This window comes from Arvicanthis niloticus, chromosome 5 (assembly GCF_011762505.2).
Source record: "Arvicanthis niloticus isolate mArvNil1 chromosome 5, mArvNil1.pat.X, whole genome shotgun sequence".
NCBI classification, from domain to species: Eukaryota; Metazoa; Chordata; class Mammalia; order Rodentia; family Muridae; genus Arvicanthis; species Arvicanthis niloticus.
This window is the reverse complement of record NC_047662.1, coordinates 54,338,376-54,482,554: the sequence shown is the minus strand read 5'-3', so window position 1 is coordinate 54,482,554 and position 144,179 is coordinate 54,338,376. Positions and strand designations below refer to the sequence as shown.

General features: G+C 38.9%; 1 protein-coding gene and 1 pseudogene across 2 annotated transcripts; both read right to left on the bottom strand.

The window, feature by feature from the left end:
* Nucleotides 1-61,188: 61,188 nt before the first annotated feature.
* Nucleotides 61,189-128,379, bottom strand: C5H1orf87 (chromosome 5 C1orf87 homolog). 2 transcript variants are annotated; one of them, XM_034503657.3, is made up of 12 exons: nucleotides 128,241-128,379; nucleotides 126,594-126,726; nucleotides 111,989-112,208; nucleotides 105,861-106,001; nucleotides 105,012-105,275; nucleotides 95,617-95,738; nucleotides 92,252-92,417; nucleotides 86,371-86,468; nucleotides 76,077-76,141; nucleotides 68,834-68,907; nucleotides 65,629-65,833; nucleotides 61,189-61,484 (listed from the first exon to the last, which is right to left on the bottom strand). In XM_034503657.3, the coding sequence occupies exons 2-12, from the start codon at nucleotides 126,698-126,700 to the stop codon at nucleotides 61,324-61,326; spliced, it is 1,623 nt and encodes a 540-aa protein (XP_034359548.1). In that variant the 5' UTR covers nucleotides 126,701-126,726; nucleotides 128,241-128,379; the 3' UTR covers nucleotides 61,189-61,323. The 2 variants fall into 2 exon arrangements, with proteins under 2 accessions (XP_034359548.1, XP_076790752.1); XM_076934637.1 differs by having other exon boundaries at nucleotides 112,139-112,208.
* On the bottom strand, nucleotides 118,460-126,102 carry LOC117708353 (large ribosomal subunit protein uL13 pseudogene; annotated as a pseudogene).
* Nucleotides 128,380-144,179: the final 15,800 nt, after the last annotated feature.

Here is a 144,179-nt window from a genome sequence, read left to right as displayed (position 1 = left end):
AAAAAAGTAATGTACCACATTTTCTTTATCCATTCCTCAGTTGAGGGACATCTAGGTTGTTTCCAGTTCCTGGCTATTACAAATAAAGCTACTGTGAACATAGTTGAGCAAATGTCTTTGTGAGACGTTGGAACATCTTTTGGGTATATGCCCAGGCATGGTATAGCTGGGTCTTGAGGTAGAGTTATTACAAGTTTTCTGAGAACATGCCAAATTGATTTCCAAAGTGGTTTTACAATTTTGTACTCACACCAGCAATGGGAGAGTATTTCCCTTGTTCCCCCCACCCTGGTTAGCATGTGCTCTCTCTTGAGTTTTTTTTATCTTAGCCATTCTGATGGGTATAAAATGGAACCTCAGAGTTGTTTTGATTTGTATTTCCCCAATGACTAAAGACTTTGACCATTACTTTAAGTGTTTAAGTGTTTCTTGGCTATTTCAGATTTCTCTGTTGAGAATTCTTTTAGTTCTGTAATCCATTTTTTAATTGGGTTATTCTTATCTAATGAATTTGGGTTGTTCGTATCTAACTCTTTTTCTTATTCACTTTACATCCAACTCAATGCCCCACTCTTGGTCATCTCTCCCACGATCCTTTCCCCATCCTACCTCTTCTTCTCCTCTGAGTGTATGGGATCCTCTTGGCTGACCCCCCACCTCTGCAATGGTACATCAAGTCTCTGTGAGGTTAGGAGGTCAAATAAGGCAGCCCTGCATCTCTAGAATGAAGCCTATTTGTTTATAATGGAATTTTTTGATGTGTTCTGAGATTCAGTTTTCAAGTATTTTATTATTGAGAATGTTTACATCTATTCCTTGTTGGGTCTTGTAAGGTTCATGCATAAGGATAATTTTAGCCTCATCAAAAGAACTAAGATATATTTTGCTTTTATTTTGTGGAGTAATTTGAGGAGCATTGCTAAGAATTTTTCTTTGAAGATCTGGAAGAATTTTGTGCTGAATCCATCTGTCTCTGTTATTTTGTTTGTTTAGCTGGTTTGTTTTGTTTCTGTGTTTTCTTTGTTATTTAATTGTTTACTTGTTTGTTTTGTTTTATTGGGTAACTTTTACTCATTCTGTTTTACTAGAGGTTTTGTACTGGTTTAAATTGTTTACATAATATTGAATTATCTTTTATATATCATAAAATTTACCCATTTCTTTTAAGTTTTCTGGTATGGTGAAATATAAGTTTTTTAAATATGTCACTATGGTTCTCTAAATTTCCTTAGTATGTGTTGTTATGCCTGCATTTCATGTTAAATTTTCTTAATTTGAATCTTCTATCTTTTAGTTCACTTAGAGTGAAGTTTATCAATCTCAAACAACTAACTCTTCATTTCCTTTAACATTCTACTTTATTTTGCTTCTTTTCAATTAATTTCAGCCTTGAGTTTTGGATATTTCTTGCCATCAACACCTTGTGAGCATTATTTTTTCTTTTTGTTCTAGAGCTTACACATGAGCTGTTAAGTTACTAATAGGCAATCCCTCTGACTGTGTGTGTGTGTGTGTGTGTGTGTGTGTGTGCTAAGGTTTGGATATTTTGTGTTTTTATCGTCATTAATTATAAATGTTTTTAATTTCCTTCTTGATTTCTGTCTTGAATAATTTTTCATTTAGTAATGAGTTGTTTAATTTTCATGAACTTGTGTAATTTTTGTTGTTTGTTGTTGATATTCATTGTGTTTTCCTTATTGAATTTATTTGTTAAATTCTATTTTTGTCTTAAATTGTTCTACTTTTTATTTAAATGTTGTATTTTCACAGACTTCATCAAGAGATTTAATCATGTCCTTGAACAAAGTAATAATAACTATTCTAAAGTCTTTGTCTTATGCATCAGCTCTCTTGCATTTCTCAGGTCTGGATATAGTTGGTTACTGGGATCTGGTGGAGGCATATTGATTTGGCTATTACTGTTTGTTTGTTTTGTTTTTTTGACTTTTTGGTTGCATCTGTAGTTATGCTAATTGGAGTTATTATATAGAGATATAGCTACATGATTCTTTGTGTTGATACATGGTCTTCCTTTTGTGATAAGTGTTCCATTCCTTCATTTGTTGTACTCTCTGCATCTTAGGAAAGTGTGGTAGCTGATGGTTCCCTGATAGAGAGAACTTCTGCAGGTTGTTGGGTAGCAGAAATGAATACAGATGAAATAGGATAAAAGACTGAGTGGAGTTTCAGGAAAAAGCTAAGGATTTGTCTACACCAAGAGACTAGGGCTCAAGGGAGTAGAAGATGTGGGAAAATGGGTTCCTGTGTATAGGTTGTGCTGAGACAAAGAATATTTCTATAGAGACAGGAATAAAAGTTCTACAAGGAACCTGGATCTATATCAAGCATTGGAATCTCTAGTGAATGGAATTGAAGTAGGATTGAGGATCTTTTAATCAGACTACTCCAGGACTCAGAATTAGACAGGGGAAAACACAATGGAGTACAGGAAGGGGAACAACCATCAATTTCCCAGCCTGGTGTAACCACTGAGAGCATCAGATAGATAGTGTTTCTAGATATGGGAGGCTGATAAAAGGAAAGGGGATGGGTTAGAAGGGAGAGCTGAAAGGGTCTACAGGAAGGAACAAATCTAAGCTTGAACCAAGCAACAAAGGGATGCCAGTGTTACCAGGGAATGGAGATAGGTTGGGAAGAAGAGTACCAGCAAACACGATTGTGGGCTTTGGAGTAACACGGAAGAGATCATCTTAGAGGATAGGAAGGATGGTGAAAATTGACTCCCTGAGTCCCAGGTCAGTATTCAAGGTGGAAAATGTTTCTAGGTATCAGAGTCTGACACAATGTTTAAGAAGAAGTTTGTTGTTGACTACAATATGTCATGAATTTGTTCATTTGCTTAAGGGAACTTGTGTCCTGCTTGTGTTCTGTGGTTGCAATAAACTATCTGAACAATGAAAATTAAAGAAGAAATGGTTTGTTTGGCACACAATTTCAGAGTACAGTCAATCATTTCTGCAAAGTCAAGCTAGCAGGAACATGAAATAATTTGTTACATTATATCCACAGAGAAGAAAGAATTAAGACATACATGCTACTGTACTGCTTGTGTTCTTTACACTTATGTGATTCAGAGTCTCCCTCCTAGGAAATGCTGCCACCCAGAGGATCAAATTTTCCTTCTTCAATTAATGTAATCAAGATCATCTCTAAAAGATACCCAAAGGCCAAATTAATATACATACACTCTATCACTAATATTCTCTTCTCAATGATTGCCATGTCATTTTTACATTGTGTTCACTTGGCAATTAGAATAACTTATCCCAGATATGGATTGATCTATAATCTCATCACAAAGTTGCACAGTGGAAAATGTGTAACTACTCAATAAAGCTGGGTGTTGTTAATATATGAATGAAGAGATTAAGATGTCAAAAGAAATATTTATATTTACATACATGTTAACACATACATGTTATATATGTATATATATATAAACAACATACAACATGTTATATATGTAGGCTAATATATGAATAGGTGGATAGATAGATAGATGTACAATTTTAGTATGAACAAACACATATAAACTTATATGTAAATACGTATATTGTTTTGCACACATAGCCGAGCTTAAGGCTGATAAGAGCTTTGGAAAAAGAATGGAGACGATGGAAATCAGCCTAGAGGATGAGCTTATTGGTTAGATTAACAGCAGATTTCATGTATTTTACTGCAGAGCCTGTCCCAATAATAGTAAAAATGTAAGGACCATAAAGATAGGACTCTATAAAGGAGTTAATGAAACCCATGGACAGTCTTGTTACCATGTGTGTAGGCTATTTTAACTTGGACATAGTTCAGTGTAAGCAACAAGACCATAAACAGATTTATTGTAGTTGATAAGGATGTTCTCTTCCTCTGTCACAGACATTTATTGTACCTTCATTAAGGGTGAGGCTATCTTACCCTTATTCACTTGGCTGCAGATACAACAGGGAAGAGAACAACATCCTGACTTTTACCAAACTTACCTCCAGGTAAGAGGTAGCTCATAATAAACTAATAAAGAAGACACTAAAATCAGATAGCCCTGAGTATATTGAGAAAAATCAGGCAAGCTTTGAGAAACAAGTGCTACTGGCGACCTCTAGAGGTTTAATGACCATAAAGGTTTTTCTGATCAGGAAGTGCAGTTCATATTTGAATGGTAAGAATCCAGAAATGCTAAGCTACAGTTAAGGGAAGAAGAGAGTTTCCTCACAAAAGAACTAAGTAGCATAATAATAAGGCACATTCTCACCTAAAGCAGAGCAGGTGTGCTAGCCTGTTCTATGTCACTGGAATCAAGTGCAGGAGATGAGCAGTTTTGAAGAGAAAATTCTTATGTTGGAGGACTGCTTCAGATGAGTTGGTAAACTGTTAACTGTTGTGGATAGCCCCGGCCTTGTATTTTGATGCTAATTCCCCTTTCCTGGGAGGGGCTGCAGAGGAGGAGTGAATCAGTACACAGGTGACTTCTTGTGAACCTTCTGCCCACCTTAATTTGTAAAATAAAGGCTAGAGCCAGTGATTGGGCAGAGAAGAGGAGGTGGAGAAATAAAGGTTGATGGAAAGAGAGAGGGGGAGAGAGAGGACAATGGAGGAGGAAGATGACACGAAGGAGAAGATTACAGAGGAGCAGAAGGTAGAAGGACAAAAGTGTGACTTGGAAAACTCGCAAGTTATAAGGGTTTCATAGCTGTGGAATAAAGTAGTGTAGTGGTGAATCTTCCCAATCTAGTGCAGCTTATATTCATAATTATTGAGTTGTGTTTTCTTTAACCAGTCTTATTTGGGTTGGAAATTTGCCACAACAAAATATAGGGACTGTCTGTTTGTTCAGTGGTCTCTATGTGTAAAACAACCCTTTTGGCGTATTGAGAGTTACTATATTAAAGGACTCTTGAAAATCTGACACTATGATTATTGCATATAATTCAAATTTTTGAACTGACTTATAGGGACTCTCAGCCACCTTACTTATGTCTTCTGATTTATATGCTGCCTTTCATGATTTACTAGCATCAGTGTAAAACGTAGGGGCCCCAGATATTGGAGTTCTTTTTATTATACAAGGGAGAATCCAATCAGTTCTTTTTATGAACTGAGGCCACTTACTTTTAGAGTATCTGTTGTTAATCTCTCCCAATTACCGCAAGTTAATTTTTAAGTTACCGCATGCTCTTTGCCAGTATTATCTTATGCCCATAACAAGGCAATTTCCGAGTTAGTAAAGGGCACAACAATTTCAGCGGGTCCATTCTGACTAATTGTCGGAGCCTCATTTTTCCTTTTAGTATTTTGTCAGAGACCTTCTCTATGTAGGTTTTTAACTTCTTACTCTGTTTATGAGCTAAAAAATAGCTATTCTAAGATATAATCTTTTCTCTGCATAAGAATTCCTCTAGGAGAATGAGTAGAAGTAACATAACTAAGATGTAGGCCATCTTTGGATCAATACGACCTAGATGTGTATCCTGCAATTTCCTTTCTACCAAAGCTAATTCCTTCTCAGCCTCAGATGTTAGTTTCCTTGGGCTATTTAAATCTTTATCACCTTGTAAGGCTTGAAATATATTACTCAGCTCTTGAGTGGCCAAGTCAGTTGCCAGCTGCAGCCAATTGATATCTCCCAGTAGCTTCTGAAAATCATTAAGGGTCCTTAACTGGTTTCTTCTGATTTGTACCTTTTGTGGCTTAACCATTTGTAGACTTATTTTATACCTTAAATAATTAATAGAATCTTCTCTTTGTATTTTTTTCAGGGGCTATTTGCAATTCCCAGCAAGGTAAGGTTTTCTTTACTTCATCAAACATTCTTTCCACGATATTAATATCTCGATCAGCCAATAAAATATCATCCATATAATGATAAATAATGGATTGGGGAACTTGTTTGCAAATCACCTCCAATGGTTGTTGTACAAAATATTGACACAAGGTAGGGCTATTTAACATTCCTTGTGGTAAGACTTTCCAATGATTTCTTTTTACTGGGCAACCTTTATTGAAGGTAGGTACTGAGAAAGCAAACCTTTCTTTATCACATTCATGTAGAGGAATTGCGAAACAACAATCTTTCAGATCAATCACTATGATGGGCCATTCTTTAGGCAACAAAGAAGGCAATGAGAACCCAGGCTGCAAGGAACCCATAGGCTGACTAATCTTATTAATTGCTCTGAGATTTGTCAACATCCTCCATTTTCTAGTTTTCTTTTTTATGACAAATACTAAAGAATTCCAAGGACTGGTAGACTCTTCTATATGCTGAACACCCAGATGCTCCTGGACTAGCTGTTATAATGCCTGTAATTTTTCTTTTGTCATACACCATTGATCAATCCAAATGGGTTGATCAGTCAACCACCTTAGAGGTAAGTGAAACTGTTGGTGTCTTGGTAGCAATGGCTCCTTAGGGTAGAGCTAAATTGTCAGCCTCTGCTGTGTCTTGTTTATAGACAGCTTGGACATTCTGTGACTGCCTTTGATAATGTTTTTAAAGTAACTTTAAATTTTTGTTAGAAGCCTGACAGGTTTATGACTGACATGGATATTGAAGAGATATTAATTTGGGTTTTCCACTGCTATAATAGATCTCTTCCCCATAAATTAATGGCTATATCAGCCACAGATAGCCTCAGTTTTCCTACCTGACCTTCTGGTCCTATACATTTAAGCCATCTGTTTTATTTGGGATAGAGTCCCAATTCCTTGAAACTGGATATTTACTTCTTGAAGTGTCCAACTTTCAGGCCAAGAATTTGAAAAGATAATGGTGGCATCTGCTCGAGTGTCAACCATCCCATCAATCTTAGTATTATTCACTAGTATTCTTAGTTTTGGTCTTTGATCCTATATAGAAGTTTGCCAAAATACTCACTTTTGGCTCCCTGTGAGGCCTTCTGAATTGTCTATAAAACTTGCCCCAGCCTTGTCTGGTCTCAGAATATTTGTTTTTGAAGCAGTGACCTTTAATTGTCCTGAGAAAGAGAACTGACCCTGCCTGGTACTGGGGCCTATGAGAGGCCTCCCTGGGAGTTTTTTGGCAGGGTATTGCCCTATTTGTCTGTTGTTGCTCTACATTCCCTAGTCAGATGTCAGCCTTTGCTACATCTTTGTCATATTCCAGAAGTCATAGCCCCCTGCTTTTGTATTACTTTGGTTTTCCCTGCAGTCATTTCTGAGATGACCCTGCTCACCACAATTAAAACATTTTAAATCTTGGGTCATTTCTACATGTTTAGTGGCAGCTTCTCCTATATTAAGTTATATTATATCTTCATATAAGCTGAGCAAGATCCAACATCAGCTGTGTATCTAATACACTCATCTATTGCTGCTGATCTTGCCCTCAGTGGTCTGATTATTTCCTTGCATTCAGCATTTGAATTTTCAAAGGCTAAAGACTCAATTATTGTCTTTCTTGCTGCTGAATCTGATACACTCCTTTCCACAGCTGAGGTTAGCCTTTGTAAAAAGTCAGGGAAGGTTTCTTTTGGACCTTGTATGCCTTGAGTAAATGGTTCAAGTCTTTTCCCTGATTCTGCGACTTTGTCCCAGGCCTTTAAGGCTGACAATTGACACAATGCCTGAGTTTCTTCATCATATACAGCCTACACCTCTACCTCAGCAAAGCAACCTTCACCAAGCAGTTGGTCTATGGAAATTTCTCTTCCCATGGCTCTATTTTGCCATGCTATCTTCCTCGCCTCATCTCCCCCCCATGCAAACCACTGTAAATTCACAGCAGATTCTAGTATTGCTCTTGTCATATCTTTCCAGTCTTGGGGGATTATTTTATTTTTAATAGCCCAAGAAGTCAGGATTTGTTTTACAAATGGTGAATGCATTCCAAATTTAGTGACACTTTCCTTAAATTTTCTCAGATCTAACACATCCACTGGTTGCCATTCAAATTCCTGTTAACCATGTGGATAATTATCGTCAGGAGTTCTTCATTGTATATTAACCAGATAGACTAAAGTTTGTTTTTTAATAACCCTTGGTTGACTTTCTCTAATTTCTTGTCTCTACTTGAGTATTTTCCTTAATTAAAATTTTAAATTTCTTCCTTAAGGTCTGTGTTCATGCTTCATATCTCTCCTTTTGTCACTCTTCCTGGTCCTTAAGTTTCTGTAGTCTCTGTTCAATGTTCTGTCTCCAAATTTTGATTTTTTTCTTTATATTAAAATAACTCCGATATTTTGCTGTTCATTTTATTTTGATTGATTAATTGTAAAAGTTTATTCTCCAAATTTTCCTTCCATCCCTCATTATTTTCTAGCTGCTGCTCAGTCTGATCTGTAAGCTGCTGCATTCTCTGTTCTAACATCTCTTCAAGCTCCTGTCTCCCATCCTCATTTTCATCTTTCTGTCTCTTATTTTGATGTATAATTTCCTGTGTCTTCAGTTCTACTCTTTCCTCTAAGCCCTGTTGCCAAGTCATAAGGTTCTCTTTCTGATGTTTATGTTGCTTTATAATTTCCTGTATCTTCTGCTCTAAGCCCTGCTTCCATAACCTTAGCTTCTCTTTTTGTAATTGTAATTGTAATTGTAATTGTAGTATTACAGCATCTGCCTTATTTTGATTTGCTAGCTTTAGTAAATTATCATCTAGACTTTGTTGCCAAGTCTTAAGGTTCTCTTTCTGATGTTTATGTTGGTTACCAACCAAATAGGTGATGTATATTTGGTGATGTTTATGTCTCTTATATGGAGACAACTCTGAAACCAACAGGGTCTAAAATGTCTCTATATAGCCAAGAACACTTATTGGGTACTAATTTCACATGACTTGTTAATACATGCCATCCTTTATGAAGGCATGTATACAAAATTATATTACAGTTTGATTAAGTGATCAAACTAACCTAAAGAATAGGCACATTATAATAAGTATAAAGTTAAAATATAGAAATTATTTGTTTTTAAGAAAGATTTATAAACAAATTTGTCCAAATCACATGGGGATTATTGCCCAAGGTTTGGAACTTAGATAGGGAAAATTGTCACTCGCTCTAGAGTAAAGAGTACAGTGTACAAGTGGAAGCTACTCTGGAGTACAGATCCAAATAGATAGATGGTATAAAAAAACTGTTCTAGGCAGAGGGCCGAACAGAAAGATAGTGTAAATCAGGTGTATTCAGATGATATAAAGTTATATTGCCTTACAGGAGACGTGGGTTTTGTCTAATGTAGGCCCCACAGGAATTCTGGGTTCATTTCCTGCTTGGCAAAATAGGGAAAGCCTAAAAATAGGCACATACAGTACTTTAGTTAAGATAGAGAAAATTATCACTGACTCTAGAGTAGAGAGTACAGTGTATAATAGAGACTGTTCTGGCAGAGGGCCGAACAGAAAGATAGTGTAAATCAGGTGTATTCAGATGATATAAAGTTATATTGCCTCACAGGAGACTCAGGTTCTGTCGAATATGGGCTCCACGGGAATTCTGGGTTCATTTCCTGCTTGGCAAAATAGGAAAGAAAGATGGGTGTGATTTTCAGTTTTGTGGTTATAATTTTTTTTCTTGTAAAGAGGTCAAGATAAAGGTTTTTCTGGTTACTGGCTCAAGGATACACTATTTTGGGAAAAAGCTTTGGGCTATGTTTTTTCAGAAGAGATGATTTTGAAAACCAACTATCTATGTATTAGATGATCTAATCCATATAATTCTGGGAGGTAGAAATACCTCCCAGAATTATATGGATTAGACAAGACAGAGGCAGGCTGCCAGAATACTAGATTCCAGAATTCAAACAAAAAATTATCTTGTTAATAAAATTTGTTTTGAGAATTGTATATTGCAGAATACACAGCCTTGGTATATCTACTCATCAAGCAAGTTGAGCAGACCTGCTCGAACCTCCAATGTCCTGGAATTTCAGCTTGATGTAGTGAAGACACAGACGTCAGTGGCTTATCAATTTACCCTTCCCCACCGCCCCTCTCTAATATCCACCCAAATTCAGCTTGAGGAAGTTAATGAAGAGTCCCTATTCCCTGGGCTTGGGGACTGAGGTGGTTAATATTAGGCTGTCCTTCTAGAGAAAGGCAATGGTTTTATTGAAACAGGGAAGAATAGTTAAAATTGATTACTTAGCCATAACCTACTTGGTAGAAATCTGTATAATTGTTACTAAGCTGAAGTTATATTTCTTAAATGATACAAAATTTATTTTGATTTCAAATTTAAGGTTTTCATTGGGATGAGTTTCTTATTGATATAAAAGTGAGATTAATATTGCTATGCATTGTGCCTATAGAATACATTTAGGAATACAAGGCTTGGACCCAGTCCTTCTTTATTTTTTTAACTGACTTGAGATCATTAGCTCCTGAGATAAGGGCCTATGGTAATTGCATGGCTCTAAGTTTATTGTTAGGGTGTTTTCTAGAAATAGCTGAGAGGAGTTAATGGACAACAGTCCAGATTGCTTTACATAGATAGTTGGTTTTCAAAAACGTCAGAAGTCCATAGAATTGACATTACAAACATTCCTGTATAAATGTTCATTTTGATTAGAGACCTTTCTGCTCCTGACAGCTTCCTGTCTTGGATACTAAGAAGTAATTGAGCATATTTGGAGTTACTCTAGTTGTGGTGAGACAGCCACTGGGCAAGAACTGCCTCTTTTCATCTATAGACAAATAACTGTCCAGAAAAGGACACATTTGTGGCATAGTAGACTGATTATATCTGCCAAAACAGAGTAATCAGCCCTTAATATTTCTTCATTACTAGGTCTGTCAGATGATCCTGAGCCAGAAGGCTGAAGATCAGATGCTCCAACATTTTGAAGTATAGGGACTGTCCAGGGGTTCAGTGGTCTCTATATTTTGGCTAAGTTTTAGAAGCTATGTTTTGTGCTTCCCATAATTTCAGTTAACTCAGTCATTCTAGATTTCTGACAGGGTTGAAGACTTACAGTCTCATAGCCAACCCAGGCTGTTTATGTTGAGAGAACAGATTTGAGAGGAAGATTTTCAGCTGACATTCCTTCTAAAGTCAGGAAAAAAGCCAGGTTCTAAAAGAACTATGTCTTTTAGTTAGGAGAAATGACAGAGATTCTATTTAGTTATCAAAAATGATGGACTGGGTGTTAGATCTATCTTGTACTTTAACAATTACAATATGATAATATAGTTGTCTTCAATTTATATCTGGGAGAAAAGAGTCTTTTAGTTGAACAGAAACTACATCACAGAGCAAGGCAGCTTTTCTTCTGTAGATCTGAAGCAGAATGATAATTCACTTTTTATAACAAAGACCTTTCTCGATGCTCAGCAAATACTGCCTTACAACTTATTAGAGAAGAGCTTTTCAGATCTCTTACAACAAATCACCCCCTAGAGCATCTACATCTAAACACTGCTTTGATGGGGACAAAGCATTCAACATCTGGAACTTTTTTGAGCCAAGTGAAACATTTACCTATTAATCCTTAAAGGCTCATATCCACATACAAAATTCTGAGTACAAAATTGACTCAGTGTATGCCCAAGGCTTTCCCTAATCTGAACATTTTCAGATTCACTGACAAATTCAAATTTAAGGTCTTTGCTGACAGTCCAGGAAAACTTATGTATAAGCCCATACAAAAGAAAATAAAATGACATATTTCTAAGACATAATGACATAAAATACCTATTTTTGTTGCAAATGAAAAGAAGAAAAAAATAGGCCAAGGCAACACACAAAACTCCAACAGTACATGAATTAGACCCTTATCTTCATGTCTCATATTTTGGAAACAGAATGATCTATGATATTCAAGGAGTTTTGGTTAGTCAATGACTCTGGCCTTGCCAGTTGTAGGCCACCTGTCCTTGTTTGGCTGTCTTAATACCTCCAGATTTCCTTGGCAGGGCTTCCACATCCCTGGCATCTTCAATATTCTTGAGTTTTTTGTGTAGTATTGACTTCACAAATGCTATTTCCCCTTCCTCAAGAGATCCTCATCTTCCATTTAGTTCCTTGCTTGACACCTAACACTTGTTTTGCGTGAATTGTAGCATTTCTATCAGATGTTTTAAGAATAGGAGATGTAATGAAAAGATGGTTTCCTGTGTATAGGTTGTGGCGAGACAAAAAACATGTCTGGAGGGACAAGGATGGAAGGGATAAAGTGAATCTGAGTCTATACTAAGTGTTGCAGTCTCTAGTGAATGATATTGAAGGGGGAGGAAAGGGAACCTTTATAAGGCCATAAGGCCGCTCCAGGACTGGTAGTGAGACAGGGGAGATCATAATGGAGGACAGGAAGGAGAGCAACAATCACTTTTTCAGCCTGGTGTGACTATTGGGAGTCACAGGTAGATAAGCTTTCTAGGAGCTGACAACTGATAAAAACAATAGGGATGACTGTGATGAAGAGCTGAGGAAGACTACAGGAAGCAACCCATTTAAGTTTCAATAAAGGAACAAAGGGAGGCAGGGTTCCCAGGGAATAGAGGTAGGTTGGGGAGACAAATACCAGCAAGCAGGTTGTTACAGGGCTGAGGACGAGGGAGAAATGATCTTGGAGGAGAGAAATGATCCGATCCCTCAGTTCCAGGCCAGTATGTCTACTGAAAAGCCAAGGTAGGAAATGTTTTTTGTTGTTAGTGGCTGACCCAAAGGATAGGGAGTTTGCTGCAGACCTGCATAGTTCATGTGTTTGTTTCTTTGCTAGAAGACTTAGATTATGTCTTAGTTTTGTGTCCTATGATTGTGATAAAATATTTGGACAAAAGAAATGGCTTATTTGACTCACAATTTCAGGGTACAGTCAATCATTTTTGGAAAGTCAAACTAGCAGGAACTTGAAACAACTTGCTACATTGCATCCATAAAGAGAAGTGAATTAACACATGCATGGTAATGTTCTGCTTGTGGTCTTCAAACTTAGGTTGTTCCCAATCTTCTTCCTAGGGAGGTGTCACCCAGAGAATCAGATCTTCCCTCTGCAATTAGCATAATCAAGGTTATCTCTTAAAGACATTCCTAGAACAAACTAATGTATAAACCTCTTCATTGAGTTTCTTGTCACAGGCCATTCTAAATTGTGTTAAGCTGACAAAAACAAAACAAAAAACAAAACAACAACAAAAAACCCAACCAACCCATCAAACTTGGCTTGATTTATAACTTCATTAATAAGTTACACAGTGGAAAATGTGTAACTTCTCAATAAAGATGGGTGCTGTTAAGATATGAATGTTATATATGCAGATATATATGTGTGTGTGTGTGTATACTTATATATAGACAGATACATATACAAATTTACTATGAACACACACACATGTACATTTGAATACCTTATATGTTGTTATGCCAACATATCCCAGCTTACATATGTTGAGAGCTTTGGAAATGAAGTAGAAGCAATCAGAATCAGGCCAGAGAATGGGCATGTTGGTTTGACTATCAGCAGACTTCGTGTAGTTTCCCAAAGTGCTTCTCCAAATAAAGATAAAATGTCAAAGACCATAAAATTAGGTTCAATAAAAAAAGAGGTTGTTGAAGCAATCTTACTATATAACCCATGAATAGTCCATGTGACCAGATGTGTAGGGTATTTTAACTTGGCCATAGTTCATGTATAAGTGGTAAGACCATAAATAGTTTTACTGCAGCTAATAAGGATGTTTTCTATCTCTCTCACAAACAATTATTGAACCTTTATTAAGAGTGAGGCTGTCTTATCCTTACTTGTACGGCTGCAGATAAAACTGGGAAGAGAACAATGTCCTGGATCTTATGAAATCTATGTTCTGGTTGAAGAAAGCTCATAATAAACAAATTAAGAAGACACTAAAATCAGATAGCCCTGAGTATATTGAGAAAAATTAGGCAAGTCTCTACAAACAAGTGGCACTGGTGAACTATAGAGGTTTGGTGTCCATACAGGTCCTTCTGATCAGAAAGTGTAATTTATATTTGAATGGTAAGGATTCAGAAATGCTAGCTATGGTTAAGGGAAGAAGACAATTTCCTCACAAAAGAACTAAATAGTATAATGATCTGGCATATTCTCACCTAAAATAGGAATGCTAGCCTGTTCTGTGTCACTGGAATACATTGCAGGAGATGAGCAATTTCTAAGTATAAAAACACTTACTTCATAAGACTGCTTCAGATGAAGTGGTTAACTGTCAATCGTTTCTTCTCATTCCTAGTCTGTGACTAAAGCAAAAATAGTATGATAGTGAACACACATACGTAGGAAGACAGTTTTTCTTTGGTGGTTCTGAAGCAGAACAATAATTCACATTTTATAAGAAAACACCTTTCCCAATGCTCAGGAAATACCAACCCATGCTGTATTAGAGAAGAACTGGGCAGATTTCTCATAACAAAACCACTTCTTAGAGCATCTGTGTCTAGGTACTGCTTTTATGGGGACAAACAGTCGACACAAGGAACATTTGAGACTGAAGTGAAGTATTTCTTAAAGGCGCATATCCACATACCAAATTCTTAGTACAAATTGGTTTCAGTGTATCTCCAAGGGTTTCCCTAGTCCGAACATTTTTAGGTTCACCCAAAAGTTCAATTCTAATGTCATCTTTGACAGTCCAGAAACACTTAGGTATGAGCTTATACCAAAAAAAAAAAAAAAAAAAAAAAAAAAAAAAAAAAAAAAAAAAAAAAGAAAGAAAGAAAGAAAAAAGAATTACATATTTCCTACATACTTCCAAGACATAATGAGATAAATTACGTATACTCATTGCAAATGAAAAGAAGTGAAAATAGGCAAAAAACCAAAACAACAACAACAACACCCAACTCCAGCAGGATATGAATTAGACTCGATCTCCATGTTTCACATCTTAGAAACAGAGTAACCTTCTATGATATTCAAGGAGTTTTGTTTAGTCAATGTCTCTGTAGCTAATTACAGACCACCTGGCCACTGTCTGGCTTGGCTATCTTTAGTGCCTACAAATTTCCAGGGCTTCTATATTCCTGGTATCTCCAAAGTTCCTGAGAATCTTATGTAGCATTGGCTTCAAAAATGCCTTTTACCCTGCCTTGAAAGATCTTCATCTTCTATTTAGTCCCTTGCTTGATAGAGTTTCAGTTTCTTTCTTCAACATCTTAATGTTTTTATTATATAAGTCATACTTGCTTGATTAGAGATATACTAAGATTTTTTTCTTGAGGCAATTGTATAAGGTTCTGTTTTCCTGATTTATTTTTCATTTGTATGTAGGACATATTATACATGTTAAATTTGTATCTTGGTACTTTGATGAAAGTGTTTATCAGATATAGAAATTTCTCAATGGATATTTTTAATTGTTTATGCATATAATTATATCATATAAAAAATAAAGACACTGTGACTCCTTCATTTCCTATTTATATCCTACTGATATCCTTCAGTTGTCTTATTGTTCTAGAAAAGTCTTATCATTCTAGACATACCTATACTGAATAGGTACGGAGAAAGTGAACAACATTGTCTTGTCATGAATCTTAATGAAAAAATTTTGAATTTCTCTTTATCTTTATAGATGCTGCTTGTGGGCTTGCTGTAAATCATTTTTATTTTGTTGAGGCATTTTTTATATTCCTATTATCTCCAGAGCTTATATCATAATAGGGTTGTTACTGTCAAAGCCATTTCTGTAAATAATGACCTGATCACCTGGGTTTTGTATTTTGGTCTTTCTGTTTGGCAATTTATGTTTATCAATCTATACAAGTTGAACCATCCCTGCATCTCTGGAATGAAGCCTATTTCATTATAATGGAATTTTTTTGTGTGTTTTAAGATTCAGTTTTCAAGTATTTTATTGAGAATGTTTACTTTGTATATAGGACATATTATACATGTTAATAGGGTTTTCATTTGTATATAGGGCATAAGGGATATTGATCTGTAACATGTTTCTTTGTTGGGGCTTGTGTTGTTTCGATACAAGGATAATTGAGGCCTCACAAAAAGAACTAAGAAATATCCAGCTTCTATTTTGTGGCATAATTGCAGGTTTATTGGTGTTGACTCTTCTTTGAAGGTCTCATAGAATTTTGTGTTGATTTATCTGGCCCTGTGGGTTTTTTGTTTGTTTTATTTTGTTTCTCATTTTTTGTATTGTTTTGTTCAGAAACTTTTACACAGTCTGTTTTATTAGAGGTTTTGGAGAGTGATTTCGGAGCTCTGGAGATGCAGAGCCAGCATTGGTGTAAAAGGTGTTGGCTACGGAAAACGTGCAGTCTCAGGCTATATCCCCGGCTGGGAACAGACTGAGACTGCTGGCCAGTGCCTAGCCAGAAACAGCATGGATTGGGTTTTTTTGTTTGTTTGTTTGTTTTTTTGTTTTTTTGTTTTTTCGTTTTTTTGTTTTGTTTTGTTATATCATTATACCCTAAGATATCTATTGTGTTTTTTTTTTTTTTTTATTGATTCTATTTGGTAAATTCCACTTTTGTTTCTTAAATTGTTTTTTTTTTTTAAATTTCATATAACTGTTGTGTTTTCACAGACTTCATTAAGTGATCTAATATCTTTTAAAAGATTTTTAACATATTCATAATAAGCATTTTGAGGCCTTTGTTTTGTGTATCAGTTATATATGATTGTGATGATACCTGGTCTGGCCCTTTTTGATGAGGGTGCTCCATTCCTTATTTTTTTGTTACCCTCTTTGCATCTTAGTAAAGTGTGGTAGCTGTATATTCCCTGATAGAGAGAGCTTTGCAGGTTGGTGGGTAGCAGAGAGGATTAAATATGGACTAGGAGGAAAGGCTGAATGGAGATGCAGGAAAGAACTAAGGTGATCTTGTCTACACCCAGAGGCTAGGGCCTTAGGGTATAGGAGATTTGTTTGAAAGAGTCACTCCTGAAAGTAGGGTGTAGTGAAACAAAGAAAATGTTTGGAGAGACTGGAATGAAAGATTTTTAGGGAACCTGTATCTCTATAAAGAGTTAAAGTCTCTTGTAAATGAAACTGAAGTGAGAATGGACAATTCTTTAATCAGACTACTCCAGAACTCAGAGTTAGACGGGGTGGGGGATCATATGGAGGTCAGGAAGGGGAGCAAGAATCACATTCCCAGCATGGTATGACCACTGGAAGCATCAGGTAGATAGTGTTTCTAGGTGTTGGAGGCTGATAAAAGCAAAGGGGATTGGCTAGACTGGCATGCTAAGAGGGTCTACATGAAGGAACAAATTTAAGTTCGAACCAAGGAACAAAGAGAAGGCAGAGTTCCCAGGATGTATAGGTAGTGAGGAAGGGGTACCAACAAGCAGATTCCTACAGTACTTGGAGGGGTGATAAGACAGTAGTGATTGTTTTTGAGGAGAAAAGGCATAGTAAAAATTGTCTGAGTCCCCGTCCAGTGTATCTACTGGACATCCAAGGTAGAAGATATTTCTAGGTATCAGGGTCTGACACGAAGTTTAGGTCATATGTTTGGTCCTCTGCTAGTAGACTTAGGCAATGTCTTAGTTTTGTGTCCTGTGATTATGATAAAATATCTGGACAAAAGCCAATTAAGGAAGAACTGGCTTATTTGGCTCACAATTTCAAGGTACAGTCAATCATTTTAGGAAAGTCAAGGCAGCAGGAACTTGAAGCAACTTATTACATCTACAGAGAACAGTGAATTACACCATGCATGCTAGTACTCTGCTTGTGTTATTCACACTCATGTAATTCAGAGTCTCCTTCCTAGGGAATGGTGCTACCAGAGGATCAGATGTTCCCTCTGCAATTAACATAATCAAGATCCTCTCTTAAAGACATCCCTTAGGCCAAACTATTTTATAAGCCCTTCATTGAGATTCTCTTCCAAGGTTATCATAAATTGTGTGCAGTTGACCATTAGAACAACCCATCACATATGGCTTGATTATAACCTCATCAAGAAGTTTCACAGTGGAAAATACATAGCCTCTCAGTAATACTGGAGAGCTGTTAACATATGAATGAAGAAAGAGACTAAAGGGTCAAACAGTATGTCTATATATCTATATTTATATTTAAATTCATGCTAACACATAGAGCATGTTCTATATGTAGACTAAAATATGAAAATTATATATATATATGTGTGTGTGTGTATACACACATATAGATATATGTATATACACACACAAGTATACTATGAACACACACATGTATATTTATATGAACATACACATATTGTTAAGCACACATATCCCAGCTTACAGATGATCAGAACTGTGGTAAAGGAATATAGCAACAAGGCTAGTGGGTGGGCAAATTAGAATTGGCAGCAGGCTTTGATGTATTTTTTACCTCAGTGTTTTTCATATAAAGTTAGGATGTTATTGACCATAACAAGTTAGCTCAATAATTGATTGTTGAAGCAACTATTACTGTACCTTAGTCCCTGTGACAAGGTGTGTCGGCTATTTTAAGTTGGCCATAGTTCAGTGTAGGTGGCAAGACCATAAATAGGTTTATTGTAGCTGATAAGGATGTTTTCTTTCTCTCTCACAGACATTTATTGAGCCTTTATTAAGGGTGAGGCTATCTTACTCTTATTTGCTTGTATACGGATACAACAGGGAAGAGAACAATGTCCTGGATTTTACCAAATTTATGTTCACATTGGAGGAAAGCTCATAATCAACTAATATTGAGACATGAAAATCAGATAACCCTGAGTATATTGAGAAAAATCAGTCAAGATTCAGCAAACAAGTGCTAGTGCCGACCTCTAGATGTTTTGTGGCCATACAGGTCTTTCTGACCAGGAACTACAATTCATATTTGAATATTATAGATCCAGAAATGCTAACTGCAGTTAAAAGAAGGAGATGGATTTCTTGCAAAAGAAGTAGGTGGTATAAAAACTGGGCTATTCCTCTGGGTAAGAGTAGGTGTTCTAGCCTGCTCTGTGTCACTGAATAAAGTGCAGGAAATGAGTAATTTTGAAGCAGAAAACACTTATTTTGGGTTACAGCATCCGAGGGTTTGGTTAACTGTTAACCATTACTTGTCATTTTTGCTCTGTGACTAAAGTGAGAATATATCACAGTGGACCCCATCACAGAGGAAAGCAGTCTGCTTTACTTGTTGTGAGGCAGAGCATAATTCACTTTTATTACAAAACTCTTTTTCTGATATTCAATAAGGTACCAACATACAGTGTATCCGAGTAAAGTAGGGCAGATATTGTCAAAATTTCTCAATCTTATTTCATCAGGGCTTTAGAAACTTGGTGCCATTCTCAGACATAATATCCCTATTTCAAAAGTACAATGTAATACTCCATGTTTAAAACGAATTCCCTAAATTAACTTTCACATTGCTTTTGACCATCTGATACATTTGCTGCTAGAAGTGGGTGGAGATATAACTACAGCTACTTCTGTGGAAGACTCAGAGCAATGAAAACCAGACACTTGGTTTCATGACTTTGCAAAGTCCAGTGTTAGCCCAAAATAGAGAAAGCAGTGATTGGAGAGAACAGTCTTTACAGCCCTGGACACGCAGACCTTTCTCCATTTCCTCATTGCCTGAGAAATCAGGAAGGTGAAATCTCATATGTCACCTAGTTCTAGCTTCCTCTCTTTCCTTTACTAAAACCCTGGGTGGGCTCATCTCCATGTCTTCCATCCTGTTTATTATAAATCTTCTCTGACACGTGACCTCGCTGGTGGACGAGCAAGCATATGCAGGGCTCTAGCGCCTCCTATGCCCTTGTATCAGGACTGGAGCCACACCTCTAAAAAAAAAACATTGTTATTTCTCACAAAAGTAAAATTTGTCTCTTTGTTTTCTACCTGTTTATCACACACACAGACACACACACACACACACACACACGTACACACACACACATACACACACACAAAGACACACACATCTATCATCTATAGCTATCATTAATCTATCATCTATTACCTACCTATCATTCTACCAATCAATATGTCTGACTTTCATCTATCATCTATCTATCTATTATCTATCTATCTATCATCTATTCAGCTGTGTATCAATCACCAACCTATCTATCACTAAATATGTGGAATTTCCATTGGTTTTAATATTACTATTGATATTTTTGAAATTACAGAAACATAGTTATTTGTGTTCGTGATTTTTAATGTTAGTTGTCTCACTACACACCTTTGATTTGTTTTAGATATTTTCCAGTGATTCTTTTATTTGATTTTAAGACAGTCTTGCTATGTACCACTGACAGGCCTGGAACTTGCTCTATAGACTAGGCTAACTTCAAACTTGTTGATAGTCTCTTAGCCGCTTAACTGTTGGGATTACTGGTCCATGTTAAGTTTCTTAAACGTTCTTTAATTATGACTTTCATTATCATCCTAGGCATCCTTGTAGCCTAGCAAGTAGGAAGTTCTCAGGGTACCTTGGTGAGTTAACTATCCAGTCTGCTCTCCTCTCAGCTTTTCTTTTCAGGGGTGAGAACACCAGTCTTGTGATTCTCAGGCTGAAACGTCTGAGGTGTGTTGTTTAGTTCCTAGACTTAAATTCGAATTAGCAAATATGGCTGAATCTACCCTCAAAATAAATGGATCGTCCAGCACCTTCACACCATCTCCGCTGCTAAAGCCCCCGGCTCGTCCCTCCTCTGTGCTCACTTTCACACCCATTCTTCCTTGATTACCTCATTATAAACAAAATCTGATCATATGAGAGAGCCGCTCAAACAGCTGTCGACCGGCTTCTCCTCTTCATCCATGTCCAGGATAACCTCTATAATTTGGGCTTTGTAATCCTTCAGACCTTGCCCACTACTTCCTGTTAATTCTCCTGTAGTCACCCTCAGTGAGGCAGCAAGCATATGCCCGTCTCATAATTCCTTCCCCACTTGCAACATCAGTGTGGCTTTGTACACTTGTCCTTAGGGGATTTGCTCAGAAACCACCTCCACAGGGTTTCAATAGTCACCTGCACAAACCCCTTCCCTTCCTTTCAGCAGTTTCACTCCAACCAGGTCACATCTGGCTCCTCTTTACTGTCCCCTAGAAACTGAACTCTGCAAGAACAACCTTCAGTCTGCCTGAGTCTCGGTGACATTGCTAGTGATTAAAAGATTTAAAATCTTTTAATCTTTTAAAAGATTAATCTTAGATAATAAAATTAAGATTATCTAATAAAATTAGATAATCTTTTAAAAGATTAGACTTCATAAGGTAAAAATAGAATAGTCTGTACTAACAGAACAGTTCATCATAGACTTAATAGCCCCAACACATTTTATTTTATTTTATTTTATTTTATTTTATTTATTTATTTATTTATTTTTGGTTTTTCGAGACAAGGTTTCTCTGTGTAGCTCTGGCTGTCCTGGAACTCACTCTGTAGACCAGGCTAGCCTCGAACTCAGAAATCCGCCTGCCTCTGCCTCCCAAGTGCTGGAACTAAAGGCGTGTGCCACCACTGCCCTGCCCCAACACAATTTCTAACTACGAAAATTTAACCTTTAAAATTATAATTTTGCTATAGGAGACATGCAGTTTTTATTTACTGCTGGCAGTCATTGGAACATTTTAAAATAAATTTTAGAAATGAATTTGGTATAAAAAAGGTGACATGGGCAAATTGAGGCACGAGGGTCAAACATTTTTCTTATCTAACCATCTAGTGGTGAAGACAAGATTTGGACACAGTGCTATCAGGCTATTTTTATTTCACAACTGTGTTTCCTCTGGCCACACTCCCCCTTGGGGATCATTTTCCTTATCTGTAAAGCAGATGACACAGGGTAGGTTACATGATGTGATGAATTTTGTAAAACAAATGTCAGTGGCTACTGCCAAGCCTTGGCAACATCATCTGTGTGAATTATCTGTGTAGTTGCAAACTAAAAGAACACATTGGAATTCGACCTGGAGAACATCAAGGCATAGAGGAAACTCTAAAATTATTGTTATTGTTTCTAAAAGTGCATTCAGACAACACAGACCAGCACCCAGGGGCAGTGTTTTGGAAAATTCAGGGGAGATTTGGTTGAAATTTTGAGCTGGGCATGGGCACATATGAGATAGGACAGCTTCGCAGTGCCCTCTTGTGGTCATAATGTGAAACTACAAAAACATCCTTTAGATGCTGGAAATAAACCTTTCCTGTTTTCTTTCAAACTCTATACTCCAGATGTAAAGGGTGGGCAAGACTCTGCCCACACCAGTGTATTTATTGGAAAACAAGTGATCTGAAGTGACTTCACGGATTCATTAGCTAGCGCAGCATTCACAGCTCTTTCTGATCTGTGGTGGTGATTGAATCCAAGGCCTTGTACATGATAAGCAAGTACTATGTCATTTCTTTCACTGAGGTATATCCCCAGCCTATGCATATGTGTACTTGTACACACACACGTATACATATATGTATAATATGTATACATATCTATGTGTACATGCATACATATGTAAAGAAAGGGTCTCATGCAGGGTTTCATCTAGTGTTGAAATTTCTATGTAGCCAAAACTGATACTGAATTTTCAAAAACTGAGTTTCCACCTCCCAAGTGTTGGGATTATCTGCAAGTACCAGCACTGATAGCCTAAAATGTTATTAATTTCAATTTATCTCAAGAACTTTATGCAACTAAAACAGCTAGCTCAGGCTCCTGCTTCCAACGTGAGGTACTTATGTGGCCCACTGATGCTTTTCCAGTTACATTTTTCCTTGTTCAGTCAGCTACCAAGTAGGAGATAGAATGGAATTTCCAAACCTAAGCTCACTAGGCTCAGGATGTCTGTCTCCTGCCAGAGCTACTTCAAACAGCTAGATTCTGTGCACCTACAGCATAGGTTTATTTAGATGACTGTACTATGATACTCATAATCCATGTATGGTGCAGAATGCACAAACAATACTTACATACTTTATGCAGAATGTAATATAGACTTTACATTGTCATATGTTTTTTTATTTAGTCTTTTTTTTACAGTCCAGACTTTATCTCCCTCCTGGTCTGCCCTCTGACTGTTCCACATCCCATACCTTCTCCTTCCATCTCCACGAGGATATCCCCACCCCATACCCCACACTCCACTCAACTTGCTACTCCCTGGGGGCTCCAGTCTCTTGAGGGTTAGGTGCATCTTCTCTGAGTCCAGACTGAGCAGTCCTGTGCTGTATGTGTGTTGGGGGCCTCATATCAGCTGGTGTATGCTGCCTGGTTTGTGGCCCAGTGTTTGAGAGATCTCAGGCAGGGGTCCAGTTTATTTGAGACTGCTGGTCTTCCGATGGGGTAGTTCTCTTCCTCCTCATCTTCTTCCAGCTTTTCCCTAATTCAGCCACAGGGGTCACCAGCTTCTGTCCATTGGTTGGGTGTAAATATCTGAATTTGACACTTTCAGCTGCTTGTTGATTCACTCAGAGGGCAGTCATGATAGGTCCTTTCTTGAGAGCACACCATAGCATCAAGAATAGTGTCAGGCCTTGGAGCCTCCCCTTTAGCTGGATCCCAGTTTGGACCTGTCTGTGGACGTCCTTTTCCTCAGGCTCTTCTCCATTTTTGTCCCTGCAATTCTTTCAGACAAAAACAATTATAGGTCAGAATTTTAGACTGTGAAATAGCAACCCTACCCCTCACTTAATGTCCTGTCTTTCTCCTGGAGGTGGGCTCTACAGCCTCACTCTCCCCACTGTAGGGCATTTTATCTAAGGTCCCTCCCTTTGAGTACTGAGAGTCTCTCACCTCCCAGGTCTCTGGTACATTCTAGAGGGTCCCTCCATCTCTTACCTCTCGAGGTTGCTGGTTTCCATTCTTTCTGCAGGTCCTAGGGGCTCCAGTCCTGTTCCTCCCAACCAAATACCTCATAGCATTCCCCTCTTCCCCTCCCTGTCCCCTTTCTCACCCAGGTCTCTCATCCCCACCCAGTGATTGATTCCTTTTCCTTCCCAAGTGAGATTGAGATATCCTCACTGGGGCCCTTCAGCTTGTTAACCTTCCTGAGTTCTATGGGTTTTATGCTGGGTATTATGGATTTTTTGGCTAATATCCACTTATTAGTGAGTACATACCATGCATGTCCTTTTGGGTCTGAGTCACCTCACTCAGGATGATATTTTCTAGTTCCATTCATTTGTCTGCAAACCTCAGTATGTCCTTGTTCTTAATAGATGAGTAGTATTGCATTGTGTAAATGAACCACATTTTCTGTATCCATTCTTCTTCTGTTGTGGGACATCTGTTGTGGGTTGTTTCCAGCTTCTGGCTATCACAAACAAGTCTGCTGGGAACGTAGTGGAACATGTGCACCTGTGGCATGGTGGGTCATCTTTTGGGTATATTCCCGAGAGTGGTATTGATGGAGCTTTAGGTAGATCTATTTCCAATTTTCTGAGTAATCTCCAGATTTATTTCCAGACTGGTTGTACCAGTTTGCAATCCCACCAGCAATGGAGGTGTGTTCCTCCTTCTCCACATCCTTGCCAACATGTGCTATCACCTGAGTTTTTGATCTTAGCCATTCTGATTGATGTAAGGTGGAATCTCAGGGTTGTTTTGATTCGCATTTCCCTGATCACTAAGGACTTTGAACATTTCTTTAGGTGCTTCTCAGTCATTTGAGGTTCCTGTTGTGAATTCTCTGTTTAGTTCTATACCCCAGTTTTTATTGGGTTGTTTGGGTTGTTGGTGGTTAGCTTCTTGAGTTCTTCATATATTTTGGATAGTAACTCTCTATTGGATGTGGTGTTAGTGAAGTTTTTTCTCCCAATCTGTAGGTTGCCGATTTGTCCTGTTGACTATGTCCTTTGCCTTACAGAAGCTTTCTAGTTTCATGAGATCTCATTTATCAATTCACGATTTTAGAGAGTGAGCCATTGGAGTTCTATTTAGGAAACTTCCTCCTGTGCCAATGAGTTCAAGGCTCTCTCCCACTTTTCTCTTCTATTAGATTCAGTGTATCTGGTTTTATGTTGAGGTCCTTGATCCACTTGGACTTGAGGTTTGTGTAAGGTGACAAATATGGATATATTTTCATTTTTCTACCTACAGTCATCCAATTAGACCAATACCATTTATTGAAGATGTTTTCTATATTTTTGATTTTTTTGTCAAAGATCAAGTGTCTGTAAGTGTGGTTTTATTTATAGGTCTTCAATTCTATTCCATTGATCAATGTGTCTATCTCTGTACCAATACCATGCAGTTTTTATCACTATTGCTCTGTAGTAAAGCTTGAGGTCAGGAAAAGTGATTCCCCCAGTCATTGTTGAGAATTGTTTTCACTATTCTGGGTTTTTTGCTTTTCCAGATGAATTTGAGAATTTCTTTTTCTGTGTCCTTGAAGAATTGTGTTGAGATTTTTAAGGAGATTGTGTTGAATCTGTAGATTGCCTTTGGTAGGATGACAATTTTTACCATGTTAAGTCTGCCAATCCATGAGCATGGGAGATTGTTCCCTTTTCTGAGATCTTCGATTTCTTTCTTGAGAGACTTGAAGTTATCATCATACAGATCTTTCACCTGTTTTGTTAGAGTTACCCCAAGATATTTTTTATTATTTGTGACTATTGTGAAGGATGTTTTCAATGAGAAAAAAGTTACTTTATGTATTTTTGAAATTTGTAGGTCACATTTTTCTACCTGTAGCTTGTTTGGGTGCCTCACTTCAAAGATTGTTGTTATTAACAACAACCACAACAATAGTAATAATGATGCTTAGGGTATGATGTGTACATATTTAGAAGTGTGGGTGAAAGCTATGCTATCACTTTCCACCTAATATTTTGAAATTAAATCTGCCACGGATCTATTTGGCCTGACTAGCTCCCAGTAAGGTCCAGGAACTTGCTTGTCTCCATCTCCACAATGCTGGGGTTACAGGTGCATGCCACTACATCTGGCTCTTATGTGGGTGCTAGAGATCCAAACTCATGTCCTCTGTTTATGTAGTGTGCACTTTAACAACTGAGCCACATCCCCGGCCCTGAAATACTATTATCAAAAGCTTTTCCATAGCCTAGTGGAGAGTCTTGTACACCATAGGTGTGAATACAAATCTGCCTTGGAAACTATCTATTGATTTAAAAAAACAGAATTCTCCAGGCTTCAGAGACTGACCCAGTCTAAGTTTCTATCCTGCCTCTGAATCATGCTTTTGACAGACTTGGTCTCAGGACTCTAGGATGAATTGTGGGTCCATGGAGGAACACTCACTTTCCCATTCCTGTGCACCTGCCCATGCATGAGATAACCTTGATCACCTTTGCTCAAGATGTACCCATGAATGAATCCCCAGGGATATTTCTTTTTTAAAAAAAAAAATATTTATTCTCTCTCCCATTCCTACATGCTTGCACCTCAGCATGCATGTGAAGGGTATAAGACAAGTTTTGAAAGTTCTTTATTTCTATCACGAATTGAATGAAACTCAGATTTTTAGGTTTTCAATGGAAGCTCTGTGACCCTCAGAGTCATTTCAGTAAGCTAATGCTAGTGTATTTCTGGCAAAACCACATGATCTACTCTGTGGACAAAAGCAAATACAATTATAATGGGAAAGATCCCGAGTCCCAGCTTGCTCTTACTAGTCAACATAGAACCAACCCCTAGGCATCTCCAGGTCTTTAGTCTTTTATTTTACAGTTACTTAAATATTTATTTAAGTATTTATTTATTTATTCACTTGACATCCCTATTGCAGCCCCCACTCTCCTCTCAGTCTCCCCTCCTATAGCCCTCCCACATTCTCTCCTCCCCTTTCCCTTTGAGAAGGAACTGGTGCACCAAGTCACTGCAGGACTAGGCGCATCCTCTCCCACTGTAGCCAGATAAGGCAGCCCAGTTAGGGAAATAGGAGTCACAGGTGGTGCCAGAGTCAGGGACCCACCACAATTCTAATTGTTGAGGAACCCTCATGAAGATCAAGCTGCACATCTACTACATATGAGTTGGGGTGGGGGGTAGTTCTAGCCCATGCTCCCTTTTTGGTTGGTGATTCAATCTCTGAGAGCCCACCAAGAGTCCAGGTTAGTTGATTCTGTTGGTCTTCCTGTGAAGTTCCTTTTTTCAGGTCTGTCAATCTTTCTAACACTTCCACAAGACTCCCTGAGGAACTCCATCTGTTTGGCTGTGGGTCTCTGCATCTGTTTAAGTCAGCTGCTGGGTGGAGCCTTTTAAAGGACAGTTATGCTAGGCTCCTGTTTTTAAGTATATTGGGTATCATTAATAGTGTCAGGAGATTGGTTCCTGCACATGGGATGGGTCTCAAGTTGGGGCAGTCATTGGTTGGCTATTCCTTCAGTCTCTACTCTATTTTTGTAACTCAGATCCAAAAGGACATACATGATATGTACTCACTTACAAGTGGATATTAGCCATAAAGAACAGGAAACCCATGCAACATTCCACAGAGCCACATAGCAAGGAAGGTTCAGGAGAGTATGCTTGAATCTCACTTAGAAGGGGAAATAAAATAGAGGGAGGGAAATGAGGGGAGTTAGGTGTAGAGATAGCTAGGAAGAGAGGCCTGAGGGGAATAAACAGAAACTGGCCATGGGGTTTGAAGAGCACCTTTTGGATGTGCCAGAGACCTAGGGAGGCTCCAAGGATCTAGCTGAGACTCTTTGTAGTGGAGGATATGGTGCCTAGAGTGGCCACCTCCTGTATCTAGGCAGGATTCCCAGAGAAGGAATAAGAACACCTACACACCCACAAAGCACTTCCACCAAATTGTTCTGCCTAAAAGTACTACAAGCACAAAGGTGGAACCGATCCTCAGTGCTGACTTGACCCACATTTTCTAACTTACAGTCATTACATTTGTATGGTAGCTTGCCTCTCTGAGAAGCCCTTTGGATTGTGTCCCCTCCTGTAATTCCCTGTACTGCCACCCAAACTGTGAATCTGACTACCGCATTATGCTCACAGTGGAGAGAGAAGCCATGTCTGTTTTTTCTTACCACTGACTGTGCAAGATAAGGCCCAGGAATTATTGTGCTGCTTTAACTAACCAATACCCATCTCTAGGATCACTCTGGGACTCTGACAGATTGACACAGAAATATAATGAACTTCTGTGGGGCTGTCTTTGTGCCTATGAGGATCACAAAGGCAGGTTTTCTCGGTGGGGCTTCCCATGAGCCAATCAACTGAACAATCCCAAGGGAAGCATGCTTAACATTACCATAATGAACCCTGAGTCACAGGGGCCAACTGGTTGCTAATTCTCTATGCATATGGTGCTCTTTCTTGTTAAACTTCCCTAGAGCTCGTAGGCTTATTTAACTTTCTTTAATAACCAGCAGATGGCTTCTGTCTGGGCAATCATCAACTGGTGCTTAGCAATGGCAGATTCAAGAGGAGGCATGGGACTTGTTAAGGGTGGGGATCCAGATGCTGACATGCAGAATGCCAGGTGAAGTTATCAGGCATCATCTAATTGGTGTTGAAGGCAGTGAGGACCACTGAGAGGGGATGACTCCTTCCTGGAAGAGGGAGACTAGTCCCCAGCAATTTCTGCACATCAGCAAAGGCAAAGGTTGTGGGACTCAGGTTCTGCTGTAGAATAGAAACTGGTTATTTTCTGAGCCCTCAGCGTTACATATGATGTCCTAGGCATATGAGGGTTTTCTTAATGTAGAACAAATAGTAACTGGGAACCATGATTTATTCATCTATTTAAATACTCAAAAGATTTGGTATGACCTTGCAGAGCATCGGGTTATATCCAGGGTACACAGCACTTGGGACCTAACAGTGAACAATAAATGGTCTCCTCTTTTTAAAAAATAATGTGTAATCATGAATTTTTATTTCATTTTAAAATTTGCATTATTATGTTTGATTGACAAATCATAATTGAACAGAGTTATAGGGAATGGGATGATGTTTTGATATATGTAGATAATGTGGCATTACATATGTACAAGTTATGTATCCATGAAGTATAATCAGCAGGTAAATAGCTCACTTAGGTTTAGTGGTAGACACTTAGTGACAGTCATGAATAAAGTAGATGCTGAGCATCAGGAAAACAGGAAAAGTCCAGTTTATGCAGCTGACACATGAAGAGAATAAACATGAGCAGAGTCACAATAAATCTCAACACTATTCTCGGGTATATCCATGTGTTTTCTGTGTAAAGACTGCAAAATGTGACAGACAAAGGAGTGTCCTGTCAGAGTGTGGGTAAATTTTTCACATGACTGCTCAGCTAGCCCCTCTCCAAAGGAGTTTCGGTGTCTAGTGTTGAGTGTGGGAAGCACAAAGCATGTGTCCAAGAGATATTTCTTGACCCCTTTTCTTGTGCTAGATGCTGCTCTACAGGCTGGGTCTCAAATTACAGAAGACAATTCTGACTTTTCTGTCCGTGGGGACTAGCTACTATGGTTTTGTCTGTCCCAAGAAGAGGCCAGGCAAATAATGGGACCTCTACATCACCCAGTTCTCATTCCCTGAAATGTCCTGATTTCCTCCTTCAGTTCCCTTTTTAGGATCCTTCTGAAGAAAGATTGACCATCAATGTCACTGACATCAGCCATGATGAAAGAGTAAAAATGGGCATAGGAGGATGATGACCTGTACTCCAGGCAGACTTTCCTGACATACCTACTCATCTCTGTTTCCTTTTATGGGTTAAAAAGCATCAATAATTTTGCTGCTGAATCATGGTCTTCTGTATCAATGATGTTTATTAACTGAGTTTTAAAAGCTATTAGATTTTCTCAGTCACCTTCAGACTCCAATTCCTACCATCCTACAACCTGCTCTAACAAAGAACTACCTGCCCAGGAAGGCATTTGACTTAAAATTTAGGACTTCTGGAATCTGTGCTCTGAAGAACCAATGCAGATACTAGACATAAATGAGCAGTTGAATACAAATTTGAGGGTCAACTCAGGACTTGGAGAAGGTACTTGAACTATCAGTCCTGGGAGCTACTAATATCAGCTGAGAAAATGACTAGTCTATTTTGGTCCTTCAGGAAAGTGAGCTGGCCCTGGAGAAGAACTGGCCATGTGTGAGCTGTTCATTTTCTTAACTTCTCTTATGCAAATATTTATCTCCATGTCCCTCGTCAATGAGAAGCTGAGTATAAAATTCAGAATGGGCCTCATGCTTTCTCCCATCAGTCATTGCATCTGTGCTGTCCCCAGATAGCGATGCTCAATAAATCATGAGAAAGGAGTACAGGAGGAATTGACATGTGCTCTTGGGCTACTGGGGCCTGCTCACATGGGAGGAGGCAGGAACTAGGCAACAGAGGAAAGATAAAAGATGTCCTCTAAGGAAATTGGACACAGATCCGAGACAACTACTATCTTGATTTGGTCTCTGCACAAATCACTCACGAGCTTAATGACACATCTTTTCATTTAAAAGCTGCAGAAAGTGACCATTCTTTTCATATAAGTACATATAAATTCATATAAATAGGAAAACAAAACATAAATGAAATCACCATCCCTGGCTGTCTTGGTCTTCCTGAAGCTGAGGAAGGCAGTATCTTAGGGGTGGTCTGTTCCTTACTCTGACCATTGTCATGTAGAGTGCCTCACTAAATGGACTGCTATACCTTAGCAACACCTCACCTTCTCAACATGGTAAACGTCACTAGGAACTGTGTCCAAATTCCTTAGTGACATTCTTTAGAGGACATTATAAGAGTCAGAGGAAATAGGGGGAATAAATATTATTTAAGTCATAAATAACATTGTTGAAATTAAGTCTTTAATTTCCGTCTTTCTTATCCTGTCATAAATGATCCCTTGCTTCTGGGTCACTCAAGTAGTTCATCTGAACAAGGCAAAAGAGTGAATACAAGACAAAAGCGTGAATAGAAGGAACCCCTGGGAGAGCTGCAGTGGCTGAACAAAAAGGCTCTCCCAACTGGCAGGTTTGTAGTTGTCTCATCTTTCTCTATCTGAATGGTCCTCCTGGAAGTTATCTGGGCAGAACTGGCCACACCTTCAAATTCTGTGCTACCAATGCCCTAGCCTATTTTGTAGACAGGACACATTGTAGGTCAATGGTTTTGTGGCTGGGTTGGTTTCCAGGTTTCTCTTTTAGCCAACAGAGTATCTTCCCTCACCAAAGAGGCTAGAACATAGGGATAAAGGGTCTGGGTAGGCACTTTACATCCACACAAATCAACTTTTCCATTTTTTAATGAGTTATATGTGTGTGTGATCCTTGGTCATGGAGTTCCACTGTCAGTTTGTGTGGAGTAACCCTTCATCTTGGCAAAAGCCTGGATTGTTTGGGGATTCCCATAAGGGCATCCTTGGCCAATAACTTAATTGAATATAATCCAGTCCCACTATCAGAAGCCTCACCTGGAGATAAAAGATGTCCTGTTGAGACTTCATATCCCCTATCAATAAGACTCATAATTAGGACTACCATTATCATCCCTAGCTCTTTAACAAAAGACTTGCTGTGGTCTCCTTTTCCTTTCTGACACTATTAACAAGAGATCGCAAAGAACTTCTTAATCTTCCCTCCCCAACATTTTCTCCAACACTAGCAAGCATTCCCCGTAAATATATCATCTGATCAGGCCAAAAAAAACCTGGCAATATAAACCATCACCCTCCCTTTCTAAAGCAGAAAACCAAGGGGAAAAAAGCAAAAACAAACAAACCAAAAAGAAAACCAAAAAAAAAAAAAAAATCCACCCACCTGAAAAAGACAAATTAAAAAATCAGCACCTAAACTTATATCATCCTAAACCCAAAAGCCTAGATACTATGGCAATATTTATCCCCACTCGAGCCCCACTATCCTACCACAGCAGGCCCTAAATATTCCAACATAGCTGAAGCACAAGGAAAAGACTTTAAAACCAACTATATTTAAATGAAAGCAGTCCTTAAAGAAAAATATTAATAAATCCTTTAACAAAATCCAGGAAATAAACAAACAATTGGGGGAAATGAGTATATCTCTTTAAGAAATTTAAGCCAATACAAACAGTTGAAGGAAATGAATAAAACTACTTAACCCATAAAGATGGAAACAGAATCAATAACAAAAACACAAAAATGGGAGAATTGTAGAAATGAAAAAATTAGAAATTTGAACAGAAACTACAGAATAAAAGTTTAACCAACAGAATACAAAAGATAGAAGAGAGAGTCTCAGATGTCGAAGATAAGCTAGAAGAAATGGATATATCAGTCAAAGAAAATGTTAAATGGAAAAACATTCCTGATACAAAACATACATTACGTTATTTCTCAGGAAATCTGAGACATTATAAATAGACAAAATTTAAAAGTTGTAGAAATCAAAGAAGGAGAAGAAGCCCAGCTCAAAAGCCTAGAAAATATGTTCAATAAAATCATAGAAGAAAAAATTTCCTAACTTAAAGAAGGAGATGCCTATCAAGGTACATGAAGCATACAGAACATATAGACTATACCAGAAAAGAAAGTCCCTTTGCCACATAATATTTGAAACAGAACAGTGGATAAATATTGAAAACTGCCAGGAAAAAAGACCAAGTAACATATAAGGCAGGCATATTACAGTTACATCTGACTTCTCAATAGAGACTCTAAAAAGTCAGGAGAGTTTGGACTCTTTGTTCTGCAGACTCTAAGATAGCACAGATTTCAACCCAGCAAAACGTTTAGTCATCATAGATGGAGAAAATAAGGTATTCTGTGATGCAGTCAAATTTAACTAATTTAACTAATGCCTATCTACAGAAAATGCTAGAAGGAAAACTCCAACATAACTACTCTGGTGAAAACATAGGAAATAAATAACCTCACACCAGCAAAATCAAAGAAAGTGACACACACGCATACATACAAACTCGTACACCACCACACTACTACCACTACCAGCAGCAGCAGCAGCAGCAGCAGCAGCAGCAGCAGGAGCAGCAGGAGCAGCAGGAGCAGCAGGAGCAGCAGGAGCAGCAGGAGCAGGAGCAGCAGCAGCAGGAGCACCACCACCACCAACAACAAAATGACAGGACAATAATCATGGTCATTGATATCTCTTGCTATCAATGCACTCAATTATCCAATAAAAAGACACACATTAACTGACTGGGTGTGAAAACAGGATCCATCCTTCTACGGCATTCAAAACCATATCTCAGCATTAAGAATAGACATTACCTTGGGGTAAAGGGTTGGAAAAAATATTCTAAGCAAATGGACCTAAGAAATAAGCTGCTGAAGCCAATTCAATAGTTAACAAAATAGACTTCAAACTAAAACTAATCAAAAGAGATAGGGAGGGACACTGCATATTTATGAAAGGAAAAATTCACCAATAGGACATTTCAATATTTTACATTCATTACCCAAACACTAGAGCAGCCAAGTTTGTCACTATTTTTTTTTTTTTTTTTTAGTTTAACACTCCATGTCATTTGATTGCACTGTGTTTAAACAAACCAGGTAACCTCATCTGAGAATGTTGCATTCCAATTCTTTGTAGCCATTCTGTTTCTCAACATAACTGTTTTTCTCAACAACGGGTAAATAGCTCCAGTGAGTGAGAACTGGTGAGATTCACATCTTATTCGATATTTCATAGTTCTAAAAATCATTTGGGTGGATGTAGCTAACTTGGTGAAATTCAAGATCACTGTATTCTACCTACCAAATTCAAGGCCAGCCAGTAATACATGAAACCCTGTCAAAAAAGAAAGAAAGAAAGAAAGAAAGAAAGAAAGAAAGAAAGAAAGAAGAAAAGAGAGAGAGAGAAGAGGAAGAGGTAAATGAGAAAGAAGAGAAGGAGGGGAAGGATGAAGAAGAGGATGAGGAGGGGGAAGAAGAGGAGGACGGGGAGGAGGAGAAGGAGGAGGGGGAAGAGGAGGAGGAGGAGAAGGAGGAGGAGAAGGAGGAGGAGAAGGAGGAGGAGAAGGAGGAGGAGGAGAAGGAGGAGGAGAAGGAGGAAGAGGAGGAGGAGGAGGAGGAGGAGGAGGAGGAGGAGGAGGAGGAAGACAAGGAGGAGGAAGAAGAGGAGGAGGAGAAGGAGGAGGAGAGGAGAAGAAGGAGGAGGAGGGTGAGGAGGAGGAGAAGGAGGAGAAGGAGGAGGAGGAGGAGGAGAAGGAGGAGGAGGAAACCCTCAGCTTACCTCACTCCACAGGCCTGAGCATTCTTCTGGAGATACATATGCAATGTTTGATCTATTCCATGCAGCTTAAACATGTTTACTGCCCACAATTGTCACCACAGCCCCATACTGCAGATATTTCTTACTTTATTGTTCCTGTTTTGCAGATGTAGAACCTCAAGATCAAGGAGATGTGTGATTGTTAATGGCAGAACTAGAAACATATCAGTTTAACTGCAAAGCTGATTTTTTCCTACTTTATTACATTGCTTTTGCCAAATGCCATATGGAATTTAACACATTAGCTGGAAATGTAACAAAACTGCTAGGTGTTGTCTAATAGGCTTCACTTGAAACAATGCAGATGGGACCAATTAAAAGTTCAAATGGGCTGAAGGTCTTTAACAGAAACATCTTTACAAAAAGGTGACTGCCAATGTAAGAAGATGAAGGCTCTCTCACTGTCTTTGCTGGTCAATCAGTTTGTCTAAATTCAGATTGGAGAGAAGAAGGTAAGAAAAACATACCATTCCATCCATCTCATGAAGCCAAGCATTTTTGATTGCTTTTCCTTTGTGTTGTTTGGTTTTTTTCAGCTCTGTGGGTGGTAGTTCATTTATCATGTCTCTGTAGCCTTTATGCTTCAAGCAATATCAATTTAGGAAAGCTGAGATCTTTTCAGGAACTTTCTCCCTTTGTATTCTTCCCTTGAAACATGTCCTCAGCCCCTATCTCTGAACCAGTCAGCCTTTGAGAAGATGCAGTTTATGGTTCAGATTGAGAAATCCAGATCCAGAAGTCTACATGAGTCCTACAAATAAGCTGAAATAGATATGAAAGAAAGCACTGGCTTGAGGTACCACAGAGCCAGGAGTGGCTGCACACCAGTCATGTAATCTAGTTTATTCAAACTTGTCAGAGAAGGCTTACACAGATATACATCTGATTTCCTCTTTGGAAAACAGCTGTTTATATCAAGTAAGCTTAGCAAAGTTTAAAGGCTGAAAGAAGATGGAGTTTTAAAGCTCAGCCTATTTGTTAAGAAGAAAATAACCCATAAGCTGAATTAAAATGCCCCAAGCAGCAGGGAAGGGATTCTGTAATCTAGGGCACCCAGGTGGGCTGGGGACACAGCTTCTGCTTGCCCACACCTGCTTTGTTATCTGCCTCCTGCAGATGACTCTTGCTTTGTGTCCTAGTCTCCTAGTATGTATCCAGGAGACTTTCTGAGCCATCTGGGATCTAAGTTTGAGTGGGATGGAAAGCATACCCAGTAAAGTGCCTGCCTCCTGTGTCTATGTCTCAGATACAGCTCCTTTCACCTTCCCATCATATGAGAGGAGGTCTGCACTGGGTGTAGATATGGCACGATTATAGTATTTTAAGCAGAGAATAGTAGCCTTTTGAATAAAACTAGACAGTATTCTACATACCTACAATTTAGTCATTTTTTGTCTTGTGATAGAATGTACAAAATATTCAGAATACAAAATATGCAAAAAATCAATATAAAAATTATACAAAATATTCAATATACAAAAAACAAAGGTGCTTAGTGGTCCACCAGCACAGTCATATCTGTCCTGAGCTCCAAAGAAGTCTATGGTTGTGTTTTCTTGGTTTCTTGTACAAGATCTTTTTTTCTCTTTTTTCCTGGACAAAATAGGATATGAACTGAAAGGCATTCTGGCCATTACATTGGATCTCCATATATTGATGATAGTGTTAAAGATAGCAGTGAAATCACTTACAACTCTCAATAGAAAGTTGTGATGACTGAACACTTTTATTCCTCAAAATAAAAATCTTTTTGCTCAATAAAGATTCTAAAGTTACCAGACTTAAGGAATTATCTGAATCAAAACAAATAAAACTGTTTAGAATTCTTATGACATTTTACTTTCTATATTTGCCCCGTTCCTTTCCTTTCTTGTTTCTGGTCTCGATTTCTTGTCTCTCATCTGTTTGGTGACCTCTACCTCACCAATTTTATCCCTTCTTGGTCTATTTTCCCTTACTACAAGCAACTGAATCCTCCTAGCAGAAAGCAGCTTCTGCAGAGTTTATAGTGACCAGGGTTCCGGGGAGGAGAGACGGGGAAGATTACAGCTTGAGTCAGGGAACAGGTTGTTAGCTTTGATTCTAGGGCACTCCTTCATAGGAAGTCCCAGCAGAGACACTGGCCTCCTAGCGGACTATCGTCATGGTGTGATGTCACATGGGTCACATGGCTCCATCAATAGTGACATCAGATGGGTGTGAATGGCCTGACTAGGGAGACTGCAGCTTGAGCAATACTAAGTCAAGTGATAACAACAGAAGTGACTCCATGGTTTGTTTGCAGTCTTGGTATGTTGAAAATTGGACTGTTACCATCAAAGAAGAAAGTTATGCTGTCAACACCATGTGTATTAAGAACAGTAGGTACTGAACAGGTACCACATGATTTCCCACTCTGCTGTAAAAGTTTATCAGTCCCCTGAGTCTCATAGGATTTGACTGTGGCTGGAATGCTCCTGGTAACAGTTTTATGGCAGCTCTCACTGGAGAGGGACACTCTTATAGGATCTTGCCCCCCCAAAACCCCAGTGAATTAAAACAAACAAAATATAAACAAACAAAGCACTTCCAGACAACCTTTGCCTAAGCAGGAATGTTAGGTCAAATGTGTCCATTTGTGAATTTCTCCAACCCCAGCTGGCTTTCTGGCTTTGAGCTACAAGTACTGCCTCAAGTAAATCTTTTCTTGCTCCCACCTGGTTGTTCACTGATTCAGTTTCCAGACTTTCTGAGGCCAAGGTGTTAGGAAGCATCTCACTGCTTAGAATCTTGAACCTGGGTCTTACATCCTTATCGAAGCTTGAAGAATGCTGCATCTGGAGTGAGCTGTCAGTGAGAATTCCATAACGTCAGGGTAAGGGCTTGGGTGGCATATACATCTTTATTGGTTGGCGCAAGAAATAGGAGCTGTGCTCTGTAAGTTCCTGCTTGTTTCAGGACCTTTGCACGGTGTGATCACCCATCTCACACCAAGCTGGAAAGAGATGCAATGCAAACAGAAGCTGTGCTGAGAGGCCTGCTGGTTTTGGTTATCTTGCTTTGTTAATGGGATCTTTAATTCCCTAAGTGATCCAGTGTCCTTTTCATAGACCTCTCTTCATGTCCACTTGAGGGCGCTGGAACCCAAGTTACCGAGCCTTGCAAGAGACTTCTTCAGGGATGCTCAGAAGCCGTCCAAAGGGGCATGCTCCAGATGGTGGCACCAACCCTGCCAGCCTGCCTATCTATGAGCGTCTAAATGTGCTGACTCGCTGAAAGGAAAGCCATAACTCCCACTTAGGAATCCCACAGCACGGGTTTGAGCCCATTTTAAAAGAGGCATTCACCAAACTGGAGGGGGGTGGGTCGGTGGGAAATAATTGGAGGAGGGGACACCTGCCCAGGGATCTGGCACCGGTTGTTCAGAATGAGCATAGATTTGGGGAAGTGCGAGATGGCCCTGCCTTTCCCGAAGGGAAGGGCTTTTGTTTGGAAGAGGAAATAGCTTCATTTTATGGCTCCTGCGGCTGAACTGGAGCCTATAAATAGTATTTTCTTCTCAATAGTGAAGAACAAGGCAAGAGAGCCAGCAGTGTGGCTGAAGGGCAAGCTGTACTGAGACTGTTTCCAGCTCACCCTGTGACCTGCTAATGACACCACCTTAGGGCTCGAGAAAAGCCCGTTATCCTCTAACTGTCTCCTAAACTCAGTCCTTGTATTAAACAGTGTCAACAGTGTTTCCTGGGGATGCCTATAGAGATCCAATAATTTAAATAAATCGTTGGGCATAGTGCCTAGTAATTTTATTTACCTCTATTTTCAAGAGCACAACTAAAATGAAAACCATATAACTGACCCGGAACACCTATGGTGGGTTCCCTATGTGCCCAAGAGTCTGTAATTGGTAAGTGCTCCTACTCCTGCTTTTCAAAAGGGGCAAAAGCTGTGCTCAGAGAGCCGAAGAGATTTGCCAAACTCTCCAGTCTCTGAGGTAGACAGGCTGAAAGCCCAAGCCTGGTTTGTGTCTTCCTGTGGCCCCACGCCAGGACACGCCACTGCCAGTCTGTGTCAATGCTAGGTCTGCACCCAGAGGCCCCTAGGTCTGGTGAGCCTTTGGCGGGTTTATTCATCATACACAATGGCGCAGGGGCACATATGTTGCGCTGGCAAGGCCGGGCATATTTTCCAATGTCGGGGGAAGCAATGGATGAATGAATAATATAGGCAGAGAGATCAACAGAAGGGGCAAAAGGAGGCCAGAGCCGTATCAGCTCCCCTGCCCCCAGCAGGGCAGCAGAAGGCGCAGCTGGCGAGCTGCAGACTGGTGCTCCAGTCCAATCATCTTGCCGCTGGATTTTTGCACAGCTTTCCTTCCCCATTCTTTCTCGGTTTTGACACTTGTGATTATTACCAATCCTGGTGGCGCTGACGCACGGAGTGCAATGGTTACCATGGCATGCTTAATAGCGAGAGCAGATGTTTGGCAGGGTGGCACCACGCATTCTAAATACACAAGGCGAAAGTCGGTGGAGGGCGTAATTGATTTGCTGACTGCAGTGGGAAGCCAGCCCATGCTTGCTCAGGGCCAGGGCACCCTACCACATCCTTGCTTTAACACCGCACAGTCTCATCATCAGCTGACCTTTGGTAGGCCCCTGGCTTTTCATGCTATCAATTCCCACCTGCTCCCTTGTCTTCTGCAGTACTTAACACCTGCAGCCTCCCAAACAAGCTGTGTCTGGTCTGTCTCCCGTCTGGGCTTAGCCCAGCTGTTCCAACAACTCAAGACTAGGTTCCTTTGTCTGCCGAGCAACATCCATGCAGCCCCCAATTCTCAACTCGCTTGGTGTGCCTTGGTTATATCTGAGTTGCTGAAACTCGGCTTAGTTTCTTCATAGAACTTACTGCTGTGTTGTAGCTTGCTTGACTTCTCTCTTAGCAAAATGGTAGTTTCTTGAGGTTAGGAAGAAGAATATCTGCAAGAAAAAAAAATCTTTAATTTAATTGAAAGGGGAAATAACACCAAATTAGACTCGTTCATTACCATCAGGCTCGCATTTTCTTACAAAACCCTGTATGACCAGTAGCAACCCCAAGTGGCCACGCCCTCTCTCTCTACACAGGCTAGTTATTATCTGAACATACAGATAATAATTTTCTACTCCCCAGCTTCTCCTAGAAATCTTCAGTTCTTCCCTCATTCATCTCTACGTTTTCCAGTCTCATCTGCTAGTCAAGATGCTTCTCAATTATTGTGCATTTTCTCTGGCATACCCTCCCAAACATGTGTGATCACTTCTTGCTACTGCTTCTCTAACACTCCGTGTTAATTGCTTTCTCATTGCTATGACAAAATGCACTGACAGAAGCAACGTAAAGGAGAAAGGGCTCATTTTTGTTTGCAGTCCAAGGCAAAACAGTCCATCGTGACAGAGAGGCATGGTAGTAGGCAGAGAAGGCATGGTGGCAGAAGCAAGATATCTAGTCTCATTGCATTCAGGCTTAGGATACAAAGTGAGTAGGAAAGCCAGGCCAGTCTGAAGTCCCAGGCCAATGGCCCACATCCTGTGACAATGCTCTTCAACCTTCTTATTTAACAGTACGGTCATCTGAGGGCCAAATATTTGAAACATGAGCCTATAAGGAACATTTCACATTCAAATCAGAAGATCCATCCCTGAAACCTCTTTAGTCCAACTTCAAAGGCCCCTATAGTCCCAGAACAATCCCAGCACTGCTCAAAAGTCCAAAGATTCTTCAGAGACTCAAGGCAGTCTCTTAACTGTGACCTCCTGTACAATTTATTTTAAAATTGCATACTTCCAGCATACATCAGTGGAGCATAGATTCCCACTCCATAAGGAAGGGATGGAGCATAGTAATGAAACATAGAGCCAAAACAAGACCAAAGCCTAGTAGGGAAAAATATTAAATTCTGCAGTTCTATATCTAGCATGTGGGACCATATTGGAGGTGTGCAGAGATATCCCTTCTATGATGAAAGATAAGTTGTTGTACCAGGGCTCTTCTGTCAAAATAAAGGAAGCGCAGAGGCCGATTTGGATTTTAAAGGTAGCATATTCCCCATATGGTGGTTTCTCTATCCTAAAGACAGAGTGGCTTAAAAGAACTTCTGGGTATTGAGTGAGGCCAGAACAGACAAAGGCTCTTTAATAGGTGTGGGATCCTGTATAGGCTGCTCCACCACTTGAGTCATATGATCCAGAAGAGCCTGGGGTACCTGTTGGTGGCAGGTAGGGATGCTATTTGAAGAGTTTGTTCCCCCTGACTCCCCTCATACAATGGGCCTTGCGATTTGAATGTGTAAATCATAAGGAAGGCCCCTTGGAGTTTTGAAGCATGGCTCTACTGTCATCTGCAGAGAACCATTTCTTCTTTGTGAGAAGGGTCTTAATTTGATTTGGGGTCTTCTGTAGAAACAAAATATTGGACATGAGATCCTCGAGTTATCTTGTAACCTGAGCTACCATCATGAGATGGGGATTATCCCACCCTCCAAGCCTCAATGTTGAGAGTGCACAGCAGAACTCCGCCATTAAAGGGAGGAAGGTCAAACAAGGAACCCGGTGCTTTGCTGGATACATTGTACCAGTTTCATCAGGTAAAACGCAGGACTTATCCTTACTAGGATAATATTCTGGTTATTGCTTTGTCTTTCTTTCACATAATGCTTTTTCCAAAACCATCCATGGACTTATGAAATGTCTTATCCACCATAATGATACTCCATTTCTGACCGAGGGTTTCACTTCTGATTGAGGGACTTACATCACAGCCAAAGAAGTGTTGCAATGAGCTCATGATTAAGGAATCTGCTGACCTTACTATGTCCCCATCACCACCACCCCGAAGTAGAAGGCTTGATAAAACAGTGGAATGGCCTTCTAAAGGCACACTTACAGGGCCAGTTAGGTGGTAATATCGTAAAAGGCTAAGTTGGGAGTTGTCTAAAAAGTTTTGTGAGACTCCCAGTCAACATCCAATACATGGTATTGTGGAGTTTGTTTGTTTGTTGTTTTGTTTGTTTTGTTTTGTTTTTCCATGACCAGGATTTCAGGGAAGAAAAATGAAAATAGTATTGCTCTTCATTATTCCTAGACTCATTAGAAAAACATTGCTTCCAGTTCCCACAACCTTATGCTTTCTTGTCCTGAAGTTTTCTTTTCAGAAGAGGAAGTACTTCTGCCAGAAGGTTACAACACACATTTTACTGAACTGGAAGCTCAGACTTCCTCTGGCCGTGTTTGGATCTTTATAATTTTGATTCAACAGACTAAGGAGGTGTTAACAGCATCAGGAGGAATAAATAATGCATATTATTTGGGGAAAATTACACTGTTTCTGCATAATGAAGGTGAGAAAGAGGAGTGCTTCAAGTATGCGGGAGATTCTTTAGAGTATATCACGGTGTTAAATGTCCTGTGATCAAGATCAATGGGAAGCTACAACAACCTAATCCAGAAGGAATGATACGTTGCTGAAATCCTTCAGCAATGAAGGCTTAAGTCCACCTTCTCAGTGAAGAACCAGCACATGCTGAGGGGCTTGCTGAGAGCAAAGGATATATGAACTAGATATTAGACAAAGGCAATTGTCAACACCAGGCAAGACCACATAACTAGTTGCAGAAATGAGATCTGGAATCACCATGAGTGTTTCCATCTCATTTTGTTAAGAACATATTTGTGAATTTATCCAAATATGTTCCGCGCGCCTCCCGTGTCCCCTTTTCACCCGTGGAAGAGAAACACGAGAGGCAGAATTCGGGTATCACCACATCGAGGCTTTAATCTGTATCAGCAGACGTGAAAGATTGCGGAAGGGCCAAAGACAGGAAGAGGCACAGCTTAAATACACCCTAGAGTGACGTGTTCACTTCTGATTGGCTGTTCACTCATTACCCATAATTACCCCAGGATGGGCAGTGACTTTGGCACGCTTTCTGCCTTTTGCACCTGCGCTGTTAATTGTTTACTACTGGGAAGACAAGATGCCCGAGCCATCTTGGAATGGCGAATTATATCACCGCTAACAGTGGCTTCCTACACACATAAATTAAGCAGATGCTTGTGTGTTCTTTCTTTTATTTCTTTATCATGTAGCACTGGTAATCAGATAATGTCAGTAAAGTACTGTAAGTCTATCCTATCAGATTTAAGTTATTGGACACTGAAAGACTAAGCATCTGTTGAGGGACTTTTCCACCTATCTGAGTGGACCATGGTGGGTTTGCAGTTTTGCATAAAGTAGCTATGTCATGGCTTGAATTATGAAATTGTTATAATTTTCATTTGGAAATTACTCATGAGATGAGGAGATAAGATTGAGTACAAGCTGACAAAAACAGGACATGTGATAGTTAATCTTGGTTGTCAACGATACTGGATCTAGACTCAACTAAGAGGCAGGCTGATTGGCAAATCTATGAGGCATTTTCTCAACCATGATATTTGAAGTGGGAAGATGTACTCTAAAAGTGGGTGGTACCTTCTGTTGGCAGCCCAGATAAAAAAGAAAAAAAATATTTTTTTTCTTTTTGGTTCATTTGCCTTCAGATCTTACTGGAGAGTTTACCTGCCTGTTTCTAAGTTCATCAACCTTCCTGCTGCCACCACTGTTGCTGCCACTGCTGTGGTATTCCTTTTCTGGTATCAGAACCCAGCTTCTTCATGTTTCCAATGTGTGTGGAAGACCAATGGGTGTCTGTAAATCCTCTAGGTCTCAGTGTCAGACTAAGGTATCCAGTCCTATTGCAATTAGTAACTTTTGGGTTCTCAACATCTACAGTGCTAAGACAGCCACTTTTACATCATCCCTTATAATATGACTCCTTGTAAATATATATAGTTCCTTCTCCTCTGGAGAATCTTAATGCATACCCCACTCTCACTACACATCAATTTCATGACATTTGGAGCACATTTCTTTAAGGATATCTAATCTCCTTGTAGAAGATACAGGAAAGTCTTCTGTTGTGGGCCCAGAGTTTGGCTACAAGACTAAGCTCACACCTGGACTCTGCCAGTGACTGCTTATTTTCACCTTGGTTTTTTTTAATGACTGTTCTCAGCTTCATCTTTTATTTACTTGTTTAAAAGTATTTTTAATCATGTGTATTTGTCCATACTGTGTGTGGATATGTGGAAGTGAGAGGAGGGTATCAGATCCCTTGAAGCTGGAGTTATAGCTGATTGTGAGGTGTCATAGGTACTAGGAAGTAAACTTAGGTCCTCTGAAGGAATGCTTTTAACAGCTAAGTCATCTCTCTAGTCCTTCACATTTTAATGAAATGGGAAAGATTACACTCCAAACTCTGTAGATTAAATGAGATTGTGATAGTTAATCTTGGTTGCCAGGTCGATTAGGTCAAGAAGTGCCTAGAACATTTATAAAGCACTCCTCTCTGTGCCTGTGAGCATATCTCTTAAGACAATGAGCAAACAGGTCAGTCCAAGACCGAGTGACTCAATTCCCTAAGCTATGATACTCGGGGAACAAAAAGAAAAGATGATAGAATCCTATGGTACAGCCACTAGTCCACTCTGCTTCCTGGCTGTACTGATGTGATCGGCTTTGCTTTGTCACTCTCTTCCACCATAATGAATTGAAATGTCTCAGACCACAAGACAAAATGAATGTTTTCTTAATTAACTTTTTTAGATATTTGTCACATTAACAAAAAAAAAAACCCAACTAATACACATGCTGAGGATATACATAGAAAAATCTCATTAAATAGTTGGTATTAACAAGTGATTATTTATGTAGTTGCCTGATGTCACCAATGACACTGATCTCTTTGGTGTTGGAGTTGTACTATCTCTGCATTGCCCATAGTATGGTCTAAGTTCATGGCTCCTGTCACATACAACTGGGTGAGTGGCAGAAATTTACTCTACCCATTGAGATCTAGTACCTTGTCTGTAAATTAGATATGTGAGACAAAACATTAAATATTAATGTCTTTAAAATAATAAATATTAGAACAAATTTAAGCAAATTTAAAAGGTGGCAATATAAGAAGTAATACAGAGACATGTCTTGACCAATTTCTACTTCACTTTGAAGTTGTTAAGGCTAAAAATAGTTTGCAGTTGGTGATCATCATAGAGATATAAGTGAGTTTAAATGTACTCCATCAAGGCATGCTGGACTCAGAAAATGAAGAGTAGTTTCTCTGTCTTTCTCTTCACTTCCGTGTGTGTGTGTGTGTGTGTGTGTGTATGTGTGTGTGTGTGTGTGTGTGTGTGTGTGTGTGTGTGTGAGAGAGAGAGAGAGAGAGAGAGAGAGAGAGAGAGAGAGAGAGAAAGAGAGAGAGAGAGACTGTGTGTGTGTGTGTGTTTAGTGGAAGGTATCAGATTTTCCAAGAAGAAAAATAAGAAGGAAGAGGAGAAGGAGGAGGGAAGAAGAGGAGGAGGAGGGAGAGAGAAAGAGAGAGAGAAAGAGAGAGGAGAGAGAGAGAGATTTTGGTGATACTTTTTAATAGTCACAACTAAGAGTTAGTAAGTTATCACTCTGATGATTGCAACCAAGGTAACAAATGACTAGAGTTTAATAAGAACATAAGTATCAAATGGTTGTGTGAGACTTTGTGAGCAGAGGACCTATGTTATTACCTCTGTATACATGAGAACTTCTGTGGCTTTCTACGAGAATGCCATTCTTTACAGGTCTGTAGTCCAACGAGGTGGATTCAAGATGATTTTTACTTTATGACAGTGATCATCTCTGGTCCTTTATCTTCTCATTAGAAGAATACTACCATTACCCTTCACAACCTACATTTATGTGGTGACTTCTTTTCATTTGTTTCGTAACAGCATAATTTTTATTAGTTTTCTTTTGAGATTGAACCAGCCTTGAGGCCCTGGCACTATCTCAGTTGGTATTACACATTGTTGGATTTGATTTGATAATATTTTGTAAAGAATTTTGAGTGTTTAGTCATAAGAGTTATTAGCATGCAAATTTCTTTGTAATGTGTTGCTTTTGGTATTTATGAAAACTATACATGGTCTGTGCTACTTTCTTCCTTTTCTATACATTAAAAACATCTGTGTAAAGCTATCTTTTTCTTAAATGTTGGTTAAAATTTTTTAGTAGATTGCATCACTGTGAAGGGTTTTCATGTTCTAGGGAGCTTCAGATGACCCAGACCAAATGTTTCCTCCTGAAAAAAGAGGAAGGATGGGCACCAGTGGACCTTGACAACCTCCATGGCAGCAATTTGTTTAGGGTTCCCCTATTCTTGAGAACACGTCTGATGTTCTCCCTGCCATTTCAGGCCAGCATTTCCCCAAACAGAGTCTAAGTCTTTGGAGGTAATGTGGTAGGAGGCTTGGGTTTTAGCCACCATTTTTGAAATTCTGAAGTCTCACTGGTTCCTTCCATATCTAGGCATGGGAACACTAGCTCACTTGTAAAGCTGGAATGAGGAGTTACTTACAAGTTGTCTGACAGAGTAGTCAGAACTGATTTTAGAACTTCTAGTGAACACAACATAGTGTGTTTGTACACGGGTGTGATGCAATTTTGAAAATTTATCTACATAATTGTATGGTGACTGAGTCAGGAAACATTGTTATTTTCATCACGTTGAACAGTTATCACTTCTATGTGTGGGTACACTCAAATCCTCTCTACTCTCTATCTTCAAAAGTACAATGGCCATATAATTCAGGCACATTTGCTGAGGAACCTGAGAGCTTACCCTGCCTATCCTCCTGTATCCCAGTACTCTGGTATCATAGGCTTTTACTGATCTCTACTTTCTGTCTCAGAAAATGGAGCCATTTTACTTAGTCTATGAAGCTGAGTAAAAATCACATTAGAAAGGCTGTTTGCCTACCTCTGAATCTGAGAAGCATTTTCCTAAAGGGAGTCCTAGACACAGATGAAGCTCTCCATCTATTCTCTCTCTCTCCCCCTTTCTCCTCCTTTCCCTTCCCTCCCTCTCTTCAATCTCCAAGACCAATGCTTTCACCTTGAAAAGCTTCATTACACATTACAGAGTGGAAATGATTTGTGGATGGGAACACTCTGTTCTAGTGTTTCAGCCCTAGCTTTTTGCCAGGTTCGAAGAGTACTCTCTTTGTTCGTGAGCCTCCTGAGCTTTCTGATGTGAGTGAAATAAAGGCAGCTATTTAAATTCTAACTCCAGTCTAGAAGGATAGTTCTTTTTGATTGAGAATTAAAAAAAAAAAAAAAAACATGAGTCAGCGTCTTAGGAAAATGCATCGCTGATGATATTAGTGCATCAGAGCAATTTCATCAGCCTAGGAAGCACATTTTCAGGAGGCAAGACTGGCAGGGCATGGAGGACAGAATATTAATAAAGCTGTCTGTGATGATAGTGGTGCTTCAGAGACTGGGCAGCAGAGGGAGCTCTCAGCTCCTAAGCTTCAAATTCAAATTTGGCAGAAAGTCAACCAACACAGTGTTTGGAAGAATACCCATGGCCTTATCTTGGTAAAGTGAATTTGGTTTACTTCACTAGGAAGAACTGGGAAAGCAACACTTGATTAGTTACTTACTATGAGAGTGGGTACAACACATAATATTCACCTTGAGACAGATACTGGTTTATATGGATGTTATGAATGTTAATGTATTTAATTCTCACCACAGCAGTTTGAAGGGCAAGTGTAAGAGTGTTACAGTTAGGGTTAGGGAGCAGGTAAGTGTAAGGGCTAGTGTAAAGTGTAAGGGCTAGTGTAAAGGTTGGGGCTGGGTTTACAGTTGGGGTTGGTGTTTCGAGTAACTATAAGGGTAATGGTATAGGTTATAGTTTTTTGCAATATTGAAGAGGTAATATTACTGTAACCTTTCCAGGGATGAAGAAACTGAGGTCAATGAGATTAAATGCATTCTCTAAGGGTCCAAAGAAATTGGCAGAGATGAGATTTGAATGGAACTCCTTTGATTCCAAATTCTTATCTCTTAATTATGAATAACGGTTTATTGTATACACACTTGATCCATTTCATGTTGCAGATAGTTGATATATGGTAAGTACTTTTATCTTCCATTGTGTCACAACATGCTTGCGCATGCACACACAGGCACACACACGCACACGCACACGCACACGCACATGCACACGCACAGGAGTAGGGGGAAGAGGAGGAGGAGGAAGAAGTACAAAGGAAAGGACCAGAGAGGAAAGGAAATGGCAGAACTCTTTTGACTGAGGGAATAAACAACTAATTTCATGTCTTCAGGTGTTGAGGTGTTCTATAGACATTTTACTGCTAGCACGTAAGATCGTATGGTTGTATGCTCTTTATCACTGATCAGTAACAGAGAAGACCTGGTAAGTTTGGCCCAAGCCGAAGTCTTCTACCTTTAAGGTTAATACTATCAAATATTCTGTTGTACCCTACAGCCCTTCCTCTATGCTAAATTTTGCTTTGAACAGTCATGAGATTTAGAGCCTGGAGATACCACCCTAACCTCACCTCTTCTTGAGCTTTGGTTACTGAGTCAGAAACACAAGGACAGCTATTGATTTCATGCATTACATCAACCTGTTGTGTCTAGAAGACTACATTTCATGCACTTCTTTTCTCTCCTTCTTCTGTGATGTTCCCTGAGCTTGGGGCAGGGAATGTGAGATCTAATAGTAATAATGAGCCATTTACAGCTGTGCCATTTACAGCTGTGCCATTTACAGATACACATTCATAATCTTTGATTCCCAGATCAAGGTGTCTCTGTATTGTTTGTTTCCTATTCCACAAAAAAAAAAAAAAAAAAAAAAAAAAAAAAAAAAGTTTCTCTCACCAACATTAAGAAAAGCACAGATCTGTGCTCACAAACATAAACATTTAGAACGTAGATAGATGATATTACCACTTAGATAATGACAATACTAGGCTCCTCTGTAGTGCCTATGACCTCCCTACCAGTACTGGCCATGGACTCTCTGCTGTGGAGCAAGCCTCAAATCTAACCAGACAATACATTGTTATCGTCATAACAGTCATGCCATTATTGCCCTAGTGGATACAATTTGCTTGTCAGGCTAGTATTGTAGCAGTCAACCTTTCCAGATCTTGGGAAAGCTTATTCCAAATGTGAGAGTCCTCTTGAAGTAGATCTCAGAGAGTTAAGTAGTTTGCCCTTACCATTGAGATAGTTTACTGGGAATCTACAACATAAGTCTAAAATTTTCAAAGTTCGGTTTTCTAAAATCAGATTCTACTATTATGATTTCACTATTACTATTAGATCTCACTATCTTACTATTAGAATCCCAGAAGTGGTTTTCTTCCTCTATTTAGCTCCAGGGCAGTGTCAGGACTTTACAAGGAGGTATGCCTATTTCATGTAATAATCTTCTACCATTATGTACTACAGTTGCTGGAAGACACAAAAGTCACAATTTTTTGGTCAGTGATTCCATTTGAAACACATTTGAAGACCTGGTGTTCTGAAAAGAGTCTGTGTTTGGAAGACAGTCTTTGTTCTCTCACATGTCGATTGTGTGATATTAGTCAAATCCTTAGTCTTTTTATCCCCTGTACTTGTGTGTGGTTTGCTACAATTGTGAAATGATATACATACCATGGAAATAGAACCTAGGTGTTATCAAATTCATGCAGAATCCAAGTCAATGTGACTCTTTCTGCCGTCCTTGTGACTAGAAAGAACTTCTTTCCATCCACTCTCATTATGTAAAAACTGGTAACAGTGGGCAATCTTTACCACTAATGTGAAATCCATCTGGGAAGAATCGTCTTCCTACATCAGAACTAAACAACAGGGCCTCATGACCCAGCTCTGTCCTGCTATGAGCTCATAGGAACAGATGGAAAATGGGCTGGGCAGATGGAAAAACTCCATTTTCTGACAGGAATTATTTATTTGTGAAGTTGGAACCACTTGGAGTGACTATTTTGTATTAAGAGGATGAAATATTTTTATATTCACAACGGGGCCATGGAATTAACTAATGCACTGTGACTACTAGTGTCCCTGTGAGACAGGGAGAAGGAATAATAATGGAGCTTTTAAATATGGTCCAAACACATAAATTATTTACTCAGTGTGTGTCAACCATTCCCTTGAAGCTATTTCTGCTGATGGTATTATCCTTCATGCCCTTCCTATGAAAGACACTGCTCTTTGTGACTGAGTTTTTACAGAACATGAGCATTGCAAAACACTATGCTATGTGTGTTACTTTCATGTCTTATATCTGTTAGTTGTGCAAAGCAGGCACCTTGAAGCTGACTTTTCAGATGAAGAATATAAAATTCAATGACACTGATTTCTCTAGATCATGCAAGTAACAAGAAATGGACTTTTCCTCCTCTTTGTTTTCTGATTTGTAACCCCAAGTGGAAATCAAAACCCTGATCTACCACATGATAGCCCTGGGTGTTTACATGGCATCTTAAAGAATATTTAGAGTTTGTTGGGTCTGATCCTACTTCCCCTGGCTTTGTAGCCTAATTTTTTTTGAGGGGGGGGGCTGGGTCATCATTTGTGTTTGTCAACATTTCCATTTCCAGAGTAGAGAGTGGATTGCTTACTCAGAAATTTGACTTCTCTTACTTATGCTGCCTAGAATACTCACCTCCATTATCCATGGGCCTCATTTAATGCACTCTGGCCAGTTGCTTTCCTTTGTTTCACCTTGGTGTAGTCATTCTCTAAGAAACATTCTCTGACAGCAGCCATGCTCCTGTTACTGTGCCCTGAGCTCTAGTTGATCTTCCTGACATTCTTTCACATGTTATTAACATAACATTCTGTTGCACTAACAGGGTCAATGTCCAATTGCAGCGAAGCCTGAGGCCTGTAAGCTTTGTTTTACTCATTGCTGTGTGGAAGGATTCCAGCATGACACAAATTGTATTTTCTAAACTGATGAGTGGATGGATAAATAGATAAATGAACAACAGTGACAAAAGCTTTCTTCTAAAAACATCCACAAGGTATGTCTGCAGCAGTTGTGATGGCCTTAGATTTAAAAAAAGTAGTTAATATATTTTCATAGGAGCTAGTTACTGATGCCTCATTGAGAGTTGGAAAAATGTTGAGGGAAATTGTGGTCTTAATTGGGTGGTAGGCATGGACACAAAAATCTCTACTTTGCCAGAGGGCAAAGTTACCAACAGGGTAATTCCAGAAAAGGATCAGTACTGGTTAAATGTCCAATGAAATCAGTGGTGTTTGGGAAAGAGCATTTCGAAAAAGGTCTGAACATATCTTTAGAAACCCATTGAAATTTCCACTGATTTCTGGTATATATTAGGCAATCAGCCAATGGTTATTAAATAGTAAAATGTGAACTATACAGGCTAAGCTTTTTTTATCCCCTGATACACGATGTAGATGCTTCAGAAGGAAGATACTTTTAAGAGATTACTGATCACTCCAGAACAGCTCAGGCTGAGAGTAACCACATGTTCCACAGCTGGGGACCCCTGTATATAATTCATGGCTAGTCTGCTTTTTAGAGCCTCACAATGTCTTTTATAAAATAGAAATTATAGGACCACAGCATGTATTCAATCTTGAGTGTCCTTCTCTTACCCTTAGATTCAGTGAGCCCTGGCATGAGGTAACAGGAAACAAATCGCAGAAGCTCAATATTGTATGAGACCAACATTCCTTGCATCTTGCCAGACAGGTGTTGCCTGACGTAGGAAGCTGGATAATAGGGTATAATAAAACTATCAAGTTCAATGAGGATGACAACAACAACAAAAAAAAATCTGTAGAAGTGGGAAAAAAAAGGAATTGTAGAGAAGGAATCTGAGGATCATCTCTGTCTCTTATTTTGCTGGTGCTTTTAGCCAATGTTACAGAACCTCTAGGAGCCTCATTATCCTGAGCTGCAAAGGGCCGCCATTATTCTTGTGTCCCACCTACTTTGGCCCATTTTTATTTATTGTTTCAATGTCATGGGCACACTTGCAAACATACAATAGATGATATTTAGATTACCACACTGATTGGTTACAAACTAATCTTTCAGGGTGTATGAGGCACAGCATCCTAAATCTCCTGCTCTCAGAGTACAATGTGAATCCCTGGGCTCTGAGAGCTCCTACTGTGCACTTAGCTCTGTAGAGATCTAACTAAGAATAGTCAGCCTCCATTTACATGAGATCTTCCATACCTTGAAACTCCTGGGGAAGATTTTGCTGTCTTTTCAAGTGTGAAAGTGACTGTAGTAGAGCATCTAAGTTCAGAGACAGTAATGCTCCTCTTCCCTATTTTGCCTTGGTGTTAAATTGGCCAGAACTTGACAGTTACTCAGATTCTTCATAATCAAATTATCTGTCATCTATAATGTCTAATATTTAGAAGCAACCACCTGTCTTTTGTATACCGACAGTTCTTCAGACAACTGCTTGTGAGGGCAGTGAGCCACCAATCATATTTGCAGTCAAGTTCATTCATGCAACAGTTCTGTTAATGCAGTTTTCGTTATGTTCAATAAAAACTTGTCTCTCCACAACTTCTTCTACCTCTCCCCAACCCCACTCCACAATATGTCTGGTACTTAAAGAGCAGAATCTCTTTCCTACTTGGTTTTTTGTTACTTCAATCTTTTTCTTAGATGCTGAAATAAGGGTGGGTGGTGCCATGCTGAGTAAAGGGCAGGTGTTATTCACCAAGGACATCCCTGATGGGAAATTAAAATGAATAAATTGCTAGGCTGTTTTGTACCATGCTTTACACATAGAGGGTTGAAATTGGAGGCTAGTGGTTGGGATATAGAAAGTTTTATAAAGATAAGAGACATGTGGTATAGATATTGTAAGATGAAAAGGAATTCAACTCTTTAACCAAAAAGAGGAAAAGGTATTTCAAGAACAATGACAAGAATAAAAGCATCTACAAACAAATATTGTCTTTTTAGGAAGCAGATATGTGTTTCTGTGCATGAAAGTGAACATGGACTTAACACTGATAGATAAAGCAGGAGCAGAGCAGCCCAGTGAAGTGCTGATTTATACAGATGACCCAGGCATCTACATTTGGTAGTAACTTTAGCTGTTTAGATTGGGAGCTAAGGGGGAAGGAGTACCGAGAGGAAGAGAAGGAGTAAGGAGAGGAGAAGAAGGAGAGGAGAAGCTAGGTGATGAGAGAGAGAAAGAGGAGGGGACATGGAGGCAGATGTTCACCGTCTCCATCAGTCAAAGATAGTTTATATATCTAGGTTGGGTATTGGGTTAGATTGAGCAACACCAAACTTATAAAGCCTTTGATTAACACTTTAAAAAATGTATAAAAGCAAAAAGGAAAAGGGGGCATTGGATAGGGGTTTTCTAGGGATGGGAAATGGGGAAAGGGGATGGCATCTGAAAGGTAAATAAAATATCCAATAAAAAAAAAGATTGTACTGAGTTTGTGATAACTGCTTTTGTTTACTCAACAGTGTTTATTGAGGTGGCACAGTCTAATTCTGGCCCTAGACATCTTACTACAAATGAATCAATATATACAGAAGGGAACTTGGAAGACTAGGTATGGAACATCACCTTGAATAGGATTTCCTACCGTGCCTTACATGGTTCTTAGAAATTGTTTAGGTGCTATTTGAAGATAAAAAGTACTTTCACTGACTATGTTTGAAGTAACATAAAAGTTGAGGATTTTCTTTTTGTGTTTACTTGATTTCATTTCAACTCTACTGTGTCATAGACCATGAGACTTACTTTACTGATGATAGTACGAGGTTGAGTTTAGCAGAATGAAGTTCAGATTTATCTTCCTGGGGAGAAAGTCAAGACTCATAAGTCATAGGTCAAATCTGACCAATGAGGGAAAAAATTATCATCCCCCAGGGTAAGGAAACAAACTTTGATTAATATTTATTTTGAAAAGTAGTATAATATTGCCAAGAGGGACCCAGAAGTCTTATCTTTTGTGGATAGGGCATCAGAAGGTCCTGTGGGATTGCTCACCAACCCAGGCAAGGATCACATTCTTTTTACGAAATGGAATTTCCATTTCTAAGTTCATAAATGTCTAAGGCTATCCAACCCTGAGCCTGTGTCAGTAGTCTCTGGAGCTTAGTAGTCACAATGAAATATAAATTCTCCAGTTTATTCCTGGGGCACAGAGGAAGATATGCTACATAGAGTGTTTCTCTGTGTTAGGGAAAGTGGACAGTGTGTCTTGACAGACATCAGAAAGGAGAGCATATATGCTTGCTCTATCTATCTATCTATCTATCTATCTATCTATCTATCTATCTATCTATCTATGAGAATAATGCAATTACAGCATTTTGTCTCCCTTCAAACTCTCCCACACACCCTTCTCTGTTCTCCTTCAAATCCATGGCCTCTTTTAGAACTAATTGTTGTTGCATGCATATATGTATATAACTATACATTCCTAAATATAACCTTGTCAGTTTACATAATATTATATATATTTTCATGGCTGACCATTTGTCACTGGACAAAAAGTTAGTGTACTCTTCTCTGGGGAGGTCCTGATCCCAGCCTTCCTCAGTTGCCCATAGTTATTCATGTGGAGTTGAAGCCACATGAACCTTTTCCCTATCTACTCTAACATGCCTATTGGTGTCCTCCTTGTTTGGCATTTGCATAGTCATATTGGTGAGACTTTAAGTGTATAGCCTCTGATGTTACTAGGAGACACCATCTCTTAGAAAACTCCTTGATCCCCTGGTTTTACTATTTTTCTGCCTCCTCTTCCCAATGTTTACTGAGATGTAGGTATGGGATTGTTTTGTAGACATATCCAATGAGACTGGGCTTAACTTTATTTTGATTGGTTTTGGTCGTAGTGGTCTCAGCCTGTTACAAAGAGAAGTTTTTTGATGACATATGATGACTGCACTTATCTGTGAATATAATAACGAGTGATTATACATGGCCTTAAAAAAACAGCATGGACAAAAATATTCAAATCAAATGGAACCAGGATGCAAGCAGGCATCACTATCTTAATATCTGTCAAAATACACTTCAAACTAAAACTAACCAGAGAAGGTGGAGACCAACTTCATCCTAATCAAGGGACTAGTTAACCAAAAAGATGTTGCTGCATGTAGCTTTTGCTACCCTGCCAGGAACCGACCGCACTACCAGTCCCCACCAAGAGAATAGCAGGTCTGCAGATGGGCAACACAGACACACACAGTTGCTCAATTTCAACTTGCCTTCTTGGCACAATTGCTGGGTGCTACTTATCTCCCACCTGGAGAAGTTTGTCCTCATCGATACTCTTAGCGCCTCTTCACCTGCCCTCAACTTTAGTTGCTTAGTTACATCTAGTCCCAGCTAAACACTCCCAACTGCCCACCTATAGAAGTGGCCTATGGCCACTCTACCTGAGATCTCACATGGATGCTTGGCTTTTGTCTCTCTGAAGCATGGCGAACTCTCCCCCCTCTCTCTCTCCTACTCCTGTCTCTTGCCTGTGCAGCCTTTGAAATCCCGCCTATTTCTTACAAACAGCAATTACTAGCCCATGGCTTCTTTACTGTTAGAATAAGAACCAATTGGGCAACAGGATCTTAGCATTAGAACCACCCCTAAAAGATGTTACTATATAAAGGTATATGACCAAATTCTAGTGGACCTAGTTTCATAAAAACATACTACTGGATTTAAAATGAGGTTTTGTGTGTGTGTGTGTGTCTGTGTCTGTGTGCATGCATGCATGCACGTGTGCATACATGTATGTATGTATGTATGCATGCATGCATGTATGTACATATGTATGTATATATGCTTACATAATTATAATGGAGGCCAAAATTCAAACAGTATGGTGAGGAGCATGATTAATATCAACCCATTAATTGTAGGTGGTTTCAGTGCCCCATTTTCTTTAATATACAGGTCATCTGAGCAATTAATGAACAAAAGATATTTAATAAAGGATGATATCTTTTAGACATGGTGGAGAAGTTGAACCCGAAAATAATCTCAATAAATAGTATAATTACTTAAATAAGATCTGCATAATGACCACATCAGTCAGCATGGATGAAAGTTTAAAAGAACTAAAAGCAGTCAGTGGCTGCTGAGAGAGAATAATCTCTCTCTCTCTCTCTCTCTCTCTCTCTCTCTCTCTCTCTCTCTCTCTCTAATATTTATCTTTAATCATTTTTTACAGTCTAGTCATTAACCCCCTCATGGTCTACCCTCCAACAGTTCCTTATCTCATGCCTCTTCCTACCTGTCTCCAGGAGGATGTCCCCACCCGACCCCACACTGTACCCTGCCAGGCCTCCCTACTCCCTGGGGCCTCAGGTCTTTAGTGGGTTTGGTGCATCTTTTCCCACTGAGGCCAGATCAGGCAGGTTTTCCAATCTCAAATTGTCAGCCCTAAGCACATGTGATACCAGGAACACTAAATTGAATCAGGGTGTGTGTGTGTTTGTGTGCGTGTGTGTGCTCGTGAATTCGTATGTATGTATATATGCATGTATGTATGCATGTATGTATGTATGCATGTATGCATGCATATATGTATGTATGTATTCTTGTATGCATGCATATATGACGATAGAGGCCAATAATTAGAAAGGTTGGGGACATGAGATTTGTAGGGGAAGGAGAGAGTGATGGAAAAAATGTAGACAGTATTCGTGTATGAAAGTCTCAAAACCTTTTTAAAATTATAATAGAAGCCCTAGTACCTAATGCATTTATTCATACATGAGTTTCTCTAGCTCCCCTTGCTTTTTGACCCTCCTGAACTTGAGTCAGTACTGTAGGAGAGAAGCAAGATTCCCATTTCCCTTCCCCTATCCCTTCTTTCTTTTCTTCTGCCAACGCACAGGGTAGCGCAGGCATCAATCTACATTCTCAATGTTCACAGGGAAGAGAGAGATGGTTTTTGGAAGAACAAATTGAACTTGTCTGAGGGGACACGTAGTGAAGAGTCACATCTCAGAAGGTGGCCAAGCACAAGGAAGCCCAAGGAATCTCTGCTTAGAGCTGGCTCCTTGAAAGCAGAAAATAAGCTTCAGTTGAAATCTTCTGGAGATTGGCTAGCCAGAACATTGGAATTCTGATGAGACAGACTCTCAGTCTGAATCTCCCTTGTGCAAGAACAGAAAACTGTGTGGGATAGCAGTGTGTGTGCTTTGGGGTTTGGTACCAAGTGCCAATTGCTCCTCACAAGATAAATCTCCCTTGGCCTTTGTCAGAGCTCAATCTGCCTGTGAATTTTCCTGGACTCTATCTCCATAAGCACCATCTGCTAGTGATTGTCCTACCATCTGACCATTTACCCTTTGTCAACTGCCCTCCTCTGGGCAACTCTGCTACCAGTTGGAGTCTACCCATTGTCCATTTTGGAAAAACTGAGTCTGAAGAGCAACAAAACAAAAGAGGGGGAGGAGGGAAACAATGCACTATGTAGGGATTCGAGGCCAAGATGTGATGTGGAAAGGCCCAGAGTCTTTGCTCAGAACCTGGGGCGGGAGCATGTGGCCAAGCCAGAGCCATATTGTGTCCCAGGCAGCCTGATGGCTCCACAAATAATATTGATGCCTTTTGTTTGGAAACTTTTGTGGCAGCTTCCCACTTTCCAACAAGCCGTGGTAAATGCTGGGCCCTCCCCAAACCACTTTGCCTTTTGCATGGTTTCTGGCCAACTGTGCAGGCAGATGAGGCCCCTCAATGCTAATGAGGGAAAGGGCTGGCATTCCTGAGGCACCCAGCTCTGGGAAGCCCGCCTTTGTTGCTAAGGAGCATTGGAACTGTAGCTGAAAGACTCATAAAGACAGGGAGGAGAGGGAGAGAAGAAAGGCATGTGCTTGTTTCCAGAACTTCACAGTTCCCTAGATGGCACCAAAGCTCTCCATTTTCTGATCCCAATTAGAGTACCACCCCCTCCTGACTGTTCCTCTTAATGATCTTGGGAAATTCTTCAGAACATTTAGCAAACCCTGGACTATTCTCTCTCTTCTGTTATGTTTTTGTGTCTGTGAACGTACTACCCCCAGGTGGCTGGAGAATACTGTGTTCCTGGCTCAGAGGAGCATGGAGCTAAGAGAAAGCAGCTGGAGTTTGCTAATGTTCGTGTGTGGGCTCCATTCAGTAGGTGTTCACCAGTGACCCACAGGGTGAGGGATCTGGGCTTTGGTGCTGGTGACAAAGTTGAAGAGGCTTTGCTTGGATTGGCTGCCAGGCCTTGATGGAGAATCAGGCCATTCATACAGGAGTGTTGTACGAGTTGTTTGCTGCCAGTGTGGCCTACATAGCAGTGTTGGACTTGGAGTTTACACAACACTTTTCCACTCCTGGCTCAGTCACTCTCACTAGACCTGTTAGAAACAAAGTGATTTCAATAGTACCCTGAGCTTCAGTTTTTTCAACCGTAGAATGGGCATATTAATGCCCACCTGTTTTGTAATGTAAGAAAAGCAATTACAGGCAGGAGAGTAATGTAAAAGGCAGTTTCTTCTGACCAGGGAAGCACTCAGAAAATAAGCCAAATGCTAGCTTCAATATCGGAAAAAAGACTAATAATTAGGCCTGTTGTGAAGGGAAATACTGTATAAAAATACAGGATACTTGTTTTCTCTGTGGCATGCAAGACACAGTGCTAAGCCATTGGTGCAGTATCTCATTTATTTATGAATGGAATGGTGTTGCTCTGGTAAAACATGAATTGCTCAAGGCTATATGGTGTGAGAGAGTCTGCTCTGGGTGAGAAAATGCCTCTCTAGCACACACACACACACACACACACACACACACACACACACACACCCCTGCATCTCATCTCTAAGAAGCTTACTGCATACTCTCATCCACTTAGGAAGGTCCTGCTGCAGGAAGCTTATCAGTCGACAGATACTGGCCTTTACATCTCTATCTTTATTAGAATTCCCCAGTAAAACACAGTGGGTATTCCACAAGCCACTATCTGAGAAAAATAGAAAATAACAAATGCCACAATAATATCCTGAAGCATAATGACGTCCTAGCATATTACTATTTATGTCAACTTGTTGGTTTCATAGCAGACCTCGTATAACCTCTACTGTCACATCGTTACCTTAATAAATAATCTCTGAGAATTTACATTTAAATTTTTTTCCTTAATTTTTACAAAAAAAGGTAATGAGTATACTCTTATAATACATACACAAGCAGATAGACAAGCATAAAGACAACCCCAAGACCAAGATTCGCTTCTTAGCTGAATTCTAACCATCCTGTGATCATGTAGTCTGACTTCATGTGGCCTGACCCTAGCCCCCATCTCCACCTCTGACGCCTCTTTGTTATGGTCCATGTATTCACCACCCTGCTTTGTTGATCATTTCCTCTTGCCATATTGAAGTTGGGCCCAATATCTCTCCTCTAGGGCATAAATCCCTCAAAGTAGTCCCTATGCTACCATCATAGTTATAAATATAGTCTGTCTTATTGTTCTTTTAAGACTAATGAACGCTTTATTAATTCTTTGAGAATTTCATCCAACACATTTTGATATTTACCCCCATTTCTTTCTGTAATTTCTCACTGACTCATCTTTTCCCCATAGTCTCCTACTTCCTATATTCCTTTGTTTTAAGACAAGTAACACAAACACACACATACACACATGCACAGGTATGCACACAAATACCCTCTATACATACATACGCATACATATACACACATACATGCACTTACACAAACATGTACAACACATACACATACATGCATATAAACACATACACACATACACACATATCCACACACATACACACAGATACAAATACATATATACATACACATGCATACACCTACATACACTTATACACACACATACACACACACACACACACATACATATATATACACACATACATATGCAGGCACACACATATACACACACAAACATACATACATACATACATACATACATATACATATACACATACACATAAAACACAATATTAGGAGTAAAGCTGTGATTCAAAAAAATTTGTTACTTGTACCTAGAAGAACAAAATATATCTTAAAGTTTGATTTAGTATGGTAATGGCCTGATTCTCCTCTGGTTTTTTTTTTTTTTTTTTTTTTTTTTTTTTTTTTTTTTTTTTTTTTTTGAATCTACACAGACCATTTGTTCAGTTTTTTTTGTGTTTATTTTTATTTTTGAGATTTCCTGAGAGTTTATGGCTCCTGCATGCAAAGAGTTGTAAAAATGGCATCACTTCCAGTGTTTATCACACTCTTACAAAGAAGTCCAATTACTTCCTTCTTATAGATAAAGAAACTGAAGTTCAGGGAGATTAAGTCACTGCCAAGTCTCCTGCATAGTGAATGGATTTTAGCTGTTTTACGGCCTGTTCCTTTTCTATTCTTGGTGTAATTTGGATGGTGAGGGTAGAAAGAGGGTTATGATCTCATCATGGATTTCCTCCATAAAGAAATATCCATTCAGCCAAACCAAATGGAAGCACTGGTTCCAGGCACAAAGCTGGGAACACCTGTTACATTGCAGTGTCTGTAAATATGCCCTGACCGTTTACATCAACTGGTTACTAAGGCTGCTGGATCAAGAACTCTATTGGGTGTTGGCTAGAAAAGCCTGAACAAGGCAAAATCCTTGCTACAGAAGATTATGACTGAGTTCATTAATTTCAAATCAAGTTTAAAGTTCCCTCTCCCCCAGCTGCCTCTCTTGTCCACCTGCCTAGCGATCAAGGGTATACCATGATCCAAAGCTCCCCAGGAAGCTACCTTTCTCTGGCAAAGAACTAGCACAGTCAGTGTTCTTACCCTCTATTTTTCTGAGCCTGTATGCTCATCTGTGAAATGGACCCGTGAAACCTCTTACTGAGATGTTAAAGTTGGGGGAATAAAGTGCCAAGTTCCTGGAACGTAGTAGTCATATTGAACCATTAATCCTAAAACCTTCATTTTCTTTACTTGGTTCATTGTCAGATGGAGAAAGCAATGTCCATCCTTACTTTGTTGACTTATAAGGGAAGTCTAGTAGTTTCAGAAGTTAAGTTGGTTAAAACTAAAGTATATTTTCTTGAACCTGGGTGTTTTTGCTTCTGTTCTTGAAGGTTTGTTCATGAGATGTTGTCATGACACACCACACTACAAAGTGGACGATATGGCATGCTCAGAAGCTATTTGTTTTTTGACTGTTGCCTGACATGACATAACTCATTCATCTTATTTCCCATACCTTTCAAGCTCAGCCTCCAGCTTATGTTTCATTAGTACTGGTCCTCCAGATGTTTTATCTCTGACGCTTCTCTGTGCTGCTTGGAAAAGGAAGAGCTGGAGAGCCAGAGAACATACTGAATACAGAACGTCATGGTTGGTGGTAACTCTCTCAGATTTTTCTGCCCTGGGAGAGCAAAGCATATCCAAAGTGTAATCTGAAGTGTCCTTCCTTGAAACGTCTCTCGGGGACTCTGGGAAATATCCCTGGAGAAACTGCTCACATTGGCTAGTTTTGCCCTGGAAATGGGTGCTAAACTTACATAGAAAACTCAAATTTTAAATTATTGTTCTTCTAACTGTTAAGATAGGGTCAATACTTTTATTTTATTTTTGTTTTGTTTGTTTGTTTTAATTCCTTGAGACATGGCTTCTCTGTGTAGCCTTGGTTGTCCTAGAACTCACTCAGTAGACCAGGCTGGCCTTGAACACAGAGCAGGTCCACCTGCCTCTGCCTCCTGAGTACGTGCCAGCATGTCTTTTATTTTTTATATAGCTAAAATCATTCCTAGAATAGAGCCTAGCATGGTGGCCTATTTACCTACCTAGGAAATTATGTATTAAAGGCCTTAGGAGTCTGAGGCAGTAAGATTATGAGTTGAAGGCCTGTCTGCACTATATATGGACACATTGTCTCAAAAGTAAACCCAACAAAAAGATCTATTAAGCTCTATTCTGTACTTTATTCTATTCTAGCTCGATTCTAGAGCTATTCTCTATTCTGTTAATATTCTGGTGAGTATTAACATTACGAATACATTTTGACACATGAACTTATGCTTTTTTTTCAAAACCAGTTTGTTAGAAATGTAGGAAAAAGTGTCGAATACATTGATTATAAGCATAAAAGAACAGAAGAGCACTTCAATGATTAGACTCTTATATCAGAACAGAAAGCTGCATCTCTCTGATCATTGTGAACTGTTCCTTATCACAGCCAAGTCCTGGACAAAACTGGCTAGAACAGCTCCATCTGTCTCAACTCTGCAAAACCTTGGCCCAGCCTTCAGACTGAGGAGGAGCACAGGTCTCCATAAAGGGGGTATGAGAGAGGCAGCTGCTCTCACGGTGTATGCCTGTTCTCACAGCTCCTTTAAGTACTGAAGTGCTGGCTCCAAGATTATGTTTTCTCCGGAACTGTATCTTCTCAAGGCCTGGTTGATTCTCCGGGGACTCAGGGACAAGTTGTAAATGAGATTGTAGTTGTGAATGAGGCGCCTGGCTTGCTCCTGCTCCAGCACTCCTGTGATGACATGGGGAGATTAAGTATATTTTATTATTTTTTTAAAGAGGAAGGGAGACTAAAGAAAAGATATATGCTAGTTTGAATGAGTTGTAGGTACATATTAATTACTAATGTTTTATGACTTTAAGATTCTTACATTTTTATTTAAAATACTTAGAGTAAGATATGTTTTACAGACCAAAGAAGACAACTTTGGAGTAGAACAAAGCAGATAGATCCAATAACACTATACATCTGTTCTAAAGAATTTAAGCTTATTCTTTGTAAACATAACTAAATTTAAAGGCAATTTTTCAAAGAAGTGGTGTGCTTACAAAACACATTCCTAAATATGTAGGATTTTTCTTAAGAAAGTATCTATGAATGTTCCCAGACATTTACGAGTTAAACTGCTCCTTCTTGACACACATTTTCTGTGACTGTCTTCAACTAACCTGCGTGATAAATGTGTGGATCCACAACAATCATTCTGTCATCCATATGTCATCTGTCTCAGTGATGACAATGTCAGCATGCTTTCTGTATGGAGGTTAGGTGCTAACAGAGCTGCAGGGAGGACTCTAAGTGTAGATTGCAGCTACTGATCACTAACTGGCTTATAAGCCTGAACTGTGAGTTTAGCCATGTTAGATGCTACACTTGGGAATACAGAGAAACATTCCATTGCCTATAGAAGTTCTCCAACTCATGGAGAAGGTAAGTTTTGCAAAAGATTAACTGAAATGGAACAATCTTTACAATAACAAATATTTACCTACAAACATAGCCTATGTCTCACGCTCGATCCTTGGGATCATGAATTTACAATATTGATTCATTTGGTTCTTATCATTACCCACTTCACACAGGGAGAAACTGTGTTATAGAGTTGTTCAATCACTGGCTTAAGTAGTTATATTAAATGGTTAACTGCAAAGTTAACTACTATATCACATTATGAAATGAGGTTAAAAGATTTAATATGGGCTATAGTATCTGCTAATTTTTTCTTTCAACTGTGAAGATCTATGTCATAAAGTGCCAAAAAAATGTATCCCAACATTTTTTAAAAGATGTAAGATACATCCCAAGTGTCCTGGTTAGTTAATTTCTAACTAGACACAATCTAGGATTTCCTTGGATGAGTCATAGTTAGGAATTATCCAGATCATGTTGGCCCCTTGTCCTGTCTTTGGGGATTGTCTGGATTGTTAATTGATTTAGGAAGATAAGGGTCTTTGTGGGAGATCTTTAGGCAGGTAGTACTGAACAGTTTTAATAGTAAGAGAAGTTAACGGATAAGAATCTTGGGTGCTATATATATCTTTTGAACTAAAATAAGCAAAACTTCTTTCTCCTTCTAGTGTAGCTTGAGTGCCAGATGTAGTGAGAAGTCAAGGAGAGCTAGGTTTGAATTGTAGATCTATTCCTACTGGCCACTATGTCATCATTTTGAGCTTGAGTTCTTTTTCTACAAAGAAGGGTACTAAGCCTTCAGTCTTGCCGATGTGAGAATTTAGAAATGAAAAGCATACAATGTCTTAGCCCATGTCCTTTAAGGTATTCTGCCTCTTTGGCCTTTATATTTTCTATCTAGACTTTGGTTCACTGAGTGAATTCTTAGTTTACCATTTACTCAGCCATTTGTTTCAGACACTTTCTTTCTTTCTTTCTTTAGAATACTTGCCATTCCTTGTTCCTTCTCCTTGAGGCTATTTTCTTTACAATCCCCATTAGAAAATAAGCCCAGTGGGTTCCCAGAAACACTGATTTGATGATGGATGGTCTGCTGGATCCTGGGTAAGGAATGCACTGGCCTACTTAGCTCCTTGCACATAATAAAGAACAGTGAGTCATCTGTGGGCAGAGCAGGTGTTGTCAGCTCCACATCTAGAAAAGGGCTTCATGGTCTGTGCAATACTGTGGCTAATGAACCAACAGCATGACCTTAGCTAATCCTCTTTCCCATTAGACAATTGTAGATGTTCCCAGATCTGGCTGATATATTCTTTGGCTGTTGAGCAACTAGCAAACTTCATAGAAACAGAGGAAACAGGCATAAACAGTGAAGGGGGCATGAAAAAGGCATCCCAAAGCCATTAGAATCTGTCCCCAAAGTCAACAAAAACTACATTTTTCCTCAGACTGTTTCATTCCTATTAGAAAGATCCAAATCTTTGGGGAGTTTCTTAGCAACTAAGTTTAGGATCTAGGACACATTATCATAACTTAACATTTTTATGTAGGAATGGTTTTTCTTTCCACTTAGTATATAGCTAGGCTCAGGGTTACTCCAATAACCTTTTAATCTCTCTTCTTCACCATAGAAATCTTCCCTCAATGATTTATCTCAGCTTTCACTGTGACCTTCTCTGCTTGAACTTTTTTTTTTATTTTTTTCTTTGTGGATTCTGATAGAGAATGACTCCTTATTCCAACTCTCAGGATCACAGTAAACTTCACCATATATCTAACGACCAAATGTATACTTCTGTGCTTGTCTTGTTCATCTTTTTCCCTGTCACAAGTCAGCTCAACTCTTAACATTTGGAGAAGATGGCTTCAACTTATAATGGCTAGATGAAGCCACCAAAGCGTTCCTCCCATCATGCTTCAGGTCCAGCTCTGCCTCCCCAGTACAGTCTCAGGTACTTCAGTTCACATTACACGCTAAGCTTCCTTTCATATTTGTTTTTTTTCTTTCTTATATTAAGAATTTTAATTGATACATTTTTATGTAGTACCATGTGATATTCCAATAAAATAAATTCTGCATAATTTTAATCAGAGTAGGTATATTTATTTTCTCAAACATTTATCACTTCTCTTAATAAAATTATTCAGAATTCATTCTTTCTAGTTTTTTTTTTTAAGTCCACGGTCCATTAGATGCTTTTCATATTTAATTGTTGCTGAGCATATGATGTCTTTCCTTTGGACTACTTAATTTTTAATTCTTCTTTCAATCATAAAACTTTATTATGTATCATCTCTTTACTCTTCCTCTGTAATGCTGTTTAACTACTGCCATTCTGTGGTTCACCTAAAAGTCTATCCTTCAGGCCAGAAGCTATGGCTCAGTCTTTCTGGATTTCTTCTTGGTCTAGCCTCAAACCCAGCTCTGGAGTCATTAACACAGTTTAAATAAATATTTTATTATTCAGCTAGCTTCCTCTTATATTTAATAGTTTCAGGTCTTTCTAAATTTCCTTTCCTTCCTTTCCCATAATTATTAAAAATATTGGGGTATCATGCTACTATACTTTATGAGGACTAAAATTGTATTAAAATTTTAAAACAGAGGAAAATTCACACAAAGGGAATGAAGACCTTGCCATTTCACATGAGTGCCTTTGTAGGGCATGCCAGCCAGCACTCAAACATTAGTGATTATTTTAATATTAATAAAGCCCTTGATGATCCCACAAAAGGACTCTTCTTTCTTTAAATGCTCACATGGCATGATCTAAGAGCACTTGTCACCTTGCATGTTGTATTGATTTATTCACACACTTGAAATAATTTATTTGCTCTAATACTACTGATATAACAATGAACCTTTAAGTAAAAATATACATGATATAAAATATGATGATAGATATTAAAGAAGCTGGCAAGGCCAGAGGAAGTCTGACCTAGATCTGTCTGACCCAGAGAACAGTGATTTGATTACAGTATAAATAATATTCCATAACAGGAAGACAGAAGACTTAAACAAATGGGAAAGTAAGGCATGTGTGAGGAAAAGCAAGTGACCCATCATAATGATACCCATTACGACTGTGTGAAAATGCTCAAGATAAAAATGGTAGCCAAGGCAGTTCAGGTGAGCAGGCACCAGATTTGACTTGTTAAGTAGCTTGGAATTTATCTTGGGAGCAGAAGGGAGTTAGAGGAATGAAAAGAATGAAGCATGTGTCCAACTGGTGGAAGAGTAGAGGTGGGGATAGGAAACACAATGACATTGTCCGTCACCTTGTGAGGAAGTCTCCTTTGATTCATCTTTGTGTTTTCTGATCTTTGTAGGCACACATTTTACAGATAAAATGTAGTGTTTGCCCATGAAATGAAACCAAGCCAGGCTTGGTTAGAACAAAAAAGCTTAGTGTAGGGTAGAACACAAAGAAAACTGAGTTGGTGGGGTTTGAAATTCATACTTTACCTGTGTTGTTCAGGTCACACAGGTAAAGAGCATTTTCCAGCTTTCTGAACCTGTCTATCCACAACTCAGGTTGTTTATCCTTCATCACGGCCGAATGCTCAACAGGCTGGGAGACTGGCCTGCTCTTAAAGGAGGTCAAAGGGTCTTCTGGGGCTGAAGTCATAGTGGTAGGGATTTTTGGCTGCGGATTCTCTTCTGGAATTTTCTACCAAAACAACATAAGCATCTTACTGGCACATGTTCACCACCCAGAGCTTCTCCAGATACTTGGCCAAAGTCGAGGCCACACACCAGAAAGATTTATTGCAAGGTCTGGCTTTGGAAAACGAGGAAGAATCTTACATATTTGGCAGCACAGAGCTCTATCTGCCAAGTTTTAACTCAATGCAAACATGGGAAGTTTGTTTTTTTCTTTGAGAAGGGTGATAACATCACTTTTATCTCATTTTTTATTTTGTAACAGGCAAAGGACTTGGGACCAAGGTGGCATTCTGATATCCTACTCTACGAGTGCTAGATGAATCTATATGTAGTGGCCTTCTGAGAAAAGCCATGACTTCCTCAGTGAATTTTGGTGAAAGAATGACTAGCCCCCAAATAATGCCACTTTTGGCCTGTGAGCACAGTTTAAAGAATACCTAAGTATCTCTCTGACTGTAACTTAACAAAGGAAATCAAAGCTCAGACATAATGAAACTTAGAAAATTGGGCAGACCTCACTAGACCCAAAACTATAAGCAGGGCATAGAGATGATGCTTAGCTCACTTCAGTATCCTAATCCCATGCCCACTCTTGAGTAGAAGGGTACTTTTGCAATGAAATAGACAAATGAGACCCAGAGGTAAGGCATTCTGACGCCTTTCATGTGTAGAAGGGGTAAATATCTATGGCCTGATCAGTGCTGCGCTGATCCTTTGGGAAATTTGCCTTCTGCCTGACCAGTCCACATGGTTATAGGAAGAAGCGCCAACTTCCATTTTCATGGTTTGGGACTGAGCATCCAAGGCAAAACAAGTAGTATACCTCTTGTCCAACAGAGAGGGTAAAGGAAATATGACTCATAGTCAAGAGGGGAAAGCTTGCCCATGTTTAACTCCTTGGTTTAGGTCATGCTTCATTTCTGTCCATAAATAACACAGTAACATTTCCAATTTTTCCTGATAATCAAGCTAGGAGAGTTGGTTCTGTTCATTGCAATCTAAAATGTTCATCACTTACCATGAAATGATTTGTACCATTTGATTTCCCTTCCCCCAACTTTCCAATGTCTGAAACTTTGCAGTCTTTTTTGATATGTCAAACTTTTCATGTGTGAACACCCCAACTGCCTTCAGAAGAGCAGCTGTAAGAAGAAGCTTTTCTATGAGCTGGGTAACAGACATGGATGAGGCTTGCTCCCGGGAATGTGAAGAATTTTTTTTTGCTTGAAATACTAGAACACTGTGAAATTGCTCTGACATGGTTGACAAGCAACTGGTAGATTTTCAGGATGAATATAAAATAATTCCTGTTTGATAAAACTAATTTGGGGACAAAAAGAAACTTTTCATATAGAAAACCAGAGATGGCTCATGCATTTTTTAGAGCTTTGGGCAACTTTAGGAAAGGTAAAAACTTTAGAAAAGTCTACTTACTTGATGCACTTGAATGCATGGATATTTTCATTTAAAATCATTATTTTTAAAATTTCTTTGGATATTTCCAAACTCTTTGATAATTAGACAGGGAGAATTGAAGACTTTGATCACAAATTAGGATCAGTAAAGGAACAAGTATGTTAGTAAAGGAACTAACATACTCTATATCACTTTTTTGTACCAGAAGTCCAAATTCCTTGCTTGCTCAGGGGATGTTGATACTCTTTTTTGCTTATTTCTCTAGTTTACCCCTTTCAGTCTTACATCATTCTCTCCAGGCACATAAAGCTTGACAACTGAAGATGCTTTTTGTCTTTATCTCTTTGTAATCTTACTCTTTCAGTTCCAGAAACACCTGTTGTTGCTTGTGCCTGGAATAATTGGGCTCCTATGCAATTTTCAAGACCCATCTCATATTCTACTTCCTGTACTGCCTTTCCTTATAGCCAAGGATGAACAAGAATTTGTTCTTTCTCATCCATTTGTCTATCAAGGCACTTACCACTGACTATTGTATTTGTCTAAGTATCTTGTACCCTAGAGGTAGTTATTGATATATCATCAGGGTCATATGAGATATTGAAAACTCTCCAAGGTCTAGTTAGTGGCTGACGAGATTCTCAACACATGCTTGTTGAATGAATGAATGAATGAATGAACATATGGATAGATTATTTTCTCTGGTATAATAGAAAGTTGTTTTTATCAAACCTCTGCTTTATCTCCTTTTTAAAAGTGGGGAATGGAGATGGTTTATACAAGGATTTGAGAAGAGTTAATTATTAGAGAAATAAAAAAGTTCTACAAGAAGCAAAATAAAAGAGCAAAATGCATTTTTAAATATCTTATTCAAAACAGACTTAACACTCGAGGAGAAAAGCATTTGTGGTTGTTTTTCTCATGGTAAGATGCTTGCCAAAATGGATACTGTTTTCTAAAATATTTCCATGTGTAAAGTGCATGAAGAGACCTCATATCATTTTAAGATGAATAATGTTCTAATCCAGACATTTCAAAACAATACTAAGATGGATTTAAAATCATTTGCTGGATATTTATTCCCCCCCCCTCTCTTCCTTTCTTTTAAAAATTAGAGAATTTTTTACATTTTAAAAGGTGATCCCTTAGGGAAAGGTTGCCTTTAGGTTCTGAAAGCTGGAGTTAAGATATCAAAGTGGTTTTTTGGCCACCATTTAGTCTGATGACAGTTGGTAGTCACAAGTTTTGGAAGCTCTACTGTCCATGTATACAAGAATAATTTCTTAGGGCATGTGGCACGCCCATCACTGAGCACGGGCTAGAGGCTTCCTCATACTAACTAGGTTAGGAGTTAACCCATATTCTAGGAGTTAATCTGTCTCCCTTTTCTGTTTCAGGCAGGTCCTAAAGACAGTCAGACAATAAGGTGTAGGGAGGAAATAACCCACAGAGGAGGGCCCAGCCCAGCAAGATGTGGGAAGATGGAATCAGGGGTCCGCAAGGCCCTCCCAGGTGCTCCACATGCCCAGGTTCTCCACATGCCCAGGTGTTCCACATGCCCAGGTGCCCCACATGCCTAGCTGCATACCACATGTTCAGGTTTTCTTTGAGGTCTTTCAGGGATGTCAACCACGTCCTCTCGAATTTCCTTTGTATTCCTTCCTAAACAAGAAAAAGACAAAGAGAAGACTTAAACTTGGCACACATATTTGGTATATACACATACCCAAGGCAAAGACCACAGCCTGGCTCTCTTGGGTGAGTTGCTTGTGTTAGGCATTGGTGACACTTGGTGAATAGAAGGCCAGGTTCTTACCTTGTGGATCTCAGAATGAGGGAGGGGGTGATAAACAGTCACCCAACTGTATTCTTTAAACACCATTACCATACATACTACAGAAAAGAAACATATGGAGTTAGGAAAACATTTGAGCTTATTTAGGAGCAGTGGATGCGGTGGAAAGTGATTATTATTGCAGGAAATGAAACAAATTAATGAATAGAAGGATGAGCAGGAGTCATCTGGACAAAGGCATGGTGGTGATACTCAGAAAGCAGAGGCATGAATCAGCCAAAACACAACCTGTGGAAGACTCTGAACCAGAAAGGTCTGTGCACCTTAGTGAGGTGGACCCTGTGAGTCTGTCTCCTAGAATGCAAGCACTGTACCCTCATTTTGATTAAGAGTGTGAGCACCTGCAATTTCCAAGAAGCAGGCTGCTGCTTTCATGGATAAAAATGACTTACTTTAAATGCAGTCCTCAACGGCCTAGGGAGTAACCTATAGACTCTAAATCCCTGTGACTATCATATGCAAAGTGGAATTTACATGTATCATTAATGAAAATACATTAGTTCTCAGTTGTGTCTCATTATTTTTTAATAAAAAATTAACCAAAACATTTAAGCAAATTTGGAAGGAGTCGGTGTAACACAGTGGTGACAATATCAGGTCTGAGCCTAGAAGTCTTGGATTTAAATCCTGGCTACTTTTGTTATGAGATCCATGATTGTGAACATTCTACTGAGAGAAGGATGGTACCTTAGGTGACTGTTAGGATGAAATGGAATTACCTAGAGCATAGCAAGTGTTCAACAAGTGTTAAAAAGTTAAGAGTGTTTCCTAAATTTTCACATCAGGTTAGAGCCCCTTTGTAATAGTCTATTAACATTGCCTCTCAAGATCATTATGAATTATCTTCTTCAATTACTTTTTGTATGTTTGTGTTTACATATGCAAAATACACATGTGTAGGTGTTTGTGTGTGTGCATATGTGAGAATGTACTATGAACACATGTATGTTTGTGTGTGAAGACCAGAGGCATCTTCCTCAGTTACTCTGTGTCTTGTATTTTTGAGACAGGGTCTGCCACGGAATCTAGAGCTCACCAGTTGTCTAGACTGACTGCCCAGCAAGCATCAAACTCCAGAGTCCTTGTCTCTGCATTCCTAGTCCTGTGATTACAGCCGTATGTTTTCCTGCTTTGCCTGGCTTTTTTTTTTTTTTTTAAAGCATAGATATTGGGAACCAAACTCAGGTGCTCATGTTTATGTAAGAATCACCTGGACCATCTTCCTAGCTCATTTTCTTTTTTTCTTTTTCTTTTTTTTTTTTTTTTGATGGAGAAAACAATGTAACATCATGTTTACCTGGAGCCTTGGTCTCCAGCATGAGAATGGTCCTCAGTGCCTGCTCTCAGATGAGTGGCTATGCACTTCTATGTGACATTTAGAAAATAAAGCTACTAAGTGTGCAGTTCCTTCCTCCATTTTTTCCCCAATCCACTGAGAACAAGAATGTGTCTCTTCATTTCTTTCTCTCTCATACCTACCCAGATGCCACAGAATAAACCTCCGCTGAAGCTCATTGAAGATCATGATGGCAATCCCTAAGGCAAATCTGAATAGATCTGTTAAAAATTTGAGTTGTCATGGGAACCCCTGAATACCTACTTGCACTGAGATCTGCTCACTGCACCAAGTTTGTGAAAAAAAGAATTTGTTCTTTATTGCAAGAGAAAATGCTTCAGATTACTCTCAATCAGAGAGATGGACAGTGGAAAAGACTCTAGCAGCGGTGTGCAGCAGAAAGGCAGGAATGTTGACTCTCAGACAGACGTCAACTCTAACCCTGTGTTTTTCATTTACAAACTGTGATTAGTTCTTTCATTTGTGAAGCTTCAGGAAGTTGCCATAATATTGTGAAGTAAAAATCATATATGTAAGCTATTCAACAAAGTAATGTTTCAATCTTAGGCAAATATCCTTTCCCCACAGGAGAGGATTTACCATACACGTGCCAGGTAGTTTTCTGGGTGCCAGTTAATGTGTGGGACTTTTTAAGACTAAGTCCTCAAACCTAGACTTGTCTCTGTCTAGCTCTTCCTTGCTATATGTGGCTGTCAGTGTTCCCGTAGGAGAATATATTGAAACGTCTACTTGGTTTCTATTAAGTTCACCCTTTTCCTTTGTCATAGCTGATGGCATAGACAGAGGTAATTGCTTGCATATGTAAACATTGTTTGAAAGACCTGTGCTGGAGATATTTTTCTTTTTCTTCTCCCTAACACAGCAGGAAGTGTAAATGAAAACCATCTGTCTAGTAGGCCAGTGGAAGACCTGCACTGGGGGGAAATAGACCCCACTGACTTCTCGAAGTTTCCAAGTGTGGGAAGGACAAAGACTTACAAGGCTGCCAAGGGACTGTGATGTTCATACAGCCATCCCTCCTCCTGTTTGCTCTCACTGATTATTGAAGTCAGTGCTCATTCATGCGGGTTGGACATTAGCTCAACTTGGGGAGCTTTAAAAATGTCATTGCTCAAGTGTCTCATCAGACCAATTAAACCCTGATCTCAGCTGAGCAGAACCCAGCATAATACTTTTTTAAAAAGTATTCTCTAGTTTATTTTAAGATGAAACAAAGTTAAAAGCATTTGATTGAGATAAAATCTTCTGGACTCATGGATCCTAATTAATGAAACTTGTGTGATCAGCAAACTAACACGCTTTAAATGTTTATCAGTGGCAGGCGTTTCCCACATAACCTAAAGAATAACTCTACAAGGTGGAAATTACCTCTGGTTGACACTAGATGACCTAAGACAATAAAAAATTCAGCTGCCTTAATACCAGGAGGCTATACATCTGTTTCTGATTCATTCATTCAAGGAGGACATACTAGTCAAGTGCTTCCTAGAAGCTGGCACTGCTGTGAGAAGGACACTATAAGAGTGACCAAGACAAGCTCTTTTGCATCCTGCAATGTGCATTGCCATCTTGAAGCCAGGAAACATACACAAGCCAGTGTCAGGAAATGATGTGTGTTTCTAACACAACCAAAGCCAAATTCAGGGCTGAGAACCACACAGGAGTCACTGAGGAGTTTATCCAAAGAAGTCACAATTAAGAAGAATACTGAGAAGACAGCAAACATAAGTGCAAACCATGCAAATACCTGAGGAAGAAGCACAGGGGAGTTGCAGGGAAAGCAAAAGCCTTGGCAGCAATACTTAGTACATTCAACAATGGCTGCAAAGAGAGAGCTGGTACAGCACAAAGCAAAGGGAGGAGAAACAAGAGCTGTGAGTTTCAAGACCTCTTGGCTGAACCTCAGCACTGATGCTAACTTCTGGCTGTTTAGTTTCCAGCCCTCTTTCCCTAGTGTCTTTTTTTTTTTTCCTTTTTTTTGCTTTTGAACACAGAAACTACATTTTTTTTCTAGGACCACTCAGCTACCATTCCTATATACTAGGATTTGGTAGGATTGATCTCCAGTTCTAACTCTAAGTTTGTTCTAGTTAATCTACACTTCTACCAATATCTTAACCACCATCTTTCTTGACTCAAAGATGGACATCAAACTGATGATAAGCCTCTGATAGGAGAGAAATATTTGCTATTTAATTCCCTTTTTCTTGGGATGATATAGTGCGTGTGTGTGTGTCTGTGTGCACGCATGCACACGCACAGTTGCTCATGCCAATGAAAAGAGGGCTTAAGTTCTCACAGCTGCCAATATGGGAGGGAGAGTGAGTTGTCCTACATTGGTGGTAGGAACCAAATAGTAGTCCCCTGTAAGAAAAGCAGGCTTTCCTAACTGCTGAGACATCTCTCCATCCGGTCCTATATTTTTCTTGCATAATTTTGGCTAGTAAGTTAGTTATTGTTAACTTTTATCCATGCCTCAATATTTATATTGGCTATCTAACAATACGTAAGATATTGTTAGAGGCATCGATTAACTAGAACAATCTCAGAGCTGGAATTAGAACTATTAAACTATAGTTCATCTCACAAATCTTGAGTGTGTATATGTGTATATACACACACACAGTCTCCTATTACACCTATCTATTGAATTTTACATTTACTTTGTGTACTTTTCAGTTTGTATCTTCCAATTATGTCCTTACTCTAGATTGAAATTCTTTGCTACCATTTTTGATTTCGTTATTAATCCCTTTTCAACACTTAAGAACACTTCATCCTCATAGATCCAGTGATCTAGAAATGGAAAAACCCCATCACATTAATGTTCAGTAATCATGAGGCCATAACACAGTGCAACAACAGCAATACTACCCTGTCAGTCCTGTTGCTCTACAGTGACCAATAGTCACTGCTTTGTTTGTCAAACTCACTGCCACTCTATACATCTAATAGAATTTGTCTTTAGCATTTGCACTATCTTCTCTCTTTCTCTCCATTTTATTTTTTAAAAGATTTATTTATTTTCTTTTTAATGAATATTTTCTTTATTTACATTTCAAATGTTATCCTCTTTCCCAGTATTCCAGTCCCTGAAACCTCCTATCCAATCCCCCTCCCCCCGCCCCTGCTTCTTTGAGGATGTTTCACCACCCACCCTCCCATTCCCACCTCCATGGCCTGGAGCATCAAGCCATCACAGGACCAAGGGCCTCTCCTCCCATTGATGCCCAACAAGGCCATCCTCTGCTACATATACAGCTGGAGCCACGGGTCCCTCCATGTGTACTCATTAGTTGGTGGTTTAGTCCCTGGGAGCTCTGGGGGTGGAGGGTTGGGTGTCTGGTTGGTTGATATTATTGTTCTTCCTATGAGGGTTGCAAACCCCTTCAGCTCTGTCAGTCCTTTCTCTAACTCCTCCATGGAGGACCCGTGCTCAGTCCAGTGATTGGCTGAGAGCCTCTGTATTTGTCAGGCTCTGGCAGAGCCTCTCAGCAGACAATTATATTAAGCTCCATTGTAGTTGTCTTCAGACACACACTAGAAGAGTGCATCAGATCCCATTACAGATGGTTGTTAGCCACCATGTGGTTGCAGGGAATTGAACTCAGGACCTCCAGAAGAGTAGTCAGTGCTCTTAACTGCTGAGCCATCTCTCTAGCCCTTCTCTCTCCATTTGAAAGATGAAGGGACAAAAGACAAATCAGAGCACAGTAAACAAAATTATTTGATATAAGTTTATTACTCTGCTACAGAACTGATACTTTAGTTGTGACATGTGCTACAGGATGAATTGTGTTTCTGTAGCACTTGTATACAGAGAGTCTAATGCCAGATGGTTAGGGGTGTGACTATTTTGAGATAGGGCGTAAAGAAATGATTATTAAACTGAGGCAGTTTGGATGCATGCCAACACATTCTAACTGATGGTCTTAGAAGAGAAGGAAATGGGGACACAGAGAGGTGTCAGGATGCATGTGAACAGGGGAAAAAACAAATGAAGGTGTAGTGAGCATCTACTTGGTGATAAGAAAGGGATGAGCTATTATGCTGTTCATCGTTCTCAACAGGAGTCAAGTGTGAAGCCAGAGGCACATGACACCAATTTAATGGTCTCAGCACTATAACATGTTGTTCTGTTTGAAATACAAGAACAGTAACCTTCCCAACTATGTGGCACTTTAATATGCACGTTCACTGCATGTCCTGGGGAGTGCTTTCTCAAGCTCCTTGATTTTTCCTTAGAGATTCTTGATCATGTGTGTAAGAACACTGCCTTCTAGATTTTTGACATAGTATGCCAATCTATAGTATGCTTTCTTCAGCGTCAAGAGTTGAAAATACTTCTTGCATTGCTCCTAAAGTCTGGATTTTGTCAAAGTACAGTATTGAATTGTGTCCATTTCTCCCAAGAGATATATGTTCAGCTTCTGCTCACTGGCACCTGCGAGTTTCCATTATTTGGGAAGCAACCTTTACAGATATGATCAAGTTTAGAACGGATCTTTATAAGGAGAAGGAGACGGTATTTGGGTACAGAGATATAGAGGAGACAGAAGGTCAAATGGAGGTGTGAGCAAGAGAAGAGAGTCGTATGTAATGGACTAAGGGAGGCTTATGGTTACTAAAACCTGGAAGAGGTGAACAAAGACACTTGCTTGGAGACTTCAGAGAGACTATGTCTCTTGGTAATACTCAGGTGTAATAGTTCCAGATTTCAGAACTGTGACTGAAGCCTTCTCTGCTGTTTTAAGTCATAAGATTGTGAAAATTTGTTATAGAGGTCGAAAACATGAATACATTCTTCACGTATTTTTCAACTTTTTCAGCCTCTGATGCACATATGACTAATGCCTGTACACATTTCTATGTTTGATGCATATATGACTAATGCCCTGTACACATTTCTATGTCTGATATGTTCTTGTAGGATGTTTTTCCCCACATGGATATAGACATATATAGTCATCACACAGCACACTCAACCATGCCTACTTAGTACCTTGCCCATATTAACAGTAGTTAGTGGATGTTTAAGTAGAGAAATCCTAGCAGCAGATTAACATGAATGCATATTTTTCATATGTCATATTTAAATTTGCTAACTGCTAAATATTTTACCATATGCATCTTTATAATCTTATTTACTAGTATCTCATGGAAATCATTCTGTAGCAGCCCAGTCACATTGTTTTATAATTCCACAATTTAATCAACTAGTTGCTCTATAACTTAATGGAATTGTTCCAGAAGGCTTTTTTTTTCACTGTTTCTAACTTTACAACAATTATAAAAGCTGCTTCACACTCATATATTTGATATCTACATATTTATATAATATTTGATGATTTATCAGCCAGATAATACCAACCTAAAAATCCTAGATCAAAGAGATTGCATCTGAAATTTAAGTCAATTCCAACTTCCTACACAAGTGTTCTAGGTTCATGTCAAAGAGTTACTACAAAAAGTGAAAATATGGAGTTTGAAAATTATGTCTATTATCATCCAACAAACATAAAAGAATATTTTAGTCCTATCATTTCTTCACTGAATATTTTTGGGAAGAATGAGAGAAAACCCAGCTAAGTTTGTTGAGGCACAAAACACAGCACTCACCTGCTGGCATATCACACAGCAAATCAGAAGAAGCCATGCTCAACCACTTAACAAAATTCTTCCACCTGTGTAAGAAATGGAGACAACATCTGAGTAGTGAGAAGTAAGCTCCCATTGCATTGGAAGCATGCACAACAAAGCCGAGTTTTGCTGTTTTGTAGCAATACTGAAAGGAGTTTTGATATCAGTGCAGGAAACAGCTATATCTGTTAGGTATATCTGCTAGAAAGAACTTTGATACAGGAAGTTACATGCCCTCAGAGTAATAGTAAAAGTTGAGTATGGTGGCCTAGGCCATCAGTATCAGAATAATATCAGGGCAGGGTTGGTGACTAAGGCAGGAGGATCAAGAGGTTAAGGCCAATCTAAGTTGAACAGTGACATCCTGCCTAAAAAAGCAAACACATAATCATGAGCCCTAGGTAAGAAATCCAAACAAACAAATGAATTACTGCAAAGCCAACAGACTGGAGACGGGTCTTCTGGCAAGGTCAGGGCATTCAGAGACCAGGGAACTCTGAGAAAACCTGGCTAATGTCACACGTGCCTCTAGCCATAAAAGCAGTGACAATTCTGATGTCAGTAAAAAAAAAAAAAATAGCCAATTTTTGCATTGTTACTACTATAGGAAAGTAAGTCAGTCCATGACCTGTGTCAGCACCATTCTGCCCTATTTTCCACCTCAAAATTGTATGCATTTACCTCTTAGTAATAAGTTAATCATGAGATCTTTATGCCAAGTGGCCATGAGAAATGTCCTTTTTTTGCTGCCCTAAGTGTGCAAAGAACTACAAAACATAAACATAGAAGAGGGATAGTTACGTGTGGTGGGCTTAGATAATAGTTAATGAGTTACCGAAGAAGAAATTGTATTGGGTATTAGTATATTATAACTGAAATCAGTTATCTAAAGCTTGAACTAAGCCAGCAGAGCTTTGGTAGTGAAAAATCACTTTTATTTGTTTGCCTAGCAGCCATTTATATGTTATGTAAATATGGTCTTCTCTGTCAGTAATAGATGCCTGGTTTCGTTTTGGATACAGTATGACTAGGACTATAGTCAAACATTCATATCCTGCTCAGCCAGGGCTGTCAGTCCACCTGTCTATGATTTTCTTCATTCCTTCTTCTCACTTCTGTCCTACCCTCTGTTCCTGTTTCAATCTCTGTCATTAAATTTGTTCCTGGTCCTTCTTGATTTTTGTTTTCCCCTAATATTACAAGTTGTCTCATGTTACAAAGACTCACAATTGGTCAAGGTGCATAAAATAAGAAGCTGTTAAATGTACAGCCCTAAATGATACATCTGTATTATACTTCCTTCTCCCAAGGGTCAGTCATCATTGTAGAAGAGTAGATAGAAAGATGGTATGAGCCAGAAGTAGTGGTTCACTAAAAGAAAACCATTTTGTAGATACAATGGAAGAGTTGCACATATAAATTTATAGCAATTGAGGCTGGATGCATAAGATCTGCACACATTGAAGCAGGCACATCCTAGTTTGGAGATGGGAAGAGACATGAAATCCCACCTCCCTAACTGTGTGGCTGTTGGTAGCATCAGGAGACTGAGAGAGGTCCTTGGTGGTGTGTGCAAGTTCCAGTTATGGTTACACATTCAAGACTATATCGGAAGCACAAGATTTGATATAGGGGAAACGAGCACACAGTTGGGTAGAAGGAATGCAGAAATGATTCTACGAGGAGTTGGGGAATAAAGTAAATATAATCAAGATACAGTGTTTGAACTTCTCAACTAATGAGTAAAATGAGAAAGAAAAGAAATTTACATTGTCTCATGTTGGTGAAAGACAGCATCTGTTACCAGCAAACTAACTGCAAATGGAGAGTTTTGTTGCTATCTCACCCAGCAGAAAGCAGACTGAAATGGAGAGGAAGTTGGCAAACATGTGTCTTAGGTTTTCTCAAGGAGTTCTAATGTCATAGGATTTTACTCTCTTTAAATAGAAGTGATAGTTTAAGTATGAAAGCAGTTTGTTTTACTTATACCTCATAAACCTTTTTCTCTACATGGGTCACATGTCAGAAGATTTCTTTGATCAACATGTGTATTCTGATAGGAGCTTTGAACATGTGGCCCCCAGAGCTTCATGTGAGGAAGAGATAGGCCATGCTCTGTAATGCTGCAACCAGAAAATCTGGTGACTGCAGACCTAGCAAAGTAAAGAAAAGATGGAGGACAGGAAGCTCTCATGGGGAGTGGTAATAATCATAGAAGCATCAGCTCAGATCTGGAAACAGACTGCAATGAATCTATTTTTTAAAGTTTTTTTTTTTTTTTTTCATCTTCTACTCAGACACTTAGGAAGTGCAGACATATGCCTAGACCGTCTTCCAATCTGTTGACAATAAAGCAAACAACCAAGAGCCTCAATCTATTGAAAATCACAGACTGTTCTCCGTTTGCTTTAGAGGTCTGTCAGGCAATGTCAGACCATGTTCTCTCAGTTATCAGGGAGAGAGGGTGGGAGGGGCGCGGGGCAGAGAAATGGCTCAGTCAATAAAGGACCTTATTATATAAGCTCAATAATCTGAGTTTGATCCCACAACTCCCAGTGGATTTCCCAGAAGTTTTCCTCTGATCTCTGTAGGCACAAGCATAAGTACGTGAAAGTGTGTACACACACACACACACACACACAGAGAGAGAGAGAGAGAGAGAGAGAGAGAGAGAGAGAGAGAGAGAGAGATGAAAAATGAATACATGAAGAGAAAAATCACAAGAATCACAAGAGACAAGGCCCAGATAAAACACTCCTAGAATGTTTTCAACATTTTCTTGATTATATACTGAGAGTAGGGGGAGAAGGTGCTAAATAGTCCTCAATATTCAACTTGGGTGTTGTATAACTGAAAAGGAATATAGGACTCGTGTAACCCATACATTTCTTAAGATTATTCTACTAAATGTTTTCCATTTCTGTGTCTCTTACATTTCTAGATCTTCAAAGAGCCACTCAACTTAAGAATTAGATCCTGTCATAATGATAGGCACTAATAACAAAACTATTGTACCAAGCTTCTGTCTTCCAGCTAGGAAGGCTAGGACTTGGGACAAATATTATATGATCTTGATTCTAGATTCAGGAGGACTTCATTTCTCATTCCAATTCCAGGCTTGGGGAGACAGTGGGTAGAATGTGTGTTTATCAGGCATGAAGTCATGAGTTTGATTTCTAGGGGGGAATATTGATTTGTGTCTACAGTGACAACACTTGAGGAGACAAAGGATCAGGACTTCAAGGTTATCCTCAGATACATAGAAAATTCCAGACCAGCCTGAGCTAGGTGAGACTTTTTGTCAAACAACAATAGTAACAACAACAGCAGCAGCAACAACAACAACAACAAGTACCATTTTCCAATGTCGACTGTGTTTATTATTTTAACATAGATTCCAGCCTGTTCTTGCTACCTACTTGTACCTGCTTGTATTATCATGCCAATTTGGTTTTCAAAAAACCTGTTTGCATTGTCCTATCTGAAAGACTGAGGAACCCTGCCCCCAGTAGGTTTGATTTGTAAATAAAAGTTTCTGGAAGCCAATGGCTGGCCAGGGAGACAGAGGAGGACCTTTTAGGATTCCTGAGCAAGGGATCAAAAAGTAGCAGGAAGAGAGAGTGCCCCCATGTCAGGAGAAGGAGAGGAGACATCACTTCTGGGAGGTGCAGAGGGCACAGAGCATAGACATCATGTAGATGCCAGGGATCATGGCCCAAAAGAGCTCCATGTCTGGGTCTAGGGCAGATTTAGATATAGAATTTAGTAATAATTTGGGGACATTGGAGTGGGCTGGATCAGCCATGTGGAGGTTAGGAAATGACCAGGTGTGTGTGTGTGTGTGTGTGTGTGTGTGTGTGTGTTTCATTCAGGAATCCAGAACATTGGGGCAGGTAGTTGAGAAGCACCTCAGCTGCTGCTGCTGGAGTCAATTTGAGTAGTGATTATTGGGTTTAACTACACCTATTATTCATTATTTTCTCTCATAGAGAAAACCATTATGATAGACATGTAAGCTACTTATCCCAAGATACAGGTTAATGGGAACTATTTAAGAGCCATGCCCTTGTTTTTTTACTCCAGATCCACAAGTTGGGCAGGTCTTACAACTTCATATCAAGGTTTCCCACTTTGAAATCATGATCATTGTTTTGGTGTTAGCTAACATTTACATATTTAACATATTGTAGAAGTCTGGTGTCAGTCTGATTTTTAGTCATTTATACTTAATTTTCTCTTTCATTTTGTTTTTGGTATGATCTTGTCAAATCTTCTTGTCTTTATAATACAAACTCTCATTGCAATACACAGCCATGGTACATATTTTTCTTAATTTGCCCTAGCTCATAGTGAATTCTTTCAATGTATATACACAGGGCTGCAAAATCTCTTTAGTTGGTGCCATCACTTCAGTATGGCTTGTGTGGGTCACCTAAAGGTTTATGCACTTGACCTTCATTCTATAGTTTGGTAATGTTGAGGCAGTCAAATCTATGAGAGATGAAGGTTAAAGGAAAGTTAGAAGTCATCAAGATGGATACCCTTGGAAGAGATTAATATAGTTCTTAGGGGACCATGGTAAATCCCTTGATGGCTAGTTTTAATAAAAATAACAATACTGTTCTTCCAGCTCAATGGCTTTCTGTCTTGTTTGCCATGCAATTTGTCCTTCTAACACATATTTCTGCCGTGATGCCTTCTGTTATGTTGTGACATAGGAATAGAGGTCGTCACCAGAGGCCATGCTGATCAGGGCACCTGATTTTGGATTTTCAGTCTCTAATGTTTTCAGGTATATACAGGCTTAAAAAAAAAAAATACAGCAGAGATAAATTCAGAGTCTTTTGTTGTATCAGCAGAAAATGGGCTATCATAATCAGGACTTTGGTTTTAGTTTAGTTTTGTTTTCCTTATTTTGTCCCTAATGTCCCACAATGTCAGGTCACTTTAGGTTGAACCTCTGTTTTAGTCTCATATTTAATATTTTCTGTCTTTTTTTTCATAGTTACTTTTGGGTAGGTTCTGAAGAAGCCCCCTAAGTTTAACATTGCATATTAGATTTTTCTTATTTATATGTTCCTTTTAAAAATTGATTCCTAGCGACTCCAGATTCTCCTCGAGAGGTGTGCCTTCTTTGAAATCACCCACATGCTTCCTCATGCTCTCCATGATTGTATCAAATAGTCTTTAATGACTTTTTCAAATTAGTTGTTTTATTTATTTACATTTCAAATGTTGTCCACCTTCCTGGTGCCCCCTCTATGAGCCTCCTACCCCAAACCCTTCCCCTCTGCCTCTAAGAGGATACTCCCCTCCCCACCCACCCACTCCCACTCAACCCCTCTTGCATCCCCCTTATCTGGGGAATCAGCTACATTTTTATGATTAGTTTGTCTCACTATGCTTATTGCTTTCTAATTCATATCAGCAGAATTCATGGTTTTTGCATCTTTGAACGAACCACAATAATTTCTTAAACTTTTCTAGTTTTTAGAGCAGAAATATTTTTAAAATGTTATTGTTAGCATTCTGTCTAAACTCCACCCCAACAGTTACCTGGCAACAGCCAGGTATGCTCCTCCTCACAGTTACCTGGCAACAGCCAGGTAGGCCTGGCCCACTATAAAAGGGGCTGCTTGCCCCCTCCTCTCTCGCTTGCTTTATTGCTCTCTTTCTTGCTCTCTTGCTCTCTTGCTCTCTTGCTCTCTTGCTCTCTTGCTCTGTCCCCTTGCCCCTTACCTTCCCCCTCTCTACGTGGTCATGGCAGGCTTCTCTCTCTCTGTCTCTTTGTCTCTGTCTCTGTCTCTCTGTCTCTCTGTCTCTCTCTCTCTCTCTCTCTCTCTCTCTCTCTCTCTCTCTCTCTCTCTCTCTCTCTCTCTCTGTGTGTGTGTGTGTGTCTGCCTCTACTACCCTCTTAACTCCCTTCCCCATGCTGGAATAAACTCTATTCTATACTATACTGTCATGCGACATGGACTTGGTATGGGCCCGCTGAGGCATCCCCTTTTTCCATACCTCACCACACAGACCCACAGAACATATTCTATATTTCTTTATCTTTTAATAAACACATCAGTTATTAAAACTTAGACCATGGAGGGCTGCACTTCCTTTCCCATGCTCTGAAATGTTCTTTTTATTTTAGCATTTTAAATTATCTTTTAAATGAATGAATAATACTTTTAAAGTAGGCTTTATATGTTGAACTTTCCATGTATTCATCATCAAATGAGAGTTTGTCCACATGTAGTGCAACCAAACAAATACAGTCTCCTGATTTTCATGGCTCTGCTCATCCCTTTTTTAGACCTACAGACAAAGGACAGATGACAATTCCTGTGCATCCTTGGCACTTCAGATTCTTCTTTCTGAGCTACACATGTGATACCTTCACCATACTTTTGGATATAAGATACTTCTTATTGGTATCACACATCATAATCCATACTTTCCTTAGTATATCCAACTACCAGTTGCCTCTGTGCTAACTGACATAGCTTAGCTTTCAGGGATGGCACTGCCAGATACATACACTAAGCTCAGGCTTTCCCCTTTCCATCTTGCTCAGCCCAACTCTCTCCTTTGTTATTTCAGAGATGCAGTCACTCAGCCTTACTGATGAATTTATTTATTAGGTGCATATAGGTTTGGTCTCTCCATGCTACCTCAGTTTCCTCATTTAAAAAATAGAATAGTAACTACCTTTAATTCCTAGCTGTCACAAGAATTAAAAGAATTAATATTTACTAGCACTTGAAATATTGCTTGGAATTGTTTAAGCTCTATAAATGTTCTCTATAAACAATAACAACCTTGTTAGCGTTCTCATTATTTTTAGAATGTGGAATGGAAAGCTCAGTTGGCTATCTAACACTGACACAAAAGGCAGACAATAGCACAGCTCTAATAGTTCTTTACTTTTCCTATTCCTTCTAAACAGCAAATGCCAAGTAAGACACCTCATGTTTCCTTTGTCTCCTAAACTGTTGCCTTTGTCCCCAGGATTGGCAAAAACAGTTCTTTCCAACCTAACTCCATTTTCTATAATGGGCCAGATGTGTATGGTAAGTCCTACTTGTGGCTATGTCAATTGCTCTCCTCTATTCAGGAAGCCTCCATAGCAGCTTTATTATTTATCTCCTCCCCCAACACAATTTGGCGTGTGCACGTGTGTTCTAAACTGGTTTAAAGCATTTAATTTTGCCAATATAATTTTAGAGTATTAGATTGCCTCCTGTTCTTTCTCTGTTCTCCTTAATTACCATTTATTACAAAGTCACAGAGAATTCACATTAAATGTGAATTCTGACTTCCATCTCCCTAGCCAAAAACAGGAATAATAATTTCCATCCAATACAACCTGAGCTCATTTTACATAAGGGTGATTCAGAGTGGAGATTAGAAATCGTAATCAAGTCTTCCTCACAATCGCCTTATCCTGGCAGTCATTCACTAATGTCTCTGCTAATTGTTAGGAAAATGGGAAAATAAAAACGAAATCTCAGAGTTTAAAAAATTTATTAAAAGAAAAATAAAAAAAAAAACAATTTTGTTGCAGGGCTGGGAAAATTGCCCCTCTTGTCAGCTCTTGCAACATGCTAGTTTAAGAATGGAACACAACTCATTTTATTTGGCTAGATGGGGCTAATCCCACATCACCACAATCCCTCCTGATGTTTTATTGATTCTAAAGGACATTTAATCAGGAAACAGCTCAGCACTAGAATCCTGCTAATTAGCAGACAGCCACATTCCAAATGGCTTTCCAATTGAACGCAGATTAATGGACAATATGTACTAAGATAATGATTCAAGCATTCAGCTCCTAAAATGTGTGTCTAAATTGCATCTTTAATCTCTTAAGGATATAGGTTTGCATACAAAGCCTATAATGGAATGGGTTTAATTCATAGAAGAAGCTTTAGCCAATGACTGTTTAGAGATGAAACAGGTTTATCTTTTATAAACATATTTTCTTTGATTCTCATGGTGTTGATGTCCTAGAATATTCTAAGGTCAAAGATAGCCATTTCCACTCCTATTCCAGATCCCTGCAATATTTGTTCTGAATTAGATGTTGATCAGTGCTATCAGTGGAGTCTTTACTATGTCCTACAAATAATGTGACCTTTGGTGCTTGATTTTTCTTTATTTAGACTAGAGACTCTTTGGGAATCCCCCATTTGTTTTCTGCTTTGCTCTCAACTCACCTTTCAGCTTTTGTAGCTTAACCTTCTCTAAGGAAATTCTCATTTCCAAAAGTGGCCCACAGAAACTCATGTACTGGGTTAGACTCTTGGTCTCACTTATTCATTGCTCTTCACATAACCTTCACTTGCCCTTTTTACCCTTGTTGCTCCCATAACCTTGATATGCCATATATTTTAACACTGATGTTTCATCCTAACCAGAATACCTGTATGAAGAAGGGGCTTTTAAATCATAGCTGTATTCCAAATGTCCAGGGAAATGGTATATTGTTGGCTTTTGACATACGTTTGATAAATAAATAAACCAACGATCTCATCAAATATGCTCTGCCTACTTTGTGCCACATTAAGTTAGAAGCTCTGATCATTTTAGTGTGAGGAAAGCACCTAGCTTTCTTGCTGTAGAAAGATCATTATATAGATATCAATTAAGAAACCATACAAATAAAGCCAATATTCTAAAGAGTGCTAGAAAATAAAATGATTAGGTGCTATTTAACTGCTTAGTGCAATGAACCTGATTTCATTAAGGTGTGTAGGAAAGGCATCCTTCAGTTTGACGATGAGCTGAAGATTGAAATACTTTGAGATAATGTCTCTCCTAACTGAGGTCAAGTATATAAATATCCATCATCACAAATTCTACTGCTTTAGGAGTTTGGAATACAGAATTGAAGTAAATAATGTTCTTGTTCTATGGTACTGTAGCTTATTGTTTATTTCAATATGGCAACAAACATAGCATGCTAAATAAATTTTATTTCATTTATTAGAAGTTGAGGAGGGTTGAGGGGACATTACCCTCAGTGTAGAATATTTATATAAAACAGTTAAAAAAATAAGTTGGAAGTTCTGTAGAGCAAAAAAAAAAAAAAAAAAAAAAAAAAAAAAAAAAAAAAAAAAAAAAAAAAAAAAAAAAGGTGGGGGAAAGCAGGAAAAGAGTAAAGAGTAGAGCATTAGAATTCTGAATAAGGTAATTAATGTAGCCCACACAGATTGGGTGAGTCCTAAGAAGATTTTCTGTCTTTTTCTTTCCAGTGCTATGAGTAGTTTTCTAAATTTATCCATTAGCCAGTACCTATAAAAAGCCAACATTTCCAGAGTCTGTGAAGATTTATTGTCCTATACTGTTGGTAGGGTGTGTTATACCCCCTTGCTTTTCCTAACCTTCAACTCTATCTTACTTGCTCATTAAAGATTTTGGCCTGTTATATTTCCCCTCTCCTATGCATCAAGCTAAGTCAATCTCATTGCTTTCCTTTCTTAATAATCACTGTTTGATGACGATACTTGATCCTCAACCTCTACAACACAATGTCATCTGTTTGGTCCTATTATAGAGCTGTTTATGGTAGACATTTAAGTAGTGATAGTTCCTAAGGGATGAAAGAAATTCCCTGCTTTGTGTTTTTATGAATCCTGAGGAAATTTTGTCTTAAATATTTGAGACTGTATCTATTTATTTTGTGTACATGTGTACACATCTATGTGGAGGTTAGATGGTGACTTGTGAGAGCTGCCTCTCTCATTCTACTATGTTGGATCCAGGGGCTGAAGTCAGGTCATAAAGTTGGCAGTAAAGGCGTTTACTGACTGAGCTATTTTACCAGCCCCATTTGGTTTTAATAAACAATAATTTTTAACACAGGTGTCAAGAGATTGGTGCTGACTAGTTCTCACATGAAACTCCTTCTCTAAAGGCAGATTTCTGTACTTGGCATCCTATTAGAAGATGATGAGGATAAAAAGTTGTTATAGTTTCATAAATAGCATAGCATAGTAGCCGAAATGACTTACATCTGACACTAGTTTTTCTCATGGTTTTGAGACGACAAAAAGGTTTAGTTCTGACTTGTAGATGGAATACCTTCTTATTGTGTCTTTGTACAGTAGAGAGCAAAAGGAAGCTTCAGTGCCTTATTTTCTTGAAAAGTTACTATTTCTCTGAGGATGGTCCAACTTCATCTAAATTTAGTGACCCCTTAAAGCCTTAGCTCCTAGAATTTTAAGACTTCACCATATTTTCATTTTGGTGGGGCACAAACATAAAAAAATCAACTTACTTTATTTCACCTCTGCAACCTATCTCTTGGTGGTGGAGTAATGTTTCCAGTAGGTTCATGGATACATACAGTCCATGCTTGCTACATATAGACATGACCTAGAAATAAGACAGAAAGCTGCAGTAAAATGGAATTAGTGTTTCAATTTCTTCCCATTATTATACCCTATATAGTTCTAACAAAGAATTATTTCTCAGAAGTATATTATGCCATTGAAGTATCATTCAGAGTAAGAATTCCAGCTTAGTGCTTACAAGTAACAAACAAGCGAAGTTCAAGAAATGCATGGTGGTGCTAGCTTGTTTTCTCTAATTTCTATTCTAGACTCCCCAGCTCAGGACAGTTGTCACCTATAGTTAGGGAAGATCTTCCCTCATCAATTTACATAGCCAAAATAATACTCACAGACCTGGCAGAAAGCCCACCTCCCAGTCTGTAGGTTCTATCAAACTCAAAATTAACACAGCATTACCCATTACACTCACTACCTTGCTTTTCTTAAGTTATCCAATTATAGGGGAGAGTAGAAAACTCAGTTGAATGTGAGCAAATTAGAGAGATGTCTTTCTTTATATGTGCCTCCAGGACTCTACTACTCCTATGGCCTATCATCCTGGGATACAGTACCAGGAAACCAGGGACAGCCTACAAAGTTCCAGAGTTCAAGCTAGTTAATCTTGAGTTTTCTTACCATGCTTTGCTCATTCATATCACAAGAAACACAATTACAGACTCTTGACCACACTTACCATTTTGTCCTGAACCTGGGAAGCCTTATATGGTGTAATATCTTCTTTTCAATAGCAATTGTCTAGGGATCTGTTAGTATTATCATAGCTAAACAATAATGGAATCTACCTTTTAAAACAGCAACAGGCCTTAGCTAAGTGTAGCATGTCCTTAGCTTAGGCAAAGGCCTGTGTTCATCCTCAGCACATAGTAAGCAAGAAAGCAGGCAGAAGTCAAGTGCTCATGTTTCCTTGTCTTCATGAGGTTTTTAAATAAGCCCGCTACTTTCTAGGTGTAAAGAAATTAAGTCAGAGAAACATGTAGAAGAAAAATAAAAGTTTCTTCAGAAACATCAAAAAGAACAAAGTTAACCAAAAGCATAAGGAGTTAAGGAGAATGCTGTGCAGACCACAAGAAGATATGAATAATAGGTGAAAAAAGGTCTGGAGCTGTTCAAAGCCGTAAGTATTATGGTGTTACCTGTTTGGCAGTACTTTTATGATCGTACTGCTTCCTGACCTTCCTTGAAAGACAGTGTCTTTTCCAGGGTGGCATGGGACTTTGTTCACTTATTTCCTTACCACTATTGTTTAGCAGTTTTGGAAAATAAAAGATCAAAGTAAAGAATGGATGAAAACAGAATGTCTTTGGGGAGTGGTGAGCAAAAAAGCAAGGAGATATGGAAATCGAGCCCACATTCTGCCATCCCTATTTAATAAAAACTGATTAACTTTGTGATTAGCACGTACTGATGTGTTTTTGAACACCTATATGGAAATTCTTTTCTCAAAATAGCCCACTCTGTCAATATTCAGTTTTGCTGAAGGCTAAAATGAATAGCAGATTAGAAAGAGTCCATCATGGTACCTAGACACAGACTGATTGATGGCTGCTAAAAACTGACTGACAGTCATAAGAAGCAATAGAAACATCTACCAGAAAAGTTTAAGACAGGATTACTCTTGATTTTACCATTAAAATTCTCCAAAGCATAACTATTCATACTAACAAACTTTGTTGCTGGTGGTATTAGAAAAAGCAAAAAGCGGCTGGTCTAGCTAGCTCTCCTCCTGGTCGCCCTGTTCCCTCTCTTAAGTTCCTGCCCTAAAGGTGGCACAGGTCAAGCTGCCGCCCCCACAGGTTAGCTCCTTGAAGTCCTTGGCTCTATATGGGCCCTGGGTTAACTCTGCCACCCTCATAGTGCTCAGCTTAACCCCAGACAGTATTTGCCACCCTCACGGTGCCCAGTACAAGGAAGACTGTTAATGTTTAAAGATTATCCAATGGATTTATATACGCAATACACAAGATGCCCACACAATTAGAATTGTTAAGCCAATATCTAAACTTTTGATATGAACTAGCAGAGACTGCTAGAGATACTTAGCCTCCTTCTCCTCCTCTCCCCTTCCTCTTCCTTTTCTTTTCCCCTCTACCTCCCCTTACCAGCTCTAGCCTTTATTTTACAAATTAAGGCTAGTAGAAGGTTCACAAGAAGTCACCTGCATACTGATTCACTCCTCCTCTGCAGCCCCTCCCTGGAAAGCAGAATTAGCAACAAAATACAAGACCAGGGTTATCCACAACAGAGCTTTAGTAAGAAATGTTTGATTTTCTTCGTTCAATGAGGAAATGTTTTCAATAAGGAGTAAATAAACTTTAAAAGCCAATAAACTATATTATTTATCAATAATATAGTTTCCTCAGGTATTGTGTTTTATTTACACTACTACTTGACTCAACCATCATTACCAGTTAAAGGAAGCTCTATGGATTTTCAATTACCAGATTTAGCCCTATATAAAGAAGACCTTTCTGCAGCATGGGATGGCCAAGTCCTGCTCCTCTAAACTTCCTTTCATTGCTTTCTTGAGTACCCCCACATCTCCATTGATAATTGTTCATCTCTTTCATTGGTTTCTCTTGCCTTCTACAACCTGGCTATGCCTTATGTTGTCATAGAATGTCAAAGGCATTTCCTCTCCTTAAGCTTTTGGTGACCAAGAAGATTGTATTTGTTGTTATTAGTGCCTAGAACTGATGGACTCATTAATGAATCATACATGAAATTAAATTAAATATGTCATATTGATTAGAAATATGGCTATTGCACTTAATGTAGAGAACAATTAGTTCTGGATTAGTAAAAATATTTAGAGTGTTTGATGACAGAGATATAGAAATAATTAAATATGAAAAGGGTGCCTGAGAAGTTGCAGAAGGTGGGTGGAGATTCTGATGTCCTAACACATGTTCAAAGGGGAAATTTGGAAGTTGTCAAAAAGTGTTAAACTGAGGTTGCACACTCAAGAGCTGAGTTTCTTCAGTCCTGCTGAAATATATACCTTGCTCAAGAAATGGGAAGGTGTGATGGCTAATTGCAGTTGTCAACTTGGTGAGATACAGAATAATCTGTGAGTTTTCTCTGGGCATAAATGTGAGAGATTATATTCAATAGATTTATTGAAGTAGAAATACCTGCCCATTGTAGGTGGGACCATTCCCTAGGCTATAATTATTGAATATATATATATATATATATATATATATATATATATATAAAAGAAACTGTGGTGAGAACAATCATTAATTATGATTCTCTACTTCTTGACCTCAGATGTGATGTAACCAGGGGCCTCAAGACCCTTATTGCTGTAATCTCCCTGCCACGATCGTCTTTAATTTCTGGGAGCCAAAATAAGCCAGTCCTTTCTTGATTTTGCTAGGGTATTTTGTCACAGCAACAAGAAGAGTATGGCAGTGGAACAACTAATAAACAAATATATGTGGATCCACCTTGCATTTACGGTCCTATCAAACCATCATTAGACTGAAGATGTGCAAGATAACATGATGGAGGAGTCCATAGATGAACATGACTTATATTAAATATGTTTCTATACTTTTTGTGATTGATCAAATCTCAATTGATCTGAATGACAAGATCTGTAGGTTATTTTTGATAATGATTATTTTTCTTGGAAGCCACAGGTGCTCTGAAAACACTTTGAATTGAAAGCTCTTTGAGTGTTCTCCTTGCCACTTTATCCCTATTTTTGTTTTCATGGCAGGGAACAGTAGAGAGCTGTGATGGACTGACTACTCAATAAAGTTCATGACTTTCACTTCACATTTTAAGAAAGTAATAAGACTTAAAGCTTTAAAATATCAATGCTTCTAGTTCTGGCCTTTAAAGTCTGCGCTCAACCCTGGATCCAGAGGCAAGGAAGTTGTGGTATGGTTGTACCCTTTGCTTCCTGTATCAAATATCCCTTGGGCCTTAATTTGCTTCACATTCTTAGGAAGCAGAATTCTATTTAACATGCCTCCCAAAACTGTATTATACTTTGAGTGAGTTCCAGCTGTCTTAAGAGATGCCAGATGGCTCATGAAAGACATACCAGCTCTAAGGAAAATACACCCAATTTCCTTGGACCTGAACCACAGAGTTAAGCTTTCAAGGCCAGCTGTAGACAAGAACATTTAAGGATTCTATGATAGCCAGTGTTTAATGTTGTATCATGTGACCAAAAGACTGAGATCTCAAAAACCTGGTGTGTGTGTGTGTGTGTGTGTGTGTGTGTGTGTGTGTGTGTATGTGTTAAGATTTATTTAAGGCCTTGTATACCAGAGTATACATAAATATTTTCATTTACTTAATCTCATTTAATCTTCACAATAGTCAAAGGAGGTGACTATTTGGAACCCAGGTTTTCCAGATAAAAATCTGAGACCAAAAGAGATTGAGTGAATGTATTTTAATTTTCAAGCTATTTGTGTTGTAGTTTATGCATAACATCTGAAAACACAAGGCTTCACCAATGGCATTGGTGAAAATCTAACAAAGACCTGCCGCTCCTGAATCTATTCTTTTTGAACACAGGAAAGGCAAGTCATAACCTTCAGACTACCCGGCAGTATTTTCTTTTTACTGAAACAGATTTGCATGTACAGTACACATGTACACAGGTACATGCACACAAGACATTAGCATAAACCTAGCTTTTTATGTTGTCTGCATACATGTAGTACCAGAGAAAGGCAGCTTTTTTTTTTTTTTTTTTTTTGAATAAGCACCTATTTGTATGGTACTTCATCTTTGCTTTCTTAGTAAATAAAATAAAATTAAAAATTAAAAAAGCTACTCTAACTTCTTAAGTTTTAACCCCTGAATGCCCAGAGGAAATGGTACACTATGATGCCTCTGATAGGACCTTTTTTCCTGCAATTCCCAAACTTCCCTAATCCTCTAATTTCCCTTTTTTTGGGTATTGTTCTCAGTTCTCTTTTAATTGCTTTCCCTCTGGTGTCAATTTTCAACCTTTTCTACACTTGAAATGTTGACTCTGACCTTTACTACTTGAAGCCCAGGAATCAGTTCATTTGTCCTCTTCAAAATTCAGAATTTATTTCACTTATAAAAGGGCAGTACCAATGCCTACCCACATTTCAGGATTTTGTGTAAGGAGTTAATTTTGTTGACGCTCTATGAGATCATGTCAGTGAAGCATTTAGTCCAGTGCTCAGCACCTAGTCAGAGTCAAGCAGTGTGAAGCTGTGTATTATCAATGCAGTTATAGTAATAGCAGTAATCATCATTCCACCTCTGTCCTGTGTAGCTTTGAGTTTATTTGGCTATAGAAGATTAGAGAATTAATATTGTTCTGGGTCCTCTTCCATGAAACACATCTGCACTGGTAATTACTGTCTCAAATCAGCATGCTAAGCTCTATCTGCAATAAATTACATCAGTTCTAAAATATGGTGTTCCAAAGGCTTGAGATGCCACATGCTGACCCCAAGTAGAGGCTCAGGGAGGATGTGAGAAATGAATTTGGCCTTGAAAAAGTACTTGTTTGCATTGCAAAATGTTATTTGGATATTATCATATTTTCTATTTTTAACATTAAACGTAACCCAAATGTAAGTAATTGCTGAACCAATTATGCATGTTTCATAAATCTCTTCTCTATTTTGTTTTCTCTTCTCAAGTACACACACACACACACACACACACACATACACACACACAAACCAAACAGTTATATAATGCAATCCATAGGGAGAACATATAACATGTACCTTATTGTTAATATAGACTCTTTATTCTAAAGTTGACTTCTTGTCAAATATGACATATAATTTTGGTTACCTTGGGCAGGGGCAAGCAGCCAGAAAATGAGCGATCTTCTCTTCGAAAGCTCAGGTTGAGGCAGTCTATGTTGAATTTGCCTTGGCATGTTCTTAGTGCCATCTTCAAAATCTCCAGCAGGCTCTTGTTCACTTCAGACTGTAAGCTGGAATCTTGAGGTGGTATGCTGAGTAGACAGGAAAATAAATGCTAAGAAAAGAACAACCCGCTAAAGGCTCTGCGGGCTTTTATGTTGTGTTTCTCAGTTTAACTATTTACTGAGATTCTCTGAGATCTTAGTAATCTGGGTGAGGGCTGCATGTGCAGTGTTCACAGATTTGCATGCCTTTTTTTAAATTATTAGAATGATGTCTATAATTTCTTCTCAGGAGGCACAAACCTACTGGGTTATTTCATAGACCTAAATATCTAATCTGTCTTCCAGCTCCTTTTTTTTTTTTTTCTTATTTGAGAGGAAAATTGCAACAAGTTGTAAACCAAGTCTTGACCTACTTAATTTTGCTATTTTTAAATTCAGTTCATTACTAATAGCAAACTAAATTCCCAAAATCATTCATTGCCACAAACAAAACAAAACAGATGCTCCCATATAGTGATGGTGGATTTACATGGGAATTGATTTGCTTGTATTGGGCAGAGGTATTATATACTTTCTAACCTTCCTTTTTATGTCTGGAGAACTGAGTGATTTGGGAATAGTGCTTACTTACAGCCTTACATGCAACTATGCTACTACTGAGACAGTCATGTTTGACTTTTTTTTTCTTTAAATAATAGATGAATGAAAATGGGGTACTAAAATGTTATTCTGATTTGTTTCATGAACCTGTTACCTCCAAATTCAAGTGTTCCCCTGATCCATTAGAATCACACCCTCTTCTGTGAGATTCAAATCTGATTTACACTTATGAAGGGAAGTTTTACTTCCTCAGAAGGAAGCTGTAACATCTATGACACCCACATACACCAGGCTCTTTTCACTGGTAGGTACTATTCGGAATTTACTCTAAATGTTAGTATTTCTGGAAAAGCCGTTACAGGAGTGTATTTCATCTGGACCACTTTGGGAGATGAGAGCTGTTGCCCTTGAGTCACGAGTCACAGAGCTGCCCCAACCAGGAGATGATAAGGAGAGCTTCCTCCTGAGCTGCAGACTTGGTCCCATGTTTCTACAAACAGACTGATCTGAACAAACCAATTGGCTTCTCCAATGCACTCAGAATAATGATCTCTTAATGTGTTTCTCTTAAACAGAGATTCCTGGGTGTCCCTGCAACTCACATTATGGAACATCCTGAATAACTGTAGATGTCATTTTATTCAATAGATATTTATTGAACTCCTCAAATCAGCCAGTAACTATGATAGGACTAAGTGACACCCAATTTTTGGCTACGACAGACACCATTTCTAACCTCAAATGCCAAATAAATAATTTCAAATGCAATGCCTGTCAGGAAGGAAAAGAGTTCAGGACCAAAAGACAAAGGAATGAAATAAGGTACAGGGACCAGAAGAGGCCTCCCATCTAGCACTTATGAGGTCTAAATGGTTGATAAATTCCCAGGACCACAATTTCACAACCTTTAGTAAATGAAGGCTGGTTGCTGTGTACTAAAGTCTACTATCACTATCATTCACAAATTTGTTTATTAATGAGACTAAGAACCCAGAGTGTAAACTCTGATTTTTATGGTACATTTGGCAATTCTGGTGGGACTAGCCAAAATTTCTAGTAGTAGAATGAATACTACTGTTTGGCCCAGGGACATTTGGGTTCAGTGATACATCTTCTAACTATGACTTAGCCTTATTTCTAACTGAACAAAGACGTAATAAAAATATTATGTACCAAGTACTGCTTTAAATAAATTTGTACTTGTTTATTTAAATTTTTGAATTTTAGTTATTTTTCTACAGAATTTTATTGTATACCTCTGCCTTCCTTTATCTTGCTATGTAGAAAAGGCTGGCAAGGAACTCAGAGTTATTTCATTATTACATTTTCCTGCATTTCATTATTACATTTTCACACACATATCTCATTATACTTTCCTCTCAATTATCCTGTTCATGTCCCATTGTCCTCTGGACACCTCCAACTGGGTTCCTTCATTCCCTAAGAGTGCCCCCTCTACCTTTGTGATAAATGCATTCTATTGCTTTCTACACTTTCATTTTCTTTCTGGACTTTCATGATGACCTTTTTAGTTTCTGGGCTGAAATTCATACAGATATAATATGTATACACACACACACACACACACACACACGCTTTTAAATCTACAATATAAGATCTTCAGAAAAACGAAAATCTTTGGCTTTGTTACCAGTTAGAAATCAATGTAAGAAAGATTTTTTGGCTATCCATTTCCAACTGGACACTGAAACTACAGAGAAAGAGGATGAAGTGATATAGAAGTTGAACCCAGGTTTTTGGTGACAGAAACCACGTTTCTGACAACTGCCCTTCCTCCCTGTTCTTGCTGAACGTAGAAAATGTCACACTCCACTCTGCTTCATCTCTAATATTTCTCTCTCACACACTTTATAAAAAAGACACTCTGTCACACCTTTTACTTAAGATTATGCAAAAAGTTAGTAGTAACTTTTAAGTTTAAATTTAAATTAAATTTAATTAAACCACTAATCTAAATCTTCACTGACCAAGCCTATTTTTCTAGGCTCATAGTTTAAAGGTGGGCTCTGCACCCTACATGATTCTTTTTTTATTTCAGAATGATATTTTTTTTCAAAGATAAGCAAAAGGGCAGGTAATTTAGTATTAAGAAATACATGAAATAATGAAAATTACTTTCTATGCTTATAGAGAGAGAAAGAGAGAAAAATGAAAGAGATTGGGAGAGGGACAGGGTAGGGGAAGAAAGAGAGAGGAAGGCAGGGAGGGGAATAAAGTGGGGGCACTATGCACACAAGCCAAGTGTTTGTGAACAGGTACTGAGTGCTAGTGAATGTCTCCACTGCCCCGAAAACTCTAGAAGTCTAGTGCAATAGTCTGAATGTTTGTTTACCAAACGTAAACTCAGGAGTCTTAGGTTATGAGAGTAAAGCCGTCATGAAAGGGGTTATAGAAGAGGTTATAATCTCTCTCTCTCTCTCTCTCTCTCTCTCTCTCTCTCTCTCTGTCTGTCTCTCTTTCTTTCTCTCTCTCTTTCCCGTTCTCTTCTTTCTATTATGTAAGGATAAGGAAGGAAGTGACATATGAAAACCCAAACCCAAGCATGCTTGTCCTTTCATCTTAAACTTTGAACCTCCAAAACTAGCTACCACCAGAATGTTAGTTCACCACAACAGTATGACTTAGATATGCAGGAACTATATGACTACAAAGGGGAAGAGAATACCTTTGTTTATGTTGGGTTGGACTTCGAGTTTTCCTTGGGTTGCTACATACGGCTGTTCCATTTTGCTGTAAATTATCTTTAGTTGCTTCTTTCAAAAAACAAAGTAGCTCTCCATAATTCACCTGGAAGTTAAATATAAAATAGAACAGCTTCATTTAATTTATGTCAAAGTGAAAGAGGCCTGTTAGAGTCAAATGTATTTGAAAAAAGTTTAATATTGATAATTTAAAAAATTCTATTTAAAAAAACCCAGGCCCATAATTATTAGTGGTTTTAGCTAAATGGCCTTATCTGTACAAATGGCAAAGTACAAATGATACATAGTACCTCCTCATTCTTGCTTTGTGGTTGGGTAGAGCCCAATTACTTACATTCTCAGCAGGACCCTAAGACTATAGTAAAAAATTTTGAATGTGTAACAACTACATATTAATTCAAATTTTATCATACAAATGTTTCTGGCCACTCTCATCTGTGTTGGTTCACTTTACTTCCCTGCAGCTTTGGTCTGAGAACACAACATACACTTCTACTGGACTTGCATCAGCTTATACAATACCAGTTAGCTCTGCCTAAAACACCTTACTTTGGATTCCAGAAAACTGTGTGTTGGGAGCTGCAGGGTTCTCCCTATTCATGGAGCTTTCTACTCATACTGAAATACAGTGGCTTAATTGAGAAAACAAAGATTTTAATATTTTAACAACCACTTCCCAGCATATTAGTATAAAATTACTGTATCTTTAGGTTATAGTAATGTTTGGTTTTAAAATTCCTGGCTTGATTTTCATGAAAATCAATTCAGTGCCTTTTGGATTGGGATTAGAACAGAATTTTCAACTTCAGAAACAGTGTTAAACAGACTTTTCCTAATATGAAGTACATACTTATATGAAGTGGTACTCTTAGCATTGATAATTACAAAATCAAAGTACTGATCAATTTTGATCAAGTAACATCTGTAAAATGTTGAAGATGCTTTACATCCTGCAATAACACATATCCATCTAAGACTGAACTATTTTGTTGCATGTCTGTCTGTCTGTCCGTCTGTCTCTCTCTCTCTCTCTCTCTCTCTCTCTCTCTGTGTGTGTGTGTGTGTGTGTGTAATGTGCATATTTCTAATTTATACTGTGGAGGGAAAAGGTTGATGTTGGTTATGCTGTACCTCATTTATTGAGGCAGAGTCTCTCAGTTAACCCAGGGCTTGCTATTTTGGCTTACAAAGGCAGGCAAATTCTTGAGTTCAAGGTCTGCCTGGGACAGAGTAAGGTTAGCAATATCAGAATGAGATCCCACCCAGCTAGCATATTGTCTTTATTTACAAAGACAGGCAGATCTCTGAATTCAAGGGGAAGGAGGAGAGAGATAGGGTCTTTTTGGAAAGCGATAGTGAGAGAGCAAAATCTACCACTAGTGTCTCCCAGCTTATATGGTGAATCCATCTGGATTCTCCACCAGAGGATTTAGATTTAATTTGGCTTACAAGATTAGGATTCTAGTTGTTGTGCCCAGTGATTGAGTTACCATTATTGTTTCTGAACAACAACAACAACAAAAAAGCACTTTCTGTCTTCTAAGAATCAGTGGGCTAAGGTCATAAAATGCTAATTCGTAGGATAATCAAAAGGGAACCTGGCTACATAATTGAATTGATGTGTAAATAAAAGAATGAGCTTTAGCCTACAAGAGCCTAGCTGTCTAGAAGAGCTCTTTGGAGAGTCCGCAGGGGCAGAACAGAAGGTTGTCAGCTTGTACCCCATGATTGGCTTTGAATCATTCTTTATTCTGCTCCCAAACACTTTTTTTCTCAGAACTCCTCTCCAAGCAAAGGCTGGACCTTGGCATTTATGCCTTTTTTTTTTTTTTTTTTTTTTCAAGTAATTTATCTCCTGAGCCATTTTTCCACCCCAGAATTTTTTTTTTTTCAAATAACACTAAAGATACTTGACTAAGCTTATAGAATGATAGAATTTTACATTTATCTAAAATGATACACAACACTTACACCCTGTATCTAAACTAAAAGCCTCCTTTTGCAGAATAGCTTTCATGGTATCAGAACATTCTATGCAAGACATCAAGGAAGAGAAGAGATCATTTGTCCTATACTGCTAATATTCATATGTACCATGACAATAACTATCATCACAAGATATTCTTCAAGGTGCAATAGTGACACCCTTGTCTAGATATAAACTAACAGCTGTCTAATTGGATTTAAGAACTTCCCAACAGGAAAGAAACCATGCCTTATATTAGAGACTTATCTGTTCAGTACTAGTGAGATTATGGATTTTAGAGAAGAGTTTTTAGTTTACCAGACTAGTATCATTCCTAAATACATTCTCAACCTTAATATATAACCACTTAAAAGTGTAGCTCTCAGCCCACATTAAAAAAAAAAAAATCTCTTTTCAATAAATGGGCACACACACAAACACACATACAAACACACATACACACACAAATACACACACACACACACACACACACACACACACACATGCATGCACGCACACACCACACAGACACCATAAGGTAAGTCATATACCTAAGGCTCAGAAAACATCACAGAAGAGGGGTAGAAAGATTATAAGAGCCAGGGGATTATAAAGTCTAGGAGATTGTTTTTCCCTAGAAATGTCAGGGAAGCTTTATTTATACTGAAATAATATTGCTGCCTAAATAAGACCTGAGCAATAGAAATACCAGCTAACACAGAAGGTGGAAATCTTAAAGGGTTCCACCCCTATACAAAAAGCTACAGGCAGTTAATGACGTCAAGCTGTGCTACAGAGAAATAGTAATAAAAACCGCATGGTATTGCTACAGCAATAGACAGGGTGATCAGAGGGCAAGAATTAAGGACTCAGAAATAAAACCACACACTCATGGACACTTAATCTTTGACAAAGAAGCCAAAAATATACAATGGAACAAAGAAAGCATCTTCAATAAATGCTGCTGGTGTAAGTGGTAGTTAGTACATAGAAAAATGAAAATAGATCCATATGTGTTACCTTACACAAAGCTCAAATCCAAATGGATCAAGGACTTTAATATAAACCCAGATGCACTGAATCTAACAGATGAGAAAGTGGCAAAGAGCCTTGAACTCATTTGCATAGGGAAATTTCCTAAACACAACTCTAATGGCTCAGGCTCTAAGATTAAGAATTGATAAATGGGATTTCATAAATCTGAAAGGCTTCTGTAATGTAAAGGCAAAACCCCTCTGATAGAGGGCTAATACCCCAAAAATATATAAAGAACTCAAGAAGCTAACCTCCAAAAAACCAAACAACCCAATAAATAAATGGAGTATAATGCTAAACAGAGAATTCACAACAGAAAAATCTTGAATAGCCAAGAAGCACTTAGAGAAGTGTTTAAACTACTGAGTGATCAGGGAAATGCAAATCAAAATGACCCTGAGATTCTACCTTATACCAATCAGAATGACTAAGATCAAAAACTCAGGTGACAGAACATGTTGGCAAGGAGGAAGAGAAAGCAACACCCCTTTGTTGCTGGTAGAATTGCAAACTACCACTCTGGTAGAATTGTACAACCACTCTGAAAATGAATTTGGAAGTTCCTCGGGAAATTGAAAATTTGACTACTTGAAGACACAGCTATACCACTCTTGGGCATATACCCAAAAGATGCCCCACTATACCACACGGGCACATGCTCCACTATGTTCAGAGCAGCCTTACCTGTGATAGCTAGAATCTGGAAACAACCCAAATGTCCCAAAATGGAGGTGTGGATACAGAAAATTTGGTTCATTTACACAGTAGATTACTATTCAGCTATTAAGAACAAGGCCATCAGAGGACTGGTTCCTTCCAGTCTGGGTCTGAGCACTGAGCAGATCCTGGGTGGCAGCTCTGCCCCCAATCTCACAGAACCCAGAACGGGCCTCCTAGGAGCTCTAACCCGCTCAGTATCTTAGGTAAAAAGACAGCAACACCTGCCCCAAATAGGGAGTAACTGGGACCCACTAGGACACGGGAAGTTGCTCCTGGCCTGGAGCACTGGTTCCTTCCTGTCTGCACCTGAGCACTGAGCAGATCTTGGGCCTCAGCTCTACCCCCAGTAGTTACACCTACCCCACACAGTTCTGATACAACCAAGATAATAGGAAAGACAGGCTTCAGTCAGAGACAGGGCAGGTAGCACTAAGGAGATCCAGATGGTGAAAGACAAGTGCAAGAACATAAGCATCAGCAACCCAGGGTACTTGGCATCACTAGCACCTAGTTCTCCCACAAAAGAAAGTCCTGAATTCCCCATATCACTAGGAAAGCAAGATTCAGATTTAAAACCTCTTCTAATGATGGTGATAGAGGAGTTTAAGAAGGACATAAATAACACTCTCAAAGAATTTGAGGAGAACACAGGAAAACAGGTAGAAGCCCTTAAAGAGGAAACACAAAAATCCCTTAAAGAATTACAAGACAACACAACCAAATAGGTGAAGGAATTGAACAAAACCATCCAGGACATAAAACTGGAAATAGAAACAATAAAGAAATCACAAAGGGAGACTACCCTGGTGATAGAAAACCTATCCTGAAAGAAATCAGGAGTCATAGACACAAGCATTACCTGCAGAATGCAAGAGATAGAAGAGAGAATCTCAGGTGCAGAAGATACCATAGAAAATATTGACACAAGTGTCAAAGAAAACACAAAATGCAAAAGATCTTAATACAAAACATCCAAGAAATCCAGGACACAATGAGAAGACCAAACCTAAGGATAATAGGTATAGATGAGAGTGAAGATTCCCAAGTTAAAGGGCCAATATATATCTTCAACAAAATTATAGAAGAAAACGTCCCTAACCTAAAGAACGAGATGTGCATAAACATACAAGAAGCCTATAGAACACCAAATAGACTAGACCAGAAAAGAAATACCGTCAGTCACATAATAATCAAAACACCAAGTGCACAAAATGAAGAAAGAATATTAAATGCAGTAAGGGAAAAAGGCCAAGTAACATACAAAGGCAGACCTATCAGCCTATCAGAATTACACCCGACTTCTCACCAGATACTATAAAAGCTAGAAGATGCTGGACAGATGTCATACAGACTCCAAGAGAACACAAATGCTAGCCCAGGCTACTATACCCAGCAAAATTCTCAATTACCACCATAGATGGAAAAACCAAGATATTCCACAACAAAACCAAATTTACACAATATCTTTCCACAAACCCAGCATTACAAAGGACAATAGCAGGGAAAGCTCCAATACAAGGAGGGAAATTATACTCTAGAAAGAACAAGAAAGTAATCCTCTTCCAACAAATCCAAAAGAAGATAGCCACAGAAAGATAATTTCACCTCTAATAACAAAAATAACAGAAAGTAACAATCACTGTTTCTTAATATCTCTTAACATCAATGGACTCAATTCCCCAATTAAAAGACAAAGGCTAATTGACTGGATATGTAAAAAGGACCCAGCATTTTGCTGCATACAGGAAACCCATCTCAGTGACAAAGACAGACACTACCTTAGAGTAAAAGGCCAGAAAACAATTTTTCAAGCAAATGGTCCTAAGAAACAAACTGGAGTAGCCATTCTAAAATCTCCAGCAGGAGAACACAAAGGGAGGGACTCATGGCTCCACCTGTATAGGTAATTGAGAGTGGCCTTGTCAGATATCAGCAGAAGTGGAGGGCCTTGGTGCCTGAAAGTTTGGATTCTGTAGTGTTTGGGAATTCGAGAGTAGGGAGGCGGGAATGGGAGGATGGTAGGAGCACACCCTCATAGAAACTACCAGAATTATATGGATTATACATGACAGAGGCAGGCCGCCAGAAGACTAGATTCCAGAATTCAAACAATATCTTTTCTTGATACTAAAATTTGTTTTGAGAATTGTAAATTGTATATTGCAGAATATACAGCCTTGGTGTATCTACTCATCAAGTAAGCTGAGCAGACCTGCTGGAACCTTTGATATCCTGGAATTCCAGCTGGATGCAGTGAAGACAGTGTCAGAGGCTTATCAATTTACTCTTGCCTCTGCCCCTCTTCTAATATCTCAACACCCATAATCAGCTTGGAGAAGTTAATGAAGAGTTGGTGCCCCTATTCCCTAGGCTTGGGGACAGACGTGGTTAATATTGGACTGTCTTTCTAGAAAAAAGTAGTGGGTTTGTTGGAACAGGGAGGATTAGCTAGGATTTATTGCATAGCTATAACCTACTGGTAGAAATCTGTATAATTGTTATTAAGCTAAAGTTGTAATCTCTTAAATGGTACAAAATTTACTTTGATTTCAAATTTAAGGTTTTCATTGGTACAAGTTTCTTATTGATATAAAAGTGAGATGAATATTGTTACTATCATAGGCATTGTGCCTATATAACACATTTAAGAATACAAGGCTTAGACCCAGTCCTTCTTTAACTTTTTTTAACTTGTTTAAGATGGTTAGTCTGTGAGTTAAGGGTCTATAGCAAATTCATGGCTCTGAGTTTATTGTTAGGGTGTTTTCTATATTTTACTTAGAAATAGCTGAGAGGAGTTAACAGACAACAGTCCAGATTGTCTTACATGGATAATTGGTTTTCAAAATGTCAGAAGTCCACAGAATTGACATTACAAACATTTCTGTAGTAATGTTCATTTTGATTAGAGACCTGTCTGCTCCTGACAGCTTCCTGTCTTGGATTCTAAGAAGAAATTGAGCATCTTTGGAGTTACTTCAGTTGTGGTGGGACAGCCACTAGGCAAGAATTGCCTCTTTTCATCTACAGACAAATTACTATCCAGAAAAGGACACACTTGCAGAATAGTTGACTGATTATATCTGGCAAGACAGAGTAATCAGCCCATAGTAATTCTGCATCACTAGGTCTGTCAGATGATCTTGGGCCAGAAGGCAGAAGATCAGATGCTCCAACGTTTTGAAATATAGGGACTTGTCCAGGTGTTCAGTGATCTCTATAAATTAGCTAAGTTTTAGAAGCTATGCTTTGTGCTTCCCATAATTTAAGTTAACTCAGTCATTCTGGATTTCTGATGGGGTTGAAGACTTATAGTCTCATAGCCAATCCCAGCTATTTACTCTGAGAGAAAAGATTTGAGAGGATGGTTTTCAGGTGACATTCATTCTAAAGCCAAGAAAAAAGCCAGGTTCAGAAGTAAGTCTTTTAGTTAGGAGAGATGACAGAGGTTCTGTTTAGTCAACAAAATGATGGACTGGGTATTAGGTCTATCTTGTACCTTACTGCCCTTACTTGAGTAGGAGGTGAATAGGAGGGATTTGAGGTAGGAAAAAGAAGGGTGTTAAAACACGATTATATTTTAACTTTAAGAATAAATACGGGGCTGGAGAGATGACTCAGTGGTTAACAGTACTTGTTGCTCTTACAAAAGACTCAAGTTTGGTTCTCAGCATCCATATGGTAGTTTACAATCACATGGAACTGCAGTTCTGTGGCATTTCTGCTTTCTTCTAACCTTCATGTGCAGGAAGCATGGCATACATACATATATACATGAAGGCAAAACACTCATACACATAAGATAAATAAATCTAAAAATAAATAAATAAGCATATTCATCATATTAGTATACAAGCTTACTTTAATCTCTTATAAATATTAAAATTCTATGTATACCAAATAATTATTGTTGACAGTTCTTTTTAATTTGTTATCAGTAATTTTTTTGATTTGTTTACCTATTTTATATCTCTATATACCTGAGGTCACATATAATTTCTTTAGTAAGAAAATGTCAGGGGTGACAAAGTTTACAAAACCATGGGAGAACAACATGTCTATGAACAGAAAAGAAGAGAATCATTTTGGGTTAAAGATTAAACTTCCTGCATAAAGGCTTTGGAAGTCTCCTCTTTGCCTCTCCAGTATCACCTGCAAAAGGATTCCTGAGTAGCTGTTTCATCAGGATAGGTCCTGTAGCTTAAACAGCATTAGTGCCTATAAATATAGTGTGAATTTAAAAACTAGCAGTTAGCAAGGATTGGGAATGTAGCTCAATTGGTAAAGTGCCTGCTGCAGCATCCTTCTTGGGTTTGATTCCCCACATGAAATAGAACATGATGGTGCATGCCTATTCTCATGGCTCTTGAATAGGGGAGGCAGGAGAATTAGAAACTCAAGGTCATCTTCAGCTACTCAGGAGTCTTCAGATACCAGACTGAGTTGCATCAGAACCTGTTTCAAAACATCAATAAATGACAATTTGGTTTTTTTTTTCAAACCACTGAGAATATGTGGTTGTTAATGAGGGAAACCATAAGTGTCTAGACTCGTTTTCCCTCTCTCACATATCAGAAATGTTATTACATATGATATGTGCTTATAAGTTTAGATGAACTCATATACTCTACAGACAAGAATTTATTAGATTAGAAGAAAAAAGCAAAGATTGTTTTCCAGTGTAGTAAGAGATTGAAGGATGGTCACTGATATGCTCTGCTAACATAGAAGCCATCCAATGGCTCTGGATAAAAACCTCCAGAAAACCAAAGGGACAGCCTTGGAAAGAAGTTAGGCAGAGTCTCTCTTATAAGGTAGGTCCTGGGCTATAAATTTTTACTGAAGTTTCATGTAGTTTGTGTCATGCATTGGCCACATACTGCTAAATAATTCTCATAAGGATAGAGTAGATTTAGTTATGATAGATTAGGAGAGAGAGCATTTATTTGAGCATCTACTAAGAGCTAAATATAGCATTATTATTTTTCATTTGTTACATCACTAAATCAAGAGATGATGCCTGTGATGTTGTTTTTGACTTGGTTTCCTGGATGAGATCTTTGTGGTACCAGGGACATTGCGAACAATCAGTTACATGGGCTGTATACAATGCTACTCTGGCTTTACCATAAGTGAACTCATGTCTCAGCTCTATGTCTCCCATTAATCCCTTGGTTTCTTCAACCAGTTTCCTTGACAACATTGGCCTCAGTTTCCAGAATGGTAGCAATAAATTAAATTTTGAAGACAACTCTGACTTCTAAGAAACTGTCACAATGAATTTACCTTAGGTAAGGCCTCTACACTTACCTGGAGGCCATGCCTGTTCACCACTAAACTCAAAAAGGCCCATTGATTTGAATCCATATCAGGCTTCATATGTTTAAAACAGACAGTGAAAGTTGAGACAAGAAAGTTCTTTTAAGAGAAAGGGAACAGACCTGGGAGCCCTAACTTTATTTTCTCTTTCAATGTTTTCTCATAAAAACTTTTCCACTCACAAATATGCTTAAGTTTAGACATCCCTAGGAAAGGCCTTAGTCAAGGGAGAAACTAACTTCTTAATTGTATTACCCTGATGGGTTAAAGGAAGAGACATAAAAAGAACCCACATTTAAGATCACATAATAGCCATACCATTTCTGGAGAACCCCTTCTAGAAAATCTTTGGCAGAGGAGCTTGACTGTTGGTAATGGCAGAGGGACTTTATGCCTTAGGAAGAGACGGCTCAGCTGTGACTGGTGGAGAAAGCCAGAAGAGATGGGGTCCAGGGTCCTCAGCTCTTTCTGAAGTTTGTCCAACAAATTGGAGCTCAATGGGTGTGAGTTGAGGTCTCTTCTGACCAATGTGATTAGAAAACAATCTTCTCTTGTTGTTATGCTTGGCCTTTGGACAGCTTCCTAACCCAACAGGGAACAGAAAGGTGAGTAGATCTCTGAGCCAAGATAAGTAAAAGCAGAAGCAGAAACCACTGGCCCACGTGTTAAAGCTGGACCTGGCCTAGGTTAGGACAAGATGGTACTACCTGAGAAAAAGTATTCGTTCTTCATAGTTTGATTAGTTTATGGGACCTTGGATCTTTTCCTTAGGAGGGAAAAACCCCAACTTTTCTTAGAGGACATATATGCTCTTTAATTCCCATCATCTGTCTTTCTCAATCAATGAAAGTGAAAACATTTCATCTTGAACAAGCATTTAGAATAATAAATCTTATGGACTTGTCAGATTAGGGAGTTTAGTGCCGAGAGTGTAACAAAAGATAAAGGCTGAATTAGGTTTGGGTCAAATGGAATGGTAGGAACCCTTCTAGGAAATTTGAAGTGAAAGGTAGTTGAGATCTGCAGGCTTGTGAATCTGGGGAATATGAGGAGTATGACATCTGTCAGTCTATCCTCTGATGTTCTAACCAGTATTTAACATGAAAATACACTCAACCCACCATATATACATATATGGACAATAAGCCAATAATCCAGTATACACACCTCGGCTTGGCCAGAGTTGTCCTTTGCTGTATGTTCCAAGCACCAGTTTATAGACTTTCTTCTGGGGAGACTATGTATATAGGATTGAGATTGGTCTCCTGTTGGTACCGAGCTGCAGTGGACATTTGCCTCATGGGAAATCTTAAAGAAACAAAGACAAATGAAAGCAAAGAGCAGACATGTAGAAGGTAAAAGAAATCAAGGAGAATATGAGTGAGCCAAGCGGCTTCTTTCAGTGAATTCCAATTCTAACTGAAATTTGGTTCATGACTCCATGAAGTAACTGAATTTCCAGTGAGGAACACTTGCTCCACCCCATTTCAGCATTAGACAATTAACACACGTGGAACAAAATGGTAACAATTAGATAGTGTCTTATCTGTGCAAGGAAGGTGTTTTTGACAGATGCACATAGGAAAATAGGTAAAACATAAGGTGTTTGTAGACAAATCTGGAATCTTACCAGAGATTGAAGTGAGTCTTTGTAGGATGTTTTTTATTAGCAAGTTCAATAAAAGGTGGTGAAGGCAATTATGAGCTTTGGCAAGAAGAAAAGAAATTTAAAGTGTTACTCTTCAAAAGTGTTATTAAAGTTTATAACAAAATAATAGAGAAGTTAGGGTCAAGGTTAAAATCTAATGTCATATAGTGAATTATTGATATTGGAATCAGAGAGAGAGAGAGAGAGAGAGAGAGAGAGAGAGAGAGAGAGAGAGAGAGAGAGAGAGAATCTAGTGTTTGGGAAAGAACCTGCTATAGTCTGTGCTCTATCTATAAACAATACAAAATTCTGCTTTAGGATAACAAAACCATCTAAAGTATTTTTGGCCAATACTAGTTTTGTGATACTGGATTGTAAGAACTGTTGAAAGTAAAGCATAAGAAATCTACACACAGCTGGGCGGTGGTGGCGCACACCTTTAATCCCAGCACTTGGGAGGCAGAAGCAGGCGGATTTCTGAGTTCGAGGCCAGCCTGGTCTACAGAGTGAGTTCCAGGACAGCCAGGGCTACACAGAGAAACCCTGTCTCGAAAAACCAAAAAAGAAAGAAAGAAAGAAAGAAAGAAAGAAAGAAAAGAAAGAAAGAAAGAGAGAGAGAGAAAGAAGGAAAAAAAGAAAGGAAGGAAGGAAGGAAGGAAGGAAGGAAGGAAGGAAGGAAGGAAGGAAGAAAAAAGAAATCTATACACAGTCCATTATTCCAGGGAATACAGGGAATATTAGAAATGTGTGTGAAGCCAAATAAATCTTACATATTGAAAATATCGGTCTAATTTCATTCTTCTGCATCTGGATGTTAAAGTTTGCCAGCAATATTTATTGAGGATGACCCCTCTTCTCCAATGCCATTTTTTGGCATCTATGTCAAATATAAAATGGCCATAGTTACATGCACTTATGTTTGAGTCTTCTATTTTGTTAATTTACCTACCTGTCTGGTGTTTGTGTCTGTGTGTGTCTGTGTGTAAAGATATACAAATACATAGCATTTAAGAATACACAGCCATTCTTTTTTTTTTTTTTTTGGTTTTTTGAGAAACAAATTCTTTATATATACTATTTCATAAATATATAATATAAGAAAATATATATTACAGTAAGAAAAAACACAACATAGACAAAAATGAGAAATAATTCTTGAAACAAATTTATAATTTAGAGACAGCCTAGCCAAATCCAACTGGGATAAAGGCTGACTCAGCTCACACCTGTCGATGTGAGTACACATGGTAATTTCTATAAATCATCAAGTACTACATATTATGCGACAATATTTTTTATAATAGCTGGTCAATACAAAGTGGGAATTTAAAAAACAGAAAGTCCAGTGATGTAAAGATTATTAAAATCTGCCCTGTAGAACAGATTAGAACTCTGATTAGATTAAAAATAGAAGAAAGAAGAGAGAGAGAGAGAGAGAGAGAGAGAGAGAGAGAGAGAGAGAGAGAGAGAGAGAGAACACAGAGAAAAAGACCAACGTAAGGAACTCAGGGACTGGCTGGACACAAGAGTTATGGGGTGAGAGGAGGAAAGCCTATTTTGGTTTCTTGCTGGTGCAATTGGAAGAGTGGAATTGAGACCATGCTTGATCTCATCACAGAAAGATGAGCACAAGCAAAGACTCTACTTTGAACAGGTGGAATTGAGCTGCAAATACACGTCCAAATGGGAAAGCCCCTTGTATCTGCCTATTCATCTCTATAGTGAAGGCAAAAAATTATAGGGTTCTAATGCATAGCTGGATGTCATCTACGCAAAATCTTTGAAGAGCACTGGTACCAATTGGCTGTGATAGCTATTAAAATGAAAGCACTCACACTTTTATTTTCATGCTGCCAGATGCTATAAGCACACTCTATTTTATACTTTAAAATAGCATTACTGTCTTTGATGTTAGTCACACATTCTTTAAAAAATTATCAAAGAAATCAGAACTAGTGTTTTTGATATATATATATATATATATATATATATATCATATACATATACAACATATATGTGTGTATGTATCACACACACACATTTTCAAAGGTTTATCCAGGGGAAGAAAAAATATATTAACAAATAGCCCATTACTCATCTTTGGAGACCTTAGACAACTCCTTTAAGGCTTGTCCAGATTATTTTTAGATGTATTACTATTCTTAAAGATGTAAAATGTTGTGTTCTTATAACATGTTAAGCCTTGGCTCCTATTAAAAATATCCTTTGAATATCATCCACTATTTGATGCTTGCTTGCCTTCCTTCATGCTGTCTCAGCCTTTATCAGTAACTTCTCTTTTGGAGCAAATTAATCTGTCCAGATTGTGGGCCACATCCCAGGCTTATTTTTATCTGTGTGTGAGTGATAAAGATCTAGAAGTCATTTTGATTGGTGTGTTTCTATAACTACAGCAGGATTCCATTTACCACTTAGTCAAGGTGGTAATGAGGGTTTCTGTACCAGGCAACTGTGGCTGCCATCTGGCAAGCCAGCATTACATGCCTGCCTGGCAGACAGAACCAATTAGTCAGTCCCCACACCTCCCAGGAGGCCTTCCTGTATTTGGTAGCTGGTGTCCCACACTGAGCCTCTCAAAAGCCCATGATGAATTCTAGGTGGGAAGAAGAAAGTTATTTCCCTTTGGTGTTACAGAGTCAGCAAAGACTCCAGGTTGAGAAAGTCCATGAGCTGAACTGCTGACACAGCAAACTTCTTTCTAGTGGTCATTGTAATTTCAAAGTCCATGTCACCAGTGAGGAGCTGAATATAGGTGAGTGAACGTAGAGTATGGAGTTCGCTTATGTGCTACAAGGCCTTTGATTTCACCAAAGCAAAGGAGCAGACTCAATATGGAAACAGAAGTGCCTAGAATCTGAGCTAGAATGATCAGATTGACACTTCTCAGCATTATGATATTGGCAAGATTACTGTCCTTGCTTCTGTTTCCTTATCCATGAACTAAAGATGCAATTGTTCCTAAGTGTCTCTTGCATCACTGGGTGTTTGTAGTAGAAATTAGTTAACACCTGTAAAGAGCTTAGACTAGTGCTTGACCCATGGCAAACAAAATCTGCTAGCTCTAACTGTGAAGAAAACCATGCTGGAGTTACAGTGTAGGAAAAACCCTTTTCATGCTGATGGAAGAACCCTTGACATGAAATGAATTGAGGAAGAGAGAAAAACCATACATAATTATCTCACTCTACATCAACATATCGAGGACAGAGAGCCACTAGTTTTCTATTTCATGTTTTAGTTTTTAATTATTTATATGATGCTGTTTTGTAGCAATTGTGTAATATTTTATGATAAAGGAACTCAATTAAAATGTAAATAAAACAGAAGGCTTTCTGTGCAGCTCCTGAGTATAGTGTTTATCTAGCACACATGAGTCCTGAGTTCCAGCCTCACCACCATATAAACCAGGCATTAAGGCACATGCCTGCAATCTTAGTGTTCAAGAGGAAAAGAAAAGAGAAGAGGCTGAACATAGTTCTCAGCTACACAGAGTTCGAAGCCAGCATGGAACACATTGGATCTTATGTAGAAGAAGAGAAGGAGGAAGAACAGGAGGAGTATGAGGAGGAGGAGTAAAAGAAGGAACAGGAGAAAGAAGATGAGAAGGAGCAGGGGGAGGAGCAGGAGGAAGAAGAGGAGGCAGAAAACAGCAGTGGCAATAGTGGTTATAGGTCAGGTAGCCTATCTACACCCACATGAGTCACGTTAACTTGGAATCTCAGATTGTTATCTATCACAGTTGAGAAACAACAGTGGCATGCGCATCTGGTAATACAATGAAGAAAATACAAATAATATGTATCTGAAAGTACCTGGTCATAATAAAGAGGTTTATTTCTTTTAACTGTATTGTTTTTACTAAAGTCTTTCTTGAGAGAGACAAAACAGAGGAAATACATACATACATCAATACTGGAGTCAAAATTAGAGGAAAATTCAGAGACTTTTAGGTGTTCATACAATACTATTTTAATCTTGCTAGTTTATTCTTTTCTGCTCTAAACAGAATATACCTTCAAGAACTCACCATGAGAAAGCCAATAGAAAATACTAAATGGAAGGCAGTTTTAGCCTTAGTTGTCCCGCTAACTTACTGGTCACGTTACTTCATAAATTGACTTCAGTATTCAGTTAGAACCCTCAGAGTGCATCCTGAAACACACTTGTGGGCTGTCAAGTATTCCACATATACAGTCTTTTGCCTGGTTCTTATGAACAGGAGGTTAGAATCTATAGGCATTCATTTCCCCCTATGGATAAAATCTAGATATCACCTCTGTGAGTTTTTAAAGGGCTATTAAAATTATAAGCTAAAAATATTTCTCTGAGTTTTATGCAGATTTTAATCAGTATTCTACTAAAATATCTGGCTGTCACTTAATGCTTGGCAGCATTGCAGAACGCCCACTCTATGTATCCATTTAATTGAAATTTCAGTAATTTTTGGAAATGGCACTTTGTTATCAATGAATCATTAGTTTGGTCTTGATTTGGATCCAGCTTTCAATTGGTGCTATACTTGCCTTTTAATTTCAAATTACTAATCACTTAGATTTATCCTTCCCAAGACAGTTTATTTTTTTTATGGATTTTTCAGATGGTTACTACTAGAGTCTGGTTAAGTATTTTCATCAAGACAGTTTGGGGCCCACAGTTTTTTGATAATTAGACAGAGATGCATGGGGCTTTGAAAATTAATAATATTTTCTTCTTGTAATGTGAAAGCAGACAGACATTCCTTCTCCAACAGGCTGGAACCTTACATTGTGTTCTGGTTAGATTCTTGTCAACTAGACAAAAGGTAGAGTCATTTGAGAAGAGGGAACTTCAACTTAGAAGATGCTCCCTTCGGATTGGCCTTTAGGCAAGTCTGTGAGGCATTTGGTTGATTAATGACTGATGTAGGAATGTTCTGTTCATTTGCTGTGGTGCTACCCTTGGTCAGGTTGTCCTGAGTTAAATATGAGACCAGGCTGGGCAAGCCATGGAGAACAAGCAAATAAGCACCATCCCTCAGTGGTCATTGCTTCAGTTCAGGACTCCGGGTTCTTGCCTTTTTGTGTATGAGTACACTGTCACTGTCTTCAGGCACATCAGAAAGGGGCATTGGATCCCATTACAGATGGTGTGAGCCACCATGCAGTTGATGGGAATTGAACTCAGGACCTCTGGGAGAGCAGTACAATGCTCTTAACCACTGAGCCATCTCTTCAGCCTGGTTCTTGCCCTTTTTGTATCTATGATTTACCTTCATGATGGATTATAAACTATCAGATAAAATAAACCCTTTCCTCCTCCCTAAGTTGCTTTTGATCATGGTGTTTATCATCAGCAATAGAACATAAGCTTAAGACACATAGCTAGTAATATGCATTTCCTGTATCCATTACTGAGTATCAGTGAGTTTGCCACAGTTATGTTGACCAAGCCAATTTTCTGTAGACAAAGATGTACTACGCTAAATCCCCTCAAAATTTATTTTCAAGTTGAAAAGGAAGCATTTATAATTTCTATTCTATGAAAAATGTACTTATTTCTATTTGTATATGTTTACATGAATTTATGTTTTTCTCTGTACTTTTCTAATGAATTACCAAGAAAAGCTTGGCTATTTCTTGTTACTCACCCTGCCATCCAGGAATCTGTTACCGAGTACTCTGGTTAAGAACTTTTGATTGTTTTCTTGTTTTGGGCTGCTGCTTGGGTGCTTGCTTTCTTCCTTCTCAGCTGGGTTAGCAGTTATTTGTTGCTCAGAAGAATCAGTGTGTCTGCTCACCTGTCTTGTGTAATCAGTCGTGGGTTTCTGGAGTGAGGTTTGAGGTTCTGTCTTCAACTCATTCTGTTTACTGTGAAGAGAGTTTGCACCTTGTCAGTCATAAGGAGCACACATCATCACACACAACGCTGGTATGAGAAGCAGAAGGTGTGAGTCTGGAAGTGTGAACAGCAGTAAGAGCCCTGTAACATGGCTATAAGAGCCATGGTAAACATGGCTATCTGTCTAAGCATCATGTACCCGAAATCACCTATGCCACTGTCTTCTCAGACTATTTTTTCTCTTCTCATGCCCTAATTATCTGAGTATCTGCTCCAGATCACTTACTACAAGAAGTGAACACAGTCAAAACTGAACACCAACCATGAGTACATTGCCCACTTATAACTTAAATAAGCCTTTGCACCTAGGAATGGATGAAAGTCAAAATTTTGTCAGTCCCAGGCCTGCTCTGTCTCCCCTCAGTTGTTTGACCCCAAGACTTTTTTTCTCAGTTTTCTCTCAAATGCTCCATTATTTATTTGTTGATCTGATCAAAGTTGAGCTATGAACAGTTCTTTGAATATATGTGTAGTTTTATAGTCATCTCTTTTTTTTTTGTAACAGCAGTATGAAATGAAAAAGAAAGTTTAGAGAGAATTCAGTTTAATATCTATGTAAAAGATATTACATGGTTCCTAAAAGGTGAGTGGAAAGAAATTTCTGGAAAGTCAGGGGAGAACCCAGAAGCATTGGAGTAGCAGCAAAACTAAAAAATGTTTTTAGAAAGAAGCCCAGCAACAGTCTTAAATGCCAGTGCGTTCTGCAATGGGTCTCCTGTTTAGCCATATGAGCACAGTCAGACCCCGAGCAAGGGGTCAGAGAGCTTGTCTCAATGAGCTAGTGGAAGTGAACACTAGAATAACATGAGGGAAGAAAGACAAAGATGATGAACCTGAGAGAGGAGGTGGGAAGAACAGGGTGAAGAAGTCTAGCTACCTGAGTATAGGGGTATGGCAACAAGCACATAATCTGGGTTTTCAGACAGCTCTCTCCTACTGTTGTCTCTAGAGATGCTAAGGACTTTCACACATTGCAATGCTGATCTGGAGAAGATGCCACTGAAGAAGCATAGTGGACCAGATACAATGAGAGGTTATGTCAGAGAGGCCCAGGGAGGGAAGGTGTAATCAGGGATATGTGCAGTCCCGTTTGTGTGTTTGGTGACAACAGGTTAATAACTTCTAACCTCTGAATTTTTGCTCTGCTAGTAAGACAGTTACTTGATTGGTCTCACTGGGAAAGTACACAATGGAAAGTCTGAATTAAGAAGAAATTATTTGAATTAATCTTCTATGAAGAGTGAAAGAGAGACCTGGTGGCTGAATGGGAAATGAGGCCAGTTTGCTAGTCTGTAAAGATGGAGAACACAAACTTTTGTGACACCAGTTTGAGATCATGGATGGTCTCCTCTGTGAGTGCTCAGTATTCCTCACGGAGATTCAGAGAAAGAAGACAGTGGTATTCACCCAGAACTATGCCTTTGCCAGATGGTTGAATTTTAAAGACAATAGTGAAAGGCAGAATGCTAGAAAAAGAGTACACAGTTGACAAATAAACCTTATTCTGAGGAAAAAATAGACATTGATTTCTTGTATTCTACATACTTAAACTTCCATTAAAAATAGCACAAACTATGATTTTAGAATTGCTGTAATCTTGATTTTGAAGTCAGGATAATCTTTAACTGTGGGAGTTAATATAGAATGCAGAAGGGAGTGTGGGTGGCTTTAGGGCTACTGGGACCTTCCCTTTTCTTGAACTGGGCATTTGCTGCATGACTGTATGATGTTTGCGCAAACCCAGCTAGAGATAGACACAAGAGATGTGCTTTTATGTCAGTGCAAATATAGTTCTCTAAAATGTCATAAATCTTGGCATAAATCTGGTATAAAATTGGCATAAATCTTACAGATATACGTGCCTAACATATCCATGTCTAGCGATCAGTGCAAAGAATAAGTGCTATTTGGTGTTCAGAGGAGAGAGACATAACCATGGTCTGTGATAACTAGTAAAACAAAGGTATTACTGATTATTTCCTTTCATGATGTCGACTCTATATCCCTTTCCATCTCTTAATTTGGTCCCTAAATCAATCCCCCAAAAGGTATATTCTCCTCATTTCCTGATGAAGAAATTGAGATTCAAAGTGACTACATGGCTTTTTAGTGATAGACACTGATTTAAATGCTCTCCTAGAATGCCTGGCTTTATATCCTGTAGGCAGTAGGGTCATCGGGTGAACATGGAAGCTTGAGATTGAACAAGGACTCAATAAAAAGGAGCAGACCACCAAAGCAGGAAGTATAGACTTTGAAGGCCATTAAGGAGACATAACACTCCTGGGTGGAGGCAAAGAACCTTTATCATCTTTGCTTTATTTACCTATAAAATCATTCTCTTGGTAGACTCAAGACAGAAATATCCAAGAAATTCTGCAGTGTATCTGCCTCTCTTTTAGAACAACCACAGTAGATGTGAAACCAAAAATAACCTGTTAGGTCTGTTTCAAGTAAAAACTGTCTTTAAAAAAAAATACATAGCACTTTAAAAATTAGCATGAAATAGACTCTCCAGCTGAGAAACGACATGTGTCTCTGCTTAGCACAAACAACTCTGCAACACACATTTCTTGTTGTGTTGTTCACAAACTCACAGTTCTTTCTTCTAGGCGGTGTGTTAGCTACCTACTTTACTGAAAATAGAAATTTGCCATTTTAAAAGAAAGGGGAAAACACAGCCTGAGTAGTGTGTTAGAAACCTGGCAGTTCGCTTCCTCATATGGACTTCTGGCCCCAGCTTCTGATCCTAGGGTTACTATGAAGAACTCAGTAGCATCCCTGGCTAGAGTAATTAGGGATGATTACAGTGCTGCTGAGTGATCAACAATGAGGGCAAGCTGCCCAAATGTTCCCTCTCCCACACTGGAGACTTGCTGCAACCAGGCCTTTAGGGCTTCCCACTGATGAAGCTCAGGGTGCTGGGGCTAAAGAGACACACTACAGGGTGAGTGGCAGCATTCTTTGCCTTAGTGATGCAGAGTCCCTGATGACCCTCCCATGCAACTCCACCACAGCAGATCACACATTTCATTTGGATTACACAAAATCTCATATAGAGTACCCGGGGGGCTCAGCAAAAGGTCACCAGATGCCATTCAAAATGTCTGCCAGCCTTGGCAGCCAATCAATGCCTCCAATTCCCAACCATGTGCCAACTATCCTCTAGCGTAGCCTCCTGGGACTGTGACAGCACAGGGACTGGAGATCTAATTTTCGTTTTTGTAAAATGTTTGTATTGAAAGTTATAAGAGATCATCAGCACAGTCAGGATTTTGCCTCTCTTCTAATTTTTTTTTTTTTTAAGCAAGATGTTAAACATATAACAGCAATTAGGGAGGGAATACACCTGAAATATCACACTAACTGAAATAACACGGAAACTGAAAGACAGAGTCTGTGATAAAGTATGTTGAAAAAGTTATCTTGAAATCTGTGAGGCTTTTAAACACTGTTCTTTCTTTTTGAAGCTACAGGGATATGACAAAAATAATTTAGTTTCCAGAAAGATGTTAAAATGATGTTAATTCTACTCTTATATTTATGCTCAATTCACTGCTCCACTACTAGTGACACCATAAATTTATACATCATCACACATAAATGTATGTCATAAATGTACACATATACCACACTTTGTGCTGAACTCATGGTTTGCAAAGTTGGTATTATTGTCATGGCAAAAATCAATGATCAAAGAGATTAAGTAATTTACTTAATGCTCATAAGAAAGACTATGACTTTAATCCAGACTCATATGGCTCCAAAGCCTGTGTGCCTCAATATCACACCTATAACTTAACAAATGATTCATAATTAAACAGTAGGGTTTTAAATTGTCTTTTAAAAAAATTATTGGCTATTTTATTTACATTTCAGATGTTATCTCCTTTCCCCATTCCCCCCAGATCTTGTCTTTAGAATATGAATGCAAATTTTAGTGAAAACTAACCTAGAGTGGTTTCTAGTCTATATTCTAAGTTAGTGTCTTTGTAGAACATCAAAGTGCTCATTCAGCCTGTGTTTATACTTTTCCAGAGACAGAAATGTTACAATCCCAAAGTAACTCAACTCTTTATGACACTGAGCTGTGTTCTGGCATTAATGGAAATAGTAAGTTTACGTGTTCAATCCACTCATACTATAGTTTTTGGAGACTATAGCAGCTTTCTCAAATGACTGTGATTATGGAAGATATAAAATTAGTAACTAATCCAACCAGCAATTGTTCTTTGCTCTGGTTTACTTTTAAATTGTAAATGATATCTCAATATCTCTGCTTTCCTGAAAGCTCTATTTATTATTTACAATAGTATATCTTGTACCACAGACCTTGCCTTCTGTTTGTCTTTTGGGTATATATTATTACTTCCTTATTCTGATTATTCCTTATTCTTATAAGCTAGCCATTGTATTCAGACTGTATTGTTAAATGAGAATATACAAAACAAACAAACAAACAAGTAAGTAAAAGAGAAAAAATATTCTATAAATAAATGGGTCAACTGACTCTTGGGAAACCTATGAACCTATGAAAAACCTATGAACCAGGTTCATATTAATGTACCAAAGAGTTCAAGGCCATCACAAACAACTAGCAAGACATTGTACTAAAATAAAAAAGTTTAACAACAACCAGAATGACTACAAAAAAGGCTGCAGAAATTGTTCAGTTAATGAACACTTGCCAAATATGCCCTAAACTCATCCAATCCCAGTACAGAAAGAGAAGACACCATGGCACTTTGCCTAGTGCTCATTGGCTCTGACAAATGGCAATTTAGTGTTGTTTCTTATGGTGCTCCGCCATCATAAGCACCTCCTTCATCACCCAGGTCCATTGTAGATGCCATTTTCTTTTGAGGTCTAGAGCTTGCTTACTAATAAGGATCCTAAAGTTCAAGTGCACGGGCTGTGCTAGATTTCAGCAAAGGGAACTCCACACAGATGGAAAAATAGCTAATGTATCCTGATACCTTGTTACTTGATAATCATAATAAATACAAATTCTAGGAATTGCCAACTTGAAAAAGCCAAGAGTGATTAGTAGAAAAATCAACCCCCACAGGGATTGCATGTCAGATATCATGCATAACAGATGTTTACAAAATGACTCATAACAGTAACAAAATTAAAGTTATGAAGTAGCAATGAAATAATTCTGTAATTGGAGGGTCACCACAACATGAGGAACTGTATTTAAGGACCGCAGTGTTATGAAGGTTGAGAACTACTGCCCTAGATGCTATGCATGGTTTTATGGAGTGGGAACAGTAATAACTGCCCATTACTTTGTCTGATTGAGTTACACTAAGACAGTGACATGTAAAGAAATCAAGGATTTAATACTACACTGTGCAAATATAAACTTGGGTTATTTCAAACTTTTAACTGGATGTATGATATCATCATGTGAAGCTATTATATCATGCACAGATACTTTTGCTCTCTTTAAATTTTAAGCAAAAAAAAAAGATAAAATCACATCCTGATTATTTTAAATCTATGGTTGACAATTCGATGTGGGAAATTTTACAGATCAATATTTTATTTTCTGTAATACTTTTAAAAATAGTTTCTTACAGTGTCAATATAAAAAAGTTCAATCTATCCTGTACCATTGTGATTTACTTTGTCACAAACGTTTTATTTATCTGAATACTCTATTCTATGAAATATATTTATTTGGTGCTTAGATCCATGCCATTCTCTTGCCTAATAAACTGGTCAGGTCGACTCTGTTAGGAGCTACCTCTGACTCTGGATGGGTAGCTTTAGTGAAGATGGTTTTCTCCCTGGAAGTTGCTTTAGTCTTCCTGTACCACTGTACTAAAGGCCACCCCCTTCATTATGGTGGCTTGTGCTACAGAATGCTCCATTTAGTTTCAGTGGTATTCATCTTGTGAGCTTTTCAGACCTAATGCTGGTATCAACTTTGTAGATGCTGACCAATCATCCCTGTGCTACACATTGAACTTTTCTTACTCTGATTCTGTATCTCTGTAACTAGTCCCATCATAACTAAAACTTCCTTATTGTAGAGGGTAAATGTGCAAAACCATTTCCTACTAGAATCCAGCCTTACAATTTGTAAAAAATGTATAAAATGAACCTTTACATTCAACAAGGACTATTCCAACAGGATTGAACCATAAATACAGCACTTAGGCCAACGTTATTTGGTTTTTTATTGATTGATTGATTGATTGAGGCACTGTCTTTATTGGTCGAATATCAGGAGTCCATTGGTCCTGAGAGCCTTGGTCAATGTGCTGATCTTCTCCACATTCGTTTCTGCCTGTTTCTGAAGCCTAATGAGTGGCTACTGCTTCTTCCAATAGTGGATCACGGATTTTCCCCTATTTCTCTTCTGAGTGTCTATTACTGCCTGATACTTCCACTTAACCTCATGAGTCTGATGCCCTAGGTAAGCAAACTATCTGGTAGGCTTCAGCCACAATAGCTTTGCTGTCATAGGGCAGAGGTATCCCACTGAGGTATTACTGGGCAGCTTGACCTTGCTTGGTCTCGTGGGGCAGCCTTTCAAAATGAGTAAAAATAATTCTGCTCCAGTCTTGGAAGTGATAGGGGCCTTGCAAAGGGTTGGTGCCCATCTGCCTTCAGAGAAAGGTACTTTAACTTGTTTCGGTAGAAATTTCCAGAAATGTTGATGCCCTCGAAGAGCATAACCACCTTCCAGCCCAGGGGTACATGTTTTGCCACAATGGCCAACAGGTTGTTCAAAAGTGGAACTGGATACCCAGTTCTACAACCTGCCACTCTGCCATCTTCAGCAGCTTCCAAAGAAAAGAGTTTATGTACAATTATTTTCCCAGTGCTAGGAGTCTGTTCTGGTTACCTTGCTACAATCTAGAGTCAGCTGGAAGAAAGGATCACAATTGAGAAAATATCCCTACTAGATTGGCCTGTGGTCTATTTTTAATTTTTGTTGGTGATTGGTGGGGAAAGGCAGTGCCACACCTGAGCTGGGTGTCCTGCCTATAAGAGAGCAAGTTGAGCAAGCCACAAAGAGCAAGCAAGTAAGCAGCACTCTTTCTTGGCCTCTGTATCACCTTCCTTTCAGGTTCCTATCTTCTTTCAGAGATGGAGTGTGACCTAAGTAGTTAGTATATGGTAAAATAAACTTTCCTTCCCAAGTGTTTATAGGTTTGGTGTTTTATTCCAGCAAGAAAACCCCAACTAAGACAGACTCTGACCCCATGCTTTGATTATACTAATATATATATATGGTTTTTGATGAGCACATACTTTATAAAGACCTGCATATTTTCTAAGCCTTGTCAACTCTGAGTATTTTCATTTAAAAAGTGTTCCTAACTTGATTTATGAAAATAATCTCTCATTGCTGTATACATTTCTTTTAATATCATGCAGGCTAAAATTTCCCCATATCAGTTGTTTATTTCTTCTTTTGTGAATTGCCTGTCTAGATCTGTTGTCAAATTTTGAGGTAGGATTGCTCATATTTACCTTATGCACTTGCAATTAGCTCTGTGCATACTAAGAAGGTTATTTTGTCTAGAGTGTGAGTTACAGGCATTTCAAATAGTGCTTAGGACTTGACCTTAAAGCTTTCCTTCTTTTTTGAAAAATGGAATTTTAAATGATAAATTGATATTTTTTACCATGTAGTCCCAATATCTGGGATCAGTGGGTACACATTTTTCTTATTCCACAGAAGTCATAAATTGAAGATTTCTGCTTGAGCCTTATACTGTGTGCATGCATTAACAACAACAATATCATATGTATTATTGTACTTCTCACGAGGCTTTAGATAAGCACAAAACCAAACAGAAGGAATCAACAAAATCCATGGATACAGTTAATACTGTCAATGTTGTGAGATCCTGAATCAACTAGGAGACAAGCTGCCATGCATGCCTATAAAATAATTTCAACATTAGATTAATTGAAAGGGAAGACCCAGTGTAACTGTCTGGACTGGAGTTATGGGATGAGTAAGGAGAAAGCCAGCTGAGCCCCAGAATGCTCTGTGCTCCTCACTGTGGATGCAGTGTGACCAGCTGTCTCATGCTTCTGCTGCAGACCTTCTAACTGAGATCCAAAATAAACATTTCCATCCTTGAGCTGCTTCTTGTCACATGTTTCATCACAACAAAGAGAAATTTAACTAATATAGCCACTGTAGGTGAAAAGAGTAGCTAAACGCAGTATAAAAGGCTTAGGATGGAATGATTTTAGCATATTCATCATTTTGAACTGTGTCAATGGACACAACAACAGTTGCTCTGATGTTCAGTTGATTTTTTTTTTAAAGGTTTATTTACTTTTAATTTGTGTGGATGAGTGTTTGACATGCATGTATGTATGTGTACCACCTGTGTGCCTGGAGCCCTTGAAGGCCAGCAGAGGGTGCCAGATATCATGGAGTTATAGTTGCAAACTGTCATATGGTGACCTGAGTCCTCTGCAGAAGTAGTAAGTGCTCTAAATCAGCCCTCAACTGTGTATTTTAGATGATACAGTATGCATTATAGGTGATATTTATTTTCCCTTCGTCCCTTGATATCTGCTTCTTCCCTAGTATTCAAGATTGAATCTGATCAAGATTGAGTCTAGCACATTCTAGATAACTTTTCTACTATCAGGTTTTATTCTCAGTCCTGTAATATTCCAACTCATCCATATGTAATGCACTGATGTCAAATTTTTCATGGTGAAGTTTATTCTGGGTTTATCCAGAAGCTACAATTTCTCTTTCCTAGATTACTCTTACTGTGCCCTATAATGGTCTTTCTCTTTTCTCTTTCATTCCCAGTTTATCTATCACTCAGCAGCTAGAACCATGTTTTGGAAACTGTAAACATGATATATTCTCCATTGTTCTCAATTTTCCAATAGATTCTCATCCTACTGAAAGCAGAGTTCACACCATGGCTCACACAGAGCCTGGTCTCAGCCTGCTGGCCTCTTTGATCTCACACATTTGTTGTGTTTTATTGTTGTTGTTGTTGTTGTTGTTGTTTTACTCTGTGCATTCAACTTAATGGCCTTCTTGTTTGTTGCAGTTGTTAGGAAGGCCAATTGTCTGATATCTGAACTTTGACATATAGATAGTTGCAATCTCTTCCTCAGAAGAGAAAGAGGATGCATACATCTTTACAGTAAAGAGGAGTCTAGTAGAGCCATGGCTGCTGGAACACTGGTAGAGTCAGCTCAGGTCCTCTTACTGTCTGCTGTGCTGTGGTAATTCTTATGCATGACCCTGCTCTGTTTCCACAGAGATGCAGGCAAGTGATGCATGTCCAGAGAAGCCTTTTGAGAATTTTTTTGTATCACTGTAATTCTTTCCTCTTGTTTTGATTATACTGTCACCATCTGAGTGGACACTGTTTGCTATATCTTCTGCCACTAATACTCTATGTGCCCTACTGAATCTCAAAGGCTCATTTATCAGAAGGTACTCATTCATACCTGTGGAGAGGATAGTGATGGTATTGCAGATAATACATTAATTTCTAAATCTACTGAAACTTCAAACAGTTTGAAAAAATAATATAAAATTTGTTATTGTAAATGACATCAGAGAACTAAAAGTGAGAAAATTTTGTTTTCTAAGAAAGTTCTGTGAGAAAACATCAGAGAAAACATGGACTTATAATACCAAGGTAAACTGTTATTAATTGTGTATAATTCTTCCCCTTAAAACTTTGTATATAGCCTACCTAGTGTCTAATACTGCTCTACTGATAATACAATATCTAAAGAACAAAGGGATTTGTTACTGACCTTTGAAATTGTTATGTTTTATTGTTGTTGTTGTTTTACTCTGTGCATTCAACTTAATGGCCTTCTTGTTTGTTGCAGTTGTTAGGAAGGCCAATTGTCTGATATCTGAATGGCAATTTTAGATGTCAACTTTATTTAATGGAAGGAAATTCTTAGAATATAAACATTTCAGTTCTGTTCATGAATTTAACTTATCAAGGCATTATCAATTTAACAACACTTATTACAGCTCTGTCCTAAGGATCTTCTCTAATACTCCCTGCTGCCTTCATCTTTAGTGTGATAGATAGTGTGTATCTAGAATCAAGCACAGTCCTCCCTTGAGTACTGACTACAGAGGGGAAACACATCTGAGTGTCTTAGTGCATACTCAGCACAAACACAGACAGAAACCTAAGCATTTAACTCATGTAACCATGACCACACACACTAACCCAAGGAGAAGCCTGGTATGGACCATGTTGATTTGACTGTTAGCATATTTTCTTGCCAAGGTCCCTCAGCATTCTGCTCTCTGTATCTGTACTACAATGAGTGCCTTGTTTCCCTTGATTTTAGAAATTATCACACATAAATCCTTCCCACTTCCAGAAGGGAGAACACCTAACAACAATTATTTTGATGTGCATTTTAGTTTTAATATGGTCTGTGCCCTCCAAAACTCATGTTGGAGTTTATTCTCCATTGTGAGATACTGAAGGTGACCATTTAACCAAACTATTATTTTTAGAGTGGGAAACTTTATGGAGAGTTTTGGACTAAATAAAATTCTAAAGTAGAATCAAACACATGATAGACTTGTGGGATTTGAAAAGAAGAATAGAAAGAACAGGTAAAATAAACTCATGCCTACACACATTTTTTTCAACTACCATGCATGTCTGCACCACTTTAAGACTGACGAGAGGAAAGCCATCATCAGATGCAACCATCCTCAACCCCAGACCTCCAGAACCATGGGGGAAAAATAAACCTGTTTTGGTCAGATGTATCTGGTCTGTGGGACTGTGCTGTTAGCAACAGCAAAATAAACAGCAGTATATCACCTACCTCAATAGTATGCCTTGTATCAAGCCATTGTGAGAGAGATGATTCATCAGAATTGACAGTAGCATATCTTTTCATTCCTTTCATTTGGGCCTCATAGTCCCAGCAGTAAGGGGGAGGACTATATAATTGAATCTGCTTTTATCTGCTTTTTGTCAAAATGCTCTGACCCTTGGAAATCACTACTTTCATGTTTAGTGCTTAAAATTGGCTACAATTTGTCCAGGGATTGTTCACCAGCCTCTGGATCTTATTCTCTATTTTTACCTTCTTGTTTGGAGAGGAGATAAAGGCCTATTTTCCTTTCAAGGAGCTATCAAAGATTATTCAGGAATGCTGAATAACATCTGCATGCTATTTGAAAGCTTGGGATGTCAGGCTTGAAATCCTTTAAAGCAAGGAAACATTGGTAGATCTTTACTTTTCTTGGCAACTATGTTACTCTAATTCACTTACTCAGGTTTCAAAATGTAGAGTACTTTGTAATTTGTGTGGAGGATACAGCTTTGTACACAGGACTTCACAGGTAAAGAGGAAAGCAGAGATATAGGAAGTCTCAACACAATAAATTAGTCAGGGGTGTTATGGGAGCTATCAGGCACAGTAGATTTGTATTTTAGAAGGATCCTCTGGACATAGTGAAGAATGGGGATTTTCAGACTAGAATATATAGGAGTCAATAGGGAATCCATTTTAAAAGCAATTTTGGCTTAGTCCATCTGCAGAGGGAGCTTGGGATCTACTCAAGTGGGATGAATGCTGGTCGTTCATGCATGACACTTTAAAAGGAAGGCTTCATAAAGTCCACTAGGGGACAAGAAAGGTAGAAGCAAAGATTTGACTTGGAAGGCTTAGATGTAATCTTAAAGGGAAATGACGACGGAACAAACCACAGAAAATGTGTTTCATTCTTCAAAGTTCATAGAATAAGTTTCTTTGTGAAAAGTAATTACATTAAATAGGTCTTGGGTATATTTTTAAATCTAATAATGAATGTAGAACAGAGGAGTGGTGACATCTGTTCCAGTCTTAAGCAGAACAGCTTCCCTCAGTTACCTCATTTGTAGCACAGGTGGGTAATTGTTATGAGGTGAATTCTGTCACCATAGAGATTACTATGTTTAAGTCCCAAATCTTACACCTTACACACACACACACACACACACACACACACACACACACACACACACACACATTAATATATTATAATATAATAATATAATGGTCCTATAATCCAGTTGACTAGCATCTTTATAAAAGAGGGATTTGAATAAGGTGCAAACATGGAAAAGTCACATAGTACCAAAACCCTAATGACAAGAGTACACAGGACACATGGAAATATTTTTCTGGTACCTCTGGAGGGAATTCAGCTGGATGCTACCTTGAGTGTTAAATCTCTAGCAACCACAACTGTGAAAAAATTAATTCTGTGGTGTCTGGCACATTGACAGAGTAACAAGCTCATACACAGTTCTAGATCTTCAAGTTTGATGTAGTATTTCCTCTTCAACAATGTCCTACAGGAAATCTCAGCTAAACGTGTTTCCACTTCTTTTCATTATACTTTTTTTTAAAGTCTTTAATTCAGACTTTCTTTTTGATGACATTCCCTTTGTGATTTAGTTAAACTTCTTATGCAGATTTTTTATTAACAGGTTCAACTCAGAGACACAACCTTTTCACATTCAGTAGCCCTGGGTTGAGGTATTTGGGGACTTAGGGGACATAATGGCTGTTGATCTCCTTACCTGGGCAACAAGAAGTGTGTTGACAACTGTTCACTTTTGAGCTGCAGAAGATTATTCTAACAGAGCATGTTAATTGCCTATGGTAGTCGAACAACAACAGCACCGAGTTCACAGAAAGCCCGTCTTACTATAAAATAATACCACTTTTATAGTGTTTCATGAGCAAGAACTGTGGCTTTTACTTCACAATTTACTTAATGTACCATTTACTCCTTTACTACTTAAATTAAGCAAGCTTCCTCCTCACTTTTCTTTTAGCAACAAACTACATTTGACATTCTTAAAACAAGAGACTTTGAATGGGATGGAGCTATAATCAGCTTTATGAAGACAAACAAGAGGAGTGGTGGTGTTGTATTCCTGGTAGAAGTGTGTTCCATTGCTAATTCTCTTTGCTTTTTTATTTGATATAGTGAAAGAGGATTGGTAAAGATCTTGAAATGGTCATTTACCTCATCACAGTTTTCTCATTTATAAAATAGAACATATCCTGTTTCTTAGGCATAGAATATAAATGATATGGCAACCTTTTCATAGGATGGTATATGGCTTTCATTAAACACTTTGTATCTTTGGAAGGATATACTTCAACAGAGCAGAGTCACTTATTAGGTGTGTGAGATATCCTGGTCACTGCAAAATGCCCATATACTTTTAATTGCCTCAACCTACTATGCAAGTGTCATTAAATTCCTGCTTTATAGATTAGAATAGAAGACCAGACATACCACTACATTTTTCTCAATGTCAACTGACTAGGAAGAAACAGGCTTATGGTTAAAACTCTTATCACTCTGCTCTGCAAAGATCTCAAAATCATGGATGCCATCTTTCCTTGCTCACTTGCTAGTCTATGCAGACATGATTGATGACAGCCTTCATGTTGGAATTACTCTGGGTGACAATGCTGATAGTGAAGCAGCAAAAGCAATTGGTGTTGCTTATCCATTTGGACAACAATGGTTATAGGACCTTCATTAAGAGACTGAATCAGTTTGTCTTAGGTTGGGCTCCAGATGTTTATTTTTAAGTATGCTTTGGGTGATTGTCTTGACTTTAATAAGCATTACTTCCAACAGCTATGTTCAATGACACAATAGTAGAAAGAAACAAAGAGATCATCACTGGAGAGATAGGCAACTGGGTACTGACTTTCTGGAAGAAAATAGGTTTAATTTGCATTCTTTTCTTTTAAAAACAGCTAAAAATCTAGAAAAAAGAGTTTGTCATGCTCTTCTGTGCCAAGTACCTTGTTAACTTTAAAGATGTCTGAATGATCCTCCGCAAACATGCTGTCATAAATGAACAGAGGAAAGACGTGTTGGCTGAGCTCTGAGAAGTTTGCTTAGAGAAGGAGCACATGTAAAACGAGTAAGGGAAAACCTTACAAACTGTGACTCATTATTAATCCCACCCTTGTAATTCACAACAAATTGACTAATAGTCTGCCTCCCTATCTCCCTCCCACCACCAAATTACTGCATGTGGTAGATTGCAAACTTGACTAGGAAAAGCAGCAATACTCCATTAATATTTATAAGTGTCACAATGCTCATATTTTCCATCTATTTGGAAAATCAGCCCAAGTAATTAAAGAGAATTGGGGAATTATAAAGATGAAAGTATCAGAAAAATTGTTCACGGACTTATCACCCCTGCTTTATTTCTACTTTTACATTTTAATGACTTAATTTACAAAAGATGACACTTTTAAAAGTTCTTAATTTAAAAAAAATCATTATTATCTAAGAAACACAGTCATTTTTCAGAGAAGAAACTTACATCCTTGGCTTTTCTACGAAGTAGCGAAAGTGTTTACTTCCAATAATTTTCACTATCATCTCCGGCATTGGTGCTGAACTGGGTTGAGTCTTCCAAGGTGAAGACATGGTCCCTCTTCAAATCTTGTAACATTCTTAGAGAAGGTAAATAAACACATCTAAGCAGTTCTGGTTCTCTCATCAACAATAACACCAAGACACACTGGCATCAATCTTGTGAAGGGATTATATAGACTACTTTAGTATAGTGACTACATTAAAGATATTTGAAAAAAATCAAGAACAGTACAATCATTACATTCCAAGATTTTTCCTAAGAGCAGAAGATAAAATTCTTATGTGAATCCTTGTTCTTTGAGAATTTAAGGCTACAAGTCTGAAAATCCTTGTTAAAATACCTCCCCTCAATCCTTCCCAAATAATTGAGCTGTTTTATTACAGCTAGTCCTTATCCAGTTCAGACAGAAGCAATTTATTCTAAATGCTTTTTGGAGATGTCTCACTTTCTTACTAGGGGCTCAGGGAGTGGAAGCTTCTATGGTATGCACAGTTTGTATTACATAATGCATATGCTTCTCTACTTTTAAGTCACAAGACCTAGGAAGATTGGGTATAAACGATGCCACCCCCTATACTCATTTAACACTCCCAATAAAATTACCTATTACATCTTTAAAATTACACTCATGGCGGCGGCGGTGGTGGTGGTGGTGTGTGTGTGTGTGTGTGTGTGTGTGTGTGTGTGTGTGTAAAATTCAGAGAAGAACCTGCTGCAATAAGTTTTCTGGTTCTCCAATGTGTGTTCCAGGAAGTGAACTCAGGTTGAAAGGCTAAGCCATCTCCTCAGCCAGGCTGAGAAATACTCCTAATATCCATTCTTGCTTTACCAGTGAAGGAAGTGGTATGTGTAGCTAGAGCTCCCAATCTCAGAAGAAGGACTGACTGCAAAGCAAGTGTACTGAGTCCTTTGGAGACTACATCTTTCTGACTGTAGGGCTTGGGATGAGACCGTCCTGAGGTCAGAGCAGAAAGCCAGGCTTTAGTCGACCACTTGAATCGACACTCAGCTCTGAAACTCCCTTTCTCCATTTGTGAATTCAAGAGTAATTCTTGTTGTGCTCAGAGACTCTCTGTGAATTCAGAAGACAAAGTGCTTGAAGAAGCATTATATATCGAAACAGAAATGCATTCTCTCCAGTCTGTACCCACAGCTATCGGACTCTGCAAATGAAATCCAGCTTGAGATAAATCCTGGGTGTTTAAGGCGGAGTGATGCTAGGTGAACCTGACTGACCCCTTATTTTCAGAGAGTTCGAGAGGCCTCTAGAACTTGTTTAAGCCCTGGCTTTACATATGGGAAATTAAGGTCCAGAGAGGGTATGCTGCCTCATCAAGGAATTCCAGATTGGAGAGGGAAGGAGAAGGCAGAGGTCTTTCCAGTGTCCTGTTCTGATAGCTACAGCAGGGACCTTCCCATGATTTCAGTTCACTCAGTGTGGACAGTACCCCAGAAGAGACCTCATCCTGCCCTCTGCAGGCTCTTTTAAGCCAAACACGGATTTGAGGCTATCTTGCCCTACTTGCCCTGCAGTGGGGCATCAACCTTGAGACCATCTCCAGAAGGGATCAGAGGGACAAGCAGTCTTACCGCCAAAGTGGCGTGTCCTACCCAGGGAGTTCAGAAGCAGGACTGCTTCTGTCTAAAAAGCAACCCAGAACGTTGGGTGTGGAGCTCAGGAATCCAGCCAATCACAGGGCCAGCTCGCGGGTGGGGCATTGCAACTCTGTCGCTAAGGACGCAGAGGCTGTTGCTGGGTGGAAACTAGATTTCTCCTCACCACTGGCAGCAGAAGGTCTTAAGGGTTCAGGGGAGAGACCAGATGTCCCAAGGGTGTGGCTGCTGCCTGGAGGGAGTTGTGTGCTTTGAGTTCTGTGCTGAAGGATCCCTGTGCCTTTCCAGAAGCCCCATCTTGCTCACCAGGAGACTGGGCTGCTCTTCCACTAAGACCTCCTTTTACTTTGTAAAACTTGCTGGAAACTGTAATCTTTATACTGCTAACCAGGGCTTCTAGATACACGGTTTTAGGTAAACATCTTATTTGCTCCAGGAATGTTTCCTGCTGTGCATTGGCAGAAAAGGAGAACAAACAAAAAAGATTTTGTTGACATTAAATAAGAATAGATCACTTGTTGACGTAACTCAGTTGATAGAGTGCTTGCCTAGCATGCATGAAGATCTGGATTCAGTGCTGCGTACTTCACTCCACATGAACCAGGTGTGATAGTGAGTGCCTATAGGCCAAGCACTCAGAGGACAGGACCAGAAGTCCAAGGTCATTCTTGACCACTTATTCCAGGTCAGTCTGGGCTACATGAGATTCTGTTACAAGATAAATAAAAACAAGGAAACAAAATAATATAACTCTAATAATAACCTTCTATGCCATCTATATGCCAAATGCCTTATTTGAACTTGGGAAGAATTGTATTATTAACAACTGCCAGCTAACTGTTTTACTTTTATTTTAAAGGGAAGGAAAATAACATTTGGATATCGAGAAATTATAGAGACCCCAGGAGACAAGTGGAGGAGCTCAGGTATCTCAGGGAGTCTTCTCTATTCTTGTCCTCTTCAGGTCTACAGGACCATGGTTTGCATATTTTATTCTCAATGCAGATCTCTCAGCTCCAGTTGAAACCCTGTGATTTCTGTGTGAACAAACCCCTAGGATTGTGCTTCTCAACCTTCCTAATGCATCAAAGCTTTAATACAGTTCCTCATGTTGTGAAGACTTCCCATCCCTAACCACAGAATTATTCTTTTGATATTTCATAACTGTAATTTTGCTGCTGTTATGAATTCTAATGTAAATGTTGCATATATAGGATATATGACATGTGATCCCTGTGAAAAGGTCGTTTGAACTTAAGGAGGTCTCAAACCATAGGTTGAAAACAACTGCTCTAATGACTAGTGAACCCAAGAGAGTTTAATCTACTCAGTATATCTCAGTATATCCATCCTCCTGGATAACTTTTCCATTTAATCCAGATTCCTGGGTTTTTTTGTACTGTGTTTAAAGACTACAAATGTGAGTAGTGACACTTTACATTGACTCCAAAATGATATCATTGTTTCAGCTCCAACATCCAAGGAGTCATCTTCAGCCCCTGGCATTGCTGTGCTTGCAGTTTTTCTGCAGCCTCTGCTGCCAGTTGTAGGCAGAGAAGGATGGCCTTGCTTCAGAGCCTCACTCTCTAGATGGTAAGAGATGGTGTGTGTATCTTGGCACACATCATGATACACAGTGCCATGGGAATGAGAGAAAAGGGCAACTCTCTCTCCCACCTGCAACCCTGTTTCCACATTGCCTTTGAAAAGCCCATCTCTAAAAAGGTCTCCCACCCTACTCATGTCTCAGAGATCATCATCAGCTTCAGAGATCCATGGCTTTTAGGTTCTGTTCTGAGGGTAGACCTCTCGCTCCAGACTCTGCAGTTTTGGTTTGTACAAACCTCTAGTGAATAAAGTACCCATTAGAGTTAGAGTCATTCACTATAACTTGTCAACCAACTGGATAACTTTTCCATTCTACCCTTTTGCTAGAATGCATCCCCCCACCCCATTCCAAGTAATCTTTGTGGGAAATTTACATTGTTCCTCCAACACTACATCTTCCTAGGATTGATCAGCCTATTGATTAACAGGCTTTGGAAAGCAAAGAGGCCCCACACTGGTGAAACTACTAGTGAGGACAGGTAGGTGTTGAGATTTCCAGTGAATGTTTTTATGTGCAGATTCTGTTGGGAAAGCTGCTTGACAGAGAGAGGCAGAGCAGGTGGAAAGCAGAGGACAGCATAGAGCTGTGTCTGATGGGATTTAGTGATGTCAGACACAGGTGTAACAATTTCCCTTTTGCTGATCATATTTCAAGATGGACCATCATTAATATTTACCCTTAAAATCACCATTGGTTTTCCTGAATGTTCAGATTCTTCTTAAAATGTACATGTGGGGCACAGTTAATCCACTGGATGTGAACTCTGCTAATTCCGTCTGAACCTTAAAGGAACAGTACATTATGCTCTCTGACTTTTGCTTGACTATAGGTTTAACAATGACCAACTTCAACTAATGACCTTCACAGGGTCTGTTCACCCTGTAACCAGCTTGATTGTTTTTAGATGAAATATGATATATTCTTCAAACCCAAGGGGGCTTCTGAACCCATGAGCATGAGCTGCCATTTAATTAGTCTGTAAAGTTGGAGACAACTAATAATGGCTGTTTCAGGATTGCACCCTAGGCACTTGGAAACATCCTCAAACAAGTAATAGGCTGACAATAGACTATGCATTTCCTTGTAACAATGAAAATAACACAGTGAATATTTATTATGTGCTAGAAACTGTTAAGAGTTTTACCATCAACACTCGATGTAACAGGCGTAACAACTTTACAAGGACTGTTTTTTTCTCCTGTTTTAGAGAAGAAGCTGAGCTTAGCAAAGACACCTTGCTTGAGGGAACGTAGGTGGGAAGTCAGGAGTGTAAGGAAAGTCCAGGTGTGCCTGATGCCAGGGATCGTCAGCCTTTCCCACAACTCCAGTGTGGAGTCTAGTTGTCATTGCAATACTGAGTGTTAGTGTTCCTGTTGCCGTCATAATCATTAGCGTTCCTGTTGGTGGTCTTTTGAGGCTTTGATCTCCTCCAGCATCGCAGGGGATACAGCGATTCTGAAGCAGGACTGCAGATTTTCATCTCTCACTCTGCTTTATGAAATGACATAGCCAAGAAACACCTCTCCTGTGGTTTATATTAAACAAGGCAAAACAAGAGGCTCTGCAGTAAATGTCTCCCTAAGATTAAATACTGTGGTTAAAACCACCTTCCCTGGATTCAGCAGCTTTAGATTATGAGTCACCAGAGGAAGATTCCACAGAAACGTCTCCATCCAACAGTCAGCTCTCTCTCCCCCCACCCAAAGAAAGATGAATTGCTGTAATAAGAAAACCAAAGAGTGCCCCCTCCCCAAATGTCAAGATGTTCCATTGCCATCGAACAGAGGAGGGAAGAGAAAAATGGGGTCTAATGCTTTTCTTTGGTCCATGTAAGTCAAAATAGAATGAGTGTATAAACAGGAAGCAACAAAAACTGCTCTTTGAACAGCTTAATCATAGATCTATAAAAATGAGGCATTTTTTTAGTGAAGTCCCTGACCAACAGGGAAGACATCAATACCAAGCTATATTGCAAACAATATGTGGATTGTGCTGTTTTGTTCCTTTCCTTTCTCCTTCCCTGCTTTCTCCCTTTCTTTCCCTCTCCCTCCTCTTTCTTTTTCCTTCCTCTTTCCTTCCCCCCATCCTACCTTTCACCCTCTTTCTTTTCTCCAGGAGACAATGGTCTGTGTTGCTCAGGGGACTTCAGGTAATAGAACAAAGGGCAGCAGGCTTGTTTTAGAACAGAACAGAGAGTAGTTAATCCCTTTCCTCCTCTAAGTGCTCTTTCAACTCTGAAAGAAGACCATAGCATGATGACTAGGTAGACAAACTTTGGATGCTTTAGTACCAAAGTGCCACAAAATGAGTAAATTCAGTAATATGTCCTTGCCCAACTCTGGAGTCCAACAGTCCATGTTGGCAAGGCTGGTTCTGTTAGTACAAAGGGCCCCTTAGCTAGCTACCGACAGTTTGCTGGCCATTCTGGCATCTCTCTCTTGACTTGTCAATAAACTTGAAGTTCACAAGATATTCTCTTCTTTTGTGTCTGTGTGAGTCTACATTTTTCCTCTTACAAGGACACAGGTGATAGTGGATCTTATCTGCCTTTTTCTTTGTCTTTTCCTCTGTTACTATCTTATATCTATACAATATCACAGTAAAAGATACTAAAGGTTAGGTTAGTGCTTGTATTGACAGATTCAAGGACACACAAATCAACCTTGAACAAGCTCAAAAGCCTGATTTGCACTTAACATGGTTCTGTTACTACTTCACACAAACTACCTTTGCTTTTCTGTAATCTGATTTCTTGGATAATACTAATTATATAAATATGAGGACAAGATGTTTAAAAGATGCTAAGAAAAATGTTGGTACATATACAAGGTTTCTGTCATTATATTTGCCTCCTGAATGTTCTTTATTAAGGCCCCTTTGTTTGGCTCCTAAGCCCTTATGTCTATGTATAGTATTTCTCATCTTAGTCAATTACTGGCACATGCAGTCACATGTTACCGGGATGACTGCATGCCTTTGTGAATTCTGTTTGCTGAGAAACAGTAAAGCTTCCTCATGCCTCAGTTCCTGGCTTGTAAGATTAGCTAATATTTGATTCTGTTTGTGAAAATGTGCCAGAATCTCTTATGAACTGACCCACACTATTCAGTAAACCAGCAGTTGTAATAAAAATGCTTTTCCCATCATAATTACTGCTTTAGTAATTTACCCCTTCTCAGGAGCATTCTACTTTTCTTAAAAGAAACTTTCTCTGTAATAATTTTATCCATGCATAAGATGTCATTGTGGTTACTCTCTTTCCTACTCTTTCTTATCTTCCTCCCATTTCAATCAGACCCCCAACAACCAATCCATTTTTCAAAGTCACAAGTTTCTGTTGTGGTTTGTTTTACCTACATAGCTTTGTCCAACTACTTAGTCTATCTCCTTTTGAACTATTTTCAAATAGAAATTACTATTATTATTAGAGACAGGTTCACACAGTGTAGCCCTGGCTGGCTTGGAACTCACTATTTAGACCAGGCTTGAACTCACAGAGATTTGTCTACCTCTGCCTCCCTGGTGTGATTGTTACAATTAAAGGCATACACAACTCCACCTAGTTATGTAAATTACATTTTTAAATGTGGTTACACAAGATATTCCATGTGACTTTTTCATATACCATTTGTTTGTTCCTCTAGAGCAAAGATTAATGTAGCCAGCACATGTTCAAGGCCATCAAAATCAACTTTTTTATTAGGAAAAGATATATAGTGCAGAATCAAATAAAACTGTTCCTTGGGCCCTTAGTCAGAGGTTCTATGATACAGAAGCTTAAATTAGATGGACCTGGCAGGAGGTTGAATAACTTGCTCAAGGTCTTTCTACCTGTACGTGGTACAATCAGAATCATCTCCATTGAACTGGATAGCTTATACTTCTTCCTCAGAAAATTATGTTTATAAAGTATAGAGTGTAATAATAGAGGCAGAGGAAAAGTAACAAGAAAATCTCAAGAATTAACTACACAGCAGAAAGCTTCCTGTGCTATGGAATTAAGCACTTTGTACAAGATGGCAGCTGGACCGACTCCTTGTTGTATGATCATGGTCTTGATATCCCTGGGAAGATCAAGTACACCTGTAACACATGGACATTGTACATCATGAGTCTCTGTGTGCCTTATATCCTCTGTAATGATCCCTGCAGCTGTCACTCACTGCCTCTTATTGCAGTCTGGGTGTCCTTGATTCATGAATACTTGGGAAATACAAGAAAGCTAAATCTGTTTCCTAATACTACTGCAGAGTCTGAAGGAAGGACCTGTGTGTATATTCAAAACTTTTTAATTCTTAAAATCCCAATCACTCATCAATAAGCATAACTTTCTGTGGGAGAAACAGAACATGGTCCAGAAAAGGGATGTTTCTTGATAGCACTTTCAAGTTCTCTGAATTGACTTTTGTGAAGAAACTCACTGGTAAAGAAATATCTATCAAACATATAGTGGATACAATTTTAAGACATTACAGTGAGTTGTTGAGGATACAGTGGTGAATCAAATTTCAGCACCAATTGCTAGCAGGAGAAAAAAAACATATCTACAAATAAACACCTTATGGGTTGTTAGATAAGAAATAGCTACAAGAAATAAATAATAAAATTGGGAAGACAAAATTGCTTCAAAACAAAGATACAAAGGAAGATTTTATTGAATTAATTTGTGAGTTGCCTTTAAAAGGTAATAATTAACAGACAAAAAGAAAAGAGAAAATAAACAAAGCAGAGGGAATAACAAAACCAAAAATCATGAGGAACACTCTGTTTTCATCTGGAGAACTGGGAAAGGTGTTGACTATTCTGAATATTATATTATACTGCATGTATTTGTTTTAATTAGACAGAGAGATATACATCTTTCATATGTGAGTGAAATAATCTATTGTGTCAGTAAGGACAAAATAAATCTCATGTGCTAACATATATTACCTACATCTCAGTGCTTATAGAAATGACAGTCAAGCCTGCAAGATGGCTCAGCATATAAAGGTCAGATGACCTTAGTTCAGTCCCTAGGAACCATATGGTGAAAGGAGGGAACTGACTTCCATAAATTGTCCTCTGAATAACAAACACATACACACATACACACACACACACACACACACACACACACACACACACACACACAACATATACACACACACAGACACATGCAGACACAGAGACAGAGACAGCAGAGAGAGGACAGCTTCCTCCTCTCTCCCTGTCCTTTCTTCTTTTCCCCTGTCTACCTGTAATGCAAGCCAGTTAACTGAAAACTTGCCTACCTTTATCTATTGTCTAATCATAGGCTTTAACCTTTTATTGAGCAATTAACTTGGGGATCAGTATTACTTAGCATCACTTGGTGTATGTGAGGATCTGCTCATTGGAGGCAGGCAGATCTTGGGGCACATAATTTGTTGGACTTAAGAGGAGGTCTAATCTCCATTCCACCTTCACCCTTCAGTCATGTACACAGGTGGAGGGCTTGATCCTAGAGAGATTTACATACTAATAAGGTACCTGAAGGCCAAAGGGTGGAGCCCATTAAACATTTTTCCCCAGTCCCTCCCCCCTCCTCCCATCCCTATTTAACTCAGGTTCACCCTGGGTTTTATGGGGTGTGCATCCAGATCCATCTACCATCCGCCATGTCAATAAACCGGTTTTGGAAACCCAAGGACTTCCTCCTGTGTTGGGGCCGCACCGCTGCCATGAGGAACCGAGGAACCGTGGAGAGGCCTTTAGTTAATGAGCAGCCAGGCCCAACTACCTGCATGGCAGGAGGAACCCTGGGTTCACCAGTCATATTTTTTCCTACAATGATTTAGCATTTAAATACAAGCAGCATCAGGCCAACTTTCTACAGGGGTCTCTTTAAAAGTTTACATGAAGACTCAGTTTTGTTTTACTATACATTTTACTAAAATCAGTACAGGCTGGTTGGCTTTGGATACATTGGGAATATATTGGAGAAGAAACTAAATTTGATTTCTGTTAGGGAAGAAAAAGCCTATTTTTCAGAGAGAAGTGTACTTATAGCCCAGTGGAGGTAGGGTACAAGGTTATTATGTGACTTGATAGAAAATGAGTATGTGTGTAGAATGAAGGCAGGTAAAGGAATTTGGCCATTGAGTGCATGGTTAGAAGATGGGGTGTAGAAAACTCCTAAATCTGATAAACAACTTTAGCAAAGTGGCTGGATATAAAATCAACTCAAACAAATCAGTAGCCTTCCTCTACTCAAAAGATAAACAGGCTAAAAAAGAAATTAGGGAAATGACACTCTTCACTGTAGCCACAAATAAAATAAAATATCTTGGAGTGAATCTAACCAAGCAAGTGAAAGGTCTGTATGACAAGAACTTCAAGTCAGAGACAGGCAGGAAGATTAATGGAATAGAATTGAAGATCCAGAAATGAGCCCACATAACTATGGTCACTTGATCTTTGACAAAGGAGCTAAAACCATCCAGTGGATAAAGGTCAGCATTTTCAACAAGTGGTGCTGGCTCAACTGGAGGTCAGCCTGTAGAAGAATGCAAATTAATCCATTCTTATCCCCTTGTACAAAGCTCAACTCCAAGTGGATAAAGGACCTTCACATAAAGCCAGATACACTGAAACTAATAGAAGAGAAGTTGTGGAAGACCCTCGAATACCTAGGCACAGGAGAAAAGTTCCTGAACAGAACACCAATGGCTTATGCTCTAAGATCAAGAATTGACAAATGGGACCTCATCAAATTGCAAAGCTTCTGTAAGGCAAAGGACACTGTCAATAAGACAAAATGGCAACCAACAGATTGGGAAAAGATCATTACCAATCCTACATCCAATAGAGGGCTAATATCGAATATATACAAAGAACTCAAGAAATTAGACGCTAGACAAGAAAACAACCCCATTAAAAATGGGGTACAGAGCTAAACAAAGAATTCTCAACTGAGGAAACATGAATGGCCTAGAAGCACCTTAAGAAATGCTCAACATCCTTAGTCATCAGGGAAATGCAAATCAAAACAACCCTGAGATACCACCTCACACCAGTCTGAATGGCTAAGATCAAAAATTCAGGTGATAGTAGATGCTGGTGAGGATATGAAGAAAGAGGAACACTCCTCCATTGTTGGTGGGGTTGCAAGCTGGTACAACCACTCTGGAAGTCAGTCTGGCGGTTCCTCTGAAAATTGGACATAGCACTACCTGAGGACCCAGCTATACCACTCTTGGGCGTATACCCAGAAAATGCTCTAACATATAACAAAGACATATGCTCCACTATGTTCATAGCAGCCTTATTTATAATAGCCAGAAGCTGGAAAGAACCCAGATGCCCTTCAACAGAGGAATGGATACAGAAAATGTGGTACATTTACACAATGGAATATTACTCAGCTATTAAAAATAATGAATTCAAGAAATTCTTAGGTAAATGGATGGATCTAGAAAATATCATCCCGAGTGAGGTAACCCAATCACAGAAAAACACACATGGTATTTACTCACTGATAAGCAGATACTAGCCCAAAAGTTTGAAACAACAAAGATTCCACTAACAGACCACATGAAGCTCATGAAGAAGGAAGAACAAGTGTGAATGCCTAGGTCTTTCTTAGAAGGACCATCAAAATACCCAAGGGAGCAAATATGGAGATAAAGTGTGGGACAGAAACTGAAGGAGAGGTTATATGGAGACCATTCCACCTTGTTGAGAACCGCACTAGCCCCACGTTCGGGCAGCCAAAAATGTCTCCGCCTGAGCAAAATGTTGAGGCCCGGGCTGCCCTGCGTTTGGCGGACACTGTATCCTGGCCCAAGCTGCTCCTTAGAGGTCCCCCAGAGTCTGACATACACAGAGGCAGATACTTACAGCTAACCATTAATCTGATCAAGGGTTCCCAATGGAGAAGACAGAGAAAAGACTGAAGGAGCAGAAAGGGTTGGTGGCCCCATGAGGAGAGCAACAATACCAACCAGGCAGAGCTCCCCAGGGTCTAAATCACCAGCCTAGGAGCACATATGGAGGGACACACGACTCCATCTGTATATATAGGGGAGGATGGCCTTGTTGGGCATAGGTGGGAGAGGAGATCTTTGGCTCCATGAAGGCTAAACACTGAGTGAGGGAGAATCTGAGGGTGGGGAGGTGGGAGTGAGGGGTAGGTGGCTGTACACCCTTATAGAAGCAGAAGGAGGGGGGATGGGATAAGGGTTTCTTGGATGGTGGGGGGAATGGGGTAAGGAGATAAAATTCGAAATTGAAATACTATATCCAATAAAAGAGGGAAAAAAGAAATAAAAGCTGTTAGAACCAACATCTTTAATAAAATGTCAGCCCTCTTAAAAAATTATCTTGATACTAAAATTTGTTTTGAGAATTGTATATTGCAGAATACAATTAGCCCTGGTGTATCTACTCATCAAGCAAGCTGAGCAGACCTGCTCAAACCTCTGAGGTCCTGGAATTCCAACTGGATGCAGTGAAGACACAGCGTCAGAGGCTTATCAATTTTCTCTTCCCCCTACCCCTCTTCTAATATTTCAATGCCCATAATCAGCTTGAAGTTAATGAAGAGTCAGCACCCCCATTCCCTGGGCTTGGGGACTAAGGTGGTAAATATTGGGTTGTCTTTCTAGGGAAAAGTAGTGGTTTTGTGGAAATAGGGAAGATTTGCTAGGATTTATTACATAGCCATAACCTATTTGGTAGAAATCTGTACAATTATTATCAAGATGAAGTTATAACTTCTTAAATGGCACAAATTTACTTTGATTACAAATTTAAGATTTTCAGTAGTATGAGCTTCTTATTGATATAAAAGTGAGATGAATATTGATACTCCCATAGGTATTGTACCTGTATAACACATTCAAGAATACAAGGCTTAGACCCAGTCCTTCTTTAACTTTTTAAAAACAGATTTGAGATGGTTAGCCTGTGAGTTAAGGGACTATAGAAAATTCATGGCTCTGAGTTTATTGTTAGGGTGTTTTCTATGTTTTATTTAGAAATAGCTGAGTGGAGTTAACAGGCAACAGTCCAGATTACCTTACATGGATAGTTGGTTTTCAAAACATCAGAAGTCCACATAATTGACATTACAAACATTTCTGTAGTAATGTTCATTTTGATTAGAGACCTGTCTGCCCTTGACAGCTTCCTGTATTGAATTTTAAGAAGAAATTGAGCATCTTTGGAGTTACTCCAATTTTGGTGAGATAGCCACTAGACAAGAATTGCCTCTTTCCATCTACAGACAAATTACTGTCCAGAAAAGGACACACTTGCAGAACAGTCGACTGATTATATCTGCCTAGACAGAGTAGTCAGCCCTTAATAATTCTGCAGCACTAAGGTCTGTCAGATGATCCTGGGCCAGAAGGTGGAAGAACAGATGCTCCAACGTTTTGTAGTATAGGGAGTGTCCAGGTGTTCAGAGGTCTCTATAAATTGGCTAAGTTTTAGAAGCTATGCTTTGTGCTTCCCATAATTTTAGTTAACTCAGTCATTCTGGATTTCTGACAGGGTTGAAAACTTATAGTCTCATAGCCAATCCTGGCTATTTACTCTGAGAGAAAAGATTTGAGTGGATGGTTTTCAACTGACATTCATTCTAAAGCCAAGAAAAAAGCCAGGTTCAAAACTAAGTGTTTTAGTTAGGAGAGATGACAGAGGTTTTGGTTAGTCAACAAAATGATGGACTGGGTATTAGGACTATCTTGTACCTCATTGGTACAAATTGGCATAATTATGCTCTAATTGTACTTGAGAGAAAAGTTTTATTTTAACAGGAAGGGTAATATGTAGGAGGATCTAAGGTGGAGTACTGAGAAGAGAAGGAGTAAGGAGAGGAGGAGAAGAAGGAGAGGAGAAGCTAGGTGATGAGAGAGAGAAAGAGTGGGGAGACAGGGAGGCCGATGTTCACGTGTCTCCACCAGTCAAAGATAGTTGATTTATCTAGGTAGGGTATTGGGTTATACTTCTGATTGTGCATTACCAAACTCATAAAGTCTTTGATTAACATTTTTAAAAAGTGTATAAATGCAAAAAGGAAAAGGGGGCATGGGATAGGGGTTTTCTAGGGTGGGGAATGGGGAAAGGGGATGGCATCTGAAGTGTAAATAAAATATCCAATAAAAAAAGAAGATGGGGTGTGCATAATCCAGTTGAAGTAGAGTTCCATCTTGCTAAACTATACTTGTGCCCTTTGCTTGCCTGGCTCTCTCCGTCCCCTTTTAACCTAACCTACTTACCCCCATATATATGTGTATGCTTGTGTGTTTGTGTGTATGTATATATATATATGATGTATATATACATATATATGTGTGTGTATATACATATATATGATATATAATCTAATAATCTGCCAGTTGTCAGCACATGGAAAGAAAATATAGCTTGTTCAATTTGGAAGAAGTGGAGCAGGAGATTCCAGTATGATTAAACCCTAAGATTTACATATACCTTCTGAACTAAACTGACACGTTACACTTAGGGTGTGAATTCGAGAGAGGGTTTTTTTTTTTTTTTCCTCCATGGGTGGAGAAAAGTTGCGGAGGGAAAAGAACAGAGTAGCTTTATTTAAGTGGGACTAAGGCTGATGTAGGAAAAAAATGTTTATCTAAAATCTAGGTCTCAGACACCCCAGTCTATACATTGCTAGGAGATGATTATGGAAAATATGTGGGAGACTGTGAAATACAGTAACTCATGCAATACTGTTTATACAGCAGGTGATTGCCACTCAACAGTGAAGTGATGGGAGATTGTCTACATTGGCATGAGGCCCAGTGTGACCTCCACACTGTGAAGGTAAAAAAAAAAAAAAGCAGCTCTAGGATTGTCTCCCAAGAGAGTTATATTTTAGGCTGTCTGGACAATAGCATCCTCGGCAGGTAACGAATATTCTCTTTGATATTTTCCTCACCTGAGACTGGCAAGACAGTACTATTCTCAAGTTGCTTTTTTTTGATATCCTCAAGAGAGGAAGAGAGAATCTACAAAAGTACACCAGTGATGTGCTGGTGAGAATGGGCGGGATACCCTGTGGGATGCATAAGATAGGATATATAAGAGAAAATGTCTTTTCTATCAGTTGCATCAGTTCGAATTGAGGTCCTGCTATAGAGGCCCTCAGAAACTGTGGGTAGAGAAGGAAACAAGTATGCATAATTGTCTCTGTTGTCTGGGTGAGGCCTTTTTATTTCAGTTGAGATGGTACTGGCATTCTTCATTTTAATGGACTGTCCAGAGCACTGCAGGCCATTCAGAATTCGTAACTTCTAGGAACTAGCATCCAGAAGTGTGAAGCATTTGTGGTATACTTCAACTACTGATCAAAGGACTCTCACTCAGCATTGCTGTATTGGCTGAGGGCCAGTGTTTCTATGGGGACCCATGCAGCTTCTGTAGAACAGACCCTTCCTATTTATGTGCCTAGCACATGTGACTGAGTTTTTCTTTGCTGCTTAGTTCCTTTGGCATCTCCCAGTCAGGAGACCCACTTAACAACCCATCATTCTTGCTAAGACAATCAGACTTCCCAAGGTAATTTCTGTATCCTCTTGAGAGATTGGACTTTGCTCTTCAGTACCACCAATGACTTGATCTGCACTCAATAAATACTAAAGGTCACAATTTTGATAAAAATAGGTCCTTCTGATCTTCCTAAAACTGAGTTCATGGAAGAGATACGTTCAAGTCTAAAGAACAGAATTCTGTGAGATATGGATTTAGCCAAGAGCTTCTTAGCTCTGAGATGCAAGCATCTTCAGAATAAAATACCAAAGGGGGATGTTTTCTTTAAGATCGTGTCATTGTCCCCTCATCCAGACAAGGCCTGATATTTGTCAAATGTAGATATTACTTTTCATGTTACTGTGACAAAATGCCTAACTGAAACAACTTAAGGAAGGAAGAAAGGTTTTCTTATCCTCAAACTGAGGATAGCATCTTCTATGACAAATGTAATGTCATGACCACAAGAGTTGAGGCAGAGGGCTCCATTTCATCAGCAGTCCAGAAACAGAGACATAAAAACAGGTCACAGTGTTTCTTGCTTTGTTATTCAGTGCAGAAGGCTAGCCCATATTTAACATTAGTCTTCTAATCTCAGAAAACCTACATTAGAAACTTCTACATAGAAATAACTATAGCTTCATCTATAATGTCGTAGATTCTCTTATGTGGACAGTCAATATTAATCACCATACCACATTTCCTGATAAGCGTTAAGTGCTCTTCCCTCTGGGGTACTATAACTAAGCGGGGGGCTGAGAAGGATATAATAGTGGGAGAGCTTTCTCTCCATGATGTGAGAAACAAGTATGGGCTAATGACAAAAAGGGTTACCCCTTTGATGCATTGTATATTGCTTCATTGGCTGTCATGATTGGGTATTTTCCATTTTATCATAAAATTAAGTTAAGTGATCTTAGAAAAGTGAGTATTTTACCTAGGCTACCCTGTTGGTACATTATAGAACCAACATTTGAATTTGAACTTAACTTAGCTTCAGTCTTAAGTGTGTTGTGTATATGTGCTACAGATGGGTATTTTTGTATATTTACTTACGTATACATATAACTATGAATATGTGATATATTACATATAAATATACATGTCCATAAATGAATATAGACACCTAGATGGAGCTCTTAGTTTTCAGTTTCTTTAAGTTTTGTCTCTTTGCATTGGAGATTCAATTTCGTGTCACAAACTCTTTAAATAAGATATTGGTTGCCATAGACATGCACACAAACACACATTACCGTGAGCCCTTCACCGGGTTGTTGTTGCAGGGTTCCCACTTGCCAGAGCCAACAACACTGCACTCGATGTAGTAGATGTAGTACCCAACCAGTTCTTTGGCATCTTTGGACTCCTTCCAAGAAACCACCACTGAGGTATATGTATTTCTACTTGGGATGATTTTGCCAGGGGCTTTGGGGATATCTGAGTAAAGAAGAAAATGGTGATCAAACTCAAGGTCATTTAATATATTTCATTTCTATCACATATGGAAACACACATACATAAATATTGTACACAATTATGTAAAACATATAGCTGCTTTGGTTTATAATGAATTGTGCTAAAGAAATGTTATTTAGGAAGCATATTAGCAAATGAAATGTCTATGGACACTGAAAACTACATCCACTGTTGAAACCTGTGATGTTTGTTTGCATGAGCAAAGCCACACTATTTTATTCTTTTTTTTTCTTTTTTATTGGATATTATATTACATTTCAGATTTTATCCCCTTACCCCATTGCCCCCCCCACCCAGGAACCCCCTATTTCATCCCCTCCTCCTGCTTCTATGAGCATGTGTCCCCACCAACTCCCCCAATTCCCACCTCCCCACCCTCGAATTCCCCCCTCCACTCTTGGTGTCCAGCCTTCATGGGACCAAGGATCTCCTCTCCCACCTATGCCTGACAAGGCCATCCTCCCCTACATATACAGATGGAGTCATGGGTCCCTCCCTATGAGTCCCCAGGCTGGTGGTTTAGACCCTGGGGAGCTCTGGTTGGTTGGTATTGTAGCTCTTCTCATGGGGCCACAAACCCTTTCAGTTCCTTCAGTCTTCTCTCTAACTCCTCCAATTGGGAACCCCTTGATCAGATCAATGGTTAGCTGTGAGCATCTGCCTCTGAATGTGTCAGACTCTGGCAGACCTCTAAGGAGACAGCTATATCAGGGTCCTGTCAGCATGCACTTCCTGACATCCACATCAGAGTCTACCTTTGGTGACTGCACATGGGATGGATACCCAGGCGGAATGGTCGCTTTGGAATTTTTTTTGACCAACAAGGTCATAGTTGCCTGGTCTGACCCTATACTTACCAACTTTGTCCCCTATGATGGTCACTTCAGTTGTTTCTGAGGGTTCACCAACTCCTGTTGAATTTGAGCAGCGGACATGGAAGCAGTAAGATTTCCCCCTCCACCAGATCAAACAGAGAAAAGCAAGGAGACTTCACTGGGAGTTCTATGTTGACATGCTGCCAGTTTTCTATTCCCACATCACACTGAAACAGGGACAAAGACATCACTGGAAGCCCCTGAAGCATGCAGAGGGCCCATGCTTATTTACCTGCCGACAAACCACCCTGTTTTCTAGACCTGGTCTGGAAATGTGTGAAAGAAGGGACATCTGAAGGCCACAGGACACTACATCAAATGCAGCTTTTTAGTGTTTGATAAAGTATTTTAACACTTTGCTTATTTGAATATAACAAGCTATCCATCTATAGAAGTCTTTACTTCAAGGATAGCGTTGGTGGATTCATTAAAGTGACTTCAATA

What these genes read in the sequence shown, in the direction of transcription:
- C5H1orf87 (XM_034503657.3), bottom strand. Translation starts at nt 126,700, where the DNA reads ATGTCTTCACCTTGGAAGACTCAACCCAGTTCAGCACCAATGCCGGAG. An exon ending in GGTTGCAGAGGTGAAATAAA is followed by an intron (nt 76,142 to 86,370) that starts GTAAGTTGATTT and finishes TTTCTTACACAG; the next exon opens with GTGGAAGAATTTTGTTAAGT. An exon ending in AAAGAAAACCTGAACATGTG is followed by an intron (nt 65,834 to 68,833) that starts GTATGCAGCTAG and finishes TTGTTTTGGTAG; the next exon opens with AAAATTCCAGAAGAGAATCC.